At 33.3% G+C, this 104708-nt stretch overlaps 11 protein-coding genes and 1 long non-coding RNA gene across 19 annotated transcripts; 4 read left to right on the top strand and 8 right to left on the bottom strand.

The window, feature by feature from the left end:
- Window positions 1–2074: 2074 nt before the first annotated feature.
- LOC124828587 (nuclear pore complex protein NUP50A-like) lies at window positions 2075–5048 on the bottom strand. Its single transcript, XM_047301929.2, has 3 exons — window positions 4935–5048; window positions 4762–4802; window positions 2075–3688 (listed from the first exon to the last, which is right to left on the bottom strand). The coding sequence occupies exon 3, from the start codon at window positions 3640–3642 to the stop codon at window positions 2299–2301; it is 1344 nt and encodes a 447-aa protein (XP_047157885.1). The 5' UTR covers window positions 3643–3688; window positions 4762–4802; window positions 4935–5048; the 3' UTR covers window positions 2075–2298.
- A 1946-nt stretch (window positions 5049–6994) lies between these two features.
- LOC124828588 (coatomer subunit beta'-1) lies at window positions 6995–19508 on the bottom strand. Of its 4 annotated transcripts, none has more exons than XR_015780126.1 (26): window positions 19337–19508; window positions 19041–19061; window positions 18815–18876; window positions 18588–18642; window positions 17583–17619; window positions 17153–17478; window positions 16926–17057; window positions 16655–16803; window positions 16185–16253; window positions 15870–16020; window positions 15704–15769; window positions 14706–14894; window positions 11736–11876; window positions 11571–11645; window positions 11250–11426; window positions 11041–11132; window positions 10840–10956; window positions 10178–10292; window positions 10009–10080; window positions 9394–9590; window positions 9200–9293; window positions 8788–8894; window positions 8541–8655; window positions 8253–8444; window positions 7714–7779; window positions 6995–7344 (listed from the first exon to the last, which is right to left on the bottom strand). XR_015780126.1 is itself a non-coding variant. In XM_088092470.1 (26 exons), the coding sequence occupies exons 1-25, from the start codon at window positions 19337–19339 to the stop codon at window positions 7760–7762; spliced, it is 2724 nt and encodes a 907-aa protein (XP_087948596.1). In that variant the 5' UTR covers window positions 19340–19507; the 3' UTR covers window positions 6995–7344; window positions 7714–7759. The 4 variants fall into 4 exon arrangements, 1 of the variants encoding a protein (XP_087948596.1); XR_015780125.1 differs by having other exon boundaries at window positions 8227–8444; window positions 19337–19507; XM_088092470.1 differs by having other exon boundaries at window positions 8303–8444; window positions 19337–19507.
- Window positions 19509–21069: 1561 nt separating this feature from the next.
- Window positions 21070–25452, bottom strand: LOC124828589 (aspartyl protease family protein At5g10770-like). Of its 2 annotated transcripts, XM_047301933.2 has the most exons (5): window positions 25333–25452; window positions 25038–25058; window positions 24815–24876; window positions 24598–24652; window positions 21070–22551 (listed from the first exon to the last, which is right to left on the bottom strand). In XM_047301933.2, the coding sequence occupies exons 3-5, from the start codon at window positions 24815–24817 to the stop codon at window positions 21293–21295; spliced, it is 1317 nt and encodes a 438-aa protein (XP_047157889.1). In that variant the 5' UTR covers window positions 24818–24876; window positions 25038–25058; window positions 25333–25452; the 3' UTR covers window positions 21070–21292. The 2 variants fall into 2 exon arrangements, with proteins under 2 accessions (XP_047157889.1, XP_047157887.1); XM_047301931.2 differs by lacking the exons at window positions 24598–24652; window positions 24815–24876; window positions 25038–25058; window positions 25333–25452 and adding an exon at window positions 22909–24022.
- Window positions 25453–26417: 965 nt separating this feature from the next.
- Window positions 26418–29795, bottom strand: LOC124828591 (coatomer subunit beta'-1-like). Its single transcript, XM_047301934.2, has 11 exons — window positions 29672–29795; window positions 29312–29338; window positions 29157–29218; window positions 29010–29064; window positions 28736–28772; window positions 28289–28614; window positions 27528–27659; window positions 27284–27432; window positions 27036–27104; window positions 26904–26943; window positions 26418–26672 (listed from the first exon to the last, which is right to left on the bottom strand). The coding sequence occupies exons 1-11, from the start codon at window positions 29672–29674 to the stop codon at window positions 26649–26651; spliced, it is 924 nt and encodes a 307-aa protein (XP_047157890.1). The 5' UTR covers window positions 29675–29795; the 3' UTR covers window positions 26418–26648.
- An 11765-nt stretch (window positions 29796–41560) lies between these two features.
- On the top strand, window positions 41561–46790 carry SULTR3;4 (sulfate transporter 3;4). Its single transcript, XM_047301936.2, has 13 exons — window positions 41561–41954; window positions 42080–42128; window positions 42245–42452; window positions 42606–42777; window positions 43971–44036; window positions 44141–44254; window positions 44340–44456; window positions 45208–45334; window positions 45413–45699; window positions 45795–45985; window positions 46084–46169; window positions 46249–46325; window positions 46420–46790. Exons 1-13 carry the CDS (start codon window positions 41625–41627, stop codon window positions 46561–46563), a joined length of 1968 nt encoding a protein of 655 aa, XP_047157892.2. The 5' UTR covers window positions 41561–41624; the 3' UTR covers window positions 46564–46790.
- A 1182-nt stretch (window positions 46791–47972) lies between these two features.
- LOC124828594 (FCS-Like Zinc finger 10) lies at window positions 47973–50923 on the bottom strand. Of its 3 annotated transcripts, none has more exons than XM_088092367.1 (3): window positions 50634–50923; window positions 48587–49721; window positions 47973–48500 (listed from the first exon to the last, which is right to left on the bottom strand). In XM_088092367.1, the coding sequence occupies exons 2-3, from the start codon at window positions 49645–49647 to the stop codon at window positions 48350–48352; spliced, it is 1212 nt and encodes a 403-aa protein (XP_087948493.1). In that variant the 5' UTR covers window positions 49648–49721; window positions 50634–50923; the 3' UTR covers window positions 47973–48349. The 3 variants fall into 3 exon arrangements, with proteins under 3 accessions (XP_087948493.1, XP_047157894.1, XP_047157893.1); XM_047301938.2 differs by having other exon boundaries at window positions 48587–49702; window positions 50649–50923; XM_047301937.2 differs by having other exon boundaries at window positions 50649–50922.
- Window positions 50924–53933: 3010 nt separating this feature from the next.
- On the top strand, window positions 53934–55752 carry LOC124828595 (uncharacterized). The gene has a single exon (XM_088092286.1). The coding sequence runs from the start codon at window positions 54363–54365 to the stop codon at window positions 55524–55526; it is 1164 nt and encodes a 387-aa protein (XP_087948412.1). The 5' UTR covers window positions 53934–54362; the 3' UTR covers window positions 55527–55752.
- A 2573-nt stretch (window positions 55753–58325) lies between these two features.
- LOC124828596 (Pentatricopeptide repeat (PPR-like) superfamily protein) lies at window positions 58326–61174 on the bottom strand. The gene is made up of 2 exons (XM_047301944.2): window positions 60805–61174; window positions 58326–60649 (listed from the first exon to the last, which is right to left on the bottom strand). Exons 1-2 carry the CDS (start codon window positions 60881–60883, stop codon window positions 58806–58808), a joined length of 1923 nt encoding a protein of 640 aa, XP_047157900.2. The 5' UTR covers window positions 60884–61174; the 3' UTR covers window positions 58326–58805.
- A 1220-nt stretch (window positions 61175–62394) lies between these two features.
- LOC124828598 (heat shock 70 kDa protein 14-like) lies at window positions 62395–67657 on the bottom strand. Its single transcript, XM_047301945.2, has 10 exons — window positions 67459–67657; window positions 65727–66926; window positions 65172–65399; window positions 64876–64971; window positions 64530–64760; window positions 63734–63928; window positions 63507–63653; window positions 63174–63323; window positions 62954–63084; window positions 62395–62868 (listed from the first exon to the last, which is right to left on the bottom strand). Exons 2-10 carry the CDS (start codon window positions 66894–66896, stop codon window positions 62625–62627), a joined length of 2592 nt encoding a protein of 863 aa, XP_047157901.1. The 5' UTR covers window positions 66897–66926; window positions 67459–67657; the 3' UTR covers window positions 62395–62624.
- A 2713-nt stretch (window positions 67658–70370) lies between these two features.
- LOC124828599 (RAD3-like DNA-binding helicase protein) lies at window positions 70371–87097 on the top strand. Of its 2 annotated transcripts, XM_047301947.2 has the most exons (23): window positions 70371–70601; window positions 71768–72024; window positions 72335–72486; window positions 73495–73576; window positions 73708–73855; window positions 74072–74228; window positions 74483–74766; window positions 74920–74965; window positions 75954–76098; window positions 76183–76337; window positions 77101–77192; window positions 77277–77375; window positions 77482–77550; window positions 78470–78556; window positions 78665–78724; window positions 78810–78925; window positions 79407–79464; window positions 79537–79642; window positions 80229–80287; window positions 80377–80734; window positions 80834–80967; window positions 86171–86316; window positions 86670–87097. In XM_047301947.2, the coding sequence occupies exons 1-23, from the start codon at window positions 70500–70502 to the stop codon at window positions 86743–86745; spliced, it is 2988 nt and encodes a 995-aa protein (XP_047157903.1). In that variant the 5' UTR covers window positions 70371–70499; the 3' UTR covers window positions 86746–87097. The 2 variants fall into 2 exon arrangements, with proteins under 2 accessions (XP_047157903.1, XP_047157905.1); XM_047301949.2 differs by lacking the exon at window positions 70371–70601 and having other exon boundaries at window positions 71889–72024; window positions 72328–72486.
- Window positions 87098–89619: 2522 nt separating this feature from the next.
- On the bottom strand, window positions 89620–90923 carry LOC124828607 (transcription repressor OFP14-like). Its single transcript, XM_047301960.2, has one exon. It carries the CDS (start codon window positions 90792–90794, stop codon window positions 89886–89888), a length of 909 nt encoding a protein of 302 aa, XP_047157916.1. The 5' UTR covers window positions 90795–90923; the 3' UTR covers window positions 89620–89885.
- A 975-nt stretch (window positions 90924–91898) lies between these two features.
- On the top strand, window positions 91899–94746 carry LOC148196836 (uncharacterized). The gene is made up of 3 exons (XR_015780040.1): window positions 91899–92113; window positions 92258–92330; window positions 94328–94746. It is a non-coding gene; the product is annotated as an uncharacterized LOC148196836 (long non-coding RNA).
- The last annotated feature ends 9962 nt before the right edge of the window (window positions 94747–104708 follow it).

Genomic DNA, 104708 nt, shown 5'->3' with positions numbered 1-104708 from the left:
CCCACTTATATATTATAAATTGACCTTATCTCTAGTCGATGTGAAACTTCTAACACAAGATATCAACAAAAATGAGCATATTAATTTTGCGTAGGAGAGATTATCAAGCTTTCCACCTAAGGAAGTCATTGCAACCTAGAAGACATCATGCTAGACTTGAAATTAGGAGAGATCTTAAATATAAAAGTAAAAGGAATCCACTTATTAAATCATACCAATAATTATGGGCCATTTTATATTCATTAATTTTTTTTCACATCATCCTTTTGTTTGTAAGGATTGTACATATAACTTTTGTGTTTGTGACCACATGTTTGACATCACTAGCCATCATCCTTGTATGGAATCAAAGTCTTACAATCATTCTGCGTTTGCTTTATCCTTTGGTTCGATAGAGATTCTCTTCCTATCTTCATATAGCTTGAAAATCCTTTGGTTCAATAAAAACACAAAATCCATAGAAAGCAAAGTCGTGACCCTTCATTCACCATTCGCAAGCCTCTTCTTCTTCACACCTGCAACAAAACAAAAACATACAAAATTGCCACTCAAATTCGTGAAGCCCTTCATGGGTCCTTAATCTCCATTGCCTTTATCACGAACCCTAACTTTGTGGCTGCCTATCAAACATAGATCCAGAAACAAAAATCAAAATCATCACTGTTGTTCATCAATCATTTTCGCGACTCAAACCCTAGCCATAAGTGTCACCATTACCAACCATCGTGTCACATATCGTGAATCTTCATGACACATGAATTTGAAAAACCCCTGTGTTTGTCAAAAGGAATGTACAATTGAATTAGAAAACTTTCACAAGAAAAACCCTAAGTTGCATTTGAATATGAAAAACTCTTTCTTTGTGATCTGATTAGAGATAAAATTAGCCTCAAACACCCTATTCTGAGTTTCATAGAAAAATAGAAACGTAGCACACAATTACTATAAAGTTGACATCATACGTGACACACCATTAGCCAGTTTAGCCAAAATTTAACGTCGTTACTTTTGGAAGACTGAAAATTATAATTTTATAAGAAAAATGAACAAAATAAAACAAACTTTTAAAAAGGAGAAGCAAACCTGACCGAACGGTTTACAAAAGAAAATACCGAATAGTCATACTTAACAAAAGGGAAGGTGATCGAACGACCACCTTACTATAACTAGACTATTGACCGAACGTCCTACTGTTCGGTCTTCACTTCAATTTCTTCCAAATTTTCTTCTTCCAGCGCTTCTTCCAGCAACTCGTTTCCTTCTGCTCACATCCACACGGATGGTCATTGCAATGACAAGGACGGACGTACAAAACCAGACAACACAGGAAAACACAGGGTAAGCTTATGTAATTTAATTTATGTACAAACATACAATTCTCACATTCAAACAGGTACGATATTTCATCATGCATTTCAAGCAAGGCCTAATACTAGACTGACTGTCCGGACTGTATGAAATCTGTGTAGCTACGATGTTCGTGCACCCGGGTGATGTAGTAACTGGAATGCTCTCATCAACTGCCACCCGAGGTTAGTCCTATCTGTCTAAAGTACTCCTAAAGACTAGGACCTCCTGCCGAAACTCAAAAACATTTCATATTTAAAAGATTAAAATCATATTTAACCTAAAGTAATCATAAGGAAAGAAGAATATGATTTACAAGTTGCAATAAACAAATATATGTTCTGATTATAATGAAGATCAACGTTCAGAGGGATTCTGTTTTCATAAAGGAACACATTGACACACTAGTTATTATTTGGTTAGCTTGCTTTACTTTCCTTTCCTACCTCCCAATTCTCATTCAAAGGGATTACAACACTTTTAAAAAACAATAATCATATGCAGTTCCTAATAAATATCTTGCACCAAAACAAACCATGTTCCACTTTATTTAACTTTAGCCAGCAGACTTATTCATATCTGTATGATGCCAATGAAAGGAAACCCACAAAATCTGTTTGGCGGCCCCGGTTGTCGCAATAAAATAGTTTTAAAAAAGTGATTTCGCCGCGGCAACATCACAATAGCAAAGTACAATGTCACTTTCAAATTTGTCAAAACTCCAGGCTCAAGAAATAACAGCACTATAGCAAGTTTCAAGGTTCAAAAGAGTTAAAACTGTGCAGTCTAAATTCAAAATTAAGTTCCTTATCACTTGGAGATTGACTCAAATTCAAGTACACTAATTAAGTATGCCACACAAGGGCAGACGAACTGAGGATAGTAAAATATCTTTGTGAAGGAACGTCTAAGTAGCCAGACACTGTGGGGACATGAGTAAGGAGATGTTTCTCAATCATCAGAAGCCTTTGGAGAATTTTCAGGGGTCTTGAGAAGTGTTGATGTCTCACCCTTGTGTGCCATGACAGCTGCTTTAAACTCCTCCACTATGGACCCGTCCTTGAACTTCAAGGCAAATGTTGAAAGACCACTTTTACCTTCGCTGGCACTATTGATGCAAGCAAAAGTAACACCCTTCTTGTCCATATTTGTGAGCTTCATATCAGAGTAAAGACGGGCATTCAAAATCAATCTAAAATTTCCCCTAGACCTCATAAGAAGTCTGGCTTTTTTTGTCTCACTGGCAACATTAACCTTCAGTTCTCCCTTTCCTCGTTCCTTCCAACTGCCATCAACAAACTCAAACAACACTGAGTCTGCATTAAAAATCACCTCCTCATTTTCTTCCCCAGTTTCAACAGCAACCTCCTGCATTGTTAAACCAATCCCCTCATTCTTAGGAGCGGTAGATGCCCCTAAAACAGAGCTTCCATTGTTGGATAAACCAAGACCAAATGGCTTATCACTTTTCAGTCCAAAAATAGAACCGGACCCTTCATTTGAAAAGGAACCAAAGGAAAATGAGGAAGTAGAAAATCCAGTTCCAGCAAGACCTGTAAAGGCATTTTGGCTACTTGAGTGCAGTTGAAAGGACTTCAAATGGCCACCTTCAGCATTTGCCTCTTCATTTTCAGATTTTCTCTCTTTCTTATCCTCATTGTCAATGTTCTCATTCTTATCATCATTTTCAGAATCCTTAACCTCCCCTTTTTGTTCTTTATCTAAGTTACCGGCACCCTCATGTGCAGCCTCCTTCTTATCCTCATTTTCACTTCCTGTGACATCCTTACTTTGTTCTTTATCTACCTGAGATTTGTCATTGGTAGTTGCCTTTTCTGCAGTATGCTCCTTGTCTGCATTGCTTTCTTCGGCAGCATCCTTATCCTTAATAGGTTTATCCTCTGTCTCATTTGTTTTGCTCTCTGACCTCTTAGTTTCCCCATCTTCAGCTTTCTCAGAATCCTTAGATATACCATCACTACTCTTTGAATCATCCGCACCAGTGGTCTCACCAGCTGATTGTACTTCAGTAGTCGCAGCAAGATTAGCACCGGATTCAGTGGGAGCAACTAGGCGTATTCCAGCAAAAGGGTTGGCAGAAGGAGCAGAATTAGTTTGTTGGCGACGGACCTTAACTATCCTTCTGGTTGCCAGAACATCATCACTGGCTCTCTTGAAAGTGCCAGTCTCAAGCTCAGGAGAATCTTCCTCCTCATCAACGGGAGTATCTCGAGTGAGTTCCCTTCCAGCAGCCCTTTTCTTTGAAGGTGGAAGGGCATTATCAGCATCTCCCATTGTAGAAATAAAACTACTTGTCAACTAAGTCAGAGGACAACAGCAGCTGCAATCATGAAATTATAATTCTCATTCCATATGCTCAAAAGGTGAGCAAAAATTCAAACTAACAAAATAATCTATATGAATAAAGCAAGTCAAGCATTACAAAGTTACACACAATAAAAATTAAAAATCTCATAAGAGATTATTAAACATTATAGCCAACATACCATAAACTAAAAAGAATAGCAAACAACTAACAAAAACACATGCAGATTAGAAATTTCATCTATATGTACCCAACAAGGTAACCCATAATATATTTTCCCTTAGAAGACTGCAGAAGGTCCAGCAAAAGACAAACACCTAAATTATTTATGTCAAGTACATTGACTCACAATAATGCACTACAAAGGGTAAACTAAAACGGAGAGAAAAAACAGATTGAGAAAGCACCTGAAGGGTAACATTACGCGTGAGCAGTCCCACAAAAACAATTACTCCAGTGACAAGGTGCAAAATATAATATAATTGCAACAACTGTTATGATATTTTGTTTCAACAGGTCCGTATTCTGTATGAAGACTTTACCGGTCTGTTTTAATAAACTCTTCCATAAACACAGTTCTAGAAACTAGTCATGTTATTGTTACATGATGCTTAAATTATTTTACACCCTAGCTAATTTTCTTCTCTGACAAGTGTTATGAAGAAGTTTATTCATCAAATTGGACCTATGTAACACCTAAAGATAATAATAGGTCAAATATCACAATTCCAGAATTTGAGCAGGGTTGAATTTTTAAATATTCATAACCCTTTATTGTCTCCTTTATGCTAGAAATAAACAGTAAACAAATAAATATAATAATAGAATAGAGAAGATTTGAGGAGGATCAACAAAAGTGATTATATAACCTTCCCAATGAAAACGAAAAATAGAGTGGAATTCGAAAATCAATCAGGGGAATCTGGGAACCAAAATGTTCCTAAAAACCTAAATAATGAAACTAATATGAATTATTTGGGAGTATAAAAACATAAAAAACCTTGGACACAAAGTAAAACAATAACAAGAGGTACAAATCAAACGTCGAATGAAATTTAGAGGCAAAAAGTACGGCATGGACTACTTACAGGCAAACACGAAAGATATTTCTTACGATCCTGCTCGAACCCTTTCAATTTCAAAAAAATTATAGATGTGAGAGAAAATAATAAAACATAAATTAAAATTAAGGACGGAAGATATAACAGAAAGAAAATAAAAATAAAAATAAGAAACAGAATGAAGAGTTGAGAGTGCAAACCCTAAAACGATGGAGAGCAGAGAGAGAGAGGGAAGATGAGAGTGGCACCAAAGTAGTCACAGCTGTCAGCACTCTCCCTTTAAGGAGAAAAAAAAATTAGAATATAGACAGGTGGCTTTTTGTTACATTAATATTCATGATTCATACAAGATTGGTAAAATTGAAATGTGATATCATCAAATAATGTTTATCTACATAATTTATCTATAATAAATATTTAATTCAATTGGAAATTTTGAAGAATATAAAAAAATCAAGCAATGTATTGTTTAATAAAATTTATAACATTATAAATTAATTGTCTTTCATTATTGATATTTTAATATAATTTATTTCTTTGCTTATTTATCTATCTCTAAATCTCTTTATGTATATATAAAAACAAGAACATTTTCAAGTTTATATGTTCAATCTTTTATGATAATAAAAATTAATTTATATATATATATATATAACTTATTTTCTATTTACATGTTTCTTTTATTCCACTATTAATGTTTTTAATTTGTTTTCATCAATATAATAACCGAATTATTTTATTATAGAAGACATACTATAAAAGTTGGTAAAAGAGTCATTATAACATGTTGAAATTTTTGTCATTTCAATTAAGTTTTAAGTCCTTCATACATTTGAATGTGTTCAAATGAGTTTCTAAAACAAAAATTATGTCCATAAACTTGGTTCAGTTCCACGACAAATTTAATCATGAGTTTGAAAATACCAAAAGGCTCGTTTGGAGTTGGTGAATTGAATTCAATTTTTTTTATATATAATTAGGATACATTTGAATGATTTTTTTTCGTAAGCACTTACTTAGAGAAGAAAAATAACAAATAATTTACTCAAAAATTAAAATTAACCGATACATAAATTTTTCTTGTAGAAATGCAATAACCTTTTTTTTTAAAAAATTGTTCTTAATTTATTTATAAACTAACATAATTTTTTTCCCCAGCAAATGCTTACAAATGCTCTCATCGAAATATAGACTTTATATATTTTTTCTCAATTATCATTCACTGCAAGAAAATTCAAACCACGTAGTTATGAAAAAACTTAAAATAAATCAAACATTCTTTTATGAAAATAAACCATCCTGTGAGAGATTTTAGATTATATTATTTGTCCAAGAGTTTGGATGATAACAAATTATTAAAAGTCGAAGTTTAACATGTTATATTTTAGACTTAAAAATACACGTGTTTTATGAATGCACTGTTATGGACATGCCTACCAAAGTTACTACGTTAATTACTAACTGTCATTCCGTTGGAAACCACCAAACATGTAAAGTTAATTACGATATGTTCACACATAAAGGGTGCATCACTCTAATAACAGTTTAAAGTAAAAAATGCTTCACCAGTTCAGCAACTGTTGATTTTGGAATAACATTCAAAATATTCTTGCACAGAGTACATCCAGCTTTAATTTTTTATTTCAGATTACCAACTTTTGGTTTGCGATTTCAAATTTTGTACGATACAACTTTTGAATTGACAATTTCTAATTGTGTGAAGTATAACATTTTAAATCATAAAATGAAATCCCTTCTGATATTTATAAACTCATTTTCACCCCTAAACTATAAGATACATCTATAAGTAAATTTATGCTTTTTATAATTAGGATAAAAGCAAATTTAGTATTTCTTATATAAAGTTCGAAAAAAAAATGGTAAATAGTATAAATGATTGCATTTAAAACCCATTGAACCCCATTTTATTGAATTAAATAGTGTTTAACTTCCATTTATTTTCCCAAATTCAGAACTAAAGTTTTTGCCAATTAAATTTTCAAAAAACAAAACAATTTACTTATTTTGGTGAGTTGTTCTATTTTTAGGAAGGACGGGTATTTCACCCTTTTAATACACTGTAAATAGTGCAATGAACTATGAACTATCATATTGGTAGTTAATGATGAAAGCAAACTTCATCCCACTTTCATTTACTCAGACGATGAAAACTTCGAACTATCAATCTTGGTTCATGATTCAAAAGTACACGATCGGGAATAATGCAGAGACTCAAGAAATACTGGTTGGTAACAGCAAGTTGAAGAACTAGGGGGAATCATTATTTTCTCTATTAACCATGCATGTTTACAATCCATAAAAAATAAAATGTTTAATCACGGACATGATTTTTTTTTTCAAAATAAAAACTATCTAAAATTTAAGCAGTCACTCATCTCTAGTTCCGTTTTTTCTACATTCACAATGATATGAGTATATTGAGGTAAAAGCCTCCAAAGAATGTGCTATATATCTAGCAAATTCTAACTGACCCTATGAAATATTGTTTGTACCACGTGCAAAATGACAAAATTCAGGGCACTACAAAACCGCAACACCAGGAAACAAACTACCAGACCAGAAAACCTCTTTATGTCACCTTGAGGAGACCTGCATTTTAAATTAAATAACATGAAACCGACACATTAAAGTATAATACATTAAGTTTATGTAATGCACAATCATCCAACAAAGCATGCAATACTGGCAGATGCACACAACAACGAGCAGGTCTACCTTCAGCAACATTACTCAAAATGCAAGCATCCAAATAGAATGAAGAAATAGTTATTAAATCCAAAAACAGTCTGTTGAGTGGTAATAATTTCATGATAATAACCAAAAACTATCATTCAATAATATACAGCTGGATATGCTAAAACAAATATTCTTATTGGTAAATTGACTAAGCCTACTGATTTTCACATTTTCCGCAAATGCAGAGTCATGACCATTGCAATGGAAAAATATGATCCTAACCTCAGATAAATATCCCAGAAGCTGGAACAGACTGTCTTGATGAGACCTAGTGATGTGGGGCAAGCACTGCCAACAAAAATGAATAGATAAGTGAGGATAAGAAATTACTATTTTTTTCTAAAAGAAACAACTTTATTGTCTTTCACATTGTTTTCAGTAATACTGTAATAGTACACAATCTAATAATAAAGTTTCGTAAGTAAACACAACAAATAAATGGTTGGTCAAGGATGAATTCATAAAGTCAGTATCTGTAACGTTTATATTTACAGGGCCCTCATTTCTAGTAAGCAATAGTCATAATATTTAGTCAATGATTCAGTATTGACAATGGATGCTATTTTATTCCTCCCTCATTCTCAAATATACAGCCTAATTGCAGTGTAGTATCCAATACTCTAAAAAGTGAGAGCAGTTAAGAAAGTTAGGACCCAGGTAGTACTAGTAGTTATAGTAAAAACAGCTAGTCGTCAAACTGTAGTTAGAAATGGCACTTCAGAAACAATTAATCACCAGAGACAAAATTTCGATTTTCACACCACCCCAACCAATTGCTTTTAGGCTGACGGGGCTCCTTCATTATTCGTACCCCAGTCTTCTTCAGCCTCGTTACCATTAACGAGTACTGCACCATCTGTAGAATCTGCATCCACTACAACTGCCTCCTCTTGGCTTCCTTCCTCTCCATTTTGTTCCTCTGTGTAGTGCTCTTCTCCATTTTCTTCAGTCAACTACAAAAGGACAACAAAATAAGCCAACGGTCTAACACCACAACTAACAATGAATTGAGGTTATTATTTATGTAGGCATAAAACAAAATAACATACCCCATTCTCTAGATGTTCCTCTTCTTCAATCTGCATGTTTCTGAAAGCTTCAACAAGGGTAATGTGTGATTTGTCAGCATGGTTGACGTACTGGTCTGCAGGAGGGTACACATTCCTAACATAAAAAACAAAACTTTAACAAAAAGTAAACATTTCATGGAGAATATGTTTTGCACAAAAATGCTAATCTACTAACTACGAATGCTTCAAGATAAGATGCAAGAAAGTAAGCATTCTGTGCCCTGACCTTGTTTCCGCAGCTTTAGATTCAACACCAAGTGCAACTTGCCAGTCTTCAAACAAATTTGGATATTCTTCAGGATCAGCCAATGATTCAGCAGCCTTTGGATTAACCTGTAACAAAATATATCCACTAGCAACTTATCGACATGACAAGACAAACAAGGCAACTGAAGAGAATGTTCATGTCTTCTGACAATAATGGGTTAATATCAGAAGATATTTAGCTCTTGAAAATAGATTTTTATGATAAAATATTAAAACCAAATACAGTTGAATATTCTTATATTTTCCACAGTAGAAGGTGCAGTTCTTTTTTAGGGCTGTAGAGGATTCAGATTCCCTCCCATAATATCATAGTCGAAGTAATCAGGAAGTTCCAACCTAAGTAAAGATCATCTGCCTGAATAAAAAATTACCTTATTGAGATCTTTTCTCCAAATTGCCACTATCTCTGACGCCTTGCTCGGAAGATAAGATCTAGCCATTAAAGCTGCCTCTGGAATTCGATTGCTGTAAAAGGCACACCTTAGCTATATATGTAACTAAAGTCTAATCAACATTCCCTGCCACTAATGTTAGAAAGGAAAAGAGCACAAGTTTAGAAAAATACCTTTCTACCAATAGTTGAAGGCAGTCTTCTAATTTACCCAACATAAATAAGCATAGGAATGCAACATTGTTTTTCCCTTGTTCCTTAGCAAGGGATGCAAGTTTCGATATTCCTTCAGCATCTCCTAGAGAAGAATATAGGAGTAACAAACCACTCAAATCCATTGCATGTTGCAAACATTCCTCAGCCATTTCTAACTGCAAGAATGGAACATGCAGTGAGCACTGAGCTACAATGGAACAAGAGACATTTGCAACAAGAAGCAATATGCATGTTCCCCCAATTTCTAGAATTTATTATTTATTCTGACAAGAAAAAGACAACATTTAACGTCTTAATTATACACTAGAATCAGCATCTACAACACAAAGCACATGACCATAACTTCTAACTTACAATGAAGCAAATCCTAACATGCCCACAACTAAAATCCATAGTCTCTTGAATCACAAAAGTTTCACTTAGATCAATATACATCATGTGCACGTGGTCAAATTCAGCAGCACATCATCATGGCAATCTTTAATACATTTGGTTATGAATATTTAAAAGTGCAATCAAGCTTTAAATATCATAAAAATCAATACACTTGAAGATTCAAATCACAGAGAGCACCTTTCCAGTAGACATAGCTAATTCTCCCAACTGTTTCCATTTAGACTCGCTCTGCAATTCTATTGCAATACTCTGCAACAAAAAGAGGATGAATAGTCAAATCAAACTCAAGAAGAGAAATTAGATGAATTTAGCAATATCTCCTCATATACTTATTGCATGAACATACCTTTGCAGCGTCTAGTTTTCCAAGACGTATCGCTAGATCAAATCTGTAGTCAGGGTCAGTGGCTACTTCAAGAGCATCTTCTATCATCCCTCGTGATTCCAGAAAGTGAGCCACACTATCATAAAACCAAGTATCTCAATTATGATGCAAGTAATACATTAGCACTAAGTACCAAATTTCAAATATGAAGACACTCTGAAGTTTGAACTAAAGGGCAATAGAACACAATTATAAATCAATGTAACAACAGGTAAATAAACATGTAACACTTATCTGTAAATATTATGCACTGATTGTTTAATACAATAAAAGCGCAACATTACAAGCAAAGATGGATGGGGAGAAGTAAAACGATGTTACAAAGTCCCAATTAAATTTAATAATTATTCTTACAAAACTATTAAGTGTCAAAAGACTCCCAAATCAGCTATAAAAGATGCAATTATGTTTTACAGCAGGTTGAAACTCTATGGGATCATACCACACTTTTCTTTGACAAGAAAAAAGTATAGAGGGAATGTAACATGTAATACATTATATACATAACTTTATAAAGCATAACTGTTACCAAAAGTATGTATAATGCTAACCGTACCAAACATATTTCTAATCGTTCAAAAAACATTAATCATTCTCTTGTAATGACACAAAGTGATTTTTACCTGTTATGATGCTCTTTAGGGATTGATGGTAGAATTTCATTGGCCCTTTCCAAATCACCACGCATCACAAGTGTCTTGTACTCAATCAAGCTTAAAAGCAGTGTGTATCCCATAACACTGAGAAAACAATTGATAAACAGGAAAATAGTCAGATTATTTCAATTTAAAACTTTGAAGAATCAAAACAGAACTATTACTTACTTAAACTCTTTGTCAATCAAATAAACACGACTTTGATTTGCAAGATATCCCAACAAGTACATAGGGCGATCCAAATGAAACATTGTAGTAACCTAAATACATAACATTATGCATCAAGAGGTGTCAGATTATGCTTGTAATTCAATTAAAAAGGAATGCAAGAACTTCTTTATTTAAACTAGAACTCTATATGGAAAAAGAGTTAATACCTCACCACCAACGCAGTAGTTAAGTCTCCAAGAGGAGTTGTTGTAGATAAAGCAATCCCCAACCCAGATGCCTGTCCTAACACGCTCATTCATTTCATGTAAGAGTTCAAAAGCATCTTCAACACCTTCCTCGTCTACCGGTTTTCCACTGTCTAAATGTGACATAACAACATCACGCTGCAATAATGCAAGTCAAAATGTGTAAATAGCACTACCAGTGAAGATCTGACAAATATCAGTCATCAAAATTGTAGCGGGCAAAACAGGTTTCATAGCAAGGAAACAGTATAAGAAAAAAATGAAGTTCATGAGAATCCTCACATTGTACTTCAGAATGTAGAATGATGTATCACTAGCAATCGTCACTAGATCACCACTGTCAGCCCAGTAGAGGTTCTGACACAAGAAAATTAACAAAATTAAATTTAAAATGGAATAAGAATGAAAGGTGCATATAAATATCTATCACCTAACCAAAGTACTTACTTTCACATTGACATCAATGCGATATATCAACCTGCATTCAGCCCAATCATAAAAGCAGATGAAGTCATTGGAGCACATTGCCAATAAAGCGCCACCAAATATTCTTTCAGCTGAAAATGTTGGCCGGACACTCCTCTTTTCCTGAAATACCCATTGTTTGAATTCCAACTTAGTATTCCCTAGAGCAACTTTATTTCAATTTGGAGATCACTATAAAACAATGAGGATTAAATTTTAGTGAACTTCCTAAAGTGATGATCAAGGCAAATCAATAAATGAAGATGAAAAATAGAAGCCCTGATGTTCACTTTGAAGCAAATTTGTCAAACTCTAGTGCTGATATATTTATTTTGAGGAAAATTAATAGCTCATATAGTTTAATTAGACACTCCTTGTCATAAACTGATTGGTAATAAAAGTAACTTTATTAAATATTTGGACTATGACCACTGTGACTAATATAACTCCAGGAACTAATCCATACAATACAACTATGGAAAACAGAACAAGAATAGAAAGAAAGGATAGAGATACTGCAATACTTAGGGACTGCTTCAAAATTCTTGTTTTGAGTATCTCTCTAGGTCTGAAAGATTCAATCCAGTTCTGCCATTAATTTTTTATTTAGATACATAGGATATTCATGAGCCTACAATCAATCAGGCAAGTTACTTTCAAGATATATACGTCATATTTTATTGGAGAAAGTATGATACCTTCCTTTGATTGAGTTACTTTGATGCCCAAAAAATATGAGACACCCAAGATCTTAAGTCTAAAAGTGATTGCATAAATGCTTCTTTAGTTGAGATATTTTAGCATCACCATTCTTTATAATGACTATGTCATCAACATACACAATCAAGTGAACACATTCTCCAAGAGAGGTATGACACTAAAAACCTGAATGATATGCTTCATTGCATTTAGCTCAAAGCTGTGAACAATGTGACCAAATTTTCCAAGCCAAATGTGTGGACATTGCTTGAGACCATAGAGAGACCGACAAAACTTTGAAAGCAACCTAGACTTCCCTTGAGCAAGAAATCCAACAAGTTGCTCCAAAAGGAATTCTTCCTTTACAAATCACTATGAAGAATTTTTTTTTTTAATATCCAATTGCAGAAGAAGCCAACGGTGAATAATTGTCATGCCAAAGAAGAGTCAGACAATAGTCATTTGTCACATGAGAAAAAGTTTCATCATAATCTGAGTATACCTTTTTGTTGGATCAAGCACTTACTTTTTTGTTGGATCAAGCACTTACTGCTAAGTCAAAAGCTACAACTGATAGTCAAAGTACAACTATTTCTACTCAAGAGCATTGCATCCCAAACACCACAATTTCATTGTGACTTAACTCACATGACCTTTGTCACAGGATAGTTGATGACATTCCACCTGCAACAATCTACCCCTCAACAATTGTCCTACTAGGAATAAAACTCTTTGATTTTAACTTGACTTACCTAGCCTAAGTCACAAAACAATTGATATAACCTACAACAATCTCCACATTAACAATTGTGCCACTAAGAATCAAACTCGTGATCGTAGCCTTGATTCCAACTCTTGAATTGAGCTCTTACCACTAAGCAAAAAGCTAACTTTTAATGTAATGGTACATGCTTGATCAAACACCTTTCGCCACCAATCTAGTTTTAAGATGATCAACTTCAAAATTTAACCCAACTTTAATGGAGTAAGTCCATCAACATCAAAATTGTTTTATTACCATGTGGAAGAGGAACTAATTCCTATGTACTACTACTATGATCAAGAGACTGAATTTAACAATCACCGTTTATCACATCTAGGATGATTAAGGAGATCCTCACCTCCCAAACTCTCTTCTAAGCCACAATCTCTCCTTTCATGAGTACATACAATAGCATAGGATTCATGAAGATTTATGCTTATAAGGGTTGGGAAACGAAGAAGTCGTGATGTTAAGCTCTCTTCATTGGTGGAACTTCTTGAGCAGTTAAGATTTTATCTCAAATATGATCAAAATTTGTTCAACTTCTTAATTTATTCTAGTGAATAACTTTCTAAGAAAATCTTTAACTCCACCATAACATATTGAACTTCAGCAATGAAAGATGTTATGTCATGATTTGTTTCTTTATGAGATGTCAGCATAAAGCCGTTGAAGGCTATTTGAAAAAATACTGAGTCTTCTTCAAAAAAAATTCACACATTTTAAATTATAAGGGTTCCCAAAATATTGGGTTTCACAGCAGTCAAAACAAAGTGCAAAGTTGAAACTGTAGCTTCTTCCATTGTTCAACATTTTTCTAATGATATTTTACTACTATCCTTTTCCAAGTGATTATGGAAATCTTGGCCAACAAAATGCATACCAAGTTAGGAAAATTTTCCATTAAGCTTTTTGAGGTAATTGAGAAAAAGAATGGGCAGGTGCAAAAGAGACTTTTGGAGGAAAGGGTACAAACGGAAACCCAGAAGGTGTTCAAGAAGGTCAATGCTTCAACTAGTAGAGGAAGGACAGAAAGAGGATTAAAACAGGGACTAAAGAGGCTGGTGAAACCACTGAGGTGGAATGAGATAGCTCTAGTGACCAAAAGGCAGCACGTGGAACCCATGCCTTGGCACAAATAAGTGGTGTAAGGTGGGATTTGCCCCTATGATCAGTTGGGTTATGTGTCACTCAGATGTTCTAGATTTGGTGCATGCTGGAGAGAAAGACAGTAGCCAGCAACAAAAGACAGCAAACAATGTTTTCCTCGTCAAACAATAACAGGTAGAGCACACACACACAAAAGAACAACAAAAGAAAATAAGAAACATAATAAAGTGCGGTCCTAGGATTCTAGATGATAGACAGATACAACAAAAAAACAGCTTTTACAAAGTTGCTTAGAAGATATATAAATTATTCTAACAGTTCTCATCACAACTTTCATTACACAAAGCACAATATTATAAAGTTTTTAATGAAGTACAAACCTGGAAATTTTTGCTAAAGATTTTAATCTTTGATGTACTCTCTCTGACAGCATATTCTCCCTCAAAAGACCAAACAAATTCCAGTGCTGAACCAAATGACCTATTTCTCCAAGCCAATGCAGTGTATATAATATACTCACCATCTCCACATACAACAACAAACCTCCCATTTGGATTGTGCTTTAAATTCTGCAGAAAAAAATAAATCAAAATCAGCAACCAACCACCCATAAAACATTGCTGATGATGATATGATTGAACCAGAAATAAGAACTATTCTATTAAAACTAACATCTATGAATATAGATTAGAAACTACAAAAGATAATTCGAAACTAGTGACTGGTTTGCTATATTACATAGATGCCTAAGTTTAACAACAGAAGATCCCTGCTATTACTACATGTTTGGGTTATGGAATGCATTAGGAACCTATCAACTTCCACTTGAGCATCCCAGAGATGATTTTGACTCAAAAGGACATGTTTATTATTTTTTTATCAACTGTGATTTTGTTTCTAAAAGCATGTTTAACTAAAAGTGAAAAAATGTAGCTTTTGTATTGAGTTGAGAAAATTATGTCCCACTTTATCTCAAATTTAAGTTTAAAACATATAATACTTCAGTTCAAGCTTACCTGTAACTAAATCAATTATGTAAGCACTCAACCAAACACCCTAAATTTTGCATCTCAACGCCTGCCACTACATATTGGTATATAAACAAGTTCTAAACGGGGATGGAATTTAATCTTATATGTTACTCAATCTTTATGTAACATGATGTTTCATGATTCATGAAACATGAGAAAATGCCGATGATGAGGTCAATGTAAATGTACCAAAATGTCTAATTTGCTAAATCATGTACAAATGCTACTTTCTGAATTTGCCAAATTTTGCATTAGAGCAAAAATAATTAAAAATAGAAAATTTGTAATTAAAAATAGAAAAACCAGGCAACAAAATGAAACAAAATATAAAAAGCATATTAACTCACTTGGGGATAGAGATCACATGTGCCCAACTCCTTAACAGCTAAAGGTAACCTTTCTCCGTCAGCAATCTAAGAAGCATAGTACTTGCACATGTCACTAAAAATAAAGAGAACTTGACAGTTCATGCTAGCAAATTAATCAGCCAAAATTTTATTATAGAGTTCACACCTCAACATCTGCTCCTACACTTTTTATATTGACAGTCTGAATTTCATTATGCTTAGCCCAAATAATTTTTCCGCTGTTGTCCATGCTAGCCACAGGTACCTCTCGACCAAGTTTGACCATAATTGTTCCTTCATCATAGCCAATCACAACTCTGTTTGAACGCACCCAATAATTTTGGTTATGAAAAAAGAGTAAAGGCAAGGAAACTTCATAATACAGGCTCAATTTGCCACAGCAATCTCCCACTCACACTGTTCAAGGGCATAAAAAAATTTATTAAGAAATTGCAAAAAAATTATCCACAAAAAAGCTCACCGACGTGAACCCTTCAAGTATCCAATAGCCCAGACTCTTTCAAGGCCATAGTTTAATGTGTTTTCCAGCCTGCAAGCAGATCAAACCATAAAACAAATTTTGAAAATATACTTCCAATAAATATAGCAACATCTTAAAAACAGACGCCTGAAATTAAATAGAAAAATGGGGAGATAAATATGTCCTATCAATCTCAATATGTGCTATCTTAATTTTAAATCACATCTAGACATTATAGTCACCAAAATAAACCTTTCCACTCTTTTTATGTGCCTATACAAACAGAATAAACAAAAAGGGCAGACCCATATAAGTTTTATTCTCTAAGGTCAAAAGTCAACCATAAACAAATAATCCAATTTCCAACACAAGTGATGACTATTGAAGAAAAAAAATCTAGAGGAAAGTGACAAATGCAATAAGCATAATATTAAACCTCATAACTCAGTAATCTGTGCATTCCACTTTACCTATAAGTTGTGGAGTGCCATATGCGTACTGTACCATCTTCAGAACCAGTAATGATTATAGGAAGTTCAGGATGGAAGCATACAGCAGATACATTGTGTGTGTGACCATCTAGGGTCTGGACACAACCTTTGGTCTGATAATCCCATACCTGTTTCGTAAGTTTCAACTGTTATTCCTCTTCATATGTTATATGCATATATGTATGTATATAATTGCATAAACAGATAAATCAAAGAAGCAAACAAACAAAAACAAATATTAAAACAAAACCTTGGCAGTGTGATCATCAGAACCAGTTATTAGATATGGTTTGTCACCACCTGTAAAATAATCAACACAATTTACTCCTTTCTGATGCGCATCCAATGTAAAATTAGGGTCAGGTGAGCCAAGATTCCAAATCTGAAAAAGAAGAAAACAGTTGTGTTGATGCATTATATCATAGGATCATAGATCTATTTATTGTTTTGGCACAGAAGGAAACAACATAAATATACCTTTATGGTCCGATCAAGAGATGCACTGGCAAAGGTGTTTGTGTCTTTGGGATTAAATGTGACTTGCATGACATAATGAGAATGGCCTTCAAATATTTGGGTACAGACCCAGCCTTTTTCCCAATCCCAGAGTTTTATGAGCATATCATCAGATGATGAAAGCACATAAGGAAGGGTGGGATGAACTGCCACACACCTAATGTAATCAGTATGTGCTTCAAATACTTTGACCTTATCCATCGTGTTATAATTATATACACGAATAAACATATCATCGGCTCCGGCAACAACCCATTGTCTGCGTGCAATAAACTTGGCTGATCTAACTGCAAAATCATGTCGCATAAGAGCTCTAGTGGTTTTTAGAAAATGCATCAAGAGCTAGTTATACAAAACAAATGGATTAAATAAAATTCATAACTTCATGTACCTGGTAACTCAGTAACCTCAAAAGATTTGGCCATGGTCTGAAATATAATAAATAAAATTATGTTAATAACAGAAGCAAATGTCCATTGAAATTAACAACAACCCGTTTAAAGCAGCAGTTTTGTGAAGAATTTAAATATAAAACAGGAAACTGAGAAACTAACATCCCTTATTAACAATCTATGAAGATACAAGGAATGTGTCATAAGCTATGATATTATAAACAAACAGCGAAGACGAAGACCCATCATAGAAAAGCAAGACTACAAATCCTAACCCGATACACTAGAAACTGAAAAAATCAAGCTTGCATAATATGAAGTTTTAAAAGCAAAGGAAATGCCAAACGATGATCATAATATCTACAGTTATTCAAATTTTATCAATCTATGAAAACGTGCTTAAGTCTCACAGCTCAACAGAAAGCCTTATAAAGGCATCCAAAATATTCAGAAGCACATAATTTTATCTAAATGTATTCCAAACACAGACTCTGGGATCTCGTAAATAAGATTAATTACTGGTCTTACATTTGGAACTTCAAAAGGGTGTGATATGGATTAAAAAAGAACACAGTATACTCATCAAATATTGACCAGTATGTAAATTTCACACCAGTCCCAGTTTCTATTCATTTTAAAGTACAAAATACTACAACATTTTCTAACCATGCTTCAAGACAAAATCACTTAAAGAGCACCATTTATTCGTTCAATATTTTCTCCATGTAATGAATCACTACATCATACAGTATTATATTCAATCAATCATATAATATAGATACTTGAAGATTTTGAAGGAATCATGGATAGAATAGGCCCCCTCTATTTGAATTAGTGGCTCATTATATATTGGCACCATGCAAAAGGTGGCTTGTTCGTAGATCAATCGATAAACACCCCGTGTCTATCAAAGTACCAAGATAGACATATCAACCATTACATTTCTCAGTTAGGAAAAAAAAAAAAAAACTCTTTCATGACAATATACATAAAGAATTGCTCACCTGAGATTGGTAGTTCCAGATACAGACAGTTCCAGAGTATAAACTCGCCAGAATCCTGCATTGACAAGGTTGCTTCAGGTAATTAATTGAATGAGACCAACCTTGGATGACAAACATCACTACTAGTGACTAAATCCCCGCGAACTACATATATTCCCAATAATAATGATTCCTCACATCATAAATTAAATTCAGAAACAAAACAACAGCAGAATAAGAGGCACTACCATGGTTCTGTTGGATGTAGATCCACACATTTTACTCTTTCTGATCTTTGCGCAAGCTTTCGCTGATCAAATATTAAAATAACAAGTTAGACTAAGCATCCAGAAAGTCAATCATTCACACTACGCTTAGTTTCCAAGAAATCTAATCTCGTAGGCAATGAAATAAAAAAAATCCACAGGAAACCAAAAACAAATATACAATGATTCAGATTACAAACAGAATTACCTTGATTTCGAGTCTGAGAGGCTGCAAGTGCAATTAACAAGAGAAAAAACAAACAAACAACAAAAAACATGAGTCAGTGCACGGTCCAGAGTAGATCACATTGAAATTGAAATAGCAAGAGCTAGGAAAGCGAATTGCGACGCTCGAATTTTAAGTAACAGGTAGAAAAGCATTCGACACTGAAAGAGAGAATGGCGAGAAGATAAAGCATTGAATCGAAGGTAATTCGGTCCAGATCTAAGGTTGTTAAGAATGCAGAAGCCTTTGCGAAGGAGCAGATCAGAGAGGAAGCTCACCATTTTTGCAGATTGGACAGTGCACTAGCCTCTACCGAGATCAATCTTCGGAGATCAGAAACCGAATTCGACCAGCCCAAGGAGATCGAGCTCAGTGAGAGAGAGAGAGAGAGAGAGAGAGAGAGAGAGAGAGAAAGAGAGAGAGAAATGTGTTTATTTGTAATGTAAGAAAGCACGGTGTAAATACCATGAGGATGAACGAACCAAAGAAGGAGAGCGGTGTTATGCAGTTAAACGAGATTACGAAAATGCCACTGGATCGATACTACCCTGTGCCTTGTGACACCGTATGCTTCATGGTAGAGCGGAAACAAGCGTGGAATGGTGACATCGTGGCAATGACATGCTTGCCACGTGGTTCTTGGGACCCACTTTTCTATAACAAATAATTTTTATTTTATAAGCTTTTTTTTCATATTTTATTTTATGGATAACTTTTGTCATATTAGTTTAATTCGGTTTAATTCGTTAAATTATAATTGGAGAGGCTTAATATGTTACACTGAATTTTACTTTTAAAGAAAATTTGTTGAAAAACAAATACTGGCATCGATCTGAAAAGGGTTTTTGTTTTTTGTATTGCGAATTTCTATTCACTTAATTTTATAGATTTTATTTCTAAAATATTATCTGTAACGGTTTTAAATGAAATTTTAATTAGTTGAAATAGACAAATTTCTATTATAATTGTGTAATAAACTAAATTTCTATTAATGATTGTAGAAATAATTATTTTTCAATATAAAATAATAATTCTTTTCTAGATTAATGGCAATAATTATGGTTACGAAGTGAATTGTGTATGGTGTTCACTAAATTATTTTTGGTGTGAATTTTTTTATTGATAATCGAAAATTATTATCAATACTTTAAGGATTCAATACTTTACTGATCATAAATTGACTATGTAAAATTGTGCTCTGGGTCAATTTATAAATTATTATGTTATTATAATATATATATATATATATATATATATATATATATATATATATATATATACACACACACACACACACGTTTTCATTAATTAATTTAAAATTTATGCCACCAAAAATATATTTTTATTGATGAGTATACAATTTTTTTATAACATAATTACTAAACTAATTCATAAATGTTTCAAACTTTAGTAATAGAATGATGGTTTTAAAGGCGTAACTATTTCCCGGTAATAACCTTTTTGCTTTTGATTTCTATAATTTATTTATTATTGTAATATGGTGACTTTATTCAGTATTTGTTACGAGCTTTTTGTTAATTACACAAAATAAATTGTTACACAAATTATTTTAATCAAATAAATATAGATTTATCAAAATTAATTTTACAAAAAAACAACCATAATTACAATATTTCATTATAATGATTTTTCTGTTACCATAATTATAATATATTTAAATTATTTTATTTATTATAATCATTCTTCAAATTTTTTATTCTTAATAATTTATAAATATTAAATTAAATATATTTTTTAAATTTATATAAACACGACTACGTTCTAATTCAAGAATATATATATTATTTTTAAGTCAAAATCTCTAAACATTATATGTTTCTAAATTAGACTTGATTATTTTCAATGATCTTTCTCCTCGAATAATACCTTTTCTATAGTATATTCTTCTCAATTGTAGGATAACCTTTATTTATCTCGTTATTGCTGTGATTATGGTACTGTTGTGTTTTATTGTTAAAGTTGTCACAGCTGTTCTGACGAATGCGGTAGATTATTTCCAACAAGGTTAATGAACTGATGCTAAATATGCAATCTCAGTTCCCTATATTATTTCAATACAGAGTACAACATTTAGAAGCTAACAGGAGTCAATTTACTATCCAATGGAGAGAGACTCTTATCTTGGAAAAGGAACATTTAGTTATATGTAAGTGGAAGAAGATGTTTGTGGCAGATGTTGCATGAATGATTATAGTATATGACATTATATGTATTCAAGTGAAGCTGCAAGGTTCTGCAGCAAATCCCACCTTAGAGAGTTCGGCATCGTAAATGACCCTTTGATTCCTCTGCTGATAGTTTCCAATGATTCCCATTTCATACTCATCTGAAAGACTAGCAAGGGCCAAACACACCCGCGAAGCATCCTCTTTAACCAAATAGAATATGCCAGTTACATCCACATTCAGTTCAGCATTGCCCTCAAAATGCATGTTGATGGTAGGTATGTTCACTTCCTTATACCCAGTGAGATTAAAGCAGGTATCCAAAATTGAAAACCCCGGTGCTGAAGGGAGACCAGAAAACTCTTCCAAGAACTTTGCCTTCACAGCATTGTACACAGATGGAGGCAGTCTTGAGATCACTGTTCCGGAATCAAGTATCACCCCACCATTGCCAAAACTTAAGTTTTGCAGAGCCACGCCTCCAACATCTATGCCAGTGAGGTTCAATATGTAAAAGGTGGATAACTGTAGATTAGGAACCATCCTCGTGTAGGCAATTGGAGTAACATTTTTAAAAACTTCACTCTGATTACCCATAACCAATGACCCAGAAGCTCCAGCTTGAATTGAAGGTAAGCAGTAAGAAAAAACTCCTCCAAATGTAGCATTAGTTTGGGAGATCATTGAAAGGTCACTTCTTCCCAACCCCATAATACCTGAGGCTCCTCCAAATAGACCTTTGTTGTTTCTTCCACAACCAAACACAAAATTACTCACTGAAATACCTCCAAAACTCAGCTTCTCAACCCCCAGTTCACCTCTGGTGTATGACCCATCACCATAGTTAACCACATAGTCACAAGTTGACGGATTACTGTCGCATGCTCCTGAATTTCCTGTACCCGATTGAAGAGACTGGCAGATTGTTGAATTGCACAGAATTGATTGAAAGGAAGGGGAGTTAGAAGATTTGAATAGAGGTTCTTTCTGATTGTAACATGACCGGCAAGGCTCGCATTGGACCCATGTTAAGTCGCTTCCAGTGTCAACTATCATTGTCATGTTCTGGCTTCCTAATCCCACACTCACAATGTAGTTTAGAGTTTGGAATTTTACACCAGAAGTTAATGGAACTTGGGTTTCCGAGGAATCTTCTATATGTCCAGAGGCCTTTTTTCTAATATGATTTTGAATTGAACGAACGTGGACAATATCCAATTCCAACTGTTTCTCAAGCCAATTATCTTTATTCCCTGACCACTGACCCCTGTCCTTCATTTCCAGTATAATAGCACCTTTTTCCCTTCCTGAGAATTCAGATTATATAAAGAGTTTTATCTGAGTTAAGAACCAAAAGGGTTGTAATTTAAAGCACACAACTTACTCGTAGACACTGTAAAGTAATGCAGTCTAATAAACATAACATACAGCATGGACATAGTTATTAATGGGCTAATCTATACTTGGTGACTTTGTCATGAAGGAAAAACACAAATGAATAATTTCTTTCAAGGGATTTTAGATTCTTAACAGTATAAAGAAAGAAAGATCTGATAAAACTAAAGAGATTTGAAAGTGTAATAGAAAAAAAAAAGTTTAAAAAAAAGGGTGGAAAGATGGGTTGGTGTAGCAGCTTGCTTTTTACTACCAAAAATAAAACTCACTTGATTCGGGAAGGAGGCATCCCGGGGCAACACTTTGCTGTTTTTTCTGCAACTTTTGCAGGTTAAATGTGTTGTTGTCGTAAGAGTGAGTGCCATTTGGCATGATGAGGGAAAGAGAAAGAAGGAAGAGGAGGTATGGGGACATGGACGTTGACTCCGCCATTGTGATGCAGTGCAAGGGAACGGAAGATGAAGAGGAACAGTGACAGTGATGTAAATGCTTAGTAGAGCGAGATTGTGAGTATGATGAATTTTGCATTGAGAAGAGAACAAAAGAGGAAGTTCTGGCTTTGAGGGTTTGAGACCCCACTTGGGTTGTGCATGACAAATTATTGAGGTTTCACGTGCACGTATTGAGAAAAGAAAACAAGTAGTGCTCTGTGCTTGTTTTGTTGGTGCAGTGGGTCAGGGGACTGGATTGGATCGCTGGTGACTTCACGGACGTAAAAAAAATGTATTTTTTATATGCTATTGCTGTGTATGGCACACACTCAGATCAATAGGCAATGAAATAATAAAAAAAGTCTACGAGAAACCAGAAAAATTGGATAGAATAGGCCCCCCCTGTTTGAATCACTAGCTCATTAGTATAGGCAACATGCAAAATAGCTTGTTTGTAGATCAATCGACAAACACCCGTGTCTGACTAATGAGGCGTTTGTTTATACTGATTCACTGTTAATGGGAATGGAAGGACGAGTAATTGATGTGTGTTTCTTTTAAGTGATTTGTACTTTGACGGAGAGCATTTGAGGGATAGGATGAAAGATGAATCCACACAAAAGTGAGAAGATTCGAGAAAAAAATACATAGATTTACTGAAATGTCTATGTTTTCTTTTTTCAATTTGACTATCTGACGAGAACCAATTCTCAGTTGTGTAAGAATCGGTTCTTGGACTGGAAACGGATTCTGTAATTTAGGAATCGACCCTAGGACTAGGGAACTGATTCTATATAGCAGTTGGGTCACATTAGAGAGAGAGAAAAGCCAGATTGTGACGGGACTTGAAGAATGAGGTCGAAAAGTGGCAGATTCAGGTCGAAAAAATGTGTGATCGTCAACATTTTCTTCGGGATGTCGAAATTCATGGCTGCGTCGTGCAGTATGAGTTTGTTGCTTTGTTTAGTTTCAATCTTTTTAAAAGAATTATTAATTTCAAATAATTTTGTATTGTATCAGATTCTTATTCTTATGATAGTTATGTTTTCATAAATCTAATTATAACATTATAAAATAACAATAATAATTATAATAATATAACAACAGTATAATAATAATTAAAATAATAAATATATTTATTATTATTATTATTATTAATATAATGATAATAAGTATATAATATAATAATAATAATAATAATAATTTACACATATTACATTTATTTTAAATCACTTTTATATTAATCATTTAGTTTTATCGATTCAAATATATTTTTTTATCAAAACTATCACGTCCTTTCCTAACTATCATAAATTATCATTTTAAATTCTTTCATTTCTTAACTTTTTCTTTTAATTCAAACAACATTATTTTCACCTCTTTTATTTCTAAAATCCACTTTTTCAAATTCGGTCTAAGAAGAAACAAAAGAAGACTAAGTGTTAAGATATACATATCAACCATACATTTCTTAGTTAGAAAAAAAAAAGAACTCATTCCTGACAATATACATAAATAATTGCACACCTGAGATTGGAAGTTCCAAATACAGACAGTTCCAGAGTATAAACTCGCCATGATCCTGCATTGACAAGGTTGCTTCAGGTAATTAATTAAATGAGACCAACCTTGGATGACAAACATCACAACTGATGACTAAATCCCCGCAATTCTCAATAATAAAGTTTCCCGGCATCATAAATTAAATTCAGAAACAAAACCACAGCAGAATAAGAGGCATTACCATGGTTCTGTTGGATGTAGATCCACACGTTTTACTCTTTCTGATCTTTGCGCAAGCTTTCGCTGATCAAATATTACAATAACAAGTTAGACTAAATAGCCAGAAAGTTAATCATTCACACTCTCCTTATTTTCCAAGAAATGTAATCTCTTAGGCAACAAAATAAAAATCTACCGGAAACCAAAATCAAATATACAATGATTCAGAATACAAACAGAATTACCTTGATTTCGAGTCTGAGAGACTGCAAGTGCAATTAACAAAGAGAGAAAACAAACAAATAAACAAAAAACACGGGGTCAGTGCACGGTTCCACAGTAGATCACATTGAAATTGAAATAGCAAAAGTTAGGAAAGCGCGAGGCTTGAATTTTAAGTAACAGGTAGAAAAACATTCGACATTGAAAGAGCAAAGGGCGGAAAGATAAAGCATGCAATCGAAGGTAATTCGGTTCAGATCTAAGGTTGTTAAGAATGCAGAAGCGTTTGCGAAGGAGCAGATAAGAGAGGAAGCTCACCATTTTTTCAGATTGGAGAGTGCACTAGCCTCTACCGAGATCAATCTTCGGAAATCAGAAACCGAATTCGACGAGCCTAAGGAGATCAAGCTCAGTGAGAGAGAGGGAGAGAGGATAAATGTGTTTATTTGTATAACAAGAAATCACATACCATGTGGACGAATATTATTAATTATTTTAAAATTTACGCCACCGAAAATATATTTACATTAATTATTTTAAAATTTACACCATGGAAAAAATATTTTTATTGAAGAATAGTATAAAAATTTTAATAACATAATTATTAAACTAATTTATAATTATTTCAAATTGCCTAAAATTCTATTTTGTTTCTTTAATTCTTATAAAAAATTCAATTATATTTATAATTTTGATTTGATTTAATTTAGTTTTATAATTTTGTAAAATGATTCAATTAGTTCATTTATATTATATTCACATTATATTTTCATTAAAATTTATATATCAAATCCCTTTACTTAAAAAAATAAAATTAATTTGAATATTTAGTATTTTAGATAGAATGATTTAATATATAAATGTTAATGCAAATTTAATAAAATTAACCTAATTGAATTATTTTTAAAGATTAGAAATCTAATTAAATTTTTTATAATAAAAGTGAATTTAGTTCATAATAAAGTTTTAATTAATTTTTTAAATTTTTTAGAATTGTAGGAACTTGAAAGGAACACTCAATCATTGACTTAAAAGTTATCGAAAACTTTGAACCATAACAAATTCAAATAAATATCTACAGCAAGAAAAAAAAGAATGTAATAAAATTATAGAAATTGCTTATCTCTTATAATTATCTTTTATGAAAATCTTATTATAATTTAATGATATTTTTTATTTCAATAACTATTAAAATAATATTTTTTTTAGGATAAGAAAAAAGTGTACATAGTAACCCTTCTTCTAGTATTTCAAAAATTTATTCAATATTTGTGTTTTTTGTTAAAATGTCTTGGGATGAAATAAAGTTTTTTATTTTTTGCTTTATAATATTTAGATTTTCTCTTCTGTCTAATACTTGCTCTGATTATTTGGTTTGAATATTTAAGTGCTACAAATATAAATTAAGCTCCTCAAACTATTTTACACATTTTATTGAATATATCACTCAAACGAAAATACATCAATCAGACAGTAATATATTACATTAGGAATTACATTACATAATGACAGATGTAGATTCTAAATTAATTTATTCTAGGAACAACTCAGAACCACACTTTAACATAACTGCAGAATATCATGTTCTCTTAGCGGTTAAGCTCAGCAAACAACTTGTCTTCTGGCTACCAGGTTTATTGGATTCTTCCTTCTGAAATCTGAAAAAAGGGTGTAGCTGATAAAGTGAGAAGTATATTTTAGAAGGTAATTAAATTGCAGAATTGTAATAATTAATTTAAAATTAGTAGCTAAGATTATAAAATTTTACGTTATATACTTTTGTCAGAGTTTCTGTTCTAGCTTTTAATCAATGATTATAAATTTGTATTTACTTCTATAAGGATATTACAGTCTCAAAACTTGTTTCATTTGGCATATACGAAATTTACCTTAACGATGACGAAGCCTTTGTCACATCCAAAAGCAAGCCTGCACGAAGCAGCGATGTGATTGCAATCAGTAAGAAATTATAGCAAGAGTTTTTTTCTTTTTTTGAGTTAAAGGAAGTTTCAGATAATTACTTAGATGATCCTTGCTTGTAGCCAATAGTCCATACTCTCTCGAGACCAAAGTTCAACGTGGTTTGAAGCCTGCAAGTTAAACATATTTACACTTTCCTTAATCCAAAATCACTTTATCTAACTTTTTTTTTATTTTTATCTGATTAGACTCACGTTTATAATTAATTACCTGTTCATACCAAAATAAAAGGACTGAAAACAAAATGATTACAGAGTAAAAGCCAGACATCAGATGACTAATGAAATACCTGTAAGTGACAGCATCCCATATTTTAACAGTAGAATCCTCTGAAGCTGTTAATATTATAGGGAGCTCAGGATGAGCATATATGGCAGAGACATTGTTTTCATGTCCTTCAAGTGTCTGCATACAGTTTCTAGAATGATAATCCCAAACCTGTGGGAATGTGGATTATGATGATTTTGATGAGAAACAGCTCAAAAGACTGAAAAAAAAAACTATTTTTAAGGAGTAATTATTGACAAGCAAACCTTGGCAGTGTAATCATCAGAACCACTTAAAAGATATTGTTTGCCATTGCTTATGAAATAATCAACACAATTCACTCCTTTGTTGTGTCCTTCCAGGGTAAATTTTGGTACAGAGGAATCAAGACTCCAAATCTACGAAAGGAGAAATTTGCAGCAAAATGTTAGTCAACGAATTTCAGATTGTGTAAGAGAGATTTCATATAGACTAAAAATAAGATAAGTTTACAATATATAAATAACTACAATAATCATTTTACATACTTGTTTTGTGAGGTTGAGTTGAATTTAAAATCTACTCCAACGTATTAAAATTGTAAGATCTGTGGATAAGACACTGATTGTATAGTGTGACAGTCGGCCAAGAACCGGACCATTGACTGGTCTACGACCTCGTAGAAACTTATTGGATAGCTGAGCGGTTAGGACTAAGCTAAAGTTAATTTTAAAGATGATTATGATAAATTTAAGTCAGACCATTACTAATTGAACCGTAATTAGACCAGTGCTAATCAGAAATTCATCTAGAAATCTATAAATACAAATACAGGCTTATGATATTGTGTTAGATTGATTGCACATTTATTGTTAATACTGTCGGATCCTTACTCAACATCGGAGTGTCTACAACATGTAACTCCCTCGACCAAATGATGACGAGTGTGAAGTGAAAGAAAAACTTTATAGTTAGAGTTTGCAGACTGTTGTGAAAAAAAGACTTTTCATCGATCTCTTAAACCGAAACAATAATAATAATGTCTTACCTTCAAGGTGCCGTCAAGGGATGCACTAGCAAAGGTAGAGGGATCCTGCGGGTTAAATGCCACCTGCATCACATAGTGTGAATGCCCTTCAAAATTCTCAACACAAGACCAATCTTCCTTCCAATTCCACAATTTTATAACTTTATCATCTGAAGCTGACGCTACATATGGCAAGAAAGGATGAACTGCCAAACTCCTTATATAATCTTTATGTTCCTCAAATTCGACAATCTTTTCCATTTTGTCATAATTGTAGACGCGAATGTACTTGTCATCCGTAGCTGCAACAATCCAGTTTTCCCGAGCAATGAACTTTGCTGATCTCACTGCAAGCATCGAGAAATAAAAAAACCACAGAACAAACATAAATCAATAAGACATGTAGCAAAAATAGGATTACAACAAAGGAAGCAAAAATTTGTAAATCACACAGATGTTGTAATTTACCAGGGGATTCGCTGACTTTTAAAGACTTCTCTTCAGACTGCCACATTATCAAAATATATATACCAAAAAATGAAGGTTAACAACACCGAAGTTCCAAACAGAAAGAGATACAGAACAACAATTACCAGTTCTATTGTTTCTAGTTACACTTCTGTTTAAGCATTATGAATAAATATGACAGATTTAGTTTTATATCAGTATTTGCTTTTATTATTATTGCTATCATGAATTATGCCATTTTCTTTAGTATATAAGTGCATGTATAATTGATTACCTTTGTCTGGTAATTCCAAATAGAAACAGTTCCTGAATATAAACCCAGTAGAATCCTACATGAGAAAAGTATCAGATGTAAGTACCCGTTGCAGATGTCATAGAAAACGTTAATTAAATAAGTCAATATAGAAGTTTTGTTACATACCATGGCTGAGTTGGATGCAGATCAACAGATTTTACTCTTTCAGTGTTTTGAACAAATTCATTCTGATAAGTTATCGGGAAAATAATGTTAAAAAGCTTTTGTAAGAAACCAAAATTTGAATATGAACAGATAGATAAGGTAGAAAGTAATAATACCTCAAATTCAAAGGAGAGGGTTTGTTCCTACAGAATAGACATCACGAGAAATTAGTCAGTTCATAGTTAACATATTTCATTAAAGCATTGGGCCTTGCCAAAAAACATCATGTGAAAACTTTAATTTTGAAGGTTAATTATATTAAATTTAGTAAAGAAAACATTTATTTGTCAATGAATTTTGCTTATTATAGCTTCAAACAATATATATAAATTAGTCAATAAATACTATTGTTTCACTAACTTGTTTGAAAAGTAAAATAATTGATTAATAAAAAAACAATTTTTAGATTGGGCTTCACCCATTATAAACTGTTTTAGATGCAAATGCATATAAAGAGAAAGAATGAAGTGACCTACCATATTATAAACTTGGTAGCACCAAATAGGAAGAAGGTTAAGAGAGAATGCAGATAGGAAAGAGGTGTGAGGAGACTTGATTATACAGTTTTCTAAGCAGAATTTTTGGTTATATAGTTAAGGATCCTTCGCAGTTAAGATAAGGAATGTAGAAAAAATAGGAGATTTAGGTTGAAAATTCTAAGACCGTCATCATCAGAAGGTAACGCCATTTTTTCATTCAAATTTGTATGGCCATGACGCGTACAAAAAGCTTTTTTTTTTTTTTGTCAAGACTCATATTTAAAGGAGAAAACTGGTCAATGGAAAACCCTATTTTCTTTTCAACATAAATTTGTTTAAAATACTTTTTTTTATGAATTTTAAAATTTCTTTAACGAATTTTGAAATTTATCAAAAGAAATTTTCAAATACTTCAAAAAATTTCAATATCGGTTGAAAAATATAGAAAGGTGTAAAATTTTTTGAATTGCAAAACATAATTTTGAAATTTAAAAGGGGAATATATGGAAATGCATAAAAAAAACACTCTCATTTATTACCCTTCTTTATGACAATATGGGTTAGTTGCCTCTTTTGGTACGTGTCATATTTGTTCCACAAAATATGGGTGGGTCTGACCCATTAGAAAATACGCGGACTAATTTTCCTACTATGAGCCACATACATTTAATCTGCTAGTCGGTCTATATAATTTTTTTTTTGTAATTTTGTTTTGTTTGTTATCACGATACACAATTTTAATAAATTTACTTTTATTTATTTACATTAGTAAGATAATAAATTCTATAAATTTTAGTACATTGTAAATTTGGAATACAAATTATATATTTCATGTATTTTAATACAAGTAATATTATGAAACAAAACTATAAAAAATGAAAATGTAATATAGATAAAATAAGATTTAATCAGTCAGAAAACTAATGTGAAACTTTTATAAAAATATTATTTAAAATTTATTATATTTATATTTATTTTAATATAAATAATTATATGAATTAAAGTGTAGAAGCGAAAACCTAATAAAATTAAGCAATTTAATTAATATTTAATTTTTGTATTAAATTGAGAAATAAATTTTAAAAAATTATAGAAAAGTTTTATTAAACTTTTAAATAATTTTGTTTCAAATCAATTTTAAAATTCATTTCAAGTGGATGTTTGAATAATTTATTAGCTTCTTCTGTCCCATGTTGTGATCTGTTATAGTCTTTAAGACATATGGTAACACTGCGTCATTCCACTTTATTAGTAATAATTAACCTGTCATCACTGTTAGTAACTTAAATTTTGTTCATTTGTCGTTTGAATCTGATTTTGATATCACGAAAACAATTATCCTTTACAATATTTTAATATTATATATATATATATATATATATATATATATATATTTTGTTATGTGATTAATGTAGAATCAATAATAATAATCATAAATACTAACATGAATTAATCACATAATAACAAATAATGTTAAAATACTGTGAAAAAAATGTTTTTTAAATATCATTATTCATCAGAAAAATACTTATGCCATTGAAACAAGAATAGCTTCTGATTAAACATGTCATGGTTAGATCAGCAAACCCTATTAGGAGTAAACATAAATGGTTATTATATTCTGACAAAACATGCCAAGAAAACACTTGGAGGTTCCACCGATTTTCCTTTTGTACACGTAAATGCGTCATTTAGACCTTAATTCACATGTTGTTCTTCTGTTGTCGTTCCTTTTAAGTAAATGTTATTCCACGTGCAAAGGCAGCATATATATAAATTGTACTAGCTAGCCACTTTCACAGAAACTGCAATTTCAGGATATATAGGTTTCTTTCCTCAGTGCCTTCACCACTATGATTTCAATGGCACAGAACACACGGTCATGCTTTGAAAATCCACAAAGTTGACTTTTGGTAATGATGTTTTGGGGAAACCCAAATGAATCAATTTGCAAATCATTATATCTACGAAACAACAGAAATGAATGCCGAAACATCTGAGGTATATTCCGAGAATAAACTCCTCCACTTACCACGTTTCCCCAAGCTAACTTTGTCACTTTCTGTGTTAAGTTTCATGTTAAGGGGCGCCCCTAGTGTAGCACCCAGATACATAGCTGCCTCCTTACCTAATGCTTTCAATCGTTGTGTTGTAATGTTTCTCGTTGCGCATTTAATGTCCATAAATATGTTATTGCATGGTTTCTCTGTGCGTTTCTTTCATCTGATAAGACTCCAGAGCACAACTGATGGATGAGATCGATGAAACAAGGGATTCTTACCAACCTAGTGGAACAAAAACATTTACAAGTACTCATTTTTTTCAACATATAGGATTAAATGTAGTATTTCTATTTTAAATCTATATATACCTGAAAAAAACTGATACAAAAGTTAAATACCAGAATTAAGAAAATCATTAAACACTTCCTTTTAGAAAACTAAAACATGCAAATGTAGTCGTAAAATTATAAAAATACAATGATTTTATATATATATATATATATATATATATATATATATATATATATATATATATTTGGTTTCGAGTGTAGAGTCGAGTATTTTTACAAAATATATTTTCAAATTTTACTTCATGTCTATTTAGGTAAATCTATATATCTTTTAATCGAAGTTTTTCCTTTCCAACACTTCAAACCGTTTGTGGTATTGTTAAAGATATTCACTTGCTTAATTAAGTCAATAATTAGTCTGGATGGTCATTTGAACAAAGTCTCAAATTTACAATAAATACGACTATCTCTTGCTTTTTACTTTTATTTATAGTTTTTAAAATGAATATATAATTAATAAAACGCTAATCATGACCCAATTCTGGTCCATTATATATCTATTAAGTTAACACATATCTTTAATCTTTGATTTGCAACCGTTCTTTAAAAATGTTTACTGGTGTGACAAAAACCCATTATATTCTTATTTGTCATTTTATTTTCGGATTTTTCAAATTATGTAGTTTATATGCCATATACTATGATTGTACGTTTTTACTGATAAAAATATAAAACAAAGTGAAAATAATACACAAAATTATTATCAGTGTCTTTTTTGTTGTTTTTATAGGAAGATGAAACGTACAAGACAGACATATTACTGATAAACATATTGAAAAACACAAATTGAATTTGTACATCACAAAAGCATCTGATGAATATTTGATGGGTGGCAGCCTGGTACTGTTGAGAAGATTTAAAATTGTGATGAGGTTGTAGTGGTGGAGGCCATATCAATGATTCTGATATGCAATCTTTTAAGGGTGGCTTGCATGCAGATTTCAATGGTCCAGGTATACTAGAAGTTGAACTGTGACACTTGGTGCATGCTTTTCCATTGGGCAAGAAGTAAGGATTCACCGTTATAATTAATTCAGTCTGACTCTGCAACAGTTATCATCTCGTCAGAGCAACTCTTGCTGAGTTTGAGCAATAAGTTCAAATTTGAAAAGGGAATCTGTTCCTTTGAGCAGCCTCCAAATTTTCTGCTTTCTCTCTTCTTTTCTTCGTTGGTTGATTCTCACCCATATTATTTAACGGTTTGCTCAGACTCAAAATGCTGTATAGTTTAAATGAATTAAGTTTCAAGTAACTTACATAAGTTACTTTTAATTGAACGTTTGATAGTCATAAATTTAAACATGAAATAAAAATGGTATAAGAAATTAATTTTTAACTATACCAAAAGGTGCCAGAATGAGTATATTATACATTACGTATTTATCATCAACCAAATATAAACTTTATGTATAATATTGATGTATGCTCCCACGACTAGCCACATAGACGTCTCACTTCCACCGGTCACAAACCTCCAAAAAGTCTTAAATATAACGTATAATTAAGTTTATAGGTTAAGCATATTTATCACAGTTATACTAATTGTAAGTCTATCTTGAAATCTATCAGAATTGAAATCTATCAAGGAATCTTATGTAAAGAGATACATGATTGATTGCATTTATTTTGAATTAAAAACATTATAATAATAGATCAACTAAATTATTGACTTGAGGGTGTGAATGCTTTGATAGATATTGCACGGTTTTACGTGCATGCATTAGTGTCCCTTCGCTCTCTTTACAGAAAACATGGAAATTCTGAGTTTGAGGTTTATGATTTGATTAATGAGTACAGGTGACACTTTTCTGCATACCCATTAGCAAATGATTTTGATAAGCCAAAAAGCAAAGGTGCATTATAATAGTGCGTATTCCTTTTCCAGCCCAAAGATAAAAATGACTTGATAAGATTAATTTTGATCCGTGCTTTAAGAAGAAAGCTTTCCAAAGAAATCTAGTTAGATCATTCGGAAAGGAAGAATCAAATTCGTGTTAGCAAAATAAAATGAATGCATAGGAATTTGGAAACGCTGACCAACAAGAACATCATCGGTGAGAGACCACGTGTTGCCATCAACGCTTTAATTATTCATACTAAGCAGAGAACCTCTGAAAATGGGAAAGGAAAATGCATCTACTCCATCCATTGTGTTCCCTTTTGAATTCCCTCAGAATCTGATCCATCAATTGTGGGTACCTCATTCATCATGCATCAAATTTTTTCCTTATCTTTGTCAATCCAACACGCATGCACCAATCTAACGCAACTCTCTCCCGCCGCGTATATCAGTCTGTCCCTTTCCCTTTCTCTTATTCATTTCAGTAGAATCTACACCAATTCTCCCGTCTATTTCTAAATATCTATCTACCCTCAAAAATATTAGTGGCTCTTAGAGTGCTTCACCCTGCCCAAACTTTTGACTCTCTTTGATTCTGCACCGAGGGCAGTTACTTCATTTTCAAAACCCAAATGGAAAAGTTGTGCACAAATTTGAAGAAGAAAGTCTCTCTATATTTCAATCTACATAAATCTACTTTATACCGGTAAGATATTGTTCGCTCCAGTACTGGTCGCTTGCCAGGCTTCATAAATACACTGATAAGATATTATTCACTTTGTCTTTACGGATTTATTTTTAGTACTACTCCAAGAAACCTCTTAGTAAAAAAAATATTTTATAAATATTTATACTCATTTTCATCTTTTGTTTTATCTTATGTAAAACTTTGTTTATATCTCAACAATATTGTACTTACATAACCATCAATTTAGGTAGTTGGTCGGTCAAACACATAAAAAGTCAATCCTAGACTCCAAAACAATGTTAGTGGAAACGTCACCAACTGATTTAGTAACTGTTTGATATTTTGCACATTAATTTATATTTTGATTAACAATGTAAAAACATGTTTAAGAGATATTGGGTCATGATTGAACCGAACTTAATAAAAAATACAAATATAAGGTAAGGAAGTAAATTATTGTATTTATTAAATATTTAAAATTTAAGTGTGATAATTGATTAATATAATTAAAAAATTAGTTAAAACATGAAAAAAATAACATATATGAAGGTATAATTCTCAATCCACCTATCGAAACAAATATATACCAACAGACCATACTACCAACTCATTCTCATTCATGTGAACTGGATCTGTCAGAATGTCCTTTCTGTCTATCTACTTGCATTTGTTTATGAAAGAAGCCTTGTAGTTGTATAAATAAATGACCTTTATGTCTCTAATAAGGTGTGCAACTTGGTCATCAATGGAAGTGAAGAAATATTACAACTGTTTATTTTAAAGCATTATTTTCGAATGATATCGTACGTACATACTACTTATAATGGAGTCTTGACTGACAGAATTTTGCAGTAGTATATATACCAAGTAAGGGATAGACACTGAGTACCTAAAAGTGTGATGATGGAGAACGGTGGTGGGCTCATGGTATCGATTTTATGAATAATTAAATCGATCATGAAATGATTAAAATCAGGGGCCAAATTATGGGTGGGATGACAATGATAATTTTATTTGGTTGGTCTTTATAAACAGCAATCCAGATGTGGAGTTTCTAGTGGTGAATCTTCTAAGTGGGATATAGATGGAACTTCAATCAACGCGTAAACACTGTTGCATTAATTCTCCTAACTAAACCTAACCTTATTTTCCTGCTAGAACTACTTGCAGTACTTTATATTCTCTTTAATCTCTTTCTGGTTTCACGTTTTAATTTCTGTGATAGGTTGATTTCAGTCAAAGAAGAACGGTAGGAGGTGATTTTTAGTGAGATTACAATCTGATAAAGCAAGTCATTAATAATATTATTGTTTGAATTCAACTTGCTATAAACAAAGCCAGAACAATATAAACATATAATCTGTTTAAGGTGATCCTTGTGTTGATATGAATCATAAGAAAAAGAGAAGCAGATGAGTGTGGAAGAATGTAGAAGACAACTATGCTACAGCAACCACCTCGTGTTTTAATCCGAACATGCATATATGTTTATGAGAAATGATAGAGACAAAATTTTTATACTACTTTTTTATTTTATTAAAAAGAAAAAAAATAAAAAATTCAACATTTTTATTATTATTATTTTATTTTTTAATATATATGAAAGAAATGTAAACGTGTGTTATACATTATTAATTATATATATATATATATATATATATATATATATATATATTAAATTTTAGTTGACAAAAAAAATTTATTTATAAAGAAAGACATATTTTAGATATAAGAATATTTTAATAATTTTTTTTAATTAAAAAAATTAAAATTATTTAATTATCTTTAATCTTAAAATTTAGAATTTATAATACATGAAGATATTAGTATATTTAGTAATTAAATTGGGTAATGAACAATGCTGCCACATTGAAAGAGGAATTTTGCCTGAAATGTTTGCCCAACTTCTCAAGCACTTGCCTAAATTATTGGAGAGTCAAAAGGGAAAAGACTTTTTTGATGTTGGTTCTTCCTCCCAAGAAAGTGCATTGAATTAAATATATAATTTGCAATATTCTAAGGTAACGTATTTTTGTAATATTATTCGTCGAAGAATAGTAATGTATATTTACATTATTTTATGATATTATTTTTTTTCTCTCAATAATAAAAATTTTGTAAAATATAAATAGGCATGGAAAATTTCTACTATTTTATATAAACTTATAAACCAAAACATGTTCGTATATATGTATGAAATTTATAAACAAAGGTGTCGGTCACTATGCAGGATAGTTAAATAGTTAAATAGTTAAATAGATTATAGAACCAAATCACGTAAGAAACAGTCTTTTGGATTTGCCAAATAGTGTACCGAAAGTGGAGTTTTATTTATTGAACATGAACTATCAGCATAGAACTGTGTCATATTCAGATAAGAACTACTTTTAAATTGTTTGTTTTTAGATTTTATAACAATGTTGTTGTTTTTTGTTGAGATATATTATTTGCAAGGATATGAAAAAATTATGTCCTCACGCTTGCATTTGTTGTGGAAATAAAGAAAAATAATACATTGATACATAAATTTTTTACATTCATTTTATATTATCTTTTCTTACTTTTTAAAAAGATAATGTAAAATGACTAATTACTTTTTTATAATAATTTTATTTTTATAGTATGTATCAAATAAATGTAAAAGTATGTCATTCTATTATTATTTAAAAATAAATTAAGAAACATTTGAACCAGAAAAAAAAAAGGTTTTGCTAATAAGACACTAAAGGATAATTATTAGTAAAGTATAAATTGATTAGCAGTAATATTTTTGTATGACTTTATTGCCTAACTTGTTAGGATAGCGTTGTTCATTCTATTGACTTCTAAGACTAGAGATGTGGAGAGTGAGAGTGACTTGGGTTATAAAGCTTGTCACTTTTAAATTAAAATAGTATTCTTTTTGGGTTGATATCATGACATGTGTGCTTTGTTCATATTGTAATAGGCTATTCTACTTTTTATGAAACAATATATGGACAAATTAAGGAGGAAAGGCGGAAAAAGCATGTGATTAAGGAGAAAATGCAATCATTATAATTAGCTATTTTTAGTGATATTTATATGTATCAAACCTCTTAGATAAGAGAGGTTCACACGTTAGGTTAAATTAGATTTAAGAGAATTAATTATTTAATTCATTACAAAAATACCATATTGAATTGAGTTTTTATATTAAATATAATTCACCCTTGTGAATTGGATTGGGTTGAATTAATTGTGTCAAAATTAAAAGAAAATTGTTATGATGAAATTGTAATTTTTTAAGTATTAATCTAATTAAAAATAATATAATATAATTTAAGGACTAAAATCAGGTAATAAGTCAAGTCATAATATATTTATTTAAACTAATTCGAAAAAAAAACATAAATTTAATTTATTTGTAATATAAATTTATAAGAATGAGTTTTTAGTTGAGTGAAGAGTCTTTTATACTAAACTCATCGTCTAACTTGTATAAGAATAAATTAGTTTAGATTGAGTCAGATTTCGAATTATCAGTAACATAAACCGATAAACATCTTTACTATCTTAATAGTGTTTATGTTTTTTTTATTTAGTACAATTTACGTCACCTTTTATATTTATAGTTAAATAAACTCTTATTTTAAATAAACTCTATAAAATTATGATGTAAATATGAAAAGTATAATGCATCATTCATATTCTAATTCATATTAACAAAAATGTTATGTGACATTGGTGGTAATGTATTATTACCTATTGATGAACATGACAGTTCAATTAATTGAACTAAAATTATGATGCATAAATTATTTCATATAATCTTTGAAATTGATTATTTATTATCATTTAGATAATGAAGATACTTTTGAATTGAAAATTAAATGTTATGTTAGGGTAATAATTTCTAATGGTCTTTGTCGTCCTAATCATAATAATGACATCACTTTCTAATAAAACCTTAAATGAAGATGAAATATCTTATAACTCCAAATCCCTTATAACTTAATGGTTCAATAACCATAAAAAAACAAAAACCCTAAAATTCAAGCATATTTTAAGTGCATAATTTAAATAGGTAAAAAAAATATTACATGTGACAACCACACAAACATTCAAGAGCACTTTCAATTGAAAAAAATAATTAGTCATCAGTGACTAATTTATATATCAATCTATAAATTAAAAATTATTGATATCTAAATTATAATTAGTTTGTAAATTAAAATCTAAATTAATCTCTAACATTAGTTAAAAAATATTTAATTATTAAAGAACTAATGTCTAAATCAATCTCTAATTTTATTAATCGCAACAAAGATAAAACAAATATATTAAGAAATATTGGCCTACAAACATAAATTTTACAATAACAATAAAATTGAATAATAAAAAATGTAACTAAGTTAATGATTTATAACTTGATTTTTTCCCCTCATTTATTTATACGACGTTTAAACAATATTTAAGATAATTAATTCTAAATTGAAACAAAAATATATAGTAATGGAAATTCTTTTTACATCTGGTACTTATTTATTTGGAGTGTCTTTGTATTCACAATGGTAAAACACACTAGATTTTTTGGTGTGCAAGAATATTTTCTTTAGATTTTATACCAATCAAGGTTTAGATAGAAATAAAATTTTCATTTTGGTTAAATCTTATCCAGATTCTGATACTAATCATTGTTGAGGAATAAAATCTTCTTTTAGTTAATATTCATCTCATATGATGACATTCGTTTGTTTTAATAAAAATAAATAATAAATTATTCATTAGTATAAACACAATTTAGTAAATATAATATCGGTAGATAATATTTTTTAAATTTATATACGAATTTAAAATACTTACATACGATAAAATTTCCCTTAATACGTTAATATTACATACAAAAATATCAACAGGTAAAATACGTATGTAAAATTTATATATAAATCACTTTTTAAGATCGTATACAAAATCCATGTAATATTTATGTTATTTATGGATCAATATGTAAAAGTTGGTAAGTAATTTCCATTTTTCTTGTAGTGTGCAATTTTTGTGAGCGAATTTTTTAATAAAAATGTAATTAATTAATTTTTAATCAATTCTATTTCATTAAGTATATTTTTTTTTATTTAGATATTTCTAACGTAGTTAGTTTTTTAATAGATGATTTCAAATTAAACAACACTGCTTAATAAAATCTACCACTAAAGCAAGTGAAATGACATTACGTTATTTTAAGAAAAAAAGAAATATGTTTTTGAAGGAAAGAAAATAATAAAAGAACCTTCCAAAATTAATAAAAGACCCTAATAAATTTGATAAATTGATATTATAAAAGAATTTAGGTGCATGGTTTAGATATTAAAATAATATTATTATAAGTGGTAGATGTTTTTCAGTAATTATAAAAGTGATCTATTGAATTTGGAAAGAAAATCATTCATTAGCACTGGAATTGAAATTGAAATAACGTGGAGGGAGTAAGTGATTAATTTTAAATTAATTATTTTATTTAAACTAATAGTATTTATCAAAATTATCTTATATTTATTTTTAAAATTAAAATTTTTAATTTCTTAACTTAAATCATTGTTACGTTTCTTTTGTCTTAAAAAATTTAAAATAAACAATAGCAAACGAATAAAAATATAACTTATATAAAAGATAACAATGGAAAAAAAAAGTAATGAATTAAAGATTATAAATTATGAAGTTTATAACTTATATAGATTAAAAACTCCTAAAATAAATTATTTAAAAATATCTTATATAAATCAGAAATCAACTTATCGATCTTATTAAACACATTCCAAGAATATATGTCGTGTAATTTCTTCGTGAGTTCCTTGAATCCAGTTACAAAAATCGAAACGTACTAAATCTTAAAGAAATATACCATAAGAGAGATTTATGTCATATACAGTTGATTTAACATGTAAAAAAGTTACGATGAAATATATTTTTGTTCTTGAACTTTATCTTTAACGTAAAATTGATTTTTTTTAACTTTTTTTTTCAAATTTAAAAACTAAATAGATATCATTATTCTAAATTAATTATATTATATTTTTTGACATGTTAACTCATCTCTTATTAAAATTTGAATTATTTATATTATTTAACACTTTTTATTTTAATATTTATTAAAAAATATATTTAATATGTAAAAATAAACTAACATAATTTATTAAAAAATTATATTTATTTATTTTTAATAATTAAAAATTAAAATATATGAAAATTTTAAATAGTGAGAGATGAATATAGTAATATATATATACGAGATTAATTTCCTTTACTTTAAATATATATTTTATAATAAAAGAAATATAAACTAAGTCTAAAATAAAAAATAATAATAATAAATTAAATAAAAATAATATATTTATATATATATATATATATTATTCAAAAACTAAAATTATATTTAATCTAAAATTTTATTATACACCAAATGGTTGTTTAAAAAATAAAAAGCGTTAGTTCTTAGAATAAAATTAGATGAAATTTCAAATAATTTTTTATTAATTATGCCAAAGTAAAACATTCTTTTCGTGAGGATTCTTTAACATTAAAACAAAAGTAAGTATACATATTTTAATAATTTAGTGTGGGCAAAAAAAATTAATTTAAGAAATTATGGTAAGAAATCGCATGAGACATTTTAATTAGCTCTTGTGTGTGCAACAGTTAAACCTGTAAAATACCAATTCAGAACAATAAAATAAATAATTCGCCTATTTAAGATGCATGGGAAAGGTTAATTCATTAAATCAAATTTCAGTCTTAAAACCAGGAGTTGACTACAATTTATTGTAAAATTAATTATGAGATAATTAGTCAAAGAAAATGGCAGTGAGAAAACAATTATTTAAGAAAAAAAGTAATAATAACAGCAAGAATATACCACAGAATATAACAAAATGACCGTCATGTCCCTGTACAACAACATAAGTGTTAAACGGTAACGAGTAACCACAGGGACAGTTACGTTGCGCTGTAAAACGTGGGCTCTATAAATTGGCACGATCGCAGTGGTTGCGTTTCAGAGAAACCGCGAACAGAAAAAAATCCGAGAAAACAGAGCAACGCAGAGCAATAGTCCATGGGTGTTAACTCGAACAGAGTCGAACACTTCGACAACCGCGAAGCCGCCACCCTCAGAATCCAAACCCAGACACCGTCGTTTGAAATCCATGCAGTGCAATTGCCACCACAACGAACAACACTCCACAAACTCCGGCACAGAGTCTCCGAAATCTTCTTCCCCGACGACCCTCTCCACCGTTTCAAGAACCAAACTTCCTTCAAAAAGTTCATCCTCGCACTTCAGTATCTCTTCCCCATTTTCCAATGGGCTCCAAACTACAACCTCACCCTTCTCCGCTCTGATCTCATCTCTGGTCTCACCATTGCCAGCCTCGCCATTCCTCAGGTCTCGCAACGCGCTTCCCTGTTTTTCGTCACTAATTTCTTTTTCTTCCCTTCAAACGTTTAACTTTTTATAATCGACATCATCCTGACGTGTCTGAGTATTTTAACGTTGTTGTCTCTTTGCAGGGGATCAGTTATGCCAAGCTTGCAAACTTGCCCCCCATTATTGGATTATGTTAGTATTTTTCTTCTCTCTTTATTAAAATGCAATGTTTTTTGTTTTCGGATTGTTGTAAAGTGTTTTGATATCGTGGGAAAAGTAACGGTTGAAATGGCTTGAGCGTGTTGCAGATTCAAGTTTTGTGCCTCCATTGATATACTCGCTGCTTGGAAGTTCTAAACATCTGGGTGTGGGACCTGTTTCGATCGCGTCTTTGGTTATGGGATCAATGTTAAGTGAGAAAGTTTCTTTTTCACAAGACCCTAGTCTGTATCTTGGACTGGCTTTCACCGCCACTTTCTTTGCTGGTGTGTTCCAAGCTTCTCTGGGTATTCTAAGGTACTGATTCAAAACATGAAAAATTCAGTTCTTTTTTTTATGAAATCAAGAATTCATGGTGGCTTGTTGCAGTAGGTTCCTGTAACTGTTTGGTGAGTGATTTTCTGATTAAAATAAACACTGATTTTGTTGTGTTTACTTGTGCTACGACAGGTTAGGGTTCGTAATTGATTTTCTGTCGAAGGCGACGCTGGTTGGATTCACCGGCGGTGCCGCCATTATCGTGTCACTGCAGCAGCTGAAAGGTTTGCTTGGAATCGTGCACTTTACAAGCAAGATGCAAATAGTTCCCGTCATGGTCTCTGTTTTCCAACAAAGACATGAGGTACACTAACACCAACAACACCATCACCATCGAATTTAATTGCCGTTTATTTTAAGATTCCAATAAAATATTTTTTAATTAGAAAAAAATTAAACTATTATTCTAAATAACACACTAATCTCTTATATATATATAGCTTTAAGTATAAGCTTATCTTTTAATGAAATAATACTTCTACTTCTCCTCATTTCTAAAAGCTGTAAAAATATCTAAACATCTGTTGAAAGTTTAGAAAATGTATAAACTTCATTTTATTAAAAAAAATCATGTAAATAAGATGATTTTTTTATATTTTTAGTCTTTAAAAGATAAGATTATTATGAATATTTTTAATTTGAAATTATCATTTTAAGTTTTATCCTTTAAAAATTCAAGGTAAGAAGAGGTGACTTGATGCTTTGGGAATTTGACACGTGTAAACCTTTGAACCTTATGTCGCAATTTCCTTTTTCTTTTTCATTCACCTACAAACTAGAAGCATGTGTTGTGAAACTGAAAGATTGAAAAGTTTTTCTTTAATTTCTCTGAAAAAATTGTATTTATCTAAATTTAAAGAGATGATATTAGCCCATTTTTTTTTTACATTATAAAAAAATTTAGCTTGAATAGAGCAGATGTGTAAGGTTTTAAATTTTGAAACAAACAGACATGTAACTTGATGTTGAACTTAAATTAAATATTAATTTTTTAAATGAAAATTGATTTCTAAATTAAATTAAATAATTTATCATCTTTCAAACGGTGCCCTTAGACTTCATATCATTTTTTTTATTTTTGAAATGCGAATAATTTTCTAGATACTGCTGTCTCAAAAGCTACATAAAAAAGAAAATAATTAACTCTTCAGCACCACACAACTCTTTCAAACATTCTCATCGAACTTATTCTTTTTATAAGAATTTAGACTATCATTGTACAACAAGATTTTTAAGCCAAGGATACCTATTTTCAAAATATGTTTTCTTTGAGCATTGTATAGGGAATCACATTCCAAAACGAAAAAACAAAACAAAAAAAGTTTTTGGAGAATCACAAAAAGCAAAAAAATCAGATTTTTTTATGTTCTTCCATTCAATAACTGCGAATTAAGAACTGGATCACTTTTAAACGAAAGATACTTGTCACACATATGGAAGTGCAAGTGCAAACTTAAACAAATGCATGTTCTCTAACATTTTTCAGCAACTTTGCAGTGGTCATGGCAAACCATTCTTTTGGGATTCGGCTTCTTGACATTCCTGATGACCACAAGGCACATTGTAAATTTTTCTATCTTCCACAAAAGCATTTATATAGCCTAAGTCATTTTGCTTTGACTTTGTTTTTACCCCTAAGATCTGACAGTTCTTACTCATTGCAACAGAGCTTGAGGAAACCAAAACTCTTCTGGGTTTCAGCCGCTGCACCATTGGCATCAGTTATTCTGTCAACCATTTTAGTCTTTCTTCTGAGAAACAAGACTCATCAGATTTCAATTGTAAGATAGATACTTGATCGTTCAGAGATGTATTCAAATACAACTTCTTTTTCTAATAGCTACTATTGTATTTATTCTCTGGTAGATTGGACACTTACCAAAGGGACTTAATCCACCTTCATCAAACATGTTATACTTCAGTGGTCCTCACTTGGCTCTTGCTATCAAAACTGGCATTATCACTGGAATCTTATCTCTAACTGTAAGTTCTCTACTGGTCACGAAAAATCTATGATTTTGCATCCTCATATTGGACATAACTACATGTTTAGAGACGTTAATGTATGTTGGTCTATCGAGGAAGATGTTAATGTTGTGTCTATTGAGGAAGAGATTTTCTCAAAAGACACAATACCAATAAGATTTTTAGTCTAACCACGTATAGGATTTGACACAGAGTTCTATTTTCTCATTTTTATCCGATTTGAAATTTGGTTTCACACCTAAAGATTTAGGCTTTGTTCACTTGAATGGATTTGGGAGAGAGTTATTGAGGAGATTTTAGAGGATTTGAAGGTAAATTTTTTTATTGTTTATTTGAGTGGATTTGGAGGTAAATGAAAATAGATTTAAAAGTAAAGTTTGTGAGAATTAGTATAAGATTTGATTGATGTGACGGATTAGAAAAATTTACTTCTAAATTCACTCTCACTTACCTCTAAATCCACTCAAATAAACAACAAAAAAATTTACTTTCAAATCCTCTCAATCACTCTCCTCCAAATCCGTGAACTAAGCCTTAATGTTGGGTTTATCGAGGAGGAAGTTTAATGGAGAGACACAATACTAATGAAATCTGAATCTAACCACATAAAGGGTTGACATCACTCTTTTATCCAAAATCTTAAGACAATGGGTTAATGGTCTTTCATGCTTGTTCAACTGTTAATATATCATATTATGTAGTTTCATTTAACTGTCACGCTTATTCTACCAAATTGTTTATATCTCAGGAAGGAATTGCAGTAGGTAGAACATTTGCATCACTTAAGAACTACCAGGTGGATGGAAACAAAGAAATGATGGCTATTGGTCTAATGAACGTAGCTGGCTCTTGTTCTTCATGTTATGTCACAACAGGTAATGATTCTCCTCTAATATGACCAAATAACTAGTTACCTAAGAAGCAGAAATCTTATATGTGAAACATTCTTGCAGGATCTTTTTCTAGATCCGCTGTTAACTACAATGCCGGAGCACAGACAACAGTTTCAAATATAATCATGGCTGCGGCTGTTCTAGTTACCCTTCTGTTTCTCATGCCTCTCTTCTACTATACACCAAATGTTGTCTTAGCGGCCATTATCATCACTGCTGTGATCGGGCTATTAGATTATCAATCTGCGTATAAACTGTGGAAGGTTGACAAACTTGATTTCTTGGCATGTCTGTGCTCCTTTTTCGGGGTTCTGTTTATTTCAGTGCCTCTAGGCCTTGCTATAGCGGTAAGTTGATACTTCATTATTTTTTTTCCTGTTATTGCAAAGATAAAATATAATAGCATGATAATCTATGTAACTGACTTGGTCAAAATCTTCAGGTTGTCATATCAGTCATCAAGATCCTGCTTCATGTCACTCGACCAAACACTTTGGTTTTGGGAAATATACCAGGAACTCAAATATTCCACAACATAAACCAATACAAAGAAGCTTCAAGAATTCCTTCATTCCTCATTTTGGGTGTTGAGTCCCCAATCTATTTCGCTAACTCAACTTATCTTCAAGAAAGGTTGGTCATTGAGATTTCTATAGTTTCAATTCGTGAAGTTTTAGTAGGCTGCTTTTGAATCCATGATTCCTTATGATTTAGAGCTTATCCTGAAACAGGATACTGAGGTGGATTCGAGAAGAGGAAGAACATATAAAAGATAACGATGGAGCTGCATTGAAGTGCATGATTTTAGACATGACAGGTACATATTTCATTGGACCTACAACATTAGTTGTCTGAAGTTTGGTCACATTTTGACTCTAACAATGTTCTTTTCTCAGCTGTGACAGCCATAGACACAAGTGGGCTTGAGACTTTATGTGAACTTAAAAAGACGCTGGAGAAGAGATCACTTCAGGTACAGACGCTGATTTGCATGTCACAAACTCACAATGCCTAACATACTACGGATGTTTTATTGCTAACCTCTGCATTTTTGATTGCTCATGCAGCTTGTGTTGGCAAATCCTGTTGGAAATGTGGCGGAGAAATTGCACAAGTCAAAAATTTTGGAATCCTTTGGATTAAAAGGAGTGTATCTCACAGTGGGAGAAGCTGTGGCTGAAATTTCATCGATCTGGAAAGCTCAACCTTGATTTTCCATCGATGGTGTTCATGGAACCACAAGATAAACTCTAACTTTTAGTTTCTGTGGCGAATGCTTGTTAAATTTCGGAGAGTCTAATTTCTGTTAGTAGGAACCTTCAAAACAATATTTCCCCGTAAAAAAGAAAAAGGAGTTGCCATCAAAATCAAAGAACCTTTTGTTATTCCTTTTAGTTTCTGCTACTCAGCAATTTTGCTTCTTGTTAGAGGGAATGTATGATATGTAGACAATTTGAGTTCAATGTATGATAGATCATTGAAATCTCACAATCTGGGCAACAAATTCATGTCTTTTAAAAACGTTGATTAATATAAAGAAAATACTAAATTTTCAATGAAAAGAACTGGTGAATATCTATCAAAAAATCTACTTAGTTGTATCTATAGCTTCTTAATATTTCTTTAAAAATCCATTTATGGCAAATATTTGCAATAAGGAGGAAGATCCGTTGATGATCAAATTTTATTTTAATTGAAAGAATTTATTTCATTATTAATAGTTCTTTTTTAGAAAGAGGCAACAATACATCTCAAGATTTAACAACATTTTCAAGTAAAAAGGAACAAAATCTAAGACCAAAACTTGTAGCCTTTTTTCTATCTTATTACTCCGTCTAGGTTACTTTTATTAGTATTATTATTAAACGGTACAATATTTTCAAGAAAACATCAATAAATTCTATAATAGAGCATCACAAACAATATATTTTAAAGGAAAATACTTTCAAGAAAACAACTTCTCTAAATTTCAAAAAGAAGTGTTAAAAATTTCAAACGTTTTTTAATTAATAACCAAAGATCTATAAATAATACTATGAAAAAAAAACCGATAAAAACAATCAATAGTTTTGGAGCCTATTTTCCTTATAGAAAAGAAGTCGTCCAAACCATTTAAATACCAAAACATTTTTTTAAAAAGGTATAAAAAATAATGAGAGCTAGTAATATTATTTTAGAAAAATATATATGTATGTTTTTTCCCCCCTTGAAATCTAATATTTATTTATAATAAGGCATAAAACCATACCTTAATCTTTCCCACACTCTATATTAGAAGGTAACCGATCCTATATAATAGGAAAAGGGCTGTTGGTTTAAAAATAAAAATGATTTCAAATAATGTATTAAAAAAGAAAAAAATTACCAAAGAGTAACATTTATTGAAAAATCATTTAGAACTTTAGGTAACAAAAATAATCAATGAAAAAATGATTCTGCATCCGAATACTTTAATAGATATTTAAACAATTACAATTTCAGATACTAAAAGATTCATTTATTAAGATATTAGATTTCATGTATATCATTATGTATCCGTCATGGGTTATAATGCAGTACTTGATCTTCAAATTTATCTGATGAAACAATGAAAGGCAAACTAGACTAGTTAAAAGAAATCTCAATAACACAAGGTAATATGATTATGTTTAACTTTTAAGCAAAGGTAGAACTGTAGAAGGTAATGATAAAGAAGTAAAAAAATTGATGAGAAGCAGGGCCTGCTGTGGCCTCTTTCATCAACTCATCATCCACTGAACGTTACAATGCATATACATCATGTTCAAGAGTTACCAGAATGAAGAAAACTCTGCCTTTCCTAGAAATAACTCACTGAACCTAGAAATAACTCACTGAACCGTGAAATATGGTTCTTGAACACCACCACACTATAATTTGCATTGCAACCATGCATAGCACAAACAAATCCACATAGGTAGATATGTTTTGTATATAAAAATCAAAATTATTCAGTGTCTCTCATGAAAGTAAAGAGTGTTATTTGGACAAAAGCAGACCCGTGAGGAAGAGATCATGGTGGCTTGAGCCAGGAGAACTCTCTGCCGAGTCAGTCCCAGCTTTCTCCAATTCCTCCCTTACCAAAATTTCCTCTGATCCACACTCAAAACTGCAAAATGCTTTCCCACCCCTGCAAGATATACAGATAATATATTACAACTATTGCTTCTGTCTGGATTGAAGTAGTAGTAGCATAGTGAGATGTTTGGGACAAACCTGTATCTGTAGATTTCTTCCTCCCTCACTAATTTCTTATTACATGAGTAACAAAAGCTGAAAACATTGTCAGAATGGTAAGGGGATGATCCTTCTGAAAATGTAGGAACTTGAGAAGCTCTGAAAGCAGGTTCTTCCTTCATGCTGAACTCAGTGAAGTCATTGTTGTCACATTCCAAAACGCAGTCACCAAAAATATGTGTTCTCTTAGGGTTTGGACCATGAGAAATTATACAGGTATAATCCTCAGAAAGCTCTATCTCTCTTGCAGAGAGCGAGCCTAGACACCCTTTACTAAAATCAATGGATATTGGAAGAGAATTTGATTTAATATTCGAAGACTTATCTACCTGTGAGTTTCTGCTTGTCACAGAAGGCAAACTGGTTAATGTAGATTCATTCATTCCCAAATTGGAGTTTTCATTTCTGTTGATTAATGATGAAGGCCTAAAGGAACCAGGCACAGAAATCATGGTTCCATAGAAAGCTTTAGATTCCCAGTTGTCCATTTTCTTTCCAGAGACATTGTCAAAGTCTTGCAGTTCAGATTTGGGAGTTTTGGTTTCAGAAGGAAGTGAAATTACATAGTTTTTGGGCAAGGAATTAGATTTCAAATAAGGTGCAAGGAATTCATGGTTGTTTGAAAATTTAAGGATGCCAGTTTTCACCTGTGGTCCAAAAATGATACTTTTCCTCTGAAATTTACCAAGGATGTCATTGTTATGTTTAGTTTCATTAATCATGGAACTTATGATGCCAAGGCCTACTTTACTGTCATCAAACTGTTTCTTATGACCAGTTTGAAATGATGGTCTACAAGACTTGATACTAAAAGGGCTGCTAAGATTTGAGAAGAGTCTGCAGTCAAGAGGAGATGTAGGGCTCCAAACAGATTCAGAATCTGGCAACCCTTTAGCACCAAACCCCAACCTAGAACCAAAGGTATTGAAATTTGAGAAACTCATTTGTCTTAATGCATCACATGGTAAAGAGAAATTGGAAGAAGAATCAGCCATGAGATTAAAAGTCTTCCAAATATGAGCCTTTCCCTTCTTCCGCATTATCCTAGTAGTAGTACCCCATTCCTCTCAAAAGGAAGAAACCATCATTTCCCTTCTGCATCAAATTCAAAAAGCTAAAGAAACAGCAATGTATCAATTCCCAGACAACAGGAATCACGACCAAAGTTCACAACAACTCATCGCATACAAAAATTGCTAGTTTATTTAGCCATTCAAAGAACTTTTTCAGAGTACGGAGATAGATATTATCAGAGGAATGGAACTTTCAAATTTTGACACAGATTAGGAGTATAGTTCGTACAAAATATTAGTAAGTGGCTAAAAAGATAGCCACAAAAAGAAAAGAAATCCGCAAACAGTTGATATCAAGGTGAGTAGTCATTTCCATTCCAAATAAACGTGAAATTTGCTGCAGAAAGAGCGATACGAGAATCGAAATTTCCTGAAGTGGTAAATTTTGAATGGCAAATCTGCCGAGAATTTTAGCAACTTATCAAATAAAAGCTTCTCCAACAACATTCTCGATAACATAACACTTCGAAACAAATTAGGAACAAACAAATTAATGAACAACATTGATGATCGGATTTAGAAAATTGAAAAAAAAACTGTAACTCATACAATTTGGAAGTTGCGAGCCAAGAAAACAAGTCAGATACGCAGATGATACCTCATACAAACACATTAAAGTACAACTGATAAGAAGACAATAAAATATCCAGCTTGTGATTGCACAAGATCACTATTTTTCTTTTTAAAAGGAAAAAAAGTTCATCAAACGCTCAGAAATCAACAGTTAATAAGTTTATACAGAATCTGATTATCTCCCACGGCAAAGTCTAATCGAGCAATCCGAAAAAGCACGAAAAGGGTATCTGATTATTATAAAAAACAAAAACAAAAAATCATAAAGAACCTCTAAACATTGTTTAATGAACTCCGAAACCACTAAACATTTTGGAAACAAGAAGAAAATAAATCCCAGAGTGCATCGATTGGTGAGAAATGAAAGCAGAGAAATTTACCGTAAAGAAACCTACTTTTATTTAATCTGAGGGAAACCCAAATGCTGAAAACTTGCAGAGATGAACATCAGCAGCAAAGATCAAACCTTTTGTTTACACTTACGTAACCCTCTTCACATTCTTCTCTTTACACTTGATAAATTTTTTTTTTTTTAGTTTTCACCGTCTTCTTCCACCTACATCTTCATGCATCAAAGTCAGAGAGACAGTGAACTCACTGAGTCTTCCGATGTACGACACTCTCTCTCTTTCTCTTTCTCTTCTCACTCTCATCATTGAGAGCTACAATACAAAATACAAAAAATACACAAATACGTATTATCCCTGTACCGAGTATTGTATAAAATATATACACTGTCATTTTATTTTCTATATTTTATCTTTGTTTGTAATTCTTTTAAATTTTAATTATATGATATCCTTTAACTAGCTGTATGTTAAAAAAAAATCAAATAACCTGTTTAAATAGTGCTACTAATATTGTAATATAACATAATCAAGTAATATATTTAAAGTAAACTAAGATCTATAAAATAAAATATATAACATCAATCTGTTTGGAAAAAAATTATTAATTTCAAACCACTGCAAAATAAATAATACTTTTAAAAACTTAAAACTAAAATTCACATAAATTGTAAATATTAAAAACAACAAAAATAAATTTTACGAACAAAAAATATAAATATATAAATATAAAATCAAAACTTGCCTGTTCTACTTAAAGTAAAAACATATCTAACGTATATTTATATAAATTTCCCTTGTAAGTATTTATTATATAATTAAAACTATCACAGCTGTTTCTTGTTTTGTTCCAGATGACTATTAAAATTGTTAGTGAAGAAGTTGGACTCTAACATTATGTACACCTAAATTTCAGATTTTAATATTTAATATAATTTTATATTCGCAAAAATAATTTAGCTTTAATAATTAATCTAAAATAATTTCATATTTAGTTATATAATATAACTAACATAATCTTTTTATAACTTAGAATTAAATATATTTTTAACCTATCACACATTACATCAAATTAAAATTAGTTTTTTTTTTCCAAATTTTGACGTATTTTTCCAAATTTTGACGTATTTTCATATTAAACTTTGATGTGTTAAACAAAATTTTAAATTAATATTTAAAATACCATTTAACATGTAAAAAATTGATTGGATTAAAAAAGTTATACTCATTAAGCTTTTCTTTAAAATTTAGGACAAAAGATTAACAAAAGTGTGAAAGATAAACGAATTCAATTTTTTTATCTCACTCAACATTTAAAAATTAACATATTTAATCTTAAAAATAAATTTCATTATTCACACTAAATGAAAATTTAAAATATATACTTTTAATAATAAAATTTAACATATACGAAAAATGGTATGAAATATTATGATTTATTTACTAAATTAAATATATATTTCTTAAATTTTAAATAAAAATTGTATTTTATTTTTATCATAAATATTATATCAATTTTATCCATAAACTTTACAAATAAATGAATGTCGTCCACAACTATAATGATAATTTTCTTTATTATTGTAAAAATAGAAATGTGATTCTTACTTGTCTTTCATTTATATATTTTTGTGTCTTTATTGTTCAATAATTATTATAGAAGACAACGTGGTAAAATATTTTAAATTATACATTCATTCATAAAGATTGAAAATACAATTATATAAAATTTTTGACAAAACAAAACATTAGTCTCAATCTAAAATTTAGAAACTGAAAACAGCATTAATAATATATATATATATATATATATATATATATATATATATATATATATATATATATATATATATATATATATATATATATAATTATAATAAGGATAAATCTCTTTTTCTTTACATAATGTAAAATGAGTTGAAAATTTAGTATTTATTTACAATAAGTTTTTTTTTAAGTAAGTTTGTCGATTAGTCATACTCCTTTTTTATTTAAAAATAAAAATCTAAATAATTTTTAATTGTTAATATTTTTTATCAATAAGATAAAAATTACTATTATGGAAATAGATTGCATAAATTAATCTAGAAGGTAAATATCGTGAAACTAATAGAAAATACTTCAAATACTTATACACATTACTTGTAAGTATATAAGAAAATTACTTGCTTTATATTAATACGAATTCCTGATGGTTTGCAATATACACACAAAAAGAGAAAAAATTGAAAATGAAAAAACCACAATGTATAATCGATTATATTAAAAAAGATAAATAATTTTATTATAAATATTTCAATAATACTTTTATACGTAACATATAACATAATTTTAATACAAATGTTTATATCACAAATATTTCACTAATATTCATATCTTTAATTTTAATAATAATAATAATAATAATAGTAAATAATATATCCAAGTAATATTATCAATAGTGTTTTCTTTTTCTTTTTCACTCTTTTTTATTTAATCAAAGTAATTTTACCTTATCCAATTTTTACTTGTTTCCTTTTATCTTTCTTTACTTTTTGTTTTATTCCTTCTCTTCTTATTCTCTGTCAAAAAACCAAAACATTACTATGCAGTTCCTCCCCGATTCAATGTTTGGATGAGACAAATGAAATATATTACTAAATGTAAAATTTAATTTTACTCATAAATTAAAAAAATTTAAAAAAATAAAATGAGCAACGAAAATTAAAAAAATATGGATTATTTGAAAATATATCGAAAAATGATTTTAACGTGATAATGTGGTGTGATGAAAATTTCAAAATCACATGCTCAGAAAATACTGCAATTAATTGGTTTTAATTTAATTTTGAAAATAAAAAGACAACAGCGCGAAATTGGTTTGAATGATAAGTAAAATACATTTCAATTGTAGAATATTGATTTGAAAAGGATTTAAAATTTAGATTAACAGCACTAAGATTAAAATAAAAAAATGAAATAATGCTTTAATAAAAAATAAGAGAAAAGAAAGGCGACATTTTTCACATTTTATTTCTGTCAAATATTATTAGCTATGACCCTTTATATATATTTATCAAATACACAAATATTGGAAAGCTAATTTCATCATTTTTATTTTTAATATTATTTTTATAATTACTTTATTTTAATAATAAAAAATATTTTTATTTATTTTACTGTTTTTAAAATAAAACACTTTTAATTTTAAATTTTGAATGAAGTCATGTACGAAGCATGACGTGTTGGAAAGTGAATCGAGATTTTTGGTTTACAATGCGTCAAAATGTGATAGAAAAATAATACAAACTAAAATTAAATATAAAATGAATGTGTTAACCAGGGCACGCACCCGGCTCACGTTAGCAAAGAGCACCTTCTATCTCTGTGGAACTTGTGATGGTGCTTTGTCAATTGACAGTTTCTTTTCTTTCAGTCTGTTTGCAATTTCACACTTTTCATTTCCCTGAAATTTCGTTCTCTCAGGTATGAAACACCAATCACAATCTTCTCATGTTTGATGCTATTGCTTTTATCTCATGAAATTCAACGAGAATTGGATGCACATCTGCTTCAATTATTTTTCCTAAATTCTGTTTATTCCACACATACATGGAAGAAAGATAATTGTGAATAAATTCAGGGTCATGCAATTCATTTTAATTGGAATAGGATATTACACTGTACTCAAAGAGGGGTTGTTGAATGGTTGGTTGAGGGAGATAGAGAGAGAGATAGTTGTAGTTTTGTAGCTTTAGTTTCCTACCAAAATTCTGTTTCTGAATGGATGGCATTGAGGATGATGCGAGCTATCACCCTAACCCATATCGCATCATCAGTCAACAACGAGGTTATGGTTATCAGAATTCTCCATATTCCCTCCCTGTTAATACTGAATATGCCCATCATCATGATGAAGATGAAGAACAAGAACAGTTAGAAGGAGATGATGAGGTTGATCAAAGTAACAGCCTTCAGCTTCCCCAAAAGGATGGGGATGAAGAAAATGGCATAGATGGGGTTGGTGATGAAAACGAGGATGAGGAAGAGGAGGTAGAGGATGATAAGCAGATTGGTTATTATGCCATTAAGAGTGAAGATGATTTGGAGTGGCCTCCAAAGAAGCAAAAGCTGAAGAGTTTGATTTCAACCTATGAACTTGCTTCTCGTGTGTCAGCGCCATCAGCTGCAGCTCCAGTTCCTTCTGCTCCCAAACCATCTTCTGGGGGTAGGAATTCACTTACTGACTGGACTGAGCATGAGACGTTTGTTCTGCTCGATGCATGGGGTGATACGTTTCTTCAACTTGGAAGGAAGAGTCTTCGATGTGAGGAATGGCAGCAAGTATCGAAAATGGTAGCACAAGTTTCAAAAATTGAAAGGACGGATACTCAGTGTAGAAACCGCCTTGACACACTGAAGAAAAAATACAAGAAGGAGAAGGCTAAATTTCAAGAGAGTGATGGTGGAGATTGCAAATGGGTTTATTTTAAAAGAATGGATGAGCTAATGAGTTCACCCCCTCAACAAGTTGGTATCTCTTGTGGTTTGGACTCGGGAGATTATGTTTTTATGAACCGTGGAGTTTATTTGAATCAAGCTAATGGGTTGGATGAATTGAGGGATAGTCCTGAGAATGTGGAATCTACCGGTGAAGAAGGTTCAGATGGACTTCAACTTCAAGCAAAGAAAAGGAAAGGAAGGAGCAGTGGCGAAGCTTCTTCCTTCAGGTTGCTTGCTGATTCCATACAAAAATTCAGTAGGATATATGAAAAGATAGAAAATAATAAAAGGCAGCAGATGATGGAACTGGAAAAAATGAGAATGGATTTCCATAAGGAATTGGAAACACAGAAGAGGCAGATATTAGGGAATTTGCAGAGTGAGATATCAAAACTAGAGCAGAGAAATGATGAGAACGAAGATTCTGCTGAGAATGGTATGTGAAATATTATGCATTATAGTTGTCATTGCTGTGTAAGATATCATATTTGAAGCATTTTGACCCTTCTTTCCAGCAATACTGCATTGTACTACAATTAGAACCGGATGGCCCAACCATGACATTGTATCCATATTCAAAACTGTACTCAATGCCTGTCTGGTCTATTTCTTAACTTTTACATTTTTCAAATTCATGAATAATATTCGATGATATGAATTACCTACTAAACGAGTTGGCATTTTTTATTTATAGGTTTACCTCACATTAAAGAAAACATAGATTGTTCATTTATGATTATTTAACATGTTATCAATTACAGTTTATTCTGTATCAAATCTTGTAGAAGATATCGACAAATAGATTCGTTTCCAACTTTATTCCCAAGTTTAGATGAATAATGTTTCTGCAGTTTTATAATCCATGTGGTTTTCATGTCAAACCCTCAATCCATCACTGTAATGATCACGTGAAAAGGGTCAAGTTCCTTTAATTTGTAAGGGTCAACAATCTATTAGCCATAGAGTAAGGATTCTATATTCAGATCCATATTCAGATAACTTCATGTAGTTTTACATTGTTTCTTTTTATGACATAAATCTTTGTGAAATGTATGACATCAAATCACTCTACCATCCCCCAATAGTTCGAATTTAAATTGAAGAAAAAGTAATGTTTTGTTCGATAACTTTTTTTGGGATGGAGAAGTACATTGATATGTCTGGTTCCAGGTTTGACTTGAAGTAATTTTCAGCCCAAAAAATGGAGTGTTACACACAACCTTAAGGTCAAGCAAAGAGTCTTAGGTCTTAAATTTTAACTTATCCAAGAACATATGTCAAACCTATATAAGGTTTGACATATGCATACTGATACATTTTAGTTGGGGGCATCCTTTGGACAGGGAAAGGACATTAGAAAGCTACTATCAAATGAAAAAATAATTTGCTACATCGACAAAAACTTCTGTCCACCATTTCTTTGACAGGTAATGTGTGATAACTACTCAATTTGGACCATATGAAAGAAGTTACGATGAGAACATGACTTGCAAAGAAGAAAAATTGATTTGACCAAGTGACACGGACCACCTAACTTATGTCTGTTATGAAAAGAAAACCCAAACGGAAAGTTTAAAGAAAAGCATGCTCTGAAATATATAATTGACACACACATGTTCTGAAGATTATTGTATGGTTATAGTTCATCATAATACTTTTGGACCACCATTAATTTTATTTTACATGGACTCCATATACAATCAAATTATAATATATAACAGGTCTAAACCTGAGTTTATAACCAGTCTTATATGGTTAAAAGTGCAAATTCGGTCTTTTAGTATGATATGAGAGTTCATGTTACAGAGATTCACTTTTTGGCGTGGGAAGTTGTGTTGAATATCTACCATAACATAATATATAAAGTAAAGACAAATCCAGTAATTTAAAGAATTGCTGAGTTTATAAAGATATACATCTCATTTTTTTATTAGATGTTATTATTTCAATTTACTTTGTAGATTTTGTTTTTTCCAAGAGGCTCTCACTTCTCGCCTCAATTTGATCACCAGTGTCCTCTTAGTTGTTTTCATGGATTCCTCTGATTGACACTCATACACAGAAGTCGTAAAGAAAAAGGTCAAGTTGAACTACTTTTCTATATTTTTCATCCCTATTAAGAGTGAACATAAAGGGAAAGGAACCATAGCATTTCAAATCCAAGAGGGGAAAGGGTTTATAGCTGTCTTAAAAAGTTTATTATTATTCTCTTTCTCTCCCAACCAAGTCCTACCTCCACTGTTAGCCTTATAACCATGTGGCATGTTGTGCTAGCTTTTATTTGTAACAAGTTTGTACATGGATGTTATACCTTATTCTGGAAAATATGAAATTGGTGTTTTAGGCATTATTCAAGCCATCATTCAACTTCTTGAAAAAGGTTATCGTTTTTTTATTTTTATTGCTAACGAAGCTTAAATGTATATACAGAATAATCATGTTTCTCAGTGCTACTTATCTAAGCAAGTCGGAAGTTTCAACGTCATGGAATTTCTGTTCAACTTACGTGTTTTTCTCAAGTTTTGATAAGGTTAGACTGGAATGCAACTTTATAAAAGTTAACTCCTTACATGTTAATTTTCAAAATTTTTAAAAACATGTTAAAATGTTAATTTTAGTGAAGCACTAGATATTGATGCTGCAAAATACACCATTTTCATAAAGCTATTTGGTGTAACATTACGAGTACATTTGGTCAAATTTCTAGTTTTTTTTTAAATGAAAAGCTTATATAAACTAATTTTTATTTATAAAAAAGTAAATTTCATTTTTTTCTACGTCTTTCACTAATCAGAAAAACTCTAAATACGCTAAGGATGTAAGTCAGGATAACTTGTGTATGTTACTATTCTTAAGGCGGATAATAGAATAAGTGTTGATAACCAAAAAACAAAACTGTGTCCTTGCATATTTGTAAGCTCTAAATACAAGTTTAACACTCTACAACCGAAATTGTATTAAAAAGCTTCATCAACAGCACGCCTCCTCTGTACTAGAATTTTTTTCAACTTCAATATCATAACAAACCAAATAAGATGTTATATAGAAGCTGGAAAAAAAATGTCGTGTATCACTTGTTCACTGCTAACATAAACGTCATGGTTGCATTCTATTTATATATACCAAAAACAGAAAGTACAGTGAATATGATAGTTGCAAGAATATGGATAGAAACTGTGCAAATTTTTGTCAAATAAAGAATTAAGCAGAACTCAATTGTTCTTCAATTACCCACACAAAAAATATGTAAAATAATCTGTTGCTATTTGTATCATTACTCAATAAAATGACATGTAAATAAACTGTTTTTGGATGTGCTACTACTCAAAATAAAGAGTTACACTATCCATACAACAATTTCCTATAGCACGTTATAAACTACTTCTTTTTCTATTTATCTTCCATCCTTATCTCCCTATTGATGGTTAAAAGAATTGCAAGCCATTGTTTGATAAAAAAACTGACATATACAAAATTATTACAGCTTAAGAGGTCAGGGCAACTAATTAATGCAATAAAAAATTCCTTTTTCAGATTGAAATGGACTAACTTTCCAAGGTTTCTAAACAATATATAAGGGATTTTCTACAATATTGATTTTCTTCAGTGAATGTTCCAAACCACTTAACTTGAAAAAAATCCGTTCCTCACTTCAAAATCATTAATGCAATTCAAGGTTTGTTAATAATCGTTATCACTCAAAAAGGTGGTACCAGATGGCTCTTATGACTCCACCATTTTACAATCATCAACCTTACCGACTGCCTCGAGTATTGAAGAGTAGGTGATGAGGTCGTACTGAAATCCTTTTGAACTCATTTCTTGCATAAGTTTTGCAGCCTCTTCGAACAGACCTGCTCTGCTAAGACAACCAAGAACGGTGTTGTAAGAAACCCCATCTGGCTTAATAGTCGAGTTCTTCATTTTCGTAAACATTTCCAAAGCACGCTTTGGGCCACCAGTTCTAGCCAAGCCATTCAGGATAATATTATGAGAATTTATATCTGGGGTGCAACCATTTTCTTCCATAGTTCTAAACAAGGAGAAAGCTTCGTCCACCCTTTCAGCCCTTACCATTCCAGTCATGAGAGCATTATAAGCGTAAACATCAGGGGTGGATCCAAGTTTTTTCATCTCGTTAAAAAGATTGATAGCTTCATTGAGTCTCCCACATTTTCCAAAATGCTTAATCATTACAGCATACACACGAGCACTTGAACATCCACAGTTCTCCTTCAATTCCTGGAATAGCTCATTTGCAACATCATAGCGCTTTGCTACTCCGAGGGTGTTGATCAGGCTGCAGTAGGCAGCAGGACAAGGTGGAAAGCCTTTCTCATCCATTTCCTCGAGAAGCAACAACGCCTTCTCAACTCGATTTGTTTTGCAGAAACCATCAATGAGAATTGAATAAGTAAATGAGCTGGGGACTATTCCATCTTTCTTCAACCTCTCAAACCATGAAGAAGCTTCAGAAGGTGGTGCTTTGGCTTCGAATAAAGATTTGATGATGGTATTATATGTGACAACATTTGGAGCACAATTCAGCAATTTCATTTCATCAAAAAGCTTAATGGCATCTCTTAGACGATCAGATCTTCCCAAAATATTAATCAAATTGTTCATCAGAATGACATCAGGTTTACAACCATCTTTCAGCATCTTCTTGTATATCATGTAGGCTTCTTCAACCCTCCCAGACTTCCCCAGCCCTCTTATCAATTCTGTGTAAGTAAAGACAGTTGGGAGACACCGACTCACTCTCATCTCCTTGACCAGGCCCAATGCTTCTTCAACCCTACCCAACTTAAAGTATATTCCCATTAAAGTTGTATATATTTTCGCTGTGGGCTGCAGTCCATTTTCCTTCATCTCATCAAATAATCTAATGGCACAGTCATCACGATTTAGTTTAGCAAATGTTGATATAAGTGCACTGTATGTAACAGTGTCAGGGAAACAATGGCCTTCGCTGCACATTTCATTATACAACTCATGGACCTTTTCATGATGCCCCTCTTGCATCAGCATCAAGATGACAGAGTTGTAAGTGCTCGCTGTGGGTCTGCACTTGCGACCCTTGACCTGGTAAAAGACAGATAATGCCCTGTTAACCATCTTGGTCCTGCCCAAGATCTTCACGATTTCGGACAATTCAGCAGGACCCATTGCACATGAACCCTTAACCATGTCTTGTATTGCCTTCCAAAGTTCACCGAACATCCTATGTTCATCCAAGCAGCGAATCAATGCCATGTAAGTGGTCGAATCATGTTCAAAACCCCTCCTCTTCCCAGCCCACTTAAAAAACTGAGTCTTGACAATAACCTCAACATCTACCTTTAGAATCTCGCGAACCAAGCGAGCATCAACCTTCAGTTTCAGCACTTCCAAGGCCTTTTCTGCATCAGGTCCCCATTTAAATATTTTCAAAATCCTAATGAATCGCTCATCCAATGTCCGAGAATAAGGTTCCTTCCTCGACACATATCTTCCTGTCACGGGAACGCTACGGTGGTCTCCTTCATGGGAATTAGGCAACCGAAACATTTGAACAATTTCATTTTCTGCTAGTTTAATCAAAACCACCCAAAATCAGATATGGTCAAAAGTTGCATTGCCATAATTCAAATCAAACAAACTCAGAATTTACAAATAATAATATCAAACAAAGAGAATAAAAACAAACATCAATTCAGTTGAGTGAGCGAGTGAGTAGAACCTGTTTGCTTTAATCTCTGAGAGAAAGGAGGAAAAGTTGATATTCCCCTCCTCGTTGCAGCAATGGATCCACCAAGCATCGTTGGATTTTCTTCAGCTATACGCTTCGCCAAAAAAATTTGCTTACCTGAAGCTGCACGAATTTTTCTCTCATTTTATTTTCTGCGACAAAGCATGAACTGCAGAAGGGATGCTTCAAAATTCAATATTCAATCAATGAGATTCGTAACCCATGCATGATATTGGCAACCTTCTCTTTCTTCTTTTCAACATAAAGTAGAATTGTGTTGAACCTGTTCATTTATCAACGGTACAGATTCTCTTCTTCATTTTCTCAGTTTTCACACTTCGCACGGTAGACGAAAGAAAATAGCAGAAAGAACAAAGAAAAATAACTAATAAGGCCTGCTTTCATCAAGTGTTATGGGCTTCTTATAACATTTGGATTGTTTCTCCCTACACCACACCACGTCACATTTCTCCCTGCACCCCCACATTTTGGAGTGCAACGGATTTCGAAAAAATACACAATTCAAGTCCGTCATATTAGGTTGACAAAAAAGCTTATTGGTATTTACACTCTACATTTATCACAAAGCATATCTAGTCTTTGTCTTTGAAATAAAAAATTATTTTCATCTTATATGTTTATATTTAATTGATATGAAAATTTTGTTGTATCTCATTTCATCATAAAACTGATATATTTGTATTATGTTCTTATAAATATTTTATTTTCTCTAATATCAAATATTAATAAAAGTTATAATTATATAAATATTAAATAAAACGATAAATAATAATTGGGAAAATATTAAATATTTATAAAAAAATAAATATTATGACCTTATTAATAAGTTACAAAGAAAAAAAATCATTTTAAGTTTGTATCAAAATAAAAACTTGACTAATTTTAGAAACTTCAAGTTTAATTTGGATAGGTAAAAGAAAATAAATTTGAAAATAAAAGAAATAGGAATATGTCAATTGACTTGATTTTTCTTTTTGTGAAGTGGAAGAAAAATTAATATCAAAATGTAATTTTATTCATACAATGGAATTTGATAAAATTGAAAATTATATGATTTCAATTTAAATCTGAAAAACAAGCCTGAGAGTTTTCATACTTTTTAATTATTTTGAACACAAAAGTTTTCAATTAAAAAGCTAAAAAAACACTCATGAATTTAACCAAATAGTTATATGTTACAATTAGAACACTTTAAACAAAACATTACTACGTATCTAATATAAAACGAATTCAGCACTTTCACACTAAAAAAGTTTAAGTAATTTGCCTATTTTACAATATTATCAATATAAATAAATTTTCAAATCGTGTACACTTAATATAATAATAAATTATATATAAAAAAATTATAAGAAATAACAATCGATGCTAATCACGTCATTTCAACGAGCATTATAGTAAATAATTTGATAATTTTATCCGTATAAGAACAGAAACCTGGTCCCCCCTAAACGCACCTCAGGTGCTTAGAGGCATTGCTCTAACCTAAATTGCAGAAAGAAATGCATGACACTCACAATACAAAATGGGGGAAAAATAAGTAAATTCGGAGCATTTAACTCAAAATGAAAACAGGCATTGTAATTCCACTTATAGAAAATGGTACACAAATAATCTAAAACCCTAGGGATCGTAAGAGTTTGACAAAAAAAAAACAGGCCCAAGACCATAATTCATTCACCCATTAACAAATTTTCCATCATCAACTCACCCATACCTACTTTTTCAGGCACAATTCATATTGTCGTACGTATCATAGAAAAAGATCATGGCAAAATCAACAACAAAAATTAAGCAGAGTCTGTGTTCTCTGACTTCTCAGTCTCCATTGGTTCGGCAGATGCTGGTGGTGGGGCCGGATTACCATTGTCACCTGCATTTTCATGACTGGTGGCATTAGGATTCTCCTGAGCTGGTGATTGTTGCGGCTGCTGTTGCTGTTCACTGCCCTGAGGAGGTGGGGTTGCTGGTGCTTCTGGAGTTGTTGGCTTTGGTGGGGGTGGCTTTGGTTTTGTCATAATTGGCTTACAGAACCTTTTATTATTGAAAGACAATCAGCAGTGTTAAGAAACAAAAGCCACAAACAAGAGACCAAAATCTTACGAACAAAAGTTAATACCTGTCAACAGCTTCGGCTTTCTTTCTTATGTCAGCTGACAAAAGTACAGGGGAGGCATATTTTGGAAGGGTATCCTGGTGATGCTTTTTCTCCCTGAGCCAGTTCTCAGCTTCCACACATTCATTTAAGACCTGCAAAAGCAAATCAAATGGAAAACACGTTCAGCTCTATGGCAAATAGGGAAAGTATGAATAAAAGAGAATCAGTAGCAACCAATTACCTTCTGTTTCTCACTGATGTCAATGTGATCAAATTTGGGATCACTTGACATTGCAACTTCTCTATAACTATTTATACAATAGACAAGTTGGTCAATTATTGAACCCCTCTCCGTGTATTCTTTGTAACGCTCTTCAATTGGATCTCCTTGCTGCAAGCAAGTAAATATCCAATTAGATTGTAAAAACTAAAACACAAATATATCTTTCTTCGCGACGTTTATGCATGTAATACTTTTGTTCACTGCATCCTTAGAAAGTACTCTAAAAAAACCAGGCCTTAAGAATACAATAATCGGCTAGGTTCAGATTTTTCACTCCCCGAAATTTCTTGCCTTTTTGAGCTCTTCTAGTTTGGCAATGTATACACCTTTAGTTTCATCTTCACCATCTTCATATAGCCAATCTTCCACCTCCTGAAGTTTAGTAGTGAATGCTTCTCTATCTGAATCAATGACAAACTCTTGGTATTTGTCATTAAGCTGAAAAGATAAGAAAAGATTATTTTAGTAACAATCAAATATTCCACATCAAATAACAAGAAAATCATGACAACTCAAACCTTGTTTCTCATGTCATAAACATAAGCCTCTACAGCATTTTTCTTGTCTTTTGTTTCCTCCATCACTCGATCTTGCAAAGCCATTTCAAACTCCTTCTCAACAGCTTTCTGAACATCCGTAGCTGACATTGCTCCATAAACTAACTCCGCCACAGGAACATTTATTTTCTTAATCTTTTTCTTTGGAGCCTCAGCCTGTTTCACGTAAAGGCAGTTCAATTACTACGTCAACAACTTGATTGATGCACATAATCCATAAGACATTTAATACTCAAGCTACAGGAACGGGACAAATTAGGTCACCTTTGGTTTATTTTCTTAGATTAATAAATTATTTTCATTATTTGGTTGAAAAGATTTGGACAAAAGAAACAAGAAAACAATATAGCTTTATAGGGATTATGACAAGTGTAAATGAAGAGATCAAAACAAACCAAATAATGTCGTGCACCTTAACAAGGGGAAAAAATGAAATCGACTGATTATTGAAACTCAAACACAATGAAAAACCACAATTAATCCAAACAATGTCCAGAAAATTTAAGTTCACACTATTATCTCATACGTCAAATATACTATTTATAATAATTCATTTAAGGTCTAGTAATAAACCCCTAACTCTGATCCCAATTACCAATGGCATCTTATTTATTAGTATATTATTAGAAACAGCCTAGACAGGAAACCACAAAATAACATAAGATCTAAATATCAAAAATAGAAATATCACATCTAAAAATTTAACAATTACACAAGCATTCCAATCATATGCTTAAAATTTCCTTTGACCATTTACCTTGGTATCAGTATCCATTTGCACAGGCTTATCTCCTGCCTCAGAGGTACCATTTTCTGCTCCAGGGACATCAGCAGTTGCATTGGCATTAGCATCTTGCATGTTAACATCATTGTAATTGGTACTAGGTGGTGTGGCAGCACCAGCAGCAGGTTCATCAGTTTCCATCTTGGCATTTTCCCCAACTGATTCTTTGGAAACAGGAACCTCAGTTTCTTCCTCTTCCAAGAGCTTAAGAGAGAAAAATATGAAGTAAGAAACAGAGGCTATATGGTTTAATTCCATAATAATCTAACAGGCATAGAAATAATAAAAGCAAAAGCCAAAGCTAGAGGGAGGGACTCACAGTTGCAGATTCGATAGATACAATTCCATGTACATTCAGCCTAACTTTCACTTTAATTTTTGCTTTTTCACCTTTTGTTGATTGGAAAGGGCCAATCTGCATACATTTTAGTACACTTGGGAGTCAAACAACTGCCAAAAGAATGAGTTTCTGTGTGCACATAAATAAAACCTTAAAACAGACTTACAGTACATGTGCTGCTCTATGCAGATTTAAGTACACTTGGGAGTCAAATGACTACCAAAAGAACATGGTGTGTGTATTGCACGTAAATAAAAACTCAAAAACCAACTTACAGTGTATGTGCTGATCTTCGCTGGTGTTTGCAAACCACTCACATCATCATATTGAACATCAATAGAAAATGTTCCTTGCCTGTAGATTGTCAGTGCCTTGACACTTGGTATGGGATTTCCCTTGGGGAAGACAAGGGTACTTTGTTTACTATCTGGCCCACTTTCCTGTGCATCAGAGCTTGAACCTTTCCACGAGAGAGAAATTGAGAAAGGAAAGCTTTCATTGACCTTCACATCATGAAACAGAAGAGCAAAATTATATAAAATATAATAATAACGCATGTACAAACAATTCACCACACCAAAAACTACCAGTGGTCGAGTATAATTTACAATGAAATTCCAAATCATCAAATAATCTAATATAAAGGGAGATACCAAGAAAAATTGCAATTGAAAACACATAACATGTACCCAAAAAATAACAAACAAATGCTCAAAACATGACTCTAAAACATGACTCAAGAGATCTAAACAGTCTTGCATTGATAAATTTTGAAACATTGTAAAAGGGGCTTTTGAAGCAGAGAACAATACAAGCAAGAAGAAAATTACCTGAAACTCCCTCACTTTAAAAGTTGGACTGAGAATTGCACACTGCAATGCACAACCCCTGGCAACACACTCACTTGCATTCATTGTGCGCCTAGGCTCCTTTTTGAAAAACTCTGTCAATATTTTATTTATAGCTGGTACACGGGATCCAGAACCAACCACCTCGACCATGTGAACATTATCAACTGTAAGACCTGCCTCTGCAAGTGCCTTTTCCAATGGTCCCTTAACTCGTTCCAAAATAGGAAGACTTAGTTGCTCAAACTCATCACGCTTGATAAAGCCTCTGACATCCTTCTCATCCATCAAACACTCTATGTTTAAAGGTGCCTCTGGATTAGCACTAAGAACCTTCTTCAGCTTTTCACAAGCAGCCCTCAATCTTAGACAAGCCCTAGCATTTTGCAATACATCAATCTTGTAGTCCTCCTTAAACTTAGCAACAAAATGATGGAACAGAACCTCGTCAAAGTCCCTCCCACCTAGGGACCTGTCGAATGACTGGGACAACACTTTCAGCTGACCCTTTCTAAATCCAGCAATGCACACTTGCATGCTGGCATGTCCAACATCCACAAAGGCAACATTCAGCTGATCATTCTCAGGAAGATCAGTCTTATAAATTCCATAAGCCAATGCAGTTGCTGTTGTTTCATGAAATAGGCGAAGTGGGTGCAATCCTGCTATAGTGGCTGCATCCAAGACTGCCCTCCTCTGCAGATCAGTAAAATAAAGTGGAATGCCAATGCAACAATCAACAACAGCAGCATTCAGATTTTTCTCAGCTATTTCTTTAAGGTTTGATAACATCATTCCAAATACTTGGGTAGGAGTAAATGTTTTCACTTCACCCAAGTACCTTGCATGAATCAATGGATATCCATCAGGTCCTTCAGTGACAACAAAAGGGAAAGTCTTCAGATCTCGCTGCAATTCTGGATCTGCAAATTGTCTACCAATTAACCTCTTTATTTGTGAGATTGAATTCTTTGGATTCATCATAGTAGATGCAGCACCAGCTGTCCCAAGGAACCGCTGTTTGTCACCAAAGCATACAATTGCAGGTGTTTCTCGCTTGGACTCGTCATTGAGCACCACATCAATTCCCCTCTGTCTTGCAACAGCAACAATGCAGCTTTCATTACCAAAATCAAATCCAACCACGCTCATTTTTGCTTGATCTCTAAGCCCAAAAAACACCTGATGAAGGGAAACAAAATAAGTTCTGTGTCACACCAACATCTGAGTCATAGATTCTAATTTGTTACCCTAATAATAAATATGACTTCAAAAGAAAGGGAAAAAACATCAAACACAAGTTTTATCTTGTCTTGGCAATGCCTAGAGTACCCACTCATGCACTCCGCAGCAAGAGTAATCAGATGCAACAGTTCTTAAAACAAAGTTAAAAGTAATAACATAATATTCGGAACCGCAAGAGAAAAAAAAAACAACATTTTCAAAACATCATTTTGCATGGTATACTAAACTTTGGAGATCAAATCATTCGAACACTTTCCAACGAAACTGTAGTTTAACATTCATTAATTCAGATGAGAAGTGCAAAATAAAACTAAAAGACTTACAACAAAAAACTTTCTCTTAAATGAAAAGTTGGTAACAAATCTTAATTATAGAGAAAATGCATGAATATACCACCGAGAAGACACGGATCTATGACAAGAAGAGGCAAAAGGAACAGAAATCTAAGGGAAGACGAAATAGGGTTTACCAGAGGGAGCGATCGAAAAAGTGAGAAACAACGGAAAAAAGGGTTTTGAGAGGTTCTGGAACAATCTTAATAAAGGGGCCAAGAGACTCTTGAGTTAGTTTCGTCTGGGGGCCTCTGTGGAATTTTGGGTTTGTGTTTAGTATTTGTGTTTGTGACCTTTGCACTTGTTAAATTGCCAGTTTTGAACGAAACAAAGGACGTGCTCCACTCAATTGGTCCCAGAGATGTCTGGAGAATCCTCCCACCTTCTAGAAAATTCTACTACTCAGCATCTCTTCATGCTTCTTTTTGCTTTTTGCAACCCCTCAATTGGGCCTCTACACTGGGCCTTCGATAGTCTTCAAACTGGTCACAGTTAGTCCACTCAATTCTAAGAAAACAAAATATCTAAAACAATATTTAAATTGTTAAATTTAAATGAATTATTGATTTAATATTTCACAAACTCATACTGAAAATAAAAATAAAGATTCAAGAAATAAATTAAATTGTTGTTAAAAATTATATTTTAGTATAAATTAACTAATAAAATTGTAAAATTAATATGGATATCTTATTTTTGTTAATTAATAGATAAACATTATCTTTCATTCCAGACATGCATTATATCTCATGGTATACATCATGCTACTTGCAAAGTTTTGACCATAAATATAACATTTCATGGTAGCTTACATGTCTTGTAGGATTACAATTTTATACATCTTTAGTTTGTTTTTTTAGATATAAAATTGACTCGGATGATGGATAGGTTTATTCAAACATAAAAATAAAGTGTTTTAAAAAAAATCAAATATAAGTATTTTTTTATTAAGATGAAATTACTGTTACTTTTTTAAAACCGTTTACACAACTTATTTTCAAATTTTGTTTAAAAAAATATTTAAATAGGTATAAAAAATATAGTAGTAAATTTTCATTAAAAAGTGGTTTTTTCCAGTAAGAAAAAAAAAACGGAACAATGTTCCTATATGTGCATACGGGTGAATTTTCATAATTAAATAGAAATAGAAATAACATACATGAGTGAATACTTTGTTACTGAATTCTTAGTTTGTCAAAATAGATTTATAAGAGCTCATTATTTTGTTGTATTTCCTTTTTTATCTATTTGTTTTCCTTTTAATTTTTCTTCTTTTTACTTCTGGTACTGTTTAGATTTCATTTTTATTTTCATTATCTATTATAAGCTGTCATTGTTTTTCTTTTACTTTTTTTCTATTCAAATATAACATATTTTAAAATATGTTTGCATCTTGTAACCAAGAGGGTTCTCCATTTTACAATAAGAAATTTTAAGCATTCCATTTATTTTTTAAGTCGAAAAACTTTTGGAAAGTGAAAATTTGCTGGTCGAAAAAGTTACCTTAGACCATCTTAATTGATGAATTTTAAATATAGTTGTATTGTACAAATTTTAATATTACATTATTGTATTGTAATTCAGAGTAAAACTATTTGTATGAATTTGAAGTTGATTATTATATGAGTATTATATTTTTCAAACGCATGAGAATTTGAAGTTTATTTGAAGCATGTTGGTCTATTGTCATTGGTTACATGTAAAGTTTGAAACTATCATTTGTATGTTAAATCAAAGTTTTTCCTTACTATCAAATTAAGATTTTTTTTTTATTCTTAAAAAATAAAGTAAAATTGTCTACTATGAGTCTACTACATACATAACACACTAGAGTTTAAAAAAATTAATGTTTTTGAACCCATGAACCTAAACATGTTTAAATGATAAACGTGGTAGTCTCTTGTAAAATTTGTTTAATATATATATATATATATATATATATATATATATATATATATATATATATATATATATATATATATATATATATATATATATTTTGTTGCAAGTTATCAATAGATACATTTTATTTTGTTTTTTTATACATGAATCCATATTTAATTTATAATATATGTGTATTTTTTTCATGTACATGGAGAAGTGATGATATATTAATTGATTTACAAATTTCTTTATTAATAATTCAATAAATACATGTTTTTTAACATTCAATATCAATTATTAGTTTTAAACACGGTATTAACTAATCATCTAATCAACATTAAAATGATTAATTTTCCATTTACCTAGTAAGTTATAAAAAATAGAATTTTGTTTAAACTTTTTAATTTCTTTGAAGTCGATTTATAAATAGACTTAAATATTATTTTATTGAGACATTTATTCACCTAAATTACAATGCTACCATCTATTATATTTATTTTTGATTTCTATGTTAACAAATATTATAACAATATTTGAGTTTATTTATGATTATGTTTTTATAGGAGTGAATGAATTTGAAGAAAAAAAAAAGAAAATAATTAATATTATTTCCTTAAGAATTTTGAAGTTAAAGTGAATAAATTTAAAAATAAATTTTATGAATTTTTTAAATAATTTAATAAATAAAAAATATTTTAATGAATTAAAATGTATAATTACAAATTTGTTTTTATCGTTAAATGGATATAAAATATAATGTCTTTAGTTAAGATGTGTCAATATTTTTAATAAAATTTTATATACTGACTATGTTTAATATTAATTTATTTAAAATTTGTTTAAAAATAAAATGTGAATGTAAATAATAAATTGCTAAAAAGGAACAAGAGTAGACGATTTTAAAATTAAAATATGTGATTCAGTTTCTATATACATTATTAATTTCGGTAAAATCACGAGCTAGATTAAATAATATTTTTCCTAGTTAATATTAAATTGAAAAAGTTTCAGGACTGTTCAAATGACCATTTTCTCAAATTATTTTTTTAAATAACTTTTTAAATCTTAACTCTAATTTATTATTATTGTTTAAAATAGGGGTGAGGCACCACTACGATACAACGTTTTTTAGCCTATTTGGAATGAGTTGGCGGGAAAATTATCTCATTACATGACTGTACTGGCGCCAGTGGCTTCTTTAGGGTTCATTGGCGTGTTAAAAGTTCAAACGAAACAAAGCTCGTGAGTAAAGTGTTTTCTGATTTTCTTGCTGGAATAGAGTGGATTCGAAGAAATGCCGACCTACAAGATAAGGGGAATCGACGTAGATTTTCCGTACGAAGCCTATGATTCCCAACTCGTTTACATGGACAAAGTCATTCAATCACTTCAGGAGGTAACGATTTAGAATACTTTTTTTTTTATTTAATTTCACAAATGTTGTGTTCGTTGGAGGTGATTTTGTTCGAGTCGGAGTTGGGTACTAAATATGGGTTCTTTTATCAATGGGGATTAAAATCTTGATTCACCATGTGGTAGAAGAGTTGCCCCTTCCGTAATCCCAACCGCGTTGGTAAAAATTTAGAATCTATTTCAGTGAGTTGTAATATCTTTTTTAATTACGGGAATATGAATTAAAATTGTTGCAAATTTGAATTGCCAATTGGCTAGAATAGCTGTGTCCTTGACATTGTATTTATAATCTTCCTTTGGAATAAATTGAAAGTGATCCGCAATGTTATTGTTATCACTTGATACTAGAGAATTTGATAATGACTTGGCTCTGTCATAGATTAGTATGTCTTAACATGATCCACGGTTTACCATCGAATCAAATGCTGTAGTATATTATAGCTTTTTGTTGAGGATACGAAGCACAACATCCGGGGAATAGATATGATTCAGCACAACAAATTTAAATATGATTTGACTCTGACAAAAATTCTTGGCCAAACATGAACATGGCTATAATATAATATTGTGGTGTTTTAATCAGTATTGGTATAAAAAGTTTCAAAAAAGGTCTGTATTGCGGTGCTGTATTCAGTGTTGATATTGTTCCTGCTAAAGCTAATGGAGCTACTAGCCGGAAATACTTAAACTGTAGTAACTGCTTTTACCTGAGCCTTTTCTCTATCTCTGGTTCTCTCCTGGGGCAATGGGTCACTCTATTATTTATAGCTGTAGATGCTAACTGCTCCATACATTTTGGTGAGTTTTTCGTGGTCTGCAAGTATGATCTGTTATCCTTATATTTTGCCATTATCTGATAGTGATATTATAAAGCGTTGGAAAAGCAAAATTTACGTCGTTATGTATCTGTCATGCCTTTGCAATATTTGATATGGATATCATATGTAACTGCTACTATATAGAAGTTTTTGTGCCTTTTAGATTTGAAGTCATTATCTGCTGCTGTTTATCTCGGTTTCGCTTTCAAGTGCTCAATGTCTTGCTATTACGATTCACATATGGCATCTGTTTTTATCAGTTGTTTACCATTAAGACTGTGATTTTATTATTGACACTCAATGTATTGTTTTGTGTGCTTTGGCATGGCAGAAATGTAATGCACTATTGGAGAGTCCCACAGGAACTGGAAAAACTCTCTGTCTTCTTTGTGCTACCTTAGCATGGCGGAAGAGTTTGGGTAGTTTCACAACTGGTATGAGCACGCAAACTGGTGGCAAATCAGAGGGTAAAATTGAGGTGTCACTGTCACAATCCGAGTCCTCAACATTCTCTACAATTGTATATGCTTCACGCACTCACAGCCAAATCCGTCAAGTAATTCAAGAATTGAAAAGAACATCTTACAGGTCATTCTATATATTTAGGAAGATTTTTTTTTTGTATGGTTTTGCTGGTTATTGACTTGTCAATGTTGATGATGGTAATTGATTTTGTCAATGTCTTGTGAATTTACCATTCACTCGCACTTCCTCAGTTTTTATTTTCTATATCAAGTTGGTGATTGTGGTCCAGAGAAAAAAAGTGGATTCTCCGGACTATCATGATTGGTGTTTTGTGTGTACTATTTGTGCCGAACTAAATAAAGATTAAAAGTCTGCAGTTTTTATGATAATTGTATGTTGGGCCTAAGCTTACCTGATATTTATCAGTGTACAGGCCTAAGATGGGAGTGCTGGGATCTCGGGAGCAACTTTGCATTCATGATGAAGTGAAATTACTTCGGGGGAAAACACAAACAAATGCTTGCCGATCACTCTGTCGTCGAAAGCGTGGGAAGCACCACTGTAGCCATTTTCATAGAGTTGCGGGTAATTTAGGAAAACCATTGTTATAATTACGTACATGTGGACCTTATTTTTCATTATGCATTTATGTGTATGGGTAACCCATATCTAAAACTTAACATGTGGATTATTTGACTGAATGAATGTTCTCCTACACGTTCCATAATCACTTAGTATCACGGGTTGCCATAATTCAAATGACGAACAAGCAAAACATGCCAGATTTTATATTATTATTTATTTGATTATTTGTTATTCGTTATTAATATGTCATTTTTCCATTCTCACTTTGAAATTCTATGTTAACCTGCCTTAACTATGGACACCCTTAGCAATTTGTGGACTCATACTTTATTGTGATAGGTGTGTAGAAGTGGAAGTAGTCCCTCAGTAACTAGAAATAAGGCTTAAGCAGCGGTTATACAGCTTGGATGATCCGTAGCTCATAAGTTGTTTTTGTGGGGATTAAGTTAGATTCTAAGTCCAAATTCTAAAAGGCTATTTGTGTCTAACTTATTAATCCAAAGAGGAAGAATGATTTATCTGGTCCCCGAAATTGTATGATGGGTTCAAGTTAGTCCTTGAAAGTAGATTTTAAATTTCATATTCATCTTTCATTTTAGATAGGTCTTTGTAATACTACTATTGAAATGAAACTTAGTTAGTTTAAGTTATCATTAAAATGCATTTTAGTCCATACATGCAGGGACTAATTGCATTTTAATGATACCATAGATGAGCCTTATTGAAATGAATGATGCATGTGAAAGACAAAAGTTGCTTTTAGTTTATTATCATTGAGGCATTGCTTTTAATACTGCACACGCTTTTATGGACCAAATAAATCATTCTCATGATATAATTTTTTCCCTCGTGGACTAGTTACTCTAAAGCTGAAATGATGTCATGTGTGTGTAAGAATAAGATATAATGTTTATGGAGGTTATTGAAATCTGCATATCATTTATAAATGATTTATTAAGTCACATCATTATGACTTATCTTAAGAATGTTGCTAAAATTTTATTGTAGATTACTTGAAGGACAATTCCCATCTTGGAGAAGAACCTGTAGATATCGAGGATTTGGTCAATATTGGTAGAACGTTTGGGCCGTATGTTTTCTCAGCTATGCTGACTGTAACCATAATTAATCATCTTAATGGGCAATTTCTTTTGCCTCCTTTTCCTTCTCTTCTCTCTCCAAGTCAACAATTCTGCCTTAATTTGTGTCTGCTTATTTCAGGTGTCCTTATTATTTATCAAAGGAGCTCCACAAGTTTGTTGATATAGTATTTGCTCCATATAATTATCTTATAGATCGTGGATATAGAAATTCTTTGCAACTTTCTTGGAACAATAGTGTACTCATATTTGATGAAGCTCACAATTTGGTAAGAAGACATTACAAATTTGTAAGAGATTAATATCTATGCATAGATCTTAGTTCCATTAAGTGTAACCTTCTTTGCTATGTTCGATGTTGTTCTTTCCATTGCTCTGCTATCATGTATTATTGAAATTTTTATCATGCTATTGTTACTACTTTCAGGATGCTGTGTTATTGAAATATATTCAAGCTATGTAATTTGCTTGTTATTTACTTGCAGGAAAGCATATGTGCTGATGCAGCCTCCTTTGATTTGCCTTCTTGGCTTCTAACTGCTTGTATTAAAGAGGCAGAAAGTTGTATTAACCTTTCTATAGAAAGAAGAGATAAAACAAACGATAAGTCACAAAATCCAGATGATTTTGCTATCCTTAGAGGTTAGCTTAATCTTACAGTATGCCAGTCCAAATTCCAATAATATCATGAGCATGCTTTTACTCATTTTATCAGCATTATTGAGAAAATAATATTTCATTATAAACCATGCTTGTTTTTATTGGATTTTTGGGTGCAACAATCAATTGCACGTACATGCTTTTTTCTTTTTAGATTCTGGTCTGGGTACTCCTAAAATAGTAAGCCATATATATTTTGGCATGTCACGTACACATTGATAATTTCTTTCTTGCAGCACTACTTCTAAAACTTGAAAAGCGTATTTCTGAGGTGCCTATTGAATCTAAGGAGTTAGGGTACACCAAGCCTGGACCTTATATCTATGAACTGCTAGCTGATCTTAACATAACACACAAAACTGCTTCTAAGCTAATCAGTACAATTGATGTAGCTTCAACCCTTATTGAGGAACATAATCAGCAGAAATCCACTGGCACGGTCTGCAGATTGGATAGAATAGGTGAAATTCTTGAAATTGTGTTCAGGGATGGAAGAACGTCACATGCTAAATGTTATCGTGTAAGTATTTGACTTTATTGTATTCAAGTTACGCATCACAGGATAGGTTTTTTTCTTTTTTTGTGTTGTCATTTTATGATAACTTTTTTTTGTTGTGGATTTTTGCATTTCTATGGATTATATCTTTAAGCTTTATTGCCCTTTACATAAAAGGTTCATGTGCGGGAGGTTGAAGCTTGGGCCGTCAATGACTCTAAAGGTAAATTGAGACTTCGTTGAATGAAGAGGATTTGTCAATATATTGAAATAATATTTTTTTAAATACACCCCATTTATTTTCCTCCGTCAACTTGGCTATCATGTCAATTACTAAATTTTCAAATATTTACTGTTTACTATAACTTTAAAGCTGGCCAGTTTTATTTAACATGTTAAGGAATGCTTGATAATTTATGTGTACTTATTCATTGTACAATTTGTGATTCTTTTGTGATAGTTTTATATTCAATTATTTTTTATCCATTATTGTTATGAAGTCCCACATCACTTGCCTCAATTGTTGAAGTGAGACTTATATATTTGTTGGGCAGCTTAGCTTAATGCCAATTGGTTTTAAGATGAATTTTGACATTATATCACGACCTATAACTCATCTTGGTAAATTTCCCTATTCTGATAGACTCACTTGTTTTGCTAGACATTTGTAGGAGTGTTGGGAAGTCCCACAATTCTTGGAGTGAGGCTAATATATTTTTCAGCAACTTCGCTTAATGGCAATTGGTTTTACGTTGACATTTGGCATTTATTATAATTGTACTTCATTAAATCATTCTTTAGTGAGACTCTGTTTATACAGATCATTGCTACTTTTTTTTTTTTGGAAAAACCAATGCTTTTATATTTATTTTACAAAATATACTTTCTTCTTTAAAAGATATGGTTGTATCTGAAAAATTATAGCTTTTAGGCCAGGCCTTTTGCTTTATATTTTTTTTGGGGTGGGAATGTGAAGAGGAGTTGGATTTATAAGTTTAACACTGTTTGGTTACACGATACAAGTGATATGCACCTAGAGGTGTAAAGGTTTCTTGTTTAGCTTTAGTCTTTTGGTAAACGAAGCTGTTCCTTTCATTATACAGACAATCTAACATGTTTCCATTATATCTGACAGTGTTTAGTAACTTTATATGTTCCTGTCTCTTACATTCGCAATTATACTAATATGTGTTGTTGTTTTGATGCTGCAGGCAAGGTGTCAAGGACACTCAGCTGGTGGTGCTTTAATCCAGGAATAGCCATGGAAGACTTTCGTAATAAATACGGGGTTAGATCTATTATACTGACTTCGGGCACATTATCTCCCATGGAATCTTTTGCCGAGGAACTTAAGTTGTAAGTTCCCTTGTTGCTAATTGTGTTTTCATCAATGATATCTTGGCTGTCATTAACACAAAGTGTTGATTCTGGTAATCTCAGAGATTTCCCCATCCGGCTAGAAAATCCACATGTAATAACCCCAAATCAGATATGGGCAGGAGTTGTTCCAGTTGGGCCTTCAGGACATACTTTTAACTCCTCTTATCGCACTCGTGATTCACCAGAGTACAAGAAGGACCTTGGAAATGCAATTGGTATTTTACTTGTTTTTGCTGTACTGAATTCGGCAAAATGAAGTTTATTTAATATTTGTCTCACCATTTTAATAACTGCATGTCTAGTTTAAAAAAATGGAGTTGCACTGTTTTTTATCGTGAAAGCCTCATTAGCGAATGGAGCACTGCAGTTTTGTTATAGCATTCTTCTTTTATACTCAACCTATTTCAGATTTTGGAGTGCTTTAAAATCAACATTTTTTTGAGTCAAACATATTTAGTGTTCACATACAAACAGGGATTTTATTGGTTTGCAGTATGTGAATCACTCCTAGAAAGGTATGTGGTATAATTCAACACTACTTTAGAGATGTACTCCTGTAACCAATCTTGAAAAGAAATGTTGATTAAGTAGAATTTAAGTTGTCAATGTCATGATTTGATAGTTTATGCTCTTATCTAGTCACTGTCTTGGAGATAGATGTGGGATGTGGGTGTTTGAGGCAATGAGCATTGGTTTATTAGATTGGCATGAGAGGCATAATGGTAGCAAAATGAGGCCTAAGAGTGGAAACTCAATTAAGATTTCAAGAAAGTAATATTATAGAATTTGCATTCATGGGTTCATTTGTGTGGTTATAATTTCATAAAAACTGAAGAAAGTTCTATATCTCAGACCACGAGACCCCAGAGCCTACAGAATTTGGAATAAGTAGCTTGCATTGATATCATAATTTGAAGAAAAATCCCGATAGGCATTGCCATTAACTGTCCATAATTTCATTTCTCTACTGTATTCCAGTAAATTTGGCTCGAATTGTTCCTGACGGACTTCTTGTATTCTTCCCGTCGTATTACCTTTTGGACCAAACCATTGGTAGCTGGAAAAGTGTGGTAAGATTCATAGAGACCTAATGAAAAAGATAAATTTGCTTGGTCAAGCTTATGTTACATGGTTTTGAGGTTTGTTATTTTCAGAGTAATGAAAATTCAATGTCAATATGGGACAGAATTTGCAAACACAAGAAACCTGTTATAGAACCTAGGGAATCTTCATCATTTCCCTTGTCAATTAAGGTAACACCTTTATGTTATATAGTGAAAACACATTCTTACATAATAAGCATTTGGAGGCATCATATCCAAGATGGGCCTGACCTGACCTTTATGCTTCTCTGTACAGGACTACATGACTAAGTTGAATGACACCTCAACCTCTGGAGCAGTTTTTTTTGCCGTTTGTCGCGGGAAGGTACGACTTAATCATGAATGTAGAGAAGCATCCTTCTCATGTGTTCTCACAGGCATTCGTTTGTTATGGTATACAAGTACTGAAAGGTGTAGTGTACCTGTACTGTTATGTACAGGTATACTGTATGATAGGATACTGGGTGATAGGATAGAAGACGGGGAAACCGAATGGTAGGCAGGGGAGCCGAATAGTAGGAGGCAGGGGGAAGCAAGCCGAACGGAAGGCGGGGAAGAGCTAGAGCCGATCGGTTGAAGAAGTTACTATCCTAACTAGGATAGGCGGGAAATATTTGGTATAAGGGAAATATATTCTAGGGAAAGATTTTATTCTAGGGAAATATTTTATTTAGAACAATATTCATATTTTATTCTAGGGAAATATTTTATTTCGAACAATATTCATATTTTTTTTTAGGAAAATATTTTATTTAGAACAATATTCTAGGGAAAGATTTCGCACAAGATGAACGGAAAATAATTAGTATAAATAAAGCTAGAGGCTATTGTTAAGACATACTTTTGATTATGGAGTTTTGTTGACAGGCAGCTAGAGTCCTGTGAGGGAGGTTATGCTCCCAGTTATCTTTGTTTACTTTTGTTTATGTATATTACCATCAATAAAAGGGATTCATTTATCTATTATCATTCGTTCATTGTTTTGTTACGTGTTGTGAGTGTGTGAGAAGTTGTTTTGGTTAGGTTTCGTACTCAGGTACGTAACACTATAGGACCTAGGAGATATGGCAATATATTTGAAGACTCTGGGATAGAAGACCGTTTTTTGTATGATATTAAATTATTTAGTGACATTTATAATTAAGGGAGAAGGGTTCATAAAAGCCAAGCATTATCCTAGAAATTGTAATACATAGCCATAATGCCTCACTTAGATGCATTTGTGCCATTGGTTATTTTAACAGGTAAGTGAAGGATTAGATTTTGCTGATCATGCTGGAAGAGCTGTGGTAATTACTGGTTTACCATTTGCGACAAGTACTGATCCTAAGGTTTGATTATCTTTTGCCACTCCTAACTAGAAATAGTTCTCCAGGTATTGTCTATTAATTATGCATGTAAATGTGTTTGTCGTAAAACTTCACTTTAATCACTAACAGGTTCGATTAAAACGGGAATACCTAGATAAACAATCTCGGCCACAGGGAGAACTGTTTAAGGTTATGTTGGTTTACTTGCATAAATTTTGCACATATTAATGTAATATGTTTGTAAGTATTAACTATTTGTCTGGTACTTAAGCAGGTTTTAACTGGAGATGAATGGTATAACCAGCAAGCCTCCCGAGCTGTGAATCAAGCTGTTGGGCGTGTAATTCGCCATCGCCATGACTATGGAGCAATTATTCTCTGTGATGAAAGGTTTTTACCTTGAATTATTTTGGTCTAAATTTCAAAAGATGAGTTTTATTTTATTACTAATTCTTATTTTCTCTTTTATGTATTACTTCTTCAATGAAAAATATGACCAATTTTTTTATCACATAGATAATTTGCACTTCAGTGATTTGTTTTAGTCCCGACAAATTTCCATTGATGTTTTTTTGGGTGGCTCTGTTTCTCTCAAGCTATAAACTGAAGGAAGTATAAATGTAAATTTGTTAGTTTCATGATAATATGTTACGAACTACTTTTCATTTTATGAAAATTATCTGATATAAATTTCTCAATATATACATTAGTAATTCAAAAGCCAACTAATAAACATGTCAAGGTCCTTGCTATAATATTCTTTTATTATATATCGGTAGCATGTTACGTTACAACAGCTATTATTAATTTGGATTTTGCTGTTGTTACCAATTCTTTCTGAGGGTTATTCTTAGTATTGGAGTTGATACAGGTTTTCACATCAACATCGTCTGTCCCAAGTCTCACGTTGGTTACAGCCTCACATAAAGGTTCTATTCTTCACTGAAATCGTTCTTCTGAATTACAAATTTTTTTATACTAACTGGTTTCCATTCTTGTAGTGTTTCTCACGATTTGGAGAAGTTGTTTTCACTCTAACTCGGTTTTTTCGAGATGTAGGAACTCAGTGTCCTACTAAGGCGCCTTTGTTAGAAGCTAAAAAGGAGGGTCAGTGTCTTCTAGTACTACATTATGTTGGTTATGTCATGATTTTGTTTGTATGCGTGTGGTTTTGCCTCAATTTTTTGATTGTTGGCACTGAAATATTGTAAATTTGTTTCTTTAGAGCATGATGGGTATAGTTTATATCTGCTTTGTATGAATTAGCAGTTCAATTTGTTGTAAATCATATTTTTTTTTACAAGGATGGATGGGTGTTTTCTTTTTTATTAAAGCATAGTGAAGGTAACCAACCTCCTATGTAGGATGAGAAAATACGAATTGCTTACAATGTGATTTTGTGTATTGGATGATAAGAAGATACATGAATGGAGTTACATGATTAAATGGGCTTTGTCTTGTTCAAAATCAGCCAACTGTGGATAATACTGATATTGTTTGGTAACTCAGTCCATGAAGTTGTTTCCTTTTCTCAAATTCTCTCGTTCCTTTGTTATCTGAACACAGCATTTTAGTTTGAAGTCCTCAATCAATGCAAATTTAATTTCTTTCAAGTGTAGCTTCCCTTCTTTTATATATTTATTTTCAATCCTTTTTCTACTGAAATGAATTAACTAGACCATTGCTGATGCAGGAAATATAGGAGAAGTACCAGCATCAGAGCTGCACATGGAAAAACTTTTGTCACCTTTGGTAAGTCTTTGATCACGCATTGTAATGATGCTCATTTTTTTAATCATATAACTTTTGGCCCTTCAGCTTGATAATCTTTTTTCTTGCAGACTACACCAATGGCTCAAAATTTCTCTTTGAAAGCTTCATCTTTTCTTGATACTAAAAATGGCCGTGCATCATTCCTAGGAGAAATTGTGCCGGCCAATCGCTCATCTCTGTCTTTTGACAATTGCAAGACTGTACATTGTAAAAGTTCAAGTGATATTTCTGGCAAGGTTTTGCTTGGAAGGAAGACTCTTCTATCACCAGAATGTGAGAGGGATGATTTGGCTGATAGTTATCAACCAGGTGAAAAATCAAAGGATACACCAGTAGCACCTTGTTCTTCCAGGAAGCGTAAATTTGTGGCAGGAGAGTATGACTTAAAGCAATATTTTGGAAATTCTAATGAGCATTCATCATTGGGTACAAATTTTCTGAATCGTATAGCTCTCATTTCAATTTTTAGTTATGTTAACTATGGTAAATGAGTAGATTTATGATATTGCTAGTCAAAACGCTCAGGGGTTGTAGATCTAAGAGATAAAGATGGTGTGACCTCCACTGGTGTTGAATTGACTAGACAAAAAGCCCATCTTCCTGCTGATTCTGTGCCTTCTGCTGGTGATGAAACCCAAGGATCAGTATTCCTTGCTCAGGTAGAGTTGTTATTTTTTATACATAAATTGCATGTAGCCTCCGAAGCAGGGAATGCAATAAGTGGAAATTACTGGAAGTGGAACTAATTCTTTTTATGGTTAAAGCCAATATGCAAGAAAATCAAATAAATTGTAGTTATAAACATGAGCTATACGGACAATCAGATTTTGATCATAATTTTGCACAAGTGCTCATAATTCTTACACAAATCAAACTCAATTTATATTTCCAATTTATTTGCTGTTGTACATGTTGAAATATATTGTATTGTATAATGGGCTTTTAGGGCTGGTCCATTGTTCCTTATATAGGACTTTTTTGTGTAATAGAAACTTTAACACAGTAATAATATTTTTACCATCTTTCAAACTTTCACATGGTATCTAGAGCTGGTTAGGGTTCGCCGCTGCTCACTGCCCGCGCCGTCGTTCTCCGTCGCTTTCCGCGCCGCTGCCGCCGTCCGCCACCGCCGTCCGCCGCCGTCCGCCGCCGCCGTCGCTGCCTTTTCTCCGGCGAAGTTAAGGGTTCGGTTCGCCTCGACGAGCGCGACCCATCCCTGGTGGTCGCCGCCTCATTCTTCTCTCGACGCGCCGTCACGCGCCGTTTCTCTCTGACCACTCTCGGGCGCGTGGGCTTCACGCGCCGCCTCTCCCGTGCCGGATCTTCACCGCGCCACTGCCGGTCGTTTCGCCGCCGTCTCCTGAGTGTATTGTGGTCTCTGATTTGCTGTTCCGTTGAGGGTTGCTCCGTTTAGGGTTTCTTCCCACACCTTTTTCCCCTCTTTTCTTGTTTGGCTTTATAATGGCTGGTCTTGGAACACCGTCTCTCTCTGCTACTCCGACCATTACTTCTGCAAAACTCAATTGGAAAAACTATCTATCTTGGTCTTCTTCCGTGGAGTTATGGTTTCTTGGTCAAGGACACCATGATCATCTTGAACAAGATGTTTCCACCGTTCCTGAAGAAGAGAAATCTCAATGGCAAAAACTTGATTTTCAACTATGTGCTGTCCTATGGCAATCTGTTGAACCAGAAGTGTTAGAAATTTTAAGACCTTACAAATCGTGCTCTTCATTTTGGAGAAAAGCTCAAGATATCTTTGCTAACGATGTGCAACGTCTCTTTGATGCAACTCAAAGAGTGACTTCCCTTAAACAAAACAATCATGATATGGTTACTTACATAGGAACGGCCCGTGCTGCTGTAGAAGAATTGAAGAATTTCTTTGTGGCTGATTCTTTAGAAGGCCTAAACAAGAAGCTTGATAAGTTTTATATGGTCTTAATTTTGAGAGGTCTACATTCAGATTTTGACCATGTTCGTGATCAAATGTTAGCTGGTGATCAAGTTCCATCAATGGACAGCTTAGTTACTCGACTTCTTCGGGTACCTTCATTAGTTAAAGACGAAAGTTCAATTGGTGGTATTGAAACATCAGCTATGGTAGCACCACAAGGAAGAGGAGGAGGCAGAGGCAACCGAGGAGGACGTGGTGGCCGTGGTATGCGTCCTCAGTGCACATATTGTAAGAGGATAGGCCATACTCGAGAGAAATGTTATGCCTTACATGGATATCCTGACAAAGTCGCTCATGTTTCGAAATCTGATGATCTCGAACCCAAAATTTCAAATGAAGAATACCAAGAATTTTTGAAGTATAAGTCTGGAAAATCTTCTCATCCTGACCAATCCTCTTCCATGTCCAATGTGTCAACTGCCTGCATATCTCAATCTATGGAAGGTCACAATCCATGGATCCTTGACTCAGGTGCCTCAGACCATATCTCTGGTACTATTTCTTCATTTTCTTCCATGTCCTCTCAGAAAATTCCTCATTTAATTACTGTTGCCAATGGATCCAAAGTTGCATCTCAGGGAATTGGCAGAGTTTCCTTATCTCCTTCACTAAATTTAAATTCTGTTTTGTATATTCCTCATTGTCCTTACAATTTAATCTCCTTGAGCCAATTGACTCGTTCCTTAAATTGTTCTGTAACCTTTACTGCTAATTCCTTTGTTATACAGGAACATGGTACGGGTCACCTGATTGGAGAAGGACATGAGTCTCGAGGACTTTATTTTTTGAAACATAGCTCTTCAGTTTCCTGTTTTACCACTTCATCTCCAAAACTTTTGCATGATCGGTTGGGCCATCCAAGTTTATCCAAGTTGAAGATGATGGTTCCAAGTCTCAAGAACATTCAAGTCTTAGATTGTGAGTCGTGTCAATTAGGAAAACATGTTAGATCTTCTCATCCTAAAAAGTCTGAGACACTATGTAATTCTCCTTTCTCAACTATTCACTCTGATATTTGGGGACCAAGTCGTGTTACTTCTTTTGGTTTTAATTATTTTGTAACCTTCATTGATGAATTCTCTCGATGTACTTGGGTTTATTTAATGAAAGAGAGATCTGAACTTTTGTCCATATTTGTGTCTTTTATTAATGAAATTAAGAACCAATTTGGGAAGACAATTAAAATCCTTCGTAGTGATAATGCTAAGGAATATTTTTCTTTAGCGTTTTCTTCATTTTTATCTTCCCAAGGAATTTTACATCAGTCAACATGTCCTCACACTCCACAACAAAATGGTATTGCAGAGAGGAAGAATAGACATCTCATTGAAACTGCACGCTCCTTGATGTTGAATACTAATATCCCTGTACATCACTGGGGCGATGCAGTCCTCACTGCCTGTTTTCTAATCAATAGGATGCCTTCTTCCTCTCTTGAAAATAAAATTCCTCATTCTGTCATTTTTCCAAATGACACTCTATATCATATCTCCCCACGTGTATTTGGGTGTACATGTTTTGTCCATAATGTTTCTCCAGGTCTTGATAAGCTATCCGCAAAGGCTATTAAGTGTGTCTTCTTGGGATATTCTCGTCTTCAGAAAGGGTATAAATGTTATTCTCCCTCCACCAAGAGATATTATATGTCTGCTGATGTCACATTCTTTGAGGATACACCGTTTTTCTCGTCCTCTGTGGAGGATCGTTCATCTGTTCAACAAATGTTTCCTCTACCATCGTGTGATCCCTTGGTTATTCCTGCTTCTATACCTCAAACTCAAAATGTGAATGACATTGTTCCTCCACCTCTTATCACATATCAGCGTCGGAGACAATCTCAAGCTCAGAACAATGAAGATCCTCTCGACTCATCTCCTCCTCCCTCAGCTCACCAGACCATGGATCCTTCATCTTCCTCGTCTTCTACTGACTCAGATGATAATTTGCCCATTGCCCTTCGAAAAGGTATTCGTTCTACTCGTAATCCATATCCTGTTTATAATTTTTTGAGTTATCATCGTTTGTCTTCTACCTATTTCTCTTTTGTTTCTTCCTTATCCTCCCTTAAGACTCCTAATAATATTTATGAGGCACTTGATCATCCTGGATGGCGTCAAGCCATGATTGATGAAATGCAGGCCCTTGACCACAATGGTACTTGGGACCTTGTTCCTCTTCCTCCTGGTAAGAAGCCTGTTGGCTGCCGATGGGTTTATGCTATTAAGGTTGGTCCTACTGGTGAAATTGATCGTCTAAAAGCTCGTCTAGTAGCTAAGGGATATACTCAAGTTTATGGCATTGATTATTGTGATACTTTTTCTCCTGTGGCTAAAACCAGTACAGTTCGTATTTTACTTGCTATGGCTGCCATTCGTCATTGGCCACTTTACCAGTTGGACATTAAAAATGCCTTTCTTCATGGTGATCTGGAAGAGGAGATATACATGGAGCAACCTCCTGGGTTTGTTGCTCAGGGGGAGTCTGGGTTAGTTTGTAAATTACGTCGTTCCCTCTATGGCTTGAAACAATCACCCCGTGCTTGGTTTGGTAAATTTAGTCGGGTTGTGCAAAATTTTGGATTGAAACGATGTGAGGCGGATCACTCAGTGTTTTATGGTCATTTTTCTCCTGACAAATGTGTTTATCTCATGGTGTATGTTGATGATATTGTTATTACAGGGAATGACAACACTAAAATTACTCAATTAAAGAATCATTTGTTCAACCACTTTCAGACTAAAGATCTGGGTCGTCTAAAATACTTCCTTGGTATTGAAGTAGCACAGTCAAAAGAAGGTGTCATCATTTCACAAAGGAAATATGCTCTTGATATTTTAGAGGAAACAGGCTTGACAAATTGCAAGCCTATTGATAGTCCTATGGACTCAAATCAAAAGCTAATGAGAGATCAAGGTGAACCTTTCTCAGATCCAGAGAGATATAGAAGGCTGGTTGGAAAACTCATATATCTTACAATAACAAGACCTGATCTTTCTTATCCAGTGGGAGTTGTGAGTCAATTTATGCAAAATCCACATGTTGACCATTGGAATGCAGTGATTCGAATTCTCAGATACATAAAAGGAAATCCAGGACAGGGATTGTTGTATGAGGACAAGGGAAGCACTCAGATTGAAGGATATTGTGATGCAGATTGGGCTGGTTCTCCAATTGATCGAAGATCTACTACAGGATATTGTGTTCTACTTGGAGGGAACCTTATATCTTGGAGAAGTAAGAAACAAAGTGTTGTTGCTAGATCTAGTGCTGAAGCTGAATACCGATCTATGGCTTTGACTACATGCGAACTTGTGTGGATCAAGCAACTTCTCCAAGAGTTGAAATTTTGTGGAAATGAGTCTTTGAAACTGTACTGTGACAACCAAGCAGCCCTTCATATTGCCTCCAATCCAGTGTTTCATGAGAGAACAAAACATATAGAAATTGATTGTCATTTTATTAGAGAGAAGTTGTTGACTAAGGAACTTGTTACTGAGTTTGTCAATTCTAATGAACAACTCGGAGACATTATGACCAAATCTCTAAGGGGGCCTAGGATTCAATGTATATGTTCCAAGCTTGGTGCATATGATCTATATGCTCCAGCTTGAGGGGGAGTGTTGAAATATATTGTATTGTATAATGGGCTTTTAGGGCTGGTCCATTGTTCCTTATATAGGACTTTTTTGTGTAATAGAAACTTTAACACAGTAATAATATTTTTACCATCTTTCAAACTTTCACAGTACACATATTCTTGGGTCAGTTTACATTAAATTTTTATCATATTTGTCATAATTATTGTTATCAACCCTCAAGAACATGGTGTTGCAATTTGATGTTCCTTTATATTGATATTGATGACAAATTTAGTATGGATATTCTGTATAAATTGTGCCTTACAGGTTCGAGGTAAGCTCAGTGCTGCGGAATATATAGACTTCGTGGGTTGTATGAAGGCACTCAAGACCAAAGCAATGAAAATTAGCGAAGTTTTACAGTGCATTTCTAGATTGTTCTCTGGACCTGATAGGCTACCTCTAGTTAAAAGGTATTCAAAAAATTATAATATTTAAGCAACCTTTATGGTTTGAACTGTTGTCCTTGTTATATCATTCATCCCCAATCACTATGTCATTGAAAGTTCTTGATGTAGCATATATCCTTGAAATTGGTTGCAATTCATGTAGCGTTATTGTGAAGTGTAATTGTAATGCATGAGCCAAGCCAAAGTGTAAAATGGGGTATGTGAAAGAAAATGACTGATTCTTGCACTCTAGATTACCACCTAGACTACTTCCTTGCATGATCCCTTTTACTTGAACGAAATATATTTCAGATTTTGATCACATTGAAATTTCCGATGGTGAATCATCTCTTGACCTTCGTTATCTTGTTTAACAGGTTCAAAGATTACATCCCAGCAAAATATCATTCCTTGTATGAGCAATATGTTGAAGAAAAAACATTAATCACGTGAAGAGTTCTTGAAGGTGCCCTTCTTGTGACTATCGTGTGATAATTTGTCCAGTTAAAACTGGCTATCTCTTAAGTCTTAACATCTTTCTTGGATTGTTATTAAAGACTTGGAAAGGAATGAGTATTAGTACATGGCATAACAAGACTAGGAATGAGGAGACACATGAAGAACAAGATTAGGAATGAGGATATACATGAAAAATATATTAATTAGATTGGTATTTCTTCGCTCATTGTTTAATAGAGAAGATACTTTCAGAAGTGTTTGCTTCAGGAGTATTAACTTCGAACAGATTATTCATTGGATGCATGTATACTTCATAGCATTTAATGTGACAAACATGTTGAAATGAGGCTTGAGATTTGATGATGGCCTAGGTGGATCAACAGCAAATGATATATTTAGGAATCAATTCATCAAAAGAATGGTCAGTGAATTTTTTTTAGGGCCATAAAATTCAAGTCCCTTGGAATGGATCCCCATATCTCTCTCACTCACTCTCTCTCTCTCTCTCTCTCTCTCTCTCTCTCTATATATATATATATATATATATATATATATATATGTGTGTGTGTGTGTGTGTGTGTGTGTGTGTGTTTTAGGTGTGGGGTCAAGTCTTCGTATCCAATTACTCAGTCTTTAAATGTTCACTCACAAGTGTAAGTTCTGTCTAGTCTGAAAAGCTTCTCATGTGTCCAAACTGCTCCAATGGTATCTAGAAAAGGTATCCTGATGTTACAGTTAGGTCAACTTAGGCAAAAAACAATAAATGTTGTAATCAATGCATAACTTACCTCTTTACTTCAAACCACTATTTATAGATTCTGTGATGGTTTTTTTTTCTTTTATTAAAGTTGGCCTAATTACGGTCCAAATATGATTAGTTATGATTTAACCTTAAGTAAAACGGTATTGGAGTTAATATACTTTGGTCATGTTTAGATTGTATGGTTTGGTGATTGGCTGTTTGATATGTTGTCTGGCCATTGGTTTGTTGTTGGTTTGGTGATTGACTGGTTGATATGTTGTCTTGGTCATGTTTAGACCGTTCAGGTTGATGACTTGTTATCCGGTCTGTTAGTTGATCGCTCGGGTTGGTAATTGTTATCGGCTTGGTAGTTGACCATCTGGGTGATGGCTTGCCATCCAGTCATTAATTGATCGTTCGGATTGGTAATTGTTGTTAGCTTGGTAGTTGACCGTCTGGGTTGATAACTTGTTGTCTGGTTTGTTAATTGATCTCCCAAGTTGGTAATTGTCGCTTGCTTGATAGTTGACCTTTCGATTTGTGGTTAACCTGACAGTCATACAGTACAGTATAAGTACAATATATATTATCAAACACTACTCATAGTAACAGACTTTCTTGTAGTACCTTTCGAAGTTGTGCTTTGAGAGGAAATGAATTGTTTTTTTTATCATTAATTTTCTTTAGTCTTCATGGATTTGTTTGTACATAGGTCTACATGAAATTGGTGAATAGTGATTGAATACAATAATAATTTACTACGTCTTTTTATTTCTAATAATTACTAATGCAGATCGAGTTTGATTGTCAGAATATTTATTATGTTAAAAATGCATTTATGATTTGTCAAAATATTTATTATCTATATGTGGTGTTACTGTGACAACTTGCAAAGAGTTGAACTTCTCTTCAACCAAAGTGTGCATTATTTGATGCTCGGAAATCATATCTTAACTCATACAAGTATATATTCATTTACCTTAACTGTTATAAATATTCACTGCTTTTATTGATGAATATTTTCTATTGAAAAACTTAATTGGTTGAATAATCGATTTTTTTTCCTTCGGGACATATAAGTTGACACAATGCTTGAGTTAAAAATAGTTTAGTGCAATGCTAGCTACGATATATCTAAACACAATGATAGTTATTTTTTTGATAATATTGAGATGTTTGATAGTAATAATTTGTTTCAGTTCATGTTGCAATGACCTATTTGTTATCACTTATGAGTAATCATTTATGAAAACAACACTGAATGCTTTAAAGTGAGAGTTTTAGCAAATCTTGAAATGTCATGAATAATGATTGTTGTTCATTTATTTGACAGTTATTTTCAAATGTCAATGAATAAATAATAAAAAGGAACAACCTTTTATGTTCAAAAGTTTGTTTTTTGTTTGAAACATTCTCCCTTTTATCTATATAAAGACACTTTCAGTTTTTGTTTTTCTTTACCATTTTATTCTTTTTTTAGGATTTTATTTTATCTCTCAATTTAATTGTCCTCTTCATCTTAATATTCCAAGAACAATTAGGTATGTCATTCTTTCCTTTACCTTTTCTTTTTATCACATCTAGTTCATCTTGAGTTTAAATGATAAGACTTTTAAGTTATTCATGGTTGCCAGTGACGTCATACTTTATAAGAGAAGATTATAATAATGATGATAATATTGTGGTTTCAATATTCATCGAAAGTATTTTGGTAAGAAATGTCACGAGAGAAAATGTAGTACTTTTAGTATATAAGGTTGGGATGACCTTTTAATTTCTTTAAGGGTAAGAGAAAAACCTCATGCTGATCGTATTCTTGGTAGATGTTATGCACGTATAAAATTATATGATCTTAAAGGTCTATAAATTTGTCTTTATGTCACAGGCTTATATTTGCGCCTATGTAAAGTAGCGTTCATATATTGTGCATTGTTTTTTCAACTATCGTTTTGCATCTGACTATCACCATTTCCTAATTCTTGAGTTTATTAAGATAATACAAGTCATCTGAGTTTTCAGACATTGTTGGCTTATATACAAAGCGAAAAACTTCTTACGATAATAGCAGGGAACAAATGATAGACAATTTCACCAGCGAATCTCACTAAAAACCACAACTACAATGCTTAAGCGATAAGCAAGTGCACGCATTTTTATTAACAAAATACAAAGTATTTAATTATGGTACAACATGTGAAGCTTAGGGGAAAATTACACTTCAAAAAAACAGTTCAAAAATCAAACACATGATCTTCTTTAAATCTCGTCCGATGAAATATTTTAGGCATGCTTTTTCCAACAAGAGTTTTTCTTGATAAACTCTTGAGGCATAACTCCCACTGGACATAAATTTAACTGTTATTATTGCTTTAGGGATAAACTAAAATTGATGTTACAGAGAGGACCCAAATCCTAACGTTACGTTTTTGGTCACACTCCTAACAGTTCGAACGCTACGTGGCTTGTCGGAAGGTGGTTCAGAATTACTCCGACGGATGGCGGTGATGAGATCGACGAAAGCACCGAGGATGAACTTATGCGATTTTTTGTGGTTGAGATTAAGGTAAGAAAACAAGAGCTCCTCCATGAAATCCCAATCAACCACCCCTTCATGGTTGTTCACCATTTCTTGCATGGAACGTCTGAAATCGTCGTAAGGGCTGGTGGAGTGCGTCAAGAGAGCGATGCTATCATCCGGAAGCGCGTTATCCGCACTCTCCTTCTCGTAAGAACCGGAAGACGAAACGTCGTAGAGGGTTGAGACAGTTGACACCGATCCTACTTCGTCACTGGTTGCTGTATTAATGGTGGTGTTTGTGAGAGCGTCCTCCACCAGTGACCCAGAGAACTCAGGCTTCACAAAGAACAGGGTGGGCCCACGAACATCACGCGGCGATGTTGTTTCTACCGCTTCGTGGTTTTGGTCGTCACCTTCGAAGACCCTTTTGGTGTTTAAGGTTTCATCGTCGTCTTTGAGGTACAAAGACTTGAAATTCTCTAGGAGAAAACGATCAACATCTGCTAAGGTGGCTGCATCGTCCTTGCGGTGGTTATTGTTGTTGTTATTACGAACAACGTGTTCTTGATGATGATGACGACGACGACGAGAAAGTTCGTTTGTAGCACTGTACAAGGCAAAGGAAGGTGTCCTAGGATGTTTGCAACCAGACAGAATCCAGTTCTTAGAGGGTAATCGGATTTGAGGACGAGGGCTTTTGATTTTGAAGAGGTAATCTCGAATTTTCTTGGGCATGGTTCTTGTCGCTATAGCTAGTTGATGGAAATCAGAATCATACTTCATATAATGATAATGAACTATGAGTGAGATTGATGGAAGGGAATGTGTGTATAAATAAAAGGGACATGGGAAAGAGAGAAAGAGGGAAAGAGGGATGGATTAATTTATTCAATGCTATGCGTGACACCAAAATATACGTTCAAAATGTAGATTTATTAAATGAATTTGGTTAGGGGAGAATTTGGTGAAACGCATGGACTTAGAATCATGCCTCTTGCCAAATTCAATTGAAAAGTAGTATAATTTCTTGAACATAATCATCATCTTTTTACCACTTCTGACTTTGCCATCCACAAACTATGGCGGACATCGTGTGTTGTTTAACTCTTTGTTTTCTACTTCGATACGTGCCAGAGAATGAGAGTATTGGTCAAAACAGCCATGATACTTCTTTTTGGAGTCAACGCACCACTAACTTAGAAATTTTGTCCCACATTATATAACTTCAGAAGATAAAGAAACTCACTAATTAGCATTGATGGTGAAGTTAGTATTGTAATAGGTAACGCTTATGTTTCTTTAACTTATTCTTCGTCAAAATTTGATGTTCTTGGTTCGAGTTGAAACTATATTAAATACAACAAACATCAACCTTAAATAAATGTTGAAGGATACACTGTTTTTGTTATCTGTAATTTTAAAAAGTAATTATCTTTTAAAGTCAAGTGTTAATACATGTGATGATTTTAAAATTTTAAGACAATACTAATTATTATTTTTCTAAATTATATCCTTATTCTGAAAAGGATAATATATAAGGTATTAAGGTCAAAGTAAAATATGAGAAAAATAAAAAGCACCAAGAAATTATGAATAAAATAAAATAGTGGTACTGTGATAACATAAATAAATGTTTATGATTTTTTATTAGTTTTTTTTATTCTGGTGAAGTATCTATGTTTATTTATAAAATTTAAGAATTGATTATAATTTTGATAAGTTTTTCGAGAGGATTTATTAGAAAGATTTATTGAGATATGAATATAAGGAATTGACGTTGTTTTTAATAATAATAATAATAAAATTAGTAAGACATATGTAAGGACTTGGATTTGAGTCAGCAAAAAGGGGATGACAAGTGGCAAAGGATGAGAGGTTGAGTACTTTAAAATAAAATTACATTAGTTTGGAAACAGTGGGTTTTAACTCATTCCTCTTGTCTGAGAAACCATTCCCCTTCCAGCAAGCTCTCTCCTCCTCCTACATCTTCTCCCTTTCCATCCTTCACACTGAACCATTAAAATCTTGATTAGGTGCTGCCCCAACGATCACAAAGTAGCGGGTGTTGCTCTTAGTCGGTCAATTTTCCCAAATCTGAACCGGTAAGAAAACCCCCTTTCTCATGTGCCCTAGGGTTGTAAGCATGTGATTGAACTTGGTGCATGCAACCCATTTCGTTTTCTTCCATAATCTAGCTTCTATTTGGTGCTAAGATTCGTTTTCTATCATCAATTGATGATTTATAGGTGATTCTAACCTTTTGAAAGTGCAAGCAAGTGGTCTAGGGTTTCTACTTGAGCTTGGTTGTCTACACTAGAGGTAAGGGGAGCTAGTTCTCTTTTTGATTTTACTGTATGACGTGATTACATAATGATTTTCAAATTGGTATGTTGTTGGAAGCATAATTTTGAATTTTGCTAACTTGAAATGCATGTATGAAAGTGTGAGTGCTACGTGAATGTGGTGATTGATGGATGTGAACTGTTTGGGATGATTTTGAGTGATGAATTATGTATGTTGGAACTGTTTTGGTGTGTAAAATTTGTTATGGTGTTGATAGGAAGGAAAATCAAGTGTCTTAGGGTCACTTTTTGGTCATTTTAGAGGAAGTGAGGTAGGGATTTTGAGTAAATGAAGGCTGCAGTGTTCCTGGACTGTTTGGGCAGCCTAGACAAGTCCATTGTGACTTGTTAGAAGCATAACAGTAGTTGAAAACAGGTTCCAAGTAGTGGAATCGAATTTGGGTCCCTAAGTTGTTGAAATTAGTGTTTTGGATGCTGAAAGTGAACTTTAATCACTTAAAAATGGTGGTAGAAATGTTTAGAATCATTTGGATAAGTTTAATTAAGTCTAAAATGAGAATTAAGAGTCTAAGAAGTTGGGAAAAGTGGTTAGAAATGGTTAAGGGAGGTTCTGTTACCATTCTGCAGAGTTCTGAGAATTCTGCAGAATTAAATTCTGCAGAACGCGCAAACTGAGCGTTCGTCCATGGCGGAGCTGAACGCTCGGCCATGCATGTGCTGAGTGACGTTCGGTCAAATGTTGGTTGGATGAACGTTCGGTCTTAGGAGATGATAGTAATAGCGTTCGTCCATGGGAATGTGTTAGTGATTAGCGTTCGTCCTTGTCTGGGGACGTTCGGTCAAAGGTTGGAGTGATTAGCGTTCGTCCTTGTCTGGGGACGTTCGGTCAAAGGTTGGAGTGATTAGCGTTCGTCCTTGTCTGGGGACGTTCGGTCAAAGGTTGGTGTGATTAGCGTTCGTCCTTGTCTGGGGACGTTCGGTCAAAGGTTGGTGTGATTAGCGTTCGTCCTTGTCTGGGGACGTTCGGTCAAATGTTGGGGGATTAGCGTTCGTCCTTGAGCCGGTGTTAGTAATCAGTTAGCGTTCGGTCATGATGAGGCTTGATATTGAAGCGTTCGTCCTAGTTATAACAGCGTTCGTCCAAATTGGGTTCGTCCAAGTGCTTTTGGCGTTCGTCCAAACAGGGTCCGTCCAAGGACTTTTGGGCGCTCGTCCAAGTAGTTCGTCCAATGGTGTTAGGACGTTCGTCCAAACAGTGTCCGCCCAAGGGCTTTTGGACGCTCGTCCAAACAGTGTTCGTCCAGTGATATTTTCTTTTGTGCTTTCTCTCATTCCAGTAAGCTTTGTTAATTAAATATTTCGGTTACAATTTATGAATGCATCTTCATGTGATCCAGATTGGTTGAAAGTGTATGATTATAAGTGGTTTATGATGTACATTGTTGATTCAAAAGGAATATTATGAGATTTAAAATGGTCGGATTAAATCGGAAATTTAGATCTCTCGGTGAGATCAGTTAGTGTATTGAATGAATGTAAGAGGCTTCCATATGGGGGGTTATCCCTAACACTCCAACGGTCTTTCATTCTCACTTAGAGAGGATCGACGCGTGTGGTGGGAGTAGTGGGAGGTCCTAGGGTAGACGCTATCACTGGAGGTCTATTCCGCGGTAACGGATTAGCCTTGTGTATGGTCGGGTGGAACCCCTCGGCAATGGCTTTGCAAAGCAGTAGAGGCCATCACAAGTGCACAACCCGCCCCAGCTCTACATACATTCTATGTCCGGACGTGTCTAGAGTCTTAACATGATAGGATACTTGTCTTGATGAGTGTTATTAAATAAATGCTTATGTTTATGATGACTTATGTGTATGGATATTCTGGTAAATGCTAGATTGGTTGAAAATGAATTGTATGATTGTTTGAGATCTAGCTCACCCTTGCATTTGTGTGTGTTGCATGTGTTTGATTTCCCTCTTGCGATGATCATCCAATCCTTTGGATGTGAGCAGTAGGTGATGATGTACCCTTGGAGCAAGCGTTGGAGAATGAGGAAGACCCAGCTCCTAGTGCTTAGGATTTCTTCTAGCTATGATGTTCAATAGCTTTTTATTTTGAAAAACTTCTAGCCTTCATTTTAGCATGATCTGTATTTTGGAGAATTATGAGCTTGTACTTATATTTTAAAGTTTTCCAGTCAGACTTGGATAACTGTACTCCTAATTCCATCTATTGCGTACTCCTAACTGTTTCTATTATTATAATTGATGCATTCTACGTATATACTTTGTTATATATTTTGGGATGTCACATTTATGGTATCAGAGCAGTTTTTATCCTTAAAGAACCTGTAGGGTGTGTGCATCCTTTGTTTGTGCTTATGTGCCTTAATTGTACGGAAGCATTCTAAATTCTTGAGTAAGACTAATTGTTTTACTCTCTGCTCTTAAACAGAATATGGCACCTAGGCTTCCTCCTCCTCCCCCACAGGCCGATCCGTCTGACTCTAATCAGATGCTGAATGAGGTGCTGCAAGCATTACAGCAACAGAATGCTAATTTGGTGCAACAGAATACCATTGCACTACAAAACCTGGAAGCTGCTAGGATGTCGGCTGAGAATGCTAGAGTGGCATCTGAGAACACTCAAAGACAGCTCATTGAAGTGTTGACTAGCGGCAGGGCCACTCCAGGTGCTTCTTCCTCTGCTACTCCTGCCCAGGAGTGGAGTCTGGAGAGTTTTCTCCAACATCATCCAGCCCGATTCACTGGGAAATGTAGCCCTGATGAAGCAGACCATTGGTTTAGGGACATGGAGAGAATCTATGAGGCTAAGGGGTGTCCTGATGAGAGGAAGCTGGCCTACACTCAATATCTGTTGACCGGGGAAGCTGGCCACTGGTGGAGCAGTACACGGTTGATCTTGGAGGGAGCTAGAACCCCTGTCACATGGGACTTATTTAAGAGGAAGTTCTATAGGGAATACTTCCCTGACACTCTTAGATATGCTAAGGAAGTGGAGTTTTTGGAGCTAGTGCAGGGGAATATGTCGGTATCTGAGTATACTGACCGCTTCAAACATCTTCTTAGATTTAACACCATGACAGTGGATGAAGAGTGGCAATGCCGCAAGTTTGAAAACGGGTTGCGTGGCGACATCAAGCTCTTGGTGAGAGGTCATCGTCTGAGGGAGTTTCCAGCTCTTGTGGAGATGGCTAGGGATATGGAGAAGACAAAGAAAGAAGCTGAGGGATACTCGAGCCGTCAGGCCCAGCCCCTGAGGGTTGGGGGACCAGCCATGTCTAGAGGCGGGTCCAGTTCCAGGAAGACACCATACTCCAGATCTTCTTCTTCTCGTAGTTCTGGAGGATCTTCTCAGCCTTCCGTTCAGCCGAGCCAGTCCTCATCTCAGAGTGGCGTGAGATGCTATGGATGTGGCGGTTCGCACTACTTGTCTTCATGTCCCCAGAGGACTAATTTTCGGAGGTGCAACCGATGCCACAAGGAGGGCCACTATGAGCGTGATTGCCCTATGGGAAGGAGAGCTACTTCCCAGCCACAGCATGCAGGGAGATCTCAGCACAGAGGTGGCATCAGACCTCAGGCCACTGGACGTGTTTATGCACTGACAGGGACAGAAGCAGCTAGCTCAGGTGATTTGATTTTCGGTACATGTGTATTGGGTGGTAGATCTTGCATGGTGTTGTTTGACTCTGGAGCGACACACTCATTTGTGTCTGAGACTTGTGCTAGAGAGTTGGGGTTACCAGTGAGAGAGCTACAGTATGACTTGACTGTATCTACTCCTACTTCTGGGATAGTGAAGACATCTACAGTTTGTGTTAGATGTTCAGTAGTGGTTGAGGGGCGTCAGTACAAGGTAAACTTGATATGTTTGCCTTTGCAGGGTTTGGATGTCATCCTAGGGATGGATTGGCTGTCTGTCAATCGTATTCTCATTGATTGTGGAGAGAAGAAGCTAGTATTTCCCAATGAGGAGGATTACACACCTCTGACTCTTGGTGTGTTGAGGCAAGACCTAATAGAAGGTGCATGTTGTTTCCTGATACTATCACACATGGAAGTAAAGCAAGGAGATGCTGACGTAGACCTCTCGGTAGTCAGTGAATTTCTTGATGTGTTTCCTGAGGAGATTCCTGGCTTACCTCCTCCAAGAGAGGTAGAGTTTTCTATAGACCTTGTATCTGGAGCAGGGCCTATCTCTATAGCCCCATATCGCATGGCGCCAGCCGAATTGGCCGAATTGAAAAAGCAGATTGAAGAGTTGTTGGAGAAACAGTTCATCCGGCCTAGTGTTTCTCCTTGGGGTGCGCCGGTATTACTGGTAAAGAAGAAGGATGGCAGTTCGAGATTGTGTGTGGATTACAGGCAACTTAACAAATTAACCATCAAGAATAAGTACCCTTTGCCTAGAATTGATGATCTGATGGACCAGCTACATGGGGCAGTTGTGTTTTCCAAGATTGATCTACGGTCCGGCTATCACCAAATATTAGTTAAGGCTGATGATGTTCAGAAGACAGCCTTTAGATCCAGATATGGCCATTACGAGTATGTGGTCATGCCCTTTGGTGTGACTAATGCCCCTGCCATATTCATGGATTACATGAATAGGATTTTTCGACCTTTCCTAGATAAATTCGTTGTCGTCTTCATAGATGACATTCTAATATATTCTAAGAGTGAAGAAGAACACGCCGATCATCTTAGAACAGTGCTGAGGATATTGAGAGAAAGAAAGTTGTATGCCAAGCTCTCAAAATGTGAGTTCTGGATGAGAGAAGTGCAGTTCCTTGGTCATATTATATCAGCTGATGGGATTTCTGTAGATCCGGCCAAGGTTCAAGCCGTGTTGCAATGGGAAAGACCAAAGTCAGTCACTGAGGTCAGAAGCTTTGTTGGGTTAGCAGGCTACTACCGTCGCTTCATTGAAGATTTCTCTAAGATTGTAGCCCCTTTGACACAGCTAACTAGGAAAGACACTCCATTTGCATGGACAGACCGTTGTGAGGCTAGCTTTCAGGAGTTGAAGCAGAGATTGACTAGCGCTCCAGTATTGGCCATTCCTGACACAGGTAAACCTTTTGAGGTTTTCTGTGATGCTTCCTATCAGGGATTAGGATGTGTCTTGATGCAAGAAAGAAGAGTTGTTGCATATGCCTCAAGACAACTAAAGATTCATGAGAGAAACTACCCTACACATGACCTGGAATTAGCTGCAGTGGTGTTTGCTCTCAAGATATGGAGACATTATTTGTATGGAGCTCAATTTCAGGTGTTCAGTGATCACAAGAGCCTGAAGTATCTCTTTGATCAGAAGGAGCTTAATATGAGACAGAGAAGGTGGATGGAATTCTTGAAGGATTACGATTTTGACCTTCTTTATCATCCCGGGAAGGCAAATGTAGTTGCTGATGCCTTAAGCAGAAAGTCAGTACATGTTTCTGCATTGATGGTTAAAGAGTTGGAGCTAGTTGAGAGCTTCAGTGATTTAAAGCTGGATGTAGAATTTGAACCTGATGGCATTAGATGTTGCAAATTGGTTATATCAAGTAGTATCTTTGAAAGAATTAAGGAGGGACAACTAGTAGACCCCGAGCTTCAGAAGTCAAGGGCTTTAATTGGTAAAGAACAAGGAAAAGATTTTAACACTGGGACAGACGGTCTTCTACGATTCAGAGGAAGAACATGTATACCAAATGATGGAGAGCTGAAAAGAGTGATTTTAGAAGAAGGACATCGCAGTCGTTTTAGCATGCATCCCGGCATGACTAAAATGTACCAGGACCTCAAGGAGTCATTTTGGTGGTCAGGAATGAAAAGTGATATAGCTAAATTTGTTTCCTCTTGCCTTACCTGTCAGAAGGCTAAGATAGAACACCAGAGGCCAGGTGGTATGTTACAACAACCTGAGGTTCCTGAGTGGAAATGGGACAGCATTGCCATGGATTTCGTAACCCATTTGCCACACACTGTCAGAAAGCATGATGCCATCTGGGTAATAGTTGATAGATTGACCAAGAGTGCCCACTTCTTAGCAATTAATTTGAAGATGTCTATGCAGAAGTTAGCTCAGTTGTACATCAAGGAAATAGTTAGATTGCATGGTGTGCCTTCCAGCATCATATCGGACAGAGACCCCCGCTTCACTTCGCGTTTCTGGCAGACTTTACAGAATGAGATGGGCAGTAAACTCCAGATGAGTTCTGCTTACCATCCTCAGACTGATGGTCAGTCAGAACGGACTATACAGTCATTGGAGGATTTGCTTAGGACGTGTGTACTTGATCATCTGGGAGTCTGGGATGAAGTGCTACCATTGGTGGAGTTCACATATAATAACAGCTTTCAAACCAGTATTGGAATGGCACCGTTCGAAGCTCTGTATGGGAGGCGCTGCAGGACACCTTTATGCTGGTTCCAGGATGGGGAGTTTGTGTTGGCTGGGCCAGAAATAGTGCAACAAACGACTGAGAAAGTGAGAGTAATTCAAGAGAGAATGAGAGCCTCACAGAGTAGGCAGAAATCATATGCTGACAGGAGACGCAGGCCTTTGGAGTTCGAGGCCGATGACCATGTGTTTATTCGTGTGACACCTACTACTGGAGTAGGGAGGGCTATCCGTGCTAAGAAGCTTTCTCCCAGATACCTTGGGCCATATCAGATTACTAGACGCATCGGACCAGTCGCATATGAGATAGCTATGCCGCCCCAGCTAGCTAATCTCCATCCAGTCTTTCATGTTTCTCAGCTTCGGAAGTATGTCCCCGACCCTTCTCATGTGTTGGAAGCTGACACTGTACGAGTCAAGGAAGATCTCTCTATAGAGATGCAACCGGTCAAAGTAGATGAGAGGCTATCCAAACGACCAGATGGGAAAGCTACCAGACTGATCAAAGTCATTTGGGACAGTAGAACCGGCGATTCTACCTGGGAGAAAGAGGAAGAGATGAAGAAGTCATATCCTCACTTGTTTTCTGGTAAGTCCTAATTTTCGAGGACGAAAATTCTTGTTGTTGGGGAGAATGTAAGGACTTGGATTTGAGTCAGCAAAAAGGGGATGACAAGTGGCAAAGGATGAGAGGTTGAGTACTTTAAAATAAAATTACATTAGTTTGGAAACAGTGGGTTTTAACTCATTCCTCTTGTCTGAGAAACCATTCCCCTTCCAGCAAGCTCTCTCCTCCTCCTACATCTTCTCCCTTTCCATCCTTCACACTGAACCATTAAAATCTTGATTAGGTGCTGCCCCAACGATCACAAAGTAGCGGGTGTTGCTCTTAGTCGGTCAATTTTCCCAAATCTGAACCGGTAAGAAAACCCCCTTTCTCATGTGCCCTAGGGTTGTAAGCATGTGATTGAACTTGGTGCATGCAACCCATTTCGTTTTCTTCCATAATCTAGCTTCTATTTGGTGCTAAGATTCGTTTTCTATCATCAATTGATGATTTATAGGTGATTCTAACCTTTTGAAAGTGCAAGCAAGTGGTCTAGGGTTTCTACTTGAGCTTGGTTGTCTACACTAGAGGTAAGGGGAGCTAGTTCTCTTTTTGATTTTACTGTATGACGTGATTACATAATGATTTTCAAATTGGTATGTTGTTGGAAGCATAATTTTGAATTTTGCTAACTTGAAATGCATGTATGAAAGTGTGAGTGCTACGTGAATGTGGTGATTGATGGATGTGAACTGTTTGGGATGATTTTGAGTGATGAATTATGTATGTTGGAACTGTTTTGGTGTGTAAAATTTGTTATGGTGTTGATAGGAAGGAAAATCAAGTGTCTTAGGGTCACTTTTTGGTCATTTTAGAGGAAGTGAGGTAGGGATTTTGAGTAAATGAAGGCTGCAGTGTTCCTGGACTGTTTGGGCAGCCTAGACAAGTCCATTGTGACTTGTTAGAAGCATAACAGTAGTTGAAAACAGGTTCCAAGTAGTGGAATCGAATTTGGGTCCCTAAGTTGTTGAAATTAGTGTTTTGGATGCTGAAAGTGAACTTTAATCACTTAAAAATGGTGGTAGAAATGTTTAGAATCATTTGGATAAGTTTAATTAAGTCTAAAATGAGAATTAAGAGTCTAAGAAGTTGGGAAAAGTGGTTAGAAATGGTTAAGGGAGGTTCTGTTACCATTCTGCAGAGTTCTGAGAATTCTGCAGAATTAAATTCTGCAGAACGCGCAAACTGAGCGTTCGTCCATGGCGGAGCTGAACGCTCGGCCATGCATGTGCTGAGTGACGTTCGGTCAAATGTTGGTTGGATGAACGTTCGGTCTTAGGAGATGATAGTAATAGCGTTCGTCCATGGGAATGTGTTAGTGATTAGCGTTCGTCCTTGTCTGGGGACGTTCGGTCAAAGGTTGGAGTGATTAGCGTTCGTCCTTGTCTGGGGACGTTCGGTCAAAGGTTGGAGTGATTAGCGTTCGTCCTTGTCTGGGGACGTTCGGTCAAAGGTTGGTGTGATTAGCGTTCGTCCTTGTCTGGGGACGTTCGGTCAAAGGTTGGTGTGATTAGCGTTCGTCCTTGTCTGGGGACGTTCGGTCAAATGTTGGGGGATTAGCGTTCGTCCTTGAGCCGGTGTTAGTAATCAGTTAGCGTTCGGTCATGATGAGGCTTGATATTGAAGCGTTCGTCCTAGTTATAACAGCGTTCGTCCAAATTGGGTTCGTCCAAGTGCTTTTGGCGTTCGTCCAAACAGGGTCCGTCCAAGGACTTTTGGGCGCTCGTCCAAGTAGTTCGTCCAATGGTGTTAGGACGTTCGTCCAAACAGTGTCCGCCCAAGGGCTTTTGGACGCTCGTCCAAACAGTGTTCGTCCAGTGATATTTTCTTTTGTGCTTTCTCTCATTCCAGTAAGCTTTGTTAATTAAATATTTCGGTTACAATTTATGAATGCATCTTCATGTGATCCAGATTGGTTGAAAGTGTATGATTATAAGTGGTTTATGATGTACATTGTTGATTCAAAAGGAATATTATGAGATTTAAAATGGTCGGATTAAATCGGAAATTTAGATCTCTCGGTGAGATCAGTTAGTGTATTGAATGAATGTAAGAGGCTTCCATATGGGGGGTTATCCCTAACACTCCAACGGTCTTTCATTCTCACTTAGAGAGGATCGACGCGTGTGGTGGGAGTAGTGGGAGGTCCTAGGGTAGACGCTATCACTGGAGGTCTATTCCGCGGTAACGGATTAGCCTTGTGTATGGTCGGGTGGAACCCCTCGGCAATGGCTTTGCAAAGCAGTAGAGGCCATCACAAGTGCACAACCCGCCCCAGCTCTACATACATTCTATGTCCGGACGTGTCTAGAGTCTTAACATGATAGGATACTTGTCTTGATGAGTGTTATTAAATAAATGCTTATGTTTATGATGACTTATGTGTATGGATATTCTGGTAAATGCTAGATTGGTTGAAAATGAATTGTATGATTGTTTGAGATCTAGCTCACCCTTGCATTTGTGTGTGTTGCATGTGTTTGATTTCCCTCTTGCGATGATCATCCAATCCTTTGGATGTGAGCAGTAGGTGATGATGTACCCTTGGAGCAAGCGTTGGAGAATGAGGAAGACCCAGCTCCTAGTGCTTAGGATTTCTTCTAGCTATGATGTTCAATAGCTTTTTATTTTGAAAAACTTCTAGCCTTCATTTTAGCATGATCTGTATTTTGGAGAATTATGAGCTTGTACTTATATTTTAAAGTTTTCCAGTCAGACTTGGATAACTGTACTCCTAATTCCATCTATTGCGTACTCCTAACTGTTTCTATTATTATAATTGATGCATTCTACGTATATACTTTGTTATATATTTTGGGATGTCACAACATAAGTTTATTTATATTTTTTCTTATGTGGTGTTAGTATGAGATATGTGATGTTTCTATATTTAATGTGTGACTTATTCTCATGTTTAGATTTTTAATAATTTATTTCTTAAGTGTGATTCTCTTTTACATTGATAAATTCTTTTATATGTAGTGTGATTTATTATAATGGGACACACTTCTCTGAATTCTTTATTAATAAGACTTTTGATATGAGGAGCATATAATATCCGTTTGAGCGATCACCGAAATTAATTGACTGGTCTTTAAAAGGGGATTTATTGAGAGATTCAACACGAATGAAACATTAACATGATTTCCAACAAAACTCATAAGCTAATAATTTTTATGGATATTATTCTTTACATAATGTTCAATTTTTTCATTTCTACTTAATGTCTCCCTCGAGCTAATCACGAGTATCTCACTAGCGACTCTACTTGCACGAAGACTATCGTTGATGGGTGTTTTGAGGAAATTCACACAGGAAGATTAGTCCAACTCACATAAGAAATTAACATTACTTCCAATTCAAAAACTTAATAAAAACAAATTTATATGAATCTTTTGAAAGAACTCACAAGAAAGATTCAACACTTGAATTCCTAACAATCCCCTCTCAGTTTCTTCACATTTTTACTCGTCTGAGCCATAATTAAGATGAATCAATTCTATTATCGGAAATAAATGCTTCAAGGAAATTTACTGAAAAGATACTAATTAGATATTGACTAAACTCACATAAATATTGACATCATTTAAAATTTAAAACCTTAACAAAATCAATTTATGAGTATTTTTCTTTGTAAGTTGATTAATTTTTACTATTAGAGTTAATACTTAATTCACACATGATTCCAATTAAATTTGAATCAAATTTCACTTAAACTAAAACTATCGTTAGGTCTTTGTAAAAATATACTAGAAACATAAATGTTATTATTATCTAATTTTACTTTTAAAGTTTATTATGAGACTACTATAAGCTATTAAACATTAATAGTATTCCAAAAATAAGTAGACAAAAAACCTATTTTAATAATTTAGAAAGAGGAATTCATACCGGTCAAAAATCCTATTTAATAATTTTTGTAATTTAACTATTTAGTATTACGGTATTAATTTAACGATTGCAAAAATTCAATTTTAAATAAATAAAACATCTATAATTATGTAACTATACTCAAATTTAATTATAAATTTAATAAATACTTTAATACACGTTAATTGAATTATTTAATACAGTATTTAATACATCATAGCTTTTAATACAGTGGTAACGTATCTTAACGGCCAACCTATACTTTTAGTCTTATATATAAGTTTCAGTTTATTTATTTATTTTTTAAATATTTTTATCATATATATACTAAATTGTATCAATTTAGTTTTCTAAAAAGAACTATTGTTTTCAATTCAATTTTAAGAGAGGATTTTGAGTACTCTTTTAATAATTCAAGACATGTATTTTTTTTTATTAGATTTACTAATGGAAACTACGAATATTTATGCGTAGACAGAAAAAAAATTGACTATAAATGATTAAAAAAATTGGTATTTGATTTTTTTTAAAATTTCTTATGTTTGTGCCCGTTGTTTTACACAATTTCTATCATGACTTTATTTTATTTTATTTGAACAATAGATGGATTTTATGTAAGTGTATTTATCATTACAAGTTTCATGTACAGAATTAGTAAAAAATAGTTTAAGAATATTATTTTAAAGTTGAACATAATATGAATTACTTTTATAAAATATTAATTACTTTTATAAAATATTTTAAAATTTTTATACAGCTTAAATTTTTTTTCTTACTTACTTTTATTAAATATTATGAGTATTTATGCTTATAAAGAGATGAAAATTTTAAAAACTATTACTAATTAGGTTAATTTAGTATACCGGTAATTTTTTTTAAATTCAACTAAATTAATTATTTTTATTAGTGCCTATAACTATGTTAGAATAGCTTACATTAAGGATTATAGGGAATACTTTAAAATATCCACTGCTTAATATCTAAAAGATAAAGATTAAATTGAAATTTAGAAAAAAAAATAAAAGAAATAAACTAAAACTTATACATAATATAAGGCAGCCTCAATAAACGTGCTGGTAGTCAATTAATAAATTTTTAATGATTAATTCAAAGCACTAAAAGATCAACAATGCTACATGAAAACAAATAGTTCTGAATAATTAATATTTTCAAGCTTTTAACGTATGGTTTTTATTTCACTAATTACTTGATTTAGGGAACTATTAAGTATTTAATTAGAAGTTTTAGTCAATCACCTGTAGCGTTCCACGTGTGGGCCAAGACAAGTTAACCACTGAATGCAAATTTCAGTCAGGAGACTTCACAGAGATAATTAATTTTGTATTATTAAAACGGATGTCAAATAATTTAATCATAAAAATTAAAATAAATAATAAAATAAATAATAAAATAAACATTAATATATATATATTTATGGGTTAAATATGTTTTTAGTCCCTAAACTATTGCGGTTTATGGTTTTCGTCCCTCTTTCAAAATAAGGT

This window comes from Vigna umbellata, chromosome 6 (assembly GCF_029865625.1).
Source record: "Vigna umbellata cultivar VRB3 chromosome 6, Vumbellata_1.0, whole genome shotgun sequence".
In the NCBI taxonomy this organism is placed as follows: Eukaryota; Viridiplantae; Streptophyta; class Magnoliopsida; order Fabales; family Fabaceae; genus Vigna; species Vigna umbellata.
This window is presented reverse-complemented; position numbering and strand designations above follow the sequence as displayed.

What these genes read in the sequence shown, in the direction of transcription:
- LOC124828598 (XM_047301945.2), bottom strand. Translation starts at nt 66,896, where the DNA reads ATGAGCGTGGTTGGATTTGATTTTGGTAATGAAAGCTGCATTGTTGCT. An exon ending in AAATGGATACTGATACCAAG is followed by an intron (nt 63,929 to 64,529) that starts GTAAATGGTCAA and finishes TACGTGAAACAG; the next exon opens with GCTGAGGCTCCAAAGAAAAA. An exon ending in TTTATGACATGAGAAACAAG is followed by an intron (nt 63,654 to 63,733) that starts GTTTGAGTTGTC and finishes TTATCTTTTCAG; the next exon opens with CTTAATGACAAATACCAAGA.
- LOC124828588 (XM_088092470.1), bottom strand. An exon ending in ACTACTGCGTTGGTGGTGAG is followed by an intron (nt 11,133 to 11,249) that starts GTATTAACTCTT and finishes TTATGTATTTAG; the next exon opens with GTTACTACAATGTTTCATTT. An exon ending in CGAGGCTGAAGAAGACTGGG is followed by an intron (nt 7,780 to 8,302) that starts GTACGAATAATG and finishes TTTTGTTGGCAG; the next exon opens with TGCTTGCCCCACATCACTAG.
- LOC124828595 (XM_088092286.1), top strand. Translation starts at nt 54,363, where the DNA reads ATGGATGGCATTGAGGATGATGCGAGCTATCACCCTAACCCATATCGC.
- LOC124828589 (XM_047301931.2), bottom strand. Translation starts at nt 23,167, where the DNA reads ATGCAAAATTCATCATACTCACAATCTCGCTCTACTAAGCATTTACAT. An exon ending in ATGCCTCCTTCCCGAATCAA is followed by an intron (nt 22,552 to 22,908) that starts GTGAGTTTTATT and finishes CTGAATTCTCAG; the next exon opens with GAAGGGAAAAAGGTGCTATT.
- LOC124828607 (XM_047301960.2), bottom strand. Translation starts at nt 90,794, where the DNA reads ATGAAGTATGATTCTGATTTCCATCAACTAGCTATAGCGACAAGAACC.
- LOC124828594 (XM_088092367.1), bottom strand. Translation starts at nt 49,647, where the DNA reads ATGCGGAAGAAGGGAAAGGCTCATATTTGGAAGACTTTTAATCTCATG. An exon ending in GAAGAAATCTACAGATACAG is followed by an intron (nt 48,501 to 48,586) that starts GTTTGTCCCAAA and finishes TATATCTTGCAG; the next exon opens with GGGTGGGAAAGCATTTTGCA.
- LOC124828596 (XM_047301944.2), bottom strand. Translation starts at nt 60,883, where the DNA reads ATGCTTGGTGGATCCATTGCTGCAACGAGGAGGGGAATATCAACTTTT. An exon ending in TCAGAGATTAAAGCAAACAG is followed by an intron (nt 60,650 to 60,804) that starts GTTCTACTCACT and finishes TTAAACTAGCAG; the next exon opens with AAAATGAAATTGTTCAAATG.
- LOC124828587 (XM_047301929.2), bottom strand. Translation starts at nt 3,642, where the DNA reads ATGGGAGATGCTGATAATGCCCTTCCACCTTCAAAGAAAAGGGCTGCT.
- LOC124828599 (XM_047301947.2), top strand. Translation starts at nt 70,500, where the DNA reads ATGCCGACCTACAAGATAAGGGGAATCGACGTAGATTTTCCGTACGAA. An exon ending in TGATTTTGCTATCCTTAGAG is followed by an intron (nt 74,229 to 74,482) that starts GTTAGCTTAATC and finishes TCTTTCTTGCAG; the next exon opens with CACTACTTCTAAAACTTGAA. An exon ending in GGCCGTCAATGACTCTAAAG is followed by an intron (nt 74,966 to 75,953) that starts GTAAATTGAGAC and finishes TTGATGCTGCAG; the next exon opens with GCAAGGTGTCAAGGACACTC.
- LOC124828591 (XM_047301934.2), bottom strand. An exon ending in AAAAGTCAGCGAATCCCCTG is followed by an intron (nt 28,615 to 28,735) that starts GTAAATTACAAC and finishes CGATGCTTGCAG; the next exon opens with TGAGATCAGCAAAGTTCATT. An exon ending in TACAAGCAAGGATCATCTAA is followed by an intron (nt 26,944 to 27,035) that starts GTAATTATCTGA and finishes TGCTTCGTGCAG; the next exon opens with GCTTGCTTTTGGATGTGACA.